At 39.3% G+C, this 127,123-nt stretch overlaps 4 protein-coding genes across 6 annotated transcripts in view; 2 read left to right on the forward strand and 2 right to left on the reverse strand.

Annotated features, from left to right (window-relative positions):
* LOC5569745 (12 kDa FK506-binding protein) overlaps window positions 1-5,069 on the forward strand; it is a 5,824-nt gene extending 755 nt beyond the window's left edge. For both annotated transcript variants that reach the window (XM_001652919.2, XM_011495100.2), the window contains exon 4: window positions 3,378-5,069. In XM_001652919.2, coding sequence (XP_001652969.1) covers window positions 3,378-3,506 — 129 coding nt within the window. In that variant the 3' untranslated portion in view covers window positions 3,507-5,069. The remainder of the gene's footprint in view (window positions 1-3,377) is intronic.
* An 11,399-nt stretch (window positions 5,070-16,468) lies between these two features.
* LOC5569746 lies at window positions 16,469-56,154 on the reverse strand. The gene is made up of 5 exons (XM_021853133.1): window positions 56,026-56,154; window positions 37,173-38,144; window positions 19,448-19,469; window positions 18,091-18,389; window positions 16,469-16,858 (listed from the first exon to the last, which is right to left on the reverse strand). Exons 1-5 carry the CDS (start codon window positions 56,146-56,148, stop codon window positions 16,652-16,654), a joined length of 1,623 nt encoding a protein of 540 aa, XP_021708825.1. The 5' UTR covers window positions 56,149-56,154; the 3' UTR covers window positions 16,469-16,651.
* A 2,057-nt stretch (window positions 56,155-58,211) lies between these two features.
* Window positions 58,212-79,330, forward strand: LOC110679126. Its single transcript, XM_021853134.1, has 4 exons — window positions 58,212-58,370; window positions 76,569-77,537; window positions 78,439-78,765; window positions 78,823-79,330. Exons 1-4 carry the CDS (start codon window positions 58,326-58,328, stop codon window positions 79,054-79,056), a joined length of 1,575 nt encoding a protein of 524 aa, XP_021708826.1. The 5' UTR covers window positions 58,212-58,325; the 3' UTR covers window positions 79,057-79,330.
* Window positions 79,331-88,685: 9,355 nt separating this feature from the next.
* LOC110674003 (protein EFR3 homolog cmp44E-like) lies at window positions 88,686-99,356 on the reverse strand. Of its 2 annotated transcripts, none has more exons than XM_021853138.1 (4): window positions 98,763-99,356; window positions 91,202-92,810; window positions 89,377-89,747; window positions 88,686-89,308 (listed from the first exon to the last, which is right to left on the reverse strand). In XM_021853138.1, the coding sequence occupies exons 1-4, from the start codon at window positions 98,842-98,844 to the stop codon at window positions 88,893-88,895; spliced, it is 2,478 nt and encodes an 825-aa protein (XP_021708830.1). In that variant the 5' UTR covers window positions 98,845-99,356; the 3' UTR covers window positions 88,686-88,892. The 2 variants fall into 2 exon arrangements, with proteins under 2 accessions (XP_021708830.1, XP_021708831.1); XM_021853139.1 differs by lacking the exon at window positions 98,763-99,356 and adding an exon at window positions 92,965-93,155.
* Between the last annotated feature and the right edge of the window lie 27,767 nt (window positions 99,357-127,123).

Consider the following 127,123-nt stretch of genomic DNA (forward strand, 5'->3'; position numbering starts at 1 on the left):
TTTCCTTTACCTGAATGAATAAATTACAAAAATCACAAATATTTCAGGGCCGACTAGTTTTGTCATACAATAGTTTTCCTCCTTATCCATGAATCGTATCACCGACCAAAGGATATTTTCGGTCTCTAGAAGTAACAATCATACACACTAACATTCCTTCACCATCCCAACTGACTGTAAGGACTTGGCCGGCGCCGTTATTGATCAACAATATGAAGGCTTCTAGAATGTGCACTTCGGACAGTCCCATCCCTCATTTGGATCGAAGTGCAATTCTTACCTGGTCCGATCAATCAAGGAGTAGCAACTATTGGCATTTAATCAGTCTATGTCACACCCTGGACTTGTCCCATATCAACTGCAGCGATTGACAGTCGACTGCATGTCCCAGGCCCGATCCATTTAACCTTCCAGTCGTCGCGCGGTTTGCCACCGTCAGAACCACCACGCTGCTGTTGTGAACGAAAAGCGAGGTATTTTCAACAGTGTTGTACAAAATACAACAGCGCGACGACTGAAGTGTTAACAAGCCAATCGAGCGCTCTGTCACCATCATAGAAGATTGTGACATCATCCATGTTATGCTTTGTAGACTTTCTAAAAAAAAACTTCCTATTAGAAGTAATCTTTGGAATAGTTTCTGGATGTATCCTTAGAGAAAAAATTGAACATACTTGAAATCGTTCGAACGGAGCATGTGTCCAAGGTACACAGTATTGTGTATTGCAGGGCTATTACAACAGTCGCAAATTCTCGCGGATTTGTGGCGTGAGACGCGAAAATCGCGAGTGAATGAAAAACTGGCGCGAAAATCGCGGATTATGGTCAACGTTGGATTCCATCCAATCATGAGCCTAAATTTCAACTAGGTTTCCGCTACCAATAGTGGAAAACCTGAGAACAAAAAATCATGACAAATTAACGAAAGGCTCATCAAGAGTCCCATAGTTGATCTAAAAAGAAAAAATATGAAAAAAATGTACATTACACTGCCTGAGACACTATTGGTACTTATGTATCGAACAAAATATTTGATTTACACATAGATCTATTTTTTCCCTCGTATGGTGCATGCAAATCATCTCTAGGACTTTTCTTTCCTTAAATACATCCATTTGAAACATTGCTTTCATTAGTTGAACCACTAATCCAACACGACAGTAACTACTGTGGCAAAAAAAAATAAATCCTTGAGAAAACTTAATTTTTAATATGACATTTGGATGATGAGCTGAAATTTTGCATATCGACTAGACGGTTTTTAATCAAAAATATACGTTTTGACCTATTGTGAAAAGTTTAAACTACTGGTACTTTCACAACCATGGGTGCACATATTCTAGATTTGAATTTTTGAGTATTTTTTTTGTCGCGGATTGGTGCCTTCAGCCGCGGATCGAGTTTTGGAAGTCGCGATTTTCGCGGATAAGATTTTCAAATTTTTGCAACAGCCCTGGTATTGTGTTAGTGTTACACACTTCTATACTTCTAGCCCGTTTTTATCCACAGTTTTTTTTTACTCATTTTAATGTACTGATGTACCAAGGTTTTCACACATCCATGTGTGAACCCTTGATCCACTAGTACACAAAAATGAGTGAAAAACCTGTTGATGAAAAAGGGATGAAAATATAAAGATGTGTAACTTGAACACATGCTCCGTGTAAGCGATTTCAAAAGAGTAACAAATTTAATGTTTGATTGACATCTGATCTGGCTCAATGAATCGTTCGGACTGATAAGAGTTCATTGCGGTCTTACAGTTAAGTTTAATTTTTGCCATCATCCGTTCTTTCATTGCATTTTCAGAGCACAAGAGGCCTTTCCGTAGAATGAATGGGGCTCGATAAACTGCATGGAAGAGCCTTCGCTAACTGATCAGTTTTTTGACTGTTAATAACATACTAAAGCCCGCATGGATTTTAAGATTCTTGCACCAATCGATTGGGAATCTTTCTACGAATCGACTCCAATAATATTGATTTTCATGATTAGACTATTGAAAACTGGGTAAATGTCAAGGCATGTCTTATTTTCCATAGTAAAGCACATTTTTCTTGCTATTATAAGGTTTTGACATTTTGAAGTTTACATGTACCGTAATTTCGGGTGAAATTGATTATTTCATGGTTTTTTTCTTGTCTGTTTTCAATCATGTTGAAAATGCCAAACAACTGAATGCAGGAAAACAAGTACGACGGTCAGCCTCTTTGGCTTATTTGCCAAAATTTTCTAACAAACGTGTTGTTTGCCATTTATCTCCGTGGAAAACTAATAATCTAAAATTATAATTGATAAATAAACAAATTAATTAATCAATGAATAGTAACAGATGAAATGTCTCTGGTTGTAACTCTTTTGAATGCATTGTTGTGACCCTGAAAAGGGCTGTTTTGTTTGAAATTGTGCTACAAATTCAATTTAAGCGCGTTCTCCACGGATACGACGAGTCAGCTGGATGTCCTTCGGCAGGATGCTGACGCGCTTGGCGTGGATCGCGCACAGGGTGGTATTTTCAAACAAACCGATCAGTTAGGCCACTCGCTTCCTGCAGGACCATGCCAGCCGAGCCTTGGAATCGCAGATTTGTCTCTACATTTCCCCGGATACCACTACGAAGCAGAAGAAGTTCTTCATGGTGCGGAACATCTTCGATTATCAAAAGGAGATCATGCCAATCATCGTGACTTGCAACTTTAACATCGATTTGAGCAAAGAGGAGAACATGGAGTTAGCGGACTTCATGGAGAAGTAACTCAACCTCAAACTGGCTTCGGAACCCACTAAAGCAACCAGTCTTAGTGGATCATGCGTGGACCTAACGTTCAACCGGAATATTTGTTTGGGGAGCAAGAGTTACCGCTCATGCTTCTTCTTCCATCGACCGATTCTATCGGTGTTAACCGAACCAACCAAATAATAACACACCATGTCCATAATAGGTCAGAAATGACATGCACCAAATAGTATGAAAATTTATTGGATTTTTATCAGTAGAAATCTTTCGTGGCGATCTCAAGTCAGGAAATAGAAGAAGCTAACGTCAACTTGGCGGTTGTATTTCGGAAACAACCTCTTACTTTTTTAATAATTTCTGTCCCATTCCTTATGAAATTCATGAAAAGATTCAGTAACACGTATCGTAATATCATAAGTAATCCCCCAAAAACCATAGAAATATACCTAAAGAATTGCATGGACTGATTTTCTGATGAATCTTCATTAGAACTCGTATCTCTTGATTTATGTTTAGTTTCTTTTTATTTTCTTGAATCTGGATTGGTCTCTAAAGTTGCTAGTTTTAAGACACTCAGTCGCTATCATCCCAAGGTTTTGTCGGAGCAGATTCTCAATAATGCGACATTTTATGCTTTCAGATGTCTGTTGGACAACGTGCCAAGTTGGTCTGCTCGCCGGACTACGCTTACGGCAGCCGTGGCCACCCAGGAGTCATCCCACCAAATGCCACCCTCACCTTCGACGTTGAACTGTTGAGGGTTGAATAAGCGCTGGAATGAGACATGAAGCGCCCAACAATAGCCAATACAGCAATGAATAAATTAAACCGGCAACAAGAAACATCCAACCACGACGAACAACAACAAAACAGCTATAAAACCAACACAAACAGGAAACAAAGAAGCAATCCTAGAATCCGGGTCTGATTAGAAAAAAATCAGTCCTTTAAATGTAGTTATGCGCGATAGCTAACCAACAATCTCTATAATCAACGATCGATAATCAAATCGTATTGAAGAAAAACGAGGTCATTCGAGGTTTTGAGTTACACACTCTTTCAGGTTAGTCTACTATCTAAATAAGGCAAAACAAATTAGCAAATGGTGCATTTACATGTAGCAGTCTCTACTTTCAAGCTAATCTTTGTAGCCCCTCGAGAGAAGAACACAACTTTCCACATTAATCTGAAAACTGCACTAAAACTAACTGGCAGTGTCTCACTCTGCAGAATCAATTGAACCAGAACTCTTATACATTTTACACAAATACTAGTTGGTAGTCGGTAACATACACTTCTTGCTCCGGTAGCAATTTCCGAAAAAAAAAACTTCGGTAAGGAAAACTATTTAAAATTATTGTAAAAGCCAAAACATTCAATTAAACTATGGGCTGTTTCGTGCAGTCACCTATTAGCATTTAACTAACACGTGATTTCGATTACGATTTAACGTACATATAAGTTACATGAGAATATAATTTGCGAACTCCTGTACACTTGTACCTGTACACGTTTTAGGGTGTCACCATGTATCTCTTGCTCGCCACTGACTAGGGGATCCGGTATTTGGGCACTATCTACTACATGTCTGAGATCAGCCAAGCTCAATTCTTGATTCTCCACTCCTAGAATCGATGCCACGGTAACCCCATCCAGTGCTAAGGTCGTTGGGTCTGTTTCAGCATCATGTGCTCCGGTAGCTCCTGCACAGGTTTCCATCTTAAAATCTTCACCTATGAGGTCGACAGATCGGGTCGTGGTGAATTGAGCAGTTGCTTCCATTCGGCTAGATGTTATGATATTTCCGCTAGATGGTGGAGCTGTCAATCGGCTAGCAAATCTAGATTTAAATCTGTGCAGCGATTGAATGATATTTAGTATCGGATTCCGCGGAAAACCTTTTCTCAATTGATCAAAAGGGAGATTTTTTAATTCTGCGATACTGGATGAGGTATGTGGGTATGAAGATGTTGAACTGCGGACTCGAGCTGTATCGATAACATAACCGTTTTTTACCTGGAGAAGGATATTGAGAATTCAATAGACATCAACATAAATTACTCCGACACTGCACAGGGGTTCACAAGCTATATTCTCACGTAACAACAGTATATATGTTTAAAGGAACTGGCAGAATTCAAATCAACTTTAACAGCGGCATTTAAACGTTAGCAGGTTAAAACATCCCACAGAAGAATCCATGATCCACAAATTAACGATCCTCCGCATCAAAGCGTTACAAATTGACAAACAAATATGAAAGCAGACGAAAGTCTCATCAACATTCATACTCTATCTGATACCACAAATAAAACACATTAAGATGAACAAATGAGATTATGTAGTTCATATTATCCGAAAGTTCTGTATGCATATCTTGTTCATCCCGGAAACCCGCCGCTGACTGTTGGAGGGCATAACGACACAATCAGGATACGTAGACGCAGACATCTAATTTCGCTTCAATACAACGTTCAGATTTTAGTTCCAGGCCTTCCCACGTTTCACAGGTGTTCCAAGATAAGCAAATTCTTCAACGACTTCAAACATTCCTGACTCTATCTCTAGCTGCAATCATGTACATTCATACCTCGATAAAACGAGGGTTACGGGGGTATGAAAAACGAGGGTTTATAACGTAACTCGATATAACGTAACTTTTTTTTTGGCTCTCATATATTTTTCCAATTTTAATAAAAACATGGTTTATCAAGGTTGGTCAAAAATTTCTAATTTTTGCGTTACGTAATAAATGGACGCTGCCTTATTTCAATTTTCTATGAAAACTTTCATAATTATTGATTCAGAATTTGCATTCAAAAAGACTAGATCGAATACATTTTAGTCTTGTGAGTCACCGGTGCAAGCTGCCATCATCAATCCATTTAACGTATATTTGATAATATTGTTTGAAATGCTTAAGGAAATATTTAGCTATTGCGTTAGAAATTCCTACAGATATTCTTCAAATTATTTCTCCAAGAATTTTCTGTTTCTGCTGGAATTTCTTCACGGATTTGAACTAGAATCATTGCGAGGATGCTTCCAGAGATTCATCCAATAATGCATCCATGGACTCATCTTAAACCCTCCTGATATTCATATATAAAACATTCTCATAATAATTACGACAGGGATCTCTCAATTAACCCTCCTGATATTAATGTATAAAATCTTCTGGGATTTTCCTCAGAAATGATTCCTTCCACCAGGGTTTTTTCAAAGCGATTTCAGAGATTCCTCCAAGAGTTTCTAGAAAATTTAGAGCAGTGTTGACTTAACGGATTTCCGTCCTAAGGATTCCGTGAAGAATATCAACAGAAAATTATTTCTCCAGGAATTTTTCCAGAATATGTCCAAAGACTGTTTCCAAAGAATTTATTTGATTTATTTTTGATCCATCAACAGGCTGTTGTGCCCCAATGATGTTTGCTTAAAACTATCACAAGTAATTTACAAAACATTTGTACTGACATTCAACTCAACAGAATTCAATTTTACAATATTCGACGATCATGGATAACAAACAAACTAATTTCAAAGTCATGTGCGTACTGCTGTAATTCATTCAATTAACGTTCTGAATTTCTGTGGGTTTCCAAGTTCGTCGTGGATAATCGAAAAATTCTCGGAATTTAACATCGATCGGCCAAGTATCCGTTTCGAGTGCCTTTTGTTTATGCTTTCCATCCATTACAACTTTATACGATGTATACTGAGAATAGTTGTGAACGTTCCATTTCGGCACCAGCTTAACAATTTCTATCTTCTCAGTTATTACATTGATTCCTAGAGATTCGATGATCATCCGAGTAGCTTCTTGCTGGGAAACAGTAGAATCGATATTTGATAGGAAAAGGGAAAAAGTTTCGCTTTTATCCAGTACATATCTGTTGGCGTTCGAAGAGGAATGAGCGTTGTTGGTAGTTGTAGATGCATTGATCCTGGAGCCGCAATTAAGTTTCGATAATGGAGTAGACTGATGAGTTGGACGTCGTATCGAGTTGAATGTGTCTTCTTGAGATACTTGTGGAACATTTACTACTTGCTTAGATATCAACGTAGCTAAGGAATCCGTGATGCTCACAAGCTTTTCCTTCATATCGATTATTTCCACTTGAATTCTGGATTCTATGAATTTTAAATTCAAATATTTTGAATTTCTCCAATAGTTTCTTTTTTAAATTTATCTATGAGTTTGATATAGAATTTCACCAAGTTTTTTCTCCAGGATATAAAGTAGATTCAACTATGAATTCTCGCCTACGATACCTTAGTTTTTCCGGAGTATACAGATTCATGAATTATTCCGGCAATCCAGCGGACCTTTCATAAAACTGTTCATCCAGTAATAATTCTTAAAATGCTCTACAAATTATTCTAAAAACTCGTACAGGTATTCGAGCAAAAACCAGAAAAACAATCTTCTCGAAATATCTCCATTAATTTCATTACAAATTGCTGCAGAATTTTCTCCAAATAATCTTGCAACAAAACATTCTATGTATTACTTAAGTTTCTTCAAGGATTCTATATTTTTTATTTTATTTTATTTTATTTTATTGATGTACAAGGGGGTCAGGGGCCAAGTCTCCAGCATAAGTTTAAAAACTCACACCTTCCATAATACACCGGGGATTATGGAATATGGGAAGTAGGCAACGCAACATCTTTGACCAGAAGGTTCTTTAAGTTTTGCTTCTACTCTAGACTCCCACTACACGTATGAATGATGCAAGATCAAAAGAAAATGAATCAGTCATACATATAGCGGTAGTGAAGTGTTTTGCCTAAGGATTTTGGAATGGAGGGATTTTGTGTGGTGTTTTGTAAATCGCTCTGTGGAACAAATGTGTTATTAGTCAAATAATAAGATAATCTGATTTACCTTTCAATTAGTAATAAGAATGATTATAAAAACTTTATACTCATCTTTTTTTTTCGGCCATTACGCTGGCCATGATAAGGGATGTTCGTCCTCTCCGTTAAATTGTTCCTCATAATATGGCGGGTTAGATATGAAAACAAGAATAAAGAGAGAAGGAATGTTAGTGATTGTTACATGCTTTATTGCAGTATTGGCCTACATTGAAGTCATATTAAATTCGCTCTTTGGATTCCCACGATAACAATCCCTGAAACTAATGATAAACAACAAAAAATGAATCCGAAAGAGCGAAAACCTTGAAGTTTCAATGTAAGACAATCCAGCTTTATTGCATGTGAGAGGTTATTGGTGATATTCTCACAACGGCCATTCAGAATGGTTCGACGGATGTAGATAAAAGATCATTATGACGAAATTAACGCGACGACATGTTAAGTAAGGTCAGAACGATTATTGTATTTGCAACTGTTAATTTAGATAGTTAAGCTAAGGGTCGGTTATTGTATATAACTTTTTAGATAAGCAGAAGTAAAGCACCTTGAACGCGAAGTAATGACCTTCCATTCCATCTTCAAGTGCTCCTCACAAGCACAACACTTCATTTTGGCACTTTAGAACGTCCATGTTGTAACTTGTTCACACGAGAAATCTGCCTCGACCGAGTTGGCAGAACGCGCCCATACCCCTTTCTGAACCAATGGACAGGGTAGTTTCTTCAAGGATTCTATATGGAACAAAATCCTTCATTGATTCCATCAGGAATTTCTTAACAAAGTTCATTAGGATTTTTACAGTGGGTTCTCCAAATTATCCTCAAGGTATTCGTCTAGAGATTTTTCTACGGATTTTTTGGAATTTGTCCAAAACGATTGTACCCCGTTTGGCATAAAGTCGTTTGGCATAATGGCCGTTTGGCATAATGATTGAGTTAGAATGAATATCGGCATTTTCGAAGCTTTTACCGAGATCAGCACCACTGAGCCCATAGCAAAAAGAACATAAAGTATCGTTGAGTTGTTGCGATATACATATTTGAAAATAGTAAATTGGCAAAGAAAGTTCGCAGTTAAAAATAAAGGGAACGCACATATTTTGCTGCAGATCAAGCTCTGTCCCAGTTTGTACCTAACACTTGATGAAAATTACTTGGAAGAAAAAGGAAAAATTTATTTGCAAAATATTAAAAGCTCTTATACAAAGATCTATTATTGCAGCATAATACAAAAATAGCCTATATACGAGAGCAGATTATCGTTCGTTTAAAATGTGAAAGGCTCTAACACTACATATCTTCCCACAACATAACTCAAATAAACAACACATTTTTGAAAGGAAATATATGTGGCAAAACTTTTGAACGATTCAATATAAATTTTAATTTTGAAAGTGTACATCAACAACACTGTCTATTATCGAAAAGAGGGAAAATTTGTGATTGAAATAATATTTTTCTAGCATATGTTGAAAGGAGATCTTGTGTTTGCAAAAAAAAATATGTTGAATATTTGCAGGTTCTAAAGTAACTATAATTCTAACAGCACATCTTGCAAGATTTGCGAAATATATAAATGGTAAACATTTAGCTTGACTAAATAATATAATTTAAAACAGTATAAATATAAAGAACAGCCTATTTTTAGAAGAAGGCAAAATTTATGGTTGGTTTGACTTTATTAACGAGATTTTTAGCCCTGGGCTAGTTCATCTCGGGACCAACGGCTTTACTTCCCTTCCGAAGGAAGTCGTCACTATAACTTTTTACGTCATAAGTCACTATGTCGAGGATGGGATTCGATCCCAGGTCCTCGGCGTGAGAGGCGAGTGTTCTAACCACTACACCAGGTCCGTCCCCGCAAAATTTATGGTTAAATCAATAGAAGATTGGACGCCAAAAACTATTGCGGCATAGTTGTAACTAATGGGGCGATCCCTGCCCAGCACTGGTGAGACTCCCCTCTCTACAATTGCCTCAGGGTCGGCGTGCGCGCTTGACTATCGCGACCAAGAATACACTAAATTACTTTTGCTAAACACAAACCCACTTTATTCAATACTTCGCACAATCAGGTACCTTTATTTCTCCCACTTTCTTAAAGGCTATCTCCTACCTCACTTATTCCCTTCTTCTTCACTATTGGCGGGGCCCCTTCTTCACGCTCCGCTACTCCACCGTCTTTCCTTCCTGGACTACGTTTCGCTCCTTCTCGCGTTAGTTCCGGCAGGACACGGCCGGTGGAACCTTAACTCCTCCGCACAGCACTTCTGCTTCCTTTTCCAAGTTCAGGGTGGACGACCGGCTGGCACTTCGCACTTCACGCCTCAGGCCATTAACAAAATGGCCGCCTCTAGGTGACGCCTATCGAATCGCGGTGGTAGCCTTCGGAGTGGCACGTTAGTGGACTCTGGGCCTACTCCGAGGTATGGCAATGACCACGGCGTGCTTCCGGCGGTACTTTGGCCAATACAGGCTCAGGTGCAGAATGTAGTGCTCGGTTACTCCGACGTAGAACAATGGGTAAACTACCGGTGAACTACGGGGTCCTGGTGGGTCAAGGGGCGGAAATATGATGGGTTTTTGACGATTAATATGAGGGCTGCCTGGATTGGAATGGTTAACGGATTACCTGGATGTAATTCCAATGTCGCTTCTTCCACTTTCCACAACTTATTTTAAATTTCACTTTAACTTTTTAGCAACTAGCGTCGTATTCTTTCAAATGCTGCAGTCTTAATGATTTTTGCGATGGCGTGTACATATCGACGATCGCGACCGTTGAAGCATTTTTCCGCCCATCCATATTCGCCCCATCATGGCCCCCTTTACACCACCCACAATGGCCGCCCATCCTTATGCTCCTGTGACGCCTGGTGGTGAGTAGCGGAACTAATGATGTGGCTGCGTTCTTCACAGTGGGAGTTGGGAAGTGTCCAGTTTTATATAATATTTTCTTGGTACTATTTATTTGACAATAAAACGATACACAAAATCACGATAGTCTCACAAATCTTGGACACTTCAACACACCACTGGTTACATAGTAATACGAAAAGACATCAAAAATTGCGTTCAGAATCATAGCTCTTGTCCTACTTTTCCCCGAATGTCGTTTCTCTGAATGTCTCTGAATGCCAGTTCCTAGAATGACTCGTTTCCCCGAAAAGTGATGCAGTATAAATAGGTGCTATAATAGTCTTTAGTGGCTGGAAGGTGAACGAGCAAGAAAGATAAGCAATCAAAAGAAGCTGGTATTCTGTCATTCTTGGCTATACACATGTTGGCAAAAAAATTGAGGACGGTGAAACTCGAGAGAACCGCCAATTAAATAAAGAATGTTGCATATCAGATGGTCAGTTCGCTCACCACCCTGAAATGTTTAAAGTTATGAGAAGTATGAGTGCCACAAACTTTTCGGGGAAGTGGACTTTTTGTTGAAGCGGGATATTCGGGGAACTGGTATTCGGAATACTGGCGTTCGGGGTAATGACATTCGGGGAACCGACATTACGGGAAAAGTAGCACAACCCATCAAAGTAACTGTAGTAATCGATTTCTCTTTTCGCTGATAACTTGAGCAGATCAATGTTATCAATTGCCGCCATTTTGTCAGTTGGGACCAACAAACTATCTAAAAAATAAAGAAATCTTAAAAGAACAGCCTATGTATAAAAGAAGGTGAAATTTGTTTCAATTTCAAATGAACAGTCCCTCCCCTAGGACGTGTAATCTTGCCGCGATGGGTGGGCTTACCCCATTAGCACTTATATGGGAACCAAAGACATGTCCAGTCGTGGTGGTATCACATCAGGAAATATTTGTTTAATGCCGCGTCATCAATTATCTGGCATAGATGCATCAATCTTACGTATGTGATCCAACGGTTATCCTGTTACCAGGCATCGGGGTAACAGGAGCTGTAGCCACGCTTTGATGCAGATAGGTTAGATTTTGTTTAAATGGTTATAATATTGACTAATGAGGAGAATGACTGAGGATCCATCGAGTAGAATGTGACACAAATGTTGATTTGTTATGCTTCTCTCATTAAAATCATAATAAAAAACTACATTTATTATGTTGGTATCATAAAACTACAACAACTTCATTCTCGCAAAATTATAATAAATAGATAGGGCTTAGGCGCGATGAAGCTTTATTTTGTCACCGAAAAGTGGATCCGGACAATAAAAAATGACTTTCTATTTCTTTATTATTTCTAGTATAGTTTTTAACACATAGAAATGTATTTACGACGATTCTAAATGAAAACAGACGAGACCAGATTTGAATATGAATAGATGTACAAAACAAACTGATCAAAATCATTATTGACCAACATGACAAAAGTAGTAAACTTAAAATATTCAACTTGTCCAAGTACTAATAAACATGTTAAAAAGGACCTTTCGCAATACTGACCAACGGGACTGAGGAAAAACTAGATCAACAGTCAACACATAAAGTTTCCGATGTCGTTGACTATAATCAGCGATGTAGTCAAATGTAATTCAATGAAAACTCACTAAATCCTGTTTATTCCTAATACTAATAACTTTCTTTCTTTCTTTCTTTTCATGTATAACAACTAACAACAACACCATCACGAGGGTGCAAGTCGTCTGTCGTATGTATCAAACGTCGTGTTAGGAGCCGAAGCACATAGATCAGCACGGACACGGATCGAATTACCATCAAACTGAGGTAAAAACGATCCATATGCGTTGGTGGGTATACTAAGAAAGGGGTAACATTTTTAGTTCATAGCGAACACATATTGTATATCATTTCAGCCCCCTATATATTTATAATACCGTACCAATAACTTTGTCTATCCAAACTGTAAACTATCTTGAGACATTATTCAATTGAATTCTCATTTTGAGAAGACCTCAGAACAATAACAATAAGACGAACATAAAGCAAATCGATTACCACACCAAACACATTTACAGTACATTTAGATTTGATACTTCCCCTCATATTAATTATCTACAACTTGGATTCGGTACTACAAGATGGCAACATAGACAGTCATCTTTCCTAGAAGGGTATTGTATTGATTAGCATTCCAGTACGACCTTCGGAAGATAAAGACTATTTAAAACCAAACACTTGATTCATATTTTGAAATTTGTTCATATAGTATAACACATCACGTTTCAGACTAGTAGCATAAACGACTAAAGTACTAGAGAATACATGACGTACAATGACGAGGCACTTCAGATAGTTCTTGTTCGCGTATAGATGGAAGTACATTTCATGTTTTTCACTTCAATAACCTTCATCCCATTTGGGAAAAAAGGATCTCCCTATCGCTATCGTTTGATATACGACCGCATTCTGTATAATTAACATTTTCTGTCTATCATTGTCAAAGGATGCTTGGAGATGACATCTGTGCTACAATTTGTCAACATAGACTACTACAACATAGCTCTGTATGTTATTTCCAAGAAATGCATTAATTAATAACATATATTTTCATGTCGCTTCTTCATGCGTAAACAAGAATCCGATTGCTCAGAACTAAAGGATGACTATACAAACATGACTACGGGAGGGAAACTGAAGCAAAACAATTTAATAAAACTACTTATGCACAATATTCATCCAAAATAGTGTTAAAGCGGGCAACATAGCCTATTCCGTCAAAATATTGGCAAAAGTAGAGGTAAAAATTTGCACTACGGGGTCCAGCACAGACAACGAAGCTGTCATACAGCTCCAGCTGAGTACACCATAAAAAAAAAAAAAAAAAATCAAATGAACAGTTTTTATGCCTATAATTGGTTACATCATATTTAAAAAAATCCAATGTTTGAAAGAAAGGTAAATTAGTGCTAAAGATATCAAAATCTTCGGTGCAAAAAAATATTCCAATAGCGGAACTTAAAAGAAGAATTAAAATTTGAAAAAAAGGGTAGTTTCTACATAAATTATAAAATATTATTTACAATAACTTTCCCAATATGCTTTAGTTTATTCAAGAGCATATGTTTGTAGAATAAAGTGACATTTTGTATCAATTATTGTCAATTATTGACTCAAAAACAAGCCCGAATCTCATCTTAAGAAATTCTTGGTTTGAGACTCATTATGCAAAACGACTATTATGCCAAACGACTTTATGCCAAATGACCATTATGCCAAATGACCTACCACCGTCCAAAACTGAAAAAAAAAGTTCCCCAGATCACCCAGAGATTTCTACCACTTGATTGATTCCTTCGTAAATTCTTTTATACGTTTTCAAAAGAATTCTTGGGAAATTTACAAAATCCTTTTTCAGAGTTCGTCATAAAAAAATCTTCATGTTCCAAAATTGCCTGCTAGAAATATTCATAGACGGTTCAAAATTAACTTTTTTTTTAAGATTTTTGAAAGACCTCATTTAGGAATTTCTTTTAGAATTTCTCCGAGTAATCAAAGATTCCTTTAAAGATATTTCCGTAATACATTTCTTTAACCTTCCTTAGTCCCTAACTAAAAGTTACAAATTGTTACTAGGGGTCGTTTTCGACCCGAAAATTCAAACAGCTCGCCAAAATCAGTGTGTTGACCGAATTTATTTCTGTTGGGCTTAAATGGAAGGCACACAAAAACTCAAATATCCTACAATACGGGTATCTCCGGTGGCTATTCCTGGTTTATTTCGGTGGTCACAACAACCCAGAGTGTTCATTCATCAATAATTGAATTAGAAGAGTAACAGGTATTCAAAATCATGAAGCTTGGGCCGTCGCATGCCTAGTTTTGGTACAAAAACAGAAATGTTCCACAATACGGATATCTCCCGTGGTCATTCCTAGGTTATTTCGGTGGTCCGGAAGAAACATAGTGGTCATTTATCTATGATTGAACTAGCAGAGTCACAGGGATTCAAAACCAGGAAGATTAATATCGTCGCATGCTGCTAAAACTTAGTGGTCCCATATTACGGGTTTCTCGGTGGTCATTCCGGTGCTCCAAAAGGAACCAAAATAACCATCCATTCTTTCTTTTGGCAAAATACATCCAAACATAAAATAATGTTAAAGAATAGGAAACAATTAAATTTGACTTTGGGGCATAAATTCTAGTAATTTCATCGAATTGTCCAGATTGGCCACCTTCCGGGATTGCTTGAACCGGTTTCGCATGGACCATACTGGACCAAATTTTTCAGGGAATCGGTTCTTTATTACAGAGAAATGTTATGCCAAAATATCCTTCAACCGAATAGTACCGATGTGAATTACATATACAAAACTGCAATGGATGCTGACTTTTCGGATGTTCCGGGTTTCCGAAACCGGGTATGAATAACTACACGGGAAAAAATACTGTGGTAAAAATTACTATTTTAGCTGACTACGCCCATTCTTGAAACTACCATGCAATTTCAGACCAATTTACTATGTTTACGGTACATCACACCACATTACTGGTACATTTGACAGAAATAATTAACAACAATCTGATTTCGACTACAGACATGGTAAAATCAAGCGCATTTCTGGTCTGCTGAAAATTGCCGGTGCGAGCGCTTAAGTTAACCCCCTAAAATGGTAGTTTTTACCGCACAATTTTTTTGCGTGTAAGGGATTTGAGATTCCCTATTCGCTGTCCACGTGAATACCTGTTCAACAATATGAAGACGGTTCCGATTACTTGCTTAGTTTGGAAACTACAGGTTGTCTAAGTAAGGGCCTTGAAAGGGGCTTTTTTCAGATGTAGCAGGTTCCCGGTGGCTACAGTGACCAAATCCAGATCTCCGGGAGGGTTTCTGAAACTAGACATGTGTGCCTCTCATTTAAGCCCAACAGAACTAAATTCGGTCAACACATTGATTTTTGCGATCTGTTTGAATATTCGAGTCGAAAACGACCCTAAGTCTCAATTTGTAACTTTTTTATGGAAGCTCTCCTAGGGGTTATTCAAAACTTTTGTTTCCGCAAAAATAAAATAACTCACAAAAAAATAATTGTCAAAAAAATTCAAATTGCTTATTTTAATCAAAAGTTACATTGATTTGAAGTTTGAAATGAGTCGAAAAAGACCCAAGGTCCTTACTAAGGTTAAAGATTACTGCAATAGAGACGTAAATATAAATAAATAAATAAAATGTAAAATATAGAAAAACAAACTTGGGAAAACGTTAAAAAAATGTAAGAAAGACTGAAAATGCCTGCTAGGTCAATAATATCATATTGAACGAAATATAGAAGAAAAATATCTGTTTCGATATAACGTAACCTCGAAATAACGTAACGAAAATAAATATCGAGTTACGTTATATCGAGGTATTACTGTACTTTGTTTTGGTATAATGGTCAAACCTACACGCTAAACAAATTTAACACCGCTGTGGTAAAATTGGGCGAGCACATGATTCATCCTTCGTTGCCACAGATGGTTTTAAGCACTTGGCTTTCGAAAACCCCAATAGCTTGCAGTTCCTATTCAAGCATAATCTACGCAAAATTTAAATTACTTTTACCCAACGGAACAAAAGTTAGAGCGATTTGAGCCCTTCAATGACGTTTCCCCCGTTGTCTTGACCTCAGCATCATTTAGGTGTTCATCGAAGTGCGTCTTCCACCTTTCGATCACATCACGTTCATTGAGCGTTTCTTGAGATTTTTAGGCTCAAACTTTTCCGGAAATGCGTCTCGAGTTTTCTACACGTATGCATTACCGACATCCAGTTGCTTCAATCGCTCTAGGTCATACTGAGACTGCCGTCGTAACCGAACAGTTTTGAGAGCAGTTCAACCATCACCAGTCAACCATTATGGTCAATCGTTTATGAACTTTGTATCCAGCCTATCTATGGTTTATCATGACAAATTGCAAAAAAAACTATGTGCGAAACAGCTCAAGTCATTTATTGAAACGGAAAAAGAGCTAGACATTCATTGATACAGATTAAAAGGCTACTTCTTAAACATCGACACTATTGGTTAAATCAAGTAGCTTGTACATTTGGGAATGTACATATTACAATCAAATCAAAATTACCTTCCTACTCTATATCCAAACCGAATCAAACGCTAGGCTTTACACGTTTCACTGCGGAACGGCGGACTACCACAGCTGGCGCGACAATATCTCCGTTCAGTATCAGCGCACAGGATTTATTCACTGCAGCAACCTTACGGGTAAGGTCCTCCGGAAGAGCCCATTTGGTGTTCACCTCCAAGCTTCTGAGCGACGGTAGGATGATTACTCTTCTCAGATGGTAGAAATTCGACTGAAATGAGAATAATGTATTAATCATTTACACAAATACTGTAAAACAGCTGAAGATGGTTAAGTGTCTGAAAAGAAACTTTAGAAACCTCATGCCTCAAAAAAGAGACCATACGGTGTTTTCATTACGACTACTAGTTGTATTACAGAATGTATTTTTCCATGATTTTCTCCAGAAAATCAAACTGGAATTTGTCTAGGGATAACCCCAGAAATTACTCTAGAGACACGGTTTTTTTAAATAAATTTCCCAAGAAAGTCCTCCAGTAATTTCTAAAAAAAAATACCCTAGCGTCTCCTCCAAGACTTTTGTTTGAGACATCCTTAAGAATTCAAATATTTTTTTTTATGCTTCTATGGACTTTCTCCAAAATTATTGTTCAGATGTCTCAGAAATGATTAGAGAAATTCTGGATTCTTAAGGAAATCCTTAAGGATAAAACTCCTGTAAAAAAATGTGATAAACCTTCTACAAGGATTACCTAAAGAATTCACAAGATGTGTTTCCTTATCCTCTATCCAATAATTTTCTTAGCAGAACTCCGGTACCCACGAATCTTCTTGGGGCGTTTTCTGAGAAAAAAAAATATGCATGAATTAATGAAGAAATCCGTAAGAAAATGACAGGTAGAATAACAGGAAAAGTCAGCATAGCAGCCCCCTTAGGAATTTGTGTTGATTTCCTGGAAAATCCTCCAAACGAATTCATCAAAAACTTTGGAAAGAAACTTTGTGGATTTTTGGAAGAACTACTGTAGGAATCTTTGTAAGATCTTCTAGAGTAACATCTAGAGAAACAGGTGGAAGAGTCAATGGAAAAACTTTTGGAGGAAATACTAGGTAGGCCCATGGGAAATTTTTAGAGTAGTCCCTGCGGAAATTACTCGTGGTAATCGCGTTAGAATGCTCAAGGATTCCCAGGAACAGATTCAGGAGAAATATGGCTCAAAAGTAGTAAAGGAATCTTTACAGGAATTTCTGGATTGATCCCTAGAAGAGTTGTCGGAAGTATTCCAGAAGTGATATCTGGAGAAATTGCTCGAAGAATTCATGAAGCTTTTCGTCGAGGAACCTAAGAAGAAACGCCTGAATGTTTTTGGGGCCTCTAGAATTTCGCACAAGGATACACTTCAAGTACTACAAGTGACCATGAAGACCATATTAGTTAAAAAGGAGACTTTAGAGAGCATCAATTGAAAACAGAGAGTCTCAAAAAACAGACCTGCTACCTACCTTAGCAAAAACAGCCGCATTGATGACGATTTTCTCCAAACTCGTCAATTCCTCCATCAGTCCTATGATCTCGATAAGAAAGCGATACACCGAGATAGTAAATTCCTTGAGTAACGGCACCGCATCGCCGAAACGAGTCATAACGTCGTAAAAATCGCGCATCGACAACGATAGATACCGCAGATTCGGAAAACGCCTCAGAACATTTCGCAGCTGATCTTTGATATGTATGTCGTGGCATTCGAACGATTGCACCATTGGTTGAATTGCGGTTTGATTGTAGTAATTCGCCAGTAGGGTGATGTGTTAGTATCCATCGTATTAAGCATTGATCAGTGAGAACTGCAATTTTACCAGTATCGCAGTGAATGATGCTGATACAAACCGATGTCAAACAATTCTTTCTCAAAATGGCTTTAGCATTGTACAATAACATTTTTAAAAATCTTGATCTCTTTTTGGAAATAATGCAAAGAAAATGCATCTTACCGTATTCTCAGTCCGTCGTATCGTTTTCAACTCCGTCGCAATCAGTTTCCAGATTCGTCTCACAACTGACGGCTCACTGTGTGTATTGAATGGTTAAAACACAACATATCAATGCTATAATAAAATGTTTTACTAGAATATATAGATCTACAGGCATCTCCCTCCATTCCTTCAGCATGATGGAATATACTTATTTCCTTAAAAATTAATTGTTCGTCATCAAAATTCAGCCCAAACATATGAACGCAATTCCTTTTGACCGTACAATTATGGCATTTGCTCACAGTACAGCGAAAACAACACAATCAAAGGAATCGTATTTTTACGTCGAGCGTCGCGCACACATTGATGAGCACAAGCTTTTTTATCTCAGTACGACGGATTGAACTTTGTTTACATTCTCAATTATTCGCGGCGGTTGAGGAAATTTCGTAAAATTTGGTGATTTATTGGAGTTTTGCGGCGTGTGATTGGAATGAAATCCTTCAGTGAAGAAGTACAAAGGTTTTCCATAGTGAAAATAAGTGCCCGGCGAAGTAAGTCACCCACGGGGGCGGGAAGAAACTTGTGTTGGAAAGTGATGTGTGGCTCAGTCGATCGCTAAGCATTTCTCTCAAATCGTATTCGTCCATGCGATTTCGGTGAAAAAGTGCAAAGTGGATAATTGAACTGAAGTTATTTACCGAAATACAGCAGTTTTATTGCATTTTTGGTGTACAAGTGTACAAACCATAACAGCATTCACAAAATTACACTAGGATAATGAATCTATGTTGCAGGTAAGTTTGAATATCCGCCGTAGTGGAACATTTAAAGTTTGATACGACGAATAGTAACGCTTACGACGAAGTAGAACAAAACCCTATAGAACTCTTTCTAATGGACAGTTTCTGCAATTGGTTGGAATAAATGGGATAACTTTAAGAATTGGAAAATAAGGCAATTTTCACTAGAATTGCCGTTTAGCCGGACCAACATTTCAACCAAGAATTTCTAAGAGGATACTTTTAAAAATTACTCCGGAGATTCCTCATATGATAACTTCAGAAATTCTTCAAGAACTTTCCTAAGGAGTATTATGAAAATTTATTGGCTTTTTTCGGTAAATGCAATACCTATACTCAGGGTGAAAGGGAATAACGAAAGTAATGAAATGACAAGATGGATAGAATCGCAAGCGAGCGATGAGAAAAATGAATAGAAGTTGAAAATTTGTTTTAACAGAGGGCCATATATGTGAACAACACAATCGTGATTTAGAAGGTTAGACAGGACTGATTGTCCTCCATTATAGTTGTAGGTTTCGCTTGTCCTTCGCCGAACTTTTTGATCAGGTTGTGGATGTAGGTTCCCAAACGTAGCTTGTATCGATCACCGTCGCGACTCACTTCCAGGCTAAGGAAATGGCACACTTCACCCAAGTTTGTCATCTGGAACTCCTTCTGCAAACTCTGGAAAAGCTTCGCAATCTCAGCCTCTTCCGACAATCCAATGAGCAGGTCATCAACATAGACCAACAGGTAAACCGTAGTCGTTGCAGTTCGCTTGATGTAGAGGCACGGATCAATCAGCTGGTTTAAATCCACACTTCATCAGGATTTCGTTCAATTTTCGGTGCCAGCACTTTGCCGACTGGCGAAGGCCGTATACGTTAAAGCCGACATACCATCTCCTCCTTTCCCTTAGCTTCGTATCCAACAGGCTGTTTCGTTAACACCTCCTCTTCTAGCGTTCCGTAGAGGTAAGTGATTTTAACGTCGAAATGCTGAACGGTCAAACCTCTCTTGGCCGCTACAGTCAAAAACGTACACAGGGTAGCATAACACGTAACCGGTGCAAACGTTTGCTCGAAGTCAATGCCAAGGCGCTACTATTCGTGCCTTATGCTTCACCACTTCACCATGCTCGTTCCGCTTCAGGCGAAAACCCTACTTCGAACCTACTGGTTTTCGTGCAGGCGGCAAAGGCACGAGTTCCCAGGTATCACATTGCTTGTGCGACTCCATTTCATCATTCATTGTCCGACGCCAATGCGGGCTCTCGACGGCTTCTTGGAAAGTTGATGGCTCTTCCATGGCGCAAGCAGCTATTCCCACGTCGTAGTTCAGTACGTAGTCATCAAAACGTCGCGGAGCCTTTCCGCGCGTTTCCCGATGGGATCGTCGAACGTCCTTCACAGAATCGACCTCTTGATTTGCAGACTCGAATGTCCACTCTCACTGTCCACTGCCGGCTGCTTACCAGGATCCGACGCAGCTATCGGAATCTCGACAGAAGACGTACCGTTTCCGAGTTTCAAAAACTTTGCGTCCCTGCTAATCGTGATTAATTCCGTTTCCGGTTCGAGAAAACGGTTACCCTTATGCTCGAGCGAATATCTGACGAACTAGCTTCGTTGCCTTTTCGTCCATCTTACTACGCTTGACATCGGGAACATGCACGTAACCGTGCGAACCGAAGACCCGCAGATGACTTAAGTCCGGTTTGCGGCCCCACCAAAGCTCGTGCGGAGTCTTACACGGGAAAAAAATCTGCGGTAAAAATAACTATTTTAGCTGACTACGCGCATTCTTAAAACTACCATGGAATTTCAGATCAATTTACTATGTTTACGGTACATCCCACATCATTACTGGTACATTTGACAGAAATAAATTACAACAATCTGATTTTGACTACGGACATGGTAAAATCAAGCGCATTTCTGGTCTGCTGGAAATTGCCGGTGCGAGCGCTTAAGTTAACCCCCTAAAATGGTAGTTTTTACCGCACAATTTGTTTGCGTGTAGGAACAGATCGAGAGGGCAGGCGGTTTTGCAGATACGTCGCTGTCAACACCGCTTCGCCCCAATAACGCTTGTCGAGTCCGGCGTCCAGCTGCATACACGTGGCCATTTCGGTAATGGAACGGTTCTTCCGTTCGGCCACTCCATTCTGCTGCGGCGTGTACGGTGTGGTGAATTGCTGTTTGATGCCTTCCTCCTTGCAGAATCGACGAAGCTCTCCGTTGTCAATTTCACCGCCACCATCTGAACGGATCACTTTCGGTTTGCGGCCGAAAATGTTCGTGGTCCAGCGAACATAATCCTTCAGATTCTGTGCAGCTTCGCTCTTGTTTCGTAGCAGATACGTAACGGTAAATCTTCTGTAGTCGTCTGCATCACGTACCGATTGCCGCTCGGCGTCATGTGCTTCATCGGGCCACACAAGTCTGTGTGTACGATATCCAAGACGACAGAGATTTCCGGTCTGTCATCGGAAGAAAGGGATTACGGGCAGATTTGCCCTCCAAACAGCACTCGCATACTAGTTTTAGATTACAATCACTAACCTTTACGCCACTCGCTAATATCTCTTTGTTGATTCGCGGTGGCCAAACCAGCGATGCCACTGGTGTTGGCAGTTCACCAGATGCTGATGACCGTCGCTGACCTTCACCGAAGATTCGCTGCACCGCAAGTAGTACAGGTTGCCACAACGACCACCCATAGCAACAACGTCGCCAGCAGCATCGACCACTCGGCAACTCGTATCGTCGAAATACACCGTCAACTACTTTTGCGCCAGCATGCCGACGGAAATCAGGATAGTTGATAGCCCAGGCACGTACTTCACATTCGCCATACTAATACGCACCGTTCTGTTGTTGTCATCAACGCCGATCAGCAATCCGTTTCCTTCTCCTTGGATTTGCACCTTCTTGCCATCGGCCACTGTAATCCAGCTGCCACGGAATTCCCGCAGATCATTGAAAAACGACTTGTCGCTGGTCATGTGGGCACTTGCCCCACTGTCGATTACCCACGACGAACACTTTTCACCGGCAGTGAATGCCACACTGCGACTGTCACTGTGGGCGGCTTTGGCCCCTTCGTTCTTCGGTTCACTTTTAGAACTATTTTCGCCTCCCGACTTGGAGGCAAGCAGCTTCCTACAGTTCCGGCGGAGATGGCCGGGCTTCTTGCAGTGGTGGCACACTCGAGACTCCTTACCGCTGTTCCATTTATTTTCCGTCGATCGCATTGGCTTCTCAGCTTTCACCTTCACATCCCCACGCTCAAGGCGACGATGGTATTCGTCCATCAGCTTCGCCTTAACCACGTCCAGGGAAATGTCCTCATCCGCTCGTGAATCGAGCGCCGTAACGATGCTGTCGTGGGGCCTTCCTTAGCCGAGTGGTTAGAGTCCGCGGCTACAAAGCAAAGCCATGCTGAAGGTGTCTGGGTTCGAATCCCGGTCGGTCCAGGATCTTTTCGTAAAGGAAATTTCCTTGACTTCCCTGGGCATAGAGTATCATCGTACCTGCCACATGATATACGAATGCGAAAATGGCAACTTTGGCAAAGAAAGCTCTCAGTTAATAACTGTGGAAGTGCTCATAAGAACACTACGCTGAGAAGCAGGCTCTGTCCCAGTGAGGATGTAAAATGTCAAGAAGAAGAAGAAGAACGATGCTGTCGTACGAGGGAGGCAGACTGCGGAGCAGCATACATATTTGCGTGTCCTTGTCCAGGTCCGTTCCAGCAGCGGTGAGACGATCGAGAGTTTCATCAATCGCCATCAAATGCTGCTCAAGGTCACCATTCTCCGGGAGATTGGTCGAACAAAGTTTCTTGAGCAAACTCACACGGACCGAGCGGGATGTTTTCTGGTGGTTATCGTCCAATAACAGCACCAGCGTAGCTCGCGCTTTCCGATCGGCAACTTTCCACCCGGCGAATTTATCGGCACCCACTTCTTCAATTGAAGGGTTTTCCTCGATAACTCGCCACAGGTCCTCACGGCAAAGCAACATTTCCACCCGCACACATCACGTTTGCCAATTCGTCCCATTCAATTTTGGGATCTGGAACTTGGCATAGCTCATTGTTTATGTTCTTTTAAGCGTCCACTTTTCACAACAATTTTTCTTCGCTCTTTCGCGGTTCATTTTCTTCGCTCCAACAAAATGTTCACATGGAGCGGGAATCACTGGCTTACGCAACTCTTGGCTCTCTTGGCCGGAAACACTTTTCGCACTTTCTATTCCGTTCCACAGCTGGGCCCATAACCTGATGGCGCAGGTGGACAAACGGCAGCAGAGAAAACAGCGTACGGGAATCGGGATAGGAAGCACGAAATAAGAAACTCGCGAGAATATTTTCGAACAACTTTATTAAATAGCGAAGAGAAAGAACGTTCGGACACGTCGACGCAAAAAAAACAGTAATGAAAAATAACAGCCAACAGTTTGCTGCTGTTGCCGGTGTAGCAGAGATGGATTCTGTAGTCGCATGGAGTTGCACTTCGTAGTTGGGCACATCGGGGGGCGTGCTGATGTGTAGCAGTGCAACAGTGCACCTCCAATAAATCGAAACGACAAATCGTTGCCTAACGTCCTGGTCTTGAACGGCTGGTAACCCAAGTCTGTCGCTCGGTTCAGGATTTATACGAATGTTCCGTGGGGTCTGACCGATATTTCCATAATTATTTTGCACGGATCAAACAAAACTAGTTCCCTGGAATTGGTTACTAGGACATTAATAGAGGACCAAAATTTTATCAACACAAACCATATCGTGCGACATATCAATCTTCAAGATTTTACAACCCGAGCATCGTCTACGATTCGTGCCGGTAGAGGACCATTGGTCTAATCAGCATTTTGTACATGGTACATTTGGTGCGGGGACGAACATTTTTTCAACCGCAGGTTCTTCTGGAGCTCATAGTAGGCACGACTTCCAAAGATGATGCGTCTTCGTATTTCACGGCTAACGTTGTTGTCTGCCGTCAGCAAGGATCCGAGGTTAATGAATTCATCTACCACCAGCAAAGTAAGGAGCATGTACAGTGGTGTTCAATTGGAGTGTTGCAAATTTAATACAGTGCCCGTTCGATTTTGGCAACTCTACCGTTTGATCTTCATTTGGAGATGCCCAGCAAGCGGGTGCAGTTTTCGCATAGCAGAAGTGTTATTTTTGGCTTTCGGTTCGTCGGAATGGAATTATTTTTTCGGGCAGTGCAGTTTGAGAAGCCCAACAAGTGGATTTGATTTCCGTATCGCTTTATCGGAGGAGTGGAAGTTTGTTTTCTTTTCTCGATTTTTGAACAGTTTCGCATAAATGATACTTTATAGCTAACGGTGAAATAGTTCGACGACATCGTTGCGACGACCAGCTTCAAAATACAACAAGGATAAAAAAAAACCGGTGAGATCTTTTCATGATGACTTGTGTTATTTGTTTATATTTCCAATGTTATATGCATTTTGGGTTGGGTGGGACCATCAGGGCACCCGATTGAAGCGAGATGGATAGGAAGAGTGAAACTGTCAACTTCCTATCGCTAACATTTCGTGGAAAAAGGGCGGGCTCTTCTTCCCATCTATTGGGTCTTTCTGACAAGCAAGGGCTTGATTGTACGACTGTTCGTGTGAACCTACTTTTGGAAGGAGATTCTTTTTCCTTGCGGGTTTCGCGTAAGTGTCTCTGCTTACGGGTCCGCCATTCGTTTTTGGCCCTTCAGACAGAAGTATGATTGAATACGAATAGTCATACAATCTTGAACAAATTGTTTTGTTAGAATAGGCCATTGCTACCGGTGGATACCTTGCTACAATATATGGCAGCCTATATCATCATCATCATCATCATCATCTACCACCAGCAAAGTAAACACATTGGCTGGACCTTATGAAAATCATTCAGACTCTCCGCATGACACCCTCTAGCGCAATACTGAACAACAGGCACGAAAGTCCATCACCTTGTCCTAGCCCCCGGCGGGATTTTAACGAACTGGAATGTTTGCCCGAGATCTTTACGCAGTTCTGCACACCGTCCATTGTCGTTCTAATCAGTCTTGTGAACTTCCAGGGAAATCTGTACTTTTCCATGATCCTCCAAAGCTCTATAAGGTCGATACTGTTGGATGCCCTAAGGGCCGAATACCTTCGGATTAAAGTCCCTTCAAACAAACAACAACTGTTGGATGCCGCTTGAAAATCAATGAACAGGTGATGCGTATTACCGCAATTTTTTGAGGATTTGCCGTACTGTAAAGATCTGGTTCAACGTCGAGCAGCCGTCCACGAAGCCTGAGATAACTGAGCATGATTGACCGCCTGCAGTTGCCACTTCGTTAAGTACAGCTGTTTACACAGGGAACCAAAAGACGCTACAAAGGATCAATAGCATCTTCAATGTGTAAGAATTGGTATTCCCATTATTTTAACAAGCAATAACGGAGACGGCTGCGTCCGGATGCAGGTCAATTTGGGGATGGGAGGGAAATGTTGACGTGTTACTTGCTGTTGAGGTACCAATTTCCAACCCCTACTGTGGAGATGCTCTTAGCGTGCGCATCACTGGAGTTGCTTTTAGCTAGCGCGCCATTCCTGTCATCACCGTGCGGTTAGCGCGCGCTTTTTGTTACTACCTCATTCGTGAAACAGTTGTCGAGCAAACAAGACTATGTTAACCTTTTTGCTAAAGAATAAAGTTGTTTGTTAGTTTAAGTGTAGTGTTTTAGTTATTCCGGTTGATTGTCCGTTTTCCCATAAGGTTATGGCCCAGTAAATCGCAAATAGTAAAAATTCGAGAAGATGGAGAAGGACGATTTCGTGCGCGTTCCGTTATTCGATGGTTCGAACTATCCGGCGTGGAAGTACCGGATGCTGGTTGTGCTGGAAGAGCACGAGTTAACCGAGTGCATCAGTCGGGAAATCGCGGAAGTGGAAGAACTGAAAATCGAAGCAGCTGATACTGCTGCTGTCCAGGCGGATAAGAAGAAGCAGTTTGCTGCGCGGATGAAAAAAGATCGTCGGTGCAAATCTTTATTGATTTCTCGGATTCATGATAATCAGCTGGAATACGTTCAGGATCAGCCGACGCCGAAAACAATCTGGTCGGCGTTGCAGCGGGTGTTCGAACGGAAGAGCATAGCTAGCCGTTTGCACCTGAAAAGAAAGATGCTGACACTCCGTCACGAGAGGGGAAGTTTGCAGGAGCATTTCCTCGTGTTCGACAAAATTGTGCGGGAGTATAAAAGCACCGGAGCACAAATCGACGATCTGGATATTGTTTGCCATCTTTTGCTGACGTTGGGGCCGGCATTTGCTACCGTCGTGACGGCGTTGGAAACAATGCCGGAAGAAAATTTGATAATCGAATTCGTGAAGTGTCGTCTGCTTGACGAAGAGATTAAGCAGAAAAGTGGTGGTGTGGAAGCTAGCCTGCCGGCTGGTGATTCAGCAGCATTTTCTGGAGCGAGTAAGAAGAAAACCGGCCAGTATCAGAAGAAACAGTTCAAGTGTTTTGGTTGCCACAAAGAGGGACATAAATTGTCCGAGTGCCCGGAGAAGAAAAGGAAGGGATCGAATAGGAGTAGTACGCATTTGGGAGAAGAAGAAAATGGTGTGTGTTTTGCTGGTGCAAGGAAATTCTCAAGCCGTGAAGTTGGATGGATCGTCGATTCGGGTTCGTCGGAGCACTTGACAAACGACAAGAGTTTGTTCAAGCAGCTGTCGCCGATGAAGAATCCGATGCAGATCGCAGTAGCCAAGGAAGGAGAGTGCATCGTCGCAAAGGAACACGGTGAGGTACAACTTTACTCTCAAGTGAATGGTAAGTCGATTCCGATTACTTTGAAAAATGTGTTGTTCATTCCCGAAGCGAGAGTAAATCTGCTATCAGTGAGAAAAATGGAGACGGCCGGACTAAAAGTGATTTTCGCGGAGGGTAAAGTGTCGATTGAACGAGAATCCGGTGCAGTTGCGGTGGGTAACCGGCGCGGTAAATTATATGAACTGGACTTATACCGCGAAAAAGTGCATAAAGACTCTTCGTACTATTCGTGTGGGCGGATACCGAAAGGGCTTGAGATTTGGCATCGCCGGTACGGCCATTTGAGTGGAAAGAACTTGAAACTTTTGATACGTAATAATATGGTAACCGGTATGAAAGTGAATATGGATGGAAAATTCGCGGACGAAATCGTGTGTGAGCCTTGCATCGTCGGCAAGCAATCAAGAAAGCCATTTTCGGTTGGAGAAGAGCGACGGTCGACGCGAGTGCTAGAGCTCATACATTCGGACGTATGTGGCCCGGTGACACCGGTGGGCGTCGATGGGGAAAAATACTTTGTGACTTTCATTGACGACTGGAGCCGTTTCACCGTCGTGTGCTTAATCAGTTCGAAGGATCAGGTAGTGGACGTTTTCCGCGAATATGAAGCCATAGTGTCCGCGAAGTTCGGAAGAAGTATCTCGCGTTTTCGTTGCGACAACGGTACGGAGTACAAGAATCGGGCTTTCCTGAGTTTTTGCAAGGAGAAGGGTGTGCAAATAGAGTGGACGGTGCCGTACACGCCGGAACAAAACGGTACCAGCGAACGCATGAACAGAACGCTTGTAGAGAAGACACGATCGATGCTGCAAGATTCTGGGGTGAGTAGTGAGCTGTGGGGTTCCGCTGTTCAAACTGCGGCGTTTTTGGCGAATCGCAGTCCAGCAAGCGCTATCGGCGAGAAGAAGACACCTTTCGAAATGTGGGAAGGAAAGAAACCAAACGTGGAAGAGCTTCGAGTATTCGGATCGGATGTTTTTGTGCACATTCCGAAGGAGCTGCGGAAGAAACTCGACGGCAAATCATGGAAAGGAGTTTTCATCGGATACTCACATAACAGCTATCGAGTATGGGATCCAAGGCGGAAGCGGATTGTGGTGGCACGAGACGTGATTTTTGTCGAGGATAGAGGTGTGAAGCAAGCGGATCCTAGAAGAAGTATTGGAAACAGTGAAATCGTTCGGGTTCCTGTATCTTCCCGAGAAGCGGATTCTAGTGATGATGAAAGTGAAGAAGTAACCGATCCGGCGAATGAACATGAAGACGCAGAAGAGCAAAGTGACCTGGAGCAAAATGAAGAGGACAATGAGGGAGAATATGAATCCTGTGGGGACGATACGCTTCGTGGAGAAATATCGCAGGAAATGAGTGAAGAAGCCAGGAGTGACTGGCGGCCGCGGCGGAATCGACATGCTCCTTCTTGGCACAGTGATTATGATATGAACATTACCGGATATGCGTTGAACGCTACGAGCTACGTGGAGAACTTACCTAGTTCGTTGTGTGAGATGGAAAAACGAGCGGATTGGCCAAAATGGAAGACAGCAGTTCAAGAAGAGATCGATGCACTGGAGCGGAATCATACGTGGACGCTAGTGAAACTTCCAGAAGGGCGTGCTCCGATATCCTGTAAGTGGGTTTTCCGGGTGAAGAGAAGTGAAAACGGCGAAGAAGATCGGTACAAAGCAAGACTTGTGGCACGGGGGTTTACGCAGCGATACGGATTTGATTATTCCGAAACGTATTCCCCGGTGGCAAAGCTGGACACGCTCCGTGCAGTTTTAGCCATTGCAAACCAAGAAAAGATGACAGTCCACCAAATGGACGTAAAGTCGGCTTTTCTGAACGGATCGATATCTGAAGAAATTTACATGACTCAACCGGAAGGATATGTGAAAGGGAAGAACCTAGTGTGTAAATTGAATAAATCGCTCTATGGACTGAAGCAGGCGTCAAGAGCATGGAATGAACGTTTTCATAGTTTTGTGGAGAGACTTGGGTTCCGTCGAAGCACAAGTGATAAGTGTTTATATGTGAAGGGTACGGGACAGAATCAAATGTTTCTTGTACTTTATGTGGATGACGTTTTGCTTATTGGACGACACTTGAAGCTTATTGAAGTTGTGAAAAAGTGCCTTTCGACGGAATTCGAAATGACTGACGTTGGGGAAATTAACTGTTTTCTCGGCATGAAAATCGAACGAAATGTCGAGGAAAGGTTATTGAGAATTACTCAGCGGAGTTTTCTGGAAGGACTTTTAAAACGGTTCAACATGAGTGATTGTAAACCAGTATCAACACCGATGGAATGCAGGTTGCGGCTCAAGAAAGGAGAAGAATCGATGCGGACGGACAAGCCATATCGAGAGTTTGTTGGATGTTTAATGTACGTTACGTTGACATCTCGACCTGACCTGTGTGCGGCTGTAAATTATTTCAGCCAATTTCAAAGTTGCCCTACGGAAGAGCACTGGGTACATTTGAAGCGCATTCTTCGGTACATACGTGGTACTATTGACCTTGGGCTGGTATTTCGAGGAGACGATGAAGCGCCGGCAATGGAAGCATACTCAGACGCAGACTGGGCTAACGACCTGGTAGATCGACGCTCGCTGACAGGATTTGTTTTTCGTGTGCACGGATGCACGGTCAGTTGGCTAACAAGGAAACAATCAACGGTCTCACTCTCATCTACTGAGGCAGAGCTCATCGCTTTGTGTGTCACAGTTTGTCATGGAATCTGGCTGACTCGGTTGCTAAAGGAACTAGGAGTGAAGCTGGAAGAACCAATAGTTTACTTCGATGACAACCAGTCAACCATTCGAGTCGTGGAGGATGAACGAGATGTCGGAAGATTGAAACACATTGATATAAAATTCCGATTTGTACGAGAACTGATTCAGCGAGGGCAGGTAGCAGTACGATATATTCCAAGTGCAAATCAGCTTGCAGACGTTATGACGAAGGGATTACCTGGTAAGGCGTTTCTGCAACATCGTAACAATTTGGGATTGATGAAGTTCGGAAATTGAGCGAGGGTGTTGAGGTACCAATTTCCAACCCCTACTGTGGAGATGCTCTTAGCGTGCGCATCACTGGAGTTGCTTTTAGCTAGCGCGCCATTCCTGTCATCACCGTGCGGTTAGCGCGCGCTTTTTGTTACTACCTCATTCGTGAAACAGTTGTCGAGCAAACAAGACTATGTTAACCTTTTTGCTAAAGAATAAAGTTGTTTGTTAGTTTAAGTTCATTAAACTAGTGTAGTGTTTTAGTTATTCCGGTTGATTGTCCGTTTTCCCATAACTTGCTCTATAGAAGCCGAGCAGTCCTATGTACTTCCACAAGAAAACACTGGGATTTTGGATATAGGAAAGAATTCGTTTTGCTACACGATAGATAATTTAGAAATGAATACATGAGTATATACACGGATGACCGATACCGATAGTACGGTTACTATGCGGACCGGGCACAATGCCGATTTCATGTGGAGCGCCACATGAGCATACAACAGATTCAACGGACCGAACACTACTGACGCAGTTTGCTTTTGTATTCGCACACTTTGTTTTCTCTTCCCGCATAACGCAAAACGAACACAATTGATCCGGATTCCGTGACTCGCCTACAAAGGAGCATGCAACAAATTCAACGGACCAACACTACTCTCTACAAAGCCGGCTTGATAAATTCACACGAACTCATTTTCGATTGACTATAGACGACGGAAGATGATATGGGATGATACTTTATGGGCGGCATTCAGAATAGTTCTCACATTTTAGATTATTGCTTATTTTGTAGATAGGGTTCTTCTTCTTTCTGGCGTTACGTCCCCACTGGGACAGAGCCTGCTTCTCAGCTCAGTGTTCTTATGAACACTTCCACAGTTATTGACTGAGAGCTTACCATGACAATGACCATTTTTGCATGTGTATATCGTGTGGCAGGTACGAAGATACTCTATGCCAGGCCTGCCCAACGTACGGCCCGCGGGCCGCATCCGGCCCGCAGCATCATTTTGTGCGGCCCGCGAAAAGTTAGAAGACTTTTCTTTTATCTGGCCCGCTGAATATTTATTTATTTATTTATTTATCACCGTCTTGAATTAAAAATAAATTCCCCAGACTGTATCTTACTCTAAGTTCCTTATTCTATTTTTAAAAACAAACTTTGAAATATTGAAGTCGAACACAACACTCACATTATTGAACGCACAAAAACATTTATCCAGAGGGTTATGAAAACCGTATGAAGTCCTATGACGTCTAACAAAAAGCAGGTTACGTTCACGTAGTTGACGAGACGGGGCATACAGGGACACATTTTTTAACAGTGACGGACAATTGACATTTCCTACAATCAGATCGAACACAAGCAGTCTCTGTAGTTTTGTACGTCTGGCAGAGAGCGTTTCCAAAGCGATGAGGTTACACCGGCTTCTGTAATCCGGCAGATCAGTTGGATTTGCCCAAGGCAACTGGCGAAGAGCGTACCGAACGAAGCTACGTTGAACTCTTTCCATTCGGATGATCTGCGTAGTATGATGTGGAGACCACACACAGACGGCATATTCCAGAACGCTTCGAACTAGAGCACAGTACAACGACTTCAAAGCGTAGATATCCTGAAAATGTTTTGTACTACGTCGAATAAATCCGAGGGCAGCGAATCCTTTGGCAGTGGCGATGCTGATATGTTCGTTGAATTGCAGTTTATAATCGATTATGACACCAAGGTCGCGGATGGATTCAACGCGCTCCATGATATCTGGGCCCACCAAATATTCAAAGTCGATTCGGGACTGGCGTCGGATGAAAGAAATTTGTTTGCACTTCTTAGTGTTCAGCTCCATTCCATTTTCAACGCACCACAGTTGAATCTCGTTAATATCGGATTGAATAGCACAGCAGTCGAGAAGGGACGAAATAGTTCTGTAAATTTTCAGATCGTCGGCAAACAGCACTTTGGGTGATTTAAGCCGGAAGCAGAGATCATTCACGAACAGCACGAAAATCAGTGGCCCGAGGACGCTACCTTGAGGCACACCAGATGTAATAGCGAAATTTCGAGATTTTGCTCCGTTTACTTTGACGAACGCCTCACGGTTTGTCAGATATGAATGGAGCCAATCAGTAATCCAGCGCGGAAATCCCAGATGGTTCAGCTTCGCAACAGCGAGATCATGTGGAACTCTGTCGAAAGCTTTGGAGAAGTCGAAATAGATGGCATCAACTTGTTGTCTGTTCTCGAGGGCCGTCGATACGAAATCAGTGAACAACATCAGATTCGTAGTGGTTGATCGCTTTTTAACAAACCCGTGTTGCGAATCTGAAATTAACGGTTGAGCAGCTGCATACAACGCGTTATGAACTAAGCTTTCGAAGACTTTAGCCACGCAGCACAGAATGGAAACGCCGCGGTAGTTCTCGGCAATCTGATTGGAACCAGATTTGAAAATCGGACTTATTGAAGCTACTTTCCACGGCTGCGGAAAAGTACCGTCACGGAGCGATCTGTTGAAAATAATGCAAAGAGGCAATTGCAGAGATGCGGAGCATTCTTTTAGGAACACTGGAGGAAGATTGTCGGTTCCTGGTCCTTTGGAAATATCAAGTTCATTCAAGGCTGATGAAACATCGTGTTGATTAAATTCTAACAGCGGGAAGTTTATATCAAACACAGGAGACTGCCTGAGGTTATCGGGAATAAACGGTGGCGAGCTGTTACGGTAAACGTTTTCGAAGCAATCTGCAAACATGTCAGCTAATGTTTCAGGAGAGTTAGCGGTACAATTATTGTGTGTCATCTCAGCTGGTATCCGATTTGAGCTTTTGCGGTTACGAATAAAGTTCCAGAACGAAGAGGGGTCTTGTTTAGCAGTCGTCTCCAGTCGTGAAATATAGGCCCGAAATGTTTCCGTTTGGCATTCGTTATACCGATTTTCTATTGAACGGAGATTGTCATAATCAACAACCGTTCTTGTCCGAAAATAACGCCTACGAGACTTCCGGAGGACATTCCGTAAGTTCTGTAACTCGGAAGTCCACCAAGGGTGCTTAAATGGTTGGCATCTACGACGTCTTCGCGGTACATTTTCGCTGAGAATTCCATTCAAAGTATCATAGAACATACGTACCGTCTCATCTGTAGTCTTACCGTGAAACAGCGTAGTCCAATCGATGGAGGAAATGGCGGTGTCGAGATCCGCGAAGTTGCAGTGACGAAAATCGTAGTCATATGTTTGATTCGAATCCATAACGTACTGCAATTGATAATCTTCTGCGTTGATTCGAAGAAGGAACGGCATATGGTGGTTGTCAATCCCGAGGAGAGGTGCTGGCGCTTTGATTAACTCTACATCACCTGGTTCGTTGACGAATGCCAAATCGAGTATTCGGCCGTTCGTGTTTTGCAAGCTATTGATTTGGTGCAAGCCCGAAGCTACCATCGTTTCAACTAGGACGACTTCTTGTTCGGATGATGCGTTAGAGGGCAGCAATGCGTTAATATCGTCATCGATTTCCCAGCTTAGACGAGGAAGATTATAATCGCCCACGACGACGATCGTATCTGCTTCCGACATGCCTTCACATATGCACTGGATCGCTGAGAAGTGTGCAGAGTAGAGAGTGACTTGCGAGTTGGGACGTAGATAAATGCAACATACATAGATCGACGACTTCTGGAGTTTAATGCATATAACAGCCTGTTCGAGGTTCTCGCAGTTTTGCAATGCCACAGACTTGCAGTTGAGAGAGTCTTTAACCGAAATTAAAACTCCGCCACCACGTTGAAGGTCACTGCTGGCCGAGCTCCGATCACAACGAAATATGCAATAGCCTGTAGCGAGTTCCGAATTGGATATATTTGAGTGCAGCCATGTTTCTGTGAGGACCACGATATCATAGTCGCATGACGAAAGCCTCAAGAACAACTCGTTTGTTTTAGTACGTATGCCTCTGACGTTCTGATAATACAACGTCCGATAATTCGGAGATGAGTTTGCCGAGCAAGATGGACGACTTCGGAGTGCGGAATGATGTTCTTCTACGTAGACATCTGAAGAGCGATTTGTGGCTGCATTACTATCGAAGAAGTTGCTCCCGGATCTAAGCGCAGTGATGGTCTCCAAAAATTCCGAACATTACTATCGTGGTCGATAAACTCACGGAATTGTATCTCTTCAGGCCAGGTAGCAGGATCCATAGCCTTTGATTTGAGATCCTTGTGTACACCAACCTTGAAGGATACAAACGACAACATCGAAAGCGGTTTTCCTCTAGGTACCAACGATTTCACAACAACGTCGGCAGTCTGTAGTCGATCCTGAGCAAGACACTGAACATCACTTTCAGACACTTCGGGTGATATTTTTGTCAAATACACCCAGAACTTATCGTCAGCATTTGCTGCCAGTCCTTCTGATGTACTCCCAGCTGATTGGCCGGTGCCGCAGAATATTTTCGATGGTTGCTCCGAAGATTGTGCGGATTCTTCATCACGAGTTCGCTTGGGTGTGTTACGATCCCTGAACTGGAAACGACGTGGAACTGGTGAAAGAATAGCAGGAGACAATTTGTTGAATCCTCCTTGTATCTCTTGTTTCAACTCGGCCAAAAGGCTATTTTTAATCTCCGCTTTCAAATCTTCAACCACCTTCTGGTATGCATCTCGAAGTTCTAGAGAAGCTGCATGCGTTGATGTCATAGCATTCTTGAAACGAGCACTTTTCATAATTTCGCAACATCCCTTGCAAAGCCAGAAGACAGAAGCATTTCCGCAAATATCCTTATATAACGACTCCGACAAGTGGACGCATTTGTAATTCTACCAACTTCAAGTAAGAACATAGCAAGTCCAAGGTATTTTTTTTTATTGCAAGGTGAACTTAAAAGCAAATTTAAAGTTTTGAGTATATCGATGTTTAGTAGCTGGACTTTGAACACTTGTTTAGTTTTATTTGTATACTAAAGGGAACTGCTCTTCATGATAATTTGGCTTAAAGCTTAACGGCATTTTAGAGTTCGTAATGTGAAAGCCCATTTTTCACTGCGTGATAGAAAAGTAGAACTGCATTTTAATCAAGCATCAACTAAAGTTGTAGGTCAAACAAAATCTAACTGAATTTTAGGCAGGATTCTTACAAAATCGTGAATGTTAGTTTTGCACAGTTGTTAATATGATTCAAGCAAAATATTGGGCAGGAGTCTCACAGCGATTCTGATGGTATTCTGAGCAAAATTGAAATAAAATCCTAGACATAAATTTTACAGGTTCCTGGACAAGATTACAAAATAAATCTTTAGCAAATTCTGACAGAATTTTAAGCACATTTTTTTTAGAATCCTGCATTTTCTCATTTAATTCTAGGCAATATTTTCTCGAAATAGTGGTCACGAAATTCTCTAGCTTTTCACAATATTCAGAACATAATTCTATTAAAGTACTGACAAGACTTTTCGTGGAAAATCTCTACATAGGATTTTTGACATATTTCGTAGTTTTCCACAAAAATTTAGGCAAGATACTTAGAGCAAAAAAAACTTGTTATAGATAACGTAATCCTTAATATAGTTCTCACACAATCTTCGTGAATGCTTGGTGAGATGTTGACTTTTGTCCGATTCTATGAAAATGGATTTGTTTGTGGACTAAGAGAAATTTGGCCCGCCATCAAATAGTGTTACTGATATTTGGCCCGCGGTTCAAAAAGGTTGGGCAGGTATGCTCTATGCCCTTGGAAGTCGAGAAAATTTCCAACCCGAAAAAATCCTCGACAGGTGGGATTCGAACCCATGCCCTCAGCTTGGTCTTGCTGAATAGCTGCGCGTTTACCGCTACGGCTATCGGTAAATAGGGTCTGTCTCCCAGATCTGACTATCAACCTATGCAGACAGGAGACCAACTTCTTCGAGCCCAATTTGATAAGTTCCGCTCCAATAACATCATTCCCAGCTGCTTAGTTAGTCTTGAGCTGTTGAACGGCATCTTCAACTTCCCTTAAGGTGGGAGCTGATTGTTATTGTCCAACATTCCGACGTAGTCATTTCTCTCGCTGCCTGTACTCTCAGCACCATTCAAGTGTTGGTTGTAGTGCTGCTTCCATCTTTCGATCGCCTCGCGCTTCTCCCTCAAAATACTCCCACCTTTATCCCTGCACATTTCGAGTCACGGCATGCGGCGTGCTCCCGCATCCCGCAAGTTCTTGTAAATGACCCTTTGTTACATGCAATTCGGTTGGAAATTGGAGAATTAGAGCCAAAAGATCACGAAAATTTGGACGTGGAAAACAGGTCAGGAACGCAAAGGTTAACCCTCTAATACCCAACCCCGCCTTTAGACGGGGTACACTTTGAAATTTTGTGTATTTTTTCGTAGCTCGCAAATCAAAATGATTTTATTTTTGGCTTATACCTTGACTCATAACACGCATATAAGAAAAGTTTTTTATGACTTTTGAAACTTGTTTGTATTTTTAGAAATTGTTTGAAAAATTGCATTCTTATATAACCTACAAATGCCTTGGCTTCATTTAACGTGTAATATAAAAAATCGTACCTTTTATATTTTTCTACGATTAAACTATCACAAACGAAGAGCCTGGTGGTATTAAAATCATTTCAAACCTGTTTTTCCGTTAGTTACACGGAAAATAAAATACGCTCCGAAAAAAAAATTCAAAATTTAATATTTTTAAAAATACCGTAACAATTTGAATTTTTATTATTGCCAAAAATTAACAACTAGAAAAGGCTTCAAGAAAAAATGAAAAAAGCTAGGGGTGTTCAAAAATAAAAATTATAAAAATCAAAAACCAAAATTTAAAAATTTGCGAATAAAAATAAATAAATGCCCGATACGTGTTTAAAACGATTTTAGATAACGAAAAATAATACTTAAATCTAAAATAAAAATTTGGGTATTAGAGGGTTAAAATAGATACCAAATCACTTAAAAGAGACCTTCTACCAGCCTTGAAATTACCTTCAAATTTGTCATACGCTCCAGTCCTTCGAGCGAGGTCACCGTATCGCTGACGATTTGTAGTTTTTCAACAAGCGGAAGGCTTTTGGTTATGGCGGGAAATACGTCCTTGAATTCGCACTTCCGGAGAACTAGAAAAGCTGTCTTCAATGATTGGGAGCCAAGCAAAAAGTCACAAAATACGGAGTCTTTGTATGACGATGCATGCAGCTTAAGCGACAATGTGTCTAGTGCCGGGAAGCGCAGGTTAAGCACGTATTCGATGGCTCCTTCATAAACTTCTAACTTCAGAATCTTCAATTGGGGAGCCATCCGTTCCAGCAAACTCACTCCCGGTTGATGGACGACCATATCAAGCTTTGTTACATTGGAGATACAGCCCTGGAAGATTCTCTCAACGATGTCCAAATTGTTAACGTTCAAGCCCAACGATGCGATAGCTGGGACGAATTTTGAGGCGGTCAACATCTCCGATTCTGATCCGTTCAGAATGCATGGTTGAAATTCTCTTTCGAAAACACCCAACTTTTTGTACTCCAATTCCAAAGAACCAATAGCAGGACGAATTTTCAAAGATGAGTAGATAAATTCTTCGATGTCATAATCGTGTTTGAATTGGAAGCCATAAAGGTGCAGCTCTTTGATTCGGGGACACAATCCTAGCATCTGTATTAGGACCGACAGCTCAAGCGATTTTAGGTTCAGCGTCAATGACTCCAAGTTCGGCATCAGCTGATGGAAAATCTTCATCGGGGCGCCTTCGATTTCCGATAATTTCAACTGGAGATGTTTGTAGTTTCTCCCTGGTATAATGCTGGATGCAATCATGGGAAATTTCAGCTTTCCCGGATCCAGCTTCAGTTGGAAACGACGAATTAGATGCGTAAAAATCAGCTCATGCCAGTGTTGGGATACCAGAGCTAACTTCAGCAGAGTGCGGTTATCCAATTTTCTGAAGATTTCGATCCACAACTGGAAGAGAGAAATAAGTAGATGTTAGTAATAATAGGCTATTGTCATGATTACCCAAGTTATGTCGTTCAGACATTGCATTTTCATTTTACAATGTTTGGTGGGGCCAGTCAGCCCAAAGCCGAGATCAGGGATGCGTGTTGCTCGTAATAGTTTATGCGGACCACGTGGACACCGTTGGCAAGGATAGGAAGGGTAGATTGTGTTGAATATATTTGTTTCAGTGTGTTCCATCGACACCTCTCGCACTCGAGACAACATTTATGTTTAGTGGACACACCATGATCATGTTGTGTGTTGTCGATGTTATTGTTTATATTTTGTTGAGAATAAATATTCGTCCGAGAGGCGTTAAAGCGTACACAAGTGTTTTGCTCTTTCTCCGGTTCGTAAAGTTCCTTTCTCGTCCCGCTGTTAGTGTTTCCACTGTGGTGAAGATTTCAACAGGTTATGGGCCCAGGAACGTGTTCTTACAGCATGTATCGTTCTGGAGGAGGATTGGCCGCATAAGCCGCGTGGCGCAGAACGGGATCCTCAGGCTGGATGGATTGGCCGCAATGGAGGACGGGATCTATCGGGAACGTAGGCGATACAGGACACTGGATGGCAGCTGGCTGGTCAAAGGAGCTCGTGGACAGGATCGAAGTCAGGAGGAGCTCGGATGAAGGACGGAGCATGTACGGAGTTCGGAACGAGGAGGAGTTTCGAGACAGGAGGGGACGATCGTGAGTAGAGGTGGCGACCCTAAGGAGGAGTGTTGGAATAAAGGTAGTGTCGCACCTCAGGTAGAAGAATCGTCGGTTGAGAAGCAAGCGTCGTCGTAGGTAAAAGTGTGGAAGATTTATCGAGAGGAATGATATTTGGATAAGTGTGATTGAATTGTAAATATATACCTGGAATGAATAAAGAGAGTTGCAGCTGCTGATTGAGGTATCAGTCAGTTAGCTGCCCAGTTGAAGGAAGCATCTACTGCATTGTATTTCTTTATGATTTGCAATCGGATGTGGACGGGCTAGCCTCGCTAGGACCTGCGTGGTCTTAGCGGACTAGCTCTTCAACAGATTGGTAATAGGGAAATTGTACCAGTTATTGCAATGATGGTTCCCTATTTGGCCATATGCCATATGTGAAATTTAGACGACTTTCACATTTGAAATCTTTTTGAATGTTTTAACATAAAGATATATCTTAAACTTAACTTCCACAACATACAAAAATTTTCAAAATTTGAAGGCATTACTTAACGTACGGCGAAATAGGGAACGACTATGTCCATAACTGGTTCACCTACCCTTGGTAGACTTAACACAGTAAATGCATTTTTTTTAAGGCACTCCGTGCTCGTGGCCACTACTGTGCGGGAATCAGTTCATCTGTATCTACTATACCGATACAGATCTATTTTTAACTAATCTATATTTACATCTGCTTTCATTCTCTTCTACTCTTTTACTCTCACACCGAGCAGGTAGGAGAGAGCTCTGCTGTTCAAGTCCAATCGATTTCCATAAGCCATAGTCCTTTGCTCTTGCGGTGGTTCATTTTGCCGTGTTCCTAAGTCATTTGAGGCTAGCTGCCTACGAAGAGGGTCAGTTTGTCTCGTCCCGTGATGAATTTGATTACTTGTGCACTGACTCGCACAAACCGTTTATTTTGAATTAAGAATACGAATTTTTCAATTGATTTTTTAAAATGTATTTCAGCTTAAAATGTAATTTCTTATTATTAACACAGTAAAATGTAATTTCCAATACTGTATGCAATCTTGAAGTGTCTGGAAGCTATTATATTTGTTGCTCTTTGGACGTATTTTTTGTTTGTTTTCTTCGTTGCAATCACTAGTGGTAAGTTTTAAGAATTTTGGATGATTCAAATATACAATGTTTAAAGACAAGAAAAAATCTCAAAATTTCGCTGATATCAAGGCGATGAAAGAATAATTTTGCGTATTAATTGCGGTCCCATAGTTTGATAATATTTGACATAAAAATGTATATTTACAGTAAACATGACCTTTATGTGCGTAAATTTCAAGCATTTTTCGTATTTTGCGAACTGAGATAATAAGTTTAATATCATATTATCGATATAAAGTTTAAAGCAAGAAGAAAGACGTTTAACTTGAAACTAAACGATTAGCACATTTTTTTTATATGAAACTCGGCTTACAAATAAATAAACCATTCTTATCAGCAAAAATCTGAACTTTTCTGAGATTATCATATAAACTTTCAGAATTCAATTATTTACGCGTTATTTTCCAAGTTTCGTGATGAAGGATTAATTCCGTGGATTTCGTGGCTTTCGCGAAATTCCGAATCTTCATTATTCCTAACGTTGTTATTCTATATAATAATTCTTATTATTTACAGCTTGTCAATTGTATCACGATATCTTAGCTTTTCGACGATGTCCAGCGCTGGTACATCTCTTTGTAGGGAAGGTATACCGGTATTCGCCATGTGCCAGCCAGTTATTCGCCACCCCAGATTTTAAACCTTTTTACGACATATATGGTTGCCAATTGTTTAGTGTTCGCTAAATTGCTTTAAGATGATACGGAAACATTCTTGGAAAGCGCAACATTTTCTCAGAAAATAAAAGAAAAAAAAACATTTTCCTTAAATTTTTTGCTCCTTTGCACCTATTTTTCGCCACCTGTTCCTGATTCGCCACCCTCCATAAGAAATCAACGTAAGTGGCGAATTCAGGAACCAAAATTAAAATCGTGGCGAATACTGGTGCAAGTGGTCCAGTATTCGCCACCACCATTTTTAATACAAAAACAAAGTTTCTGATTAGTTTTTATATTTTTCCTGCTGAGCATGGATTGAAAGCTTTCGTTTGATGTATTGACAGTAACCGAAGGTCTTTTGATTCATAAATAAACAATATTTTTCCTTAGGGTGGCCAAAACTGGTACACTTACCCTATACTTTTGTTGATACATCAAGGCTTTTAAGTGAAATGATGACTGACTGCTAACGCTGAAACCCACTTTATGCCCACCGCAATTTATCAGTTGTCGGTCTATTGAGCATGAAAAACTATATTCACACATAGTTTATAAATCAATTCAAAGCCACATAAATTTTGTGTATTTAATAAGATAAAACATAATCAATTTGGCCAATATGTTTATAACATCTAGTTTTGGTTCCAATCAATATTGCGTCTACTATCGCGCGACACTTGGAAGCTCCTTGCAACATACATACACACAAAGCATGTATGGCGTTTACGCTTTCTCTTCCAACAGCAGACGTCGTGGCGCCAGTTGCGCGCGCTTTCTCAATTCTTGCAAACCAATGCGAGCGTCATGGGCAATTTCTCTCGGGTGCACAAATTGGAGTGAACCAGATTTTACCTATACAACGCCACTGTTGCTCTAGAAATGCCAATACAAATGCACATTCCTGCTGTGTCCATACACGCTATTTTCGTGCACAAGAAAGAGTGCACGGCTGAAATGAACATTCTCTGCAATACGATGGAGACGCATGGCAGTTTGTCTTGTTTGCTTGGCTGTTTTCGCTTGCTGGTTGAGCAAGACCACGGGGAGAGAATCAAACGGTTTGTTCACTGAGGGCGATGCACCAATTGAAGGTGAAGAAATCAAACAACATTTTCAAACAACTACACATTATGAATGTTAGAAGTATTGAGAATTATAATATATATATTTAATTTGTTAGTTTGAAATCTTTGACTGTGCAGTGCACCAAGTGCACCTTAGGACGAGACGCCACTGCAGTCACCATCTGATACTGACGGAGGATGGAGTGCTCCCCTAAGCACGGTCCTCCGTGCGGCGTCTTCTGGTGTCTGGACGGTTTTGTTTTGTAGAGGGGCTGGGAATTGAATCCATGGCCTTCCGCTTATGAAGCGAAAGCGTAACCTCAAGGCTACGGACCCCCCTCTTCTTCTTTCTGGCATTACGTCCCCACTGGGACAGAGCCTGCTTCTCAGCTTAGTGTTCTTATGAGCACTTCCACAGTTATTAACTGAGAGCTTACTGTGCCAATGACCATTTTTGCATGCGTATATCGTGTGGCAGGTACGAAGATACTCTATGCCCTGGGAAGTCGAGATAATTTCCAACCCGAAAATATCCTCGACCGGTGGGATTCGAACCCACGACCCTCAGCTTGGTCTTGCTGAATAGCTGCGCGTTTACCGCTACGGCTATATGGGCCCCTATAGTAAATGCAATTAATGCTGCAAAATGTAACTGTAATTGTAATTGCTCAATCCACACCCTGGACATAGTATCTACGGATGAACCAAATGTCTTTCCATGTAGTTACGAGTCTCTGGCCTCGGCTTGCAGTATCGTAACTACTGAATCGATTCAATGGGCACTTAATAGTTTTGCTCCTTTCAAATCTCCAGGAGCGGATGGGATTTATCCTGTTCTGCTGCAAAAGGGATTTGAGTTTATCAAACATGTTTTGAAAAAGCTACTTGTAAGCGGTTGCTACCGGGTACATTCCCAGATCCTGGCGTGATATTACTGTAAAGTTTATCCCGAAAGGAGGACGTGCCTCATACAGGCTTTACAATCTCATCTGATCAAAGAGATCATCTTCATATGGTGGAAAGATATTATCCTCAATCCAAGAGCGCGTTGGAAATATTCCATCTTTCAATTATCTTGATATCATTGAGATCTTGAGATTTCGTGATGATTCACTAATGCAATTAGACGTAAGCAATTTTTTTTATTACTAACTCTACTAATGATAAAATGAAATTTCGTGAATGCTGGTATATTTCAAAGCCAACAATAGTGCAAAAAGAGCTGAAATATCGCTTAACTACAGTGGAGTATTAACTTCTATATGGTGGCGAAAATGAAGCACAGGATGTTTTTATTAAAAACTGATAGAAACGGACACTTTTCGCTTATACTGGTTTCTATAAAACGGGTCAAATGAAAACTCCTACTTTATGGGGTTTGTTTTGAGGCAAGAATCTTGATCACGTTACGTAAGGCAGCGTTGTGTCTCATGAGTACTGCAAATTGAGAAATTCAGCGAAATCTGTAAAATTTTGCGGATCTATGATGATTCTGACTACCAAACTGTTCAGCTGTTGAGATGTGTAAATTCAGTGCAATTTGTAATGTAAGCTTAGTGAGTACAATTGCCAAAGGGTGCTTGAAATATTCCTCCACAATGCGTCCATCTCAATAAAAGCCTGTCCTAGAGTCTTACATGCTTTCCGATACAAACAAATAATTCATTTCAGTTTTTGTTCAAAAATAAACATTTTATTGGGGGCATGGCTTAAATCCATCTCAAACTAAACGAATGTATAATGAATGTCGTACATGTCCTGGGATGTGTGCCCATTTTTTTCAAATGTAAATAAATTTGAAATGAACGCGTAACTTTTGGGTAGAACGCACATTAAATCATATTATCACTGCTATAACGTGCTGGAAGCCCTGCAGAAAAATGAAATGAAGAACGTCTTTTCTTATCAATCTATTCCATTCACTTACTTCCGTTGATTGTTTTCCTATTGAAGTTATCCTCTTTGTTAGACATTAGAATATTTTTACGTCCATGTTTGCACTTTAAATTTATTGACAAGCAGTGTCGTCATCCAAATTGTTTCCCATAACCATACGGATTACTGTGTTTGGATTATTTCATCTAGAATCACGGCATAAAAATTAACAAGGCAGGCTCTTTACTGATGTAAATATCAAGTTTCACTGTAAACATGTGACGTCACTCCTATCGTACCATATACCTTCCAGGCCACTAGATCATTTTTTTCGCAAATTTGTTCGAGGTAGATAGGAATGACGTCGTCAAGTAGCTGTCAGTTTTAGGAGTATATCACCTTCTTAATTTTAGTACACCGTGATCTAGAATCAAATGAGTCAAAGATATGGTCTAATCCACCGGTGTACTAAATTCACTCGGTCTGAGAATTGTGACACTTGAGCGGGGCACGCTCCCGTATGATCCCCACGTGATCTGGACCCGCTCTAGTGTCAAAATTCTTCGACCGAGTCAGTTTAGTACACCAGTGGATAAGACCATTGATCAAAGATCAATCAAAGAGCTCTAAGATGGTATTGCATTATTCGATCCTTATCTTTGCCAGATGATCAAAAGATGAGATGAAATGCAATGCCTGGCCTCATATGAAGAAGCGAAGAGTTTTAGAGCAATCAGTCTGACCTCTTTTCTTCTGAAATGTCTGGAACGCATTATCGATCATCACATTCGTGATGTTTATTTGGCAAACGTGCCTCTTCATGTGAATCAACATGCTTACCAATCTGGAAAGTCCACTGTGACTCTTTCACACAAAGTTGTATACGATATCGAGAAAGCATTCGCTCAGAAGCAATCCTGCTTGGGTGTTTTCTTGGATATTGAGGGTGCCTTTGATAACGTGTCTTTCGATGCCATATTGGAAGCAGCACGAAACCATGGGCTACCTACAATGATTACCAATTGGATTCATCAAATGCTCAAAAACCGACATCTCTTCTCGACATTGCGTCAAGCAGCGATTCGAAAATTGAGTGTTTGCGGATGCCCCCAAGGGGGAGTCTTGTCACCACTTTTGTGGAATCTCGTAGCAGATACGCTATTGAGGCAACTCAATAATAGCGGTTTTCCAACATATGGATTTGCCGACGACTATCTAGCTCTGATAGTTGGTATGTGCATAAGCACCCTATTCGACCTGATGCAAAGTGCTCTTCAGGTAGTCGAGAGTTGGTGTCGCCAATATGGCCTTTCGGTTAACCCGAATAAAACATCTATTGTTCTGTTTACGGAAAGACGAAACCGCAATGGAATTCGACCTTTACGTCTTTTGGGCACTGAGATTAATGTGACTGATCAAGTAAAGTATGTCGGAGTCATTCTAGATTCCAAACTTTCATGGACACCTCACATTGATTTCAAAAAAGCTTGCATGGCCTTCGGTCAATGCCGGCGTACCTTTGGTAAAACTTGGGGCCTCAAACCCAAATATATCAAATTGATTTACACAACAGTTGTTCGACCAATATTGGCATATGGGTGTCTTGTGTGGTGGCAAAAGGGCGAAGTGAGAACAATCCAATCAAAATTGGGCCATCTCCAAACTGCAGCGCTTGAGGCCATTTTCGACGTTGCGCCACTACACATATATCTTAAACAAGAAGCACTTTCTTGCTTTTACCGTTTATGGGTACTGGATCTACTGGAGAAACATCCAGTGAATCGTAGATCTACACACACTTCGTTGATTCCACTTTTGGTGAATTGGGACAAAATTGTCCTTGCTCCAAGTGTTCTCACAATTGCTTGTCACTTTCCTTACAGGACATTTACGTTTTAGCGGTGCCGTGTTATTTATGTGACCATAGCAACCAGTGAATAGCTCACTAGCGTCACCTAGCGGCAAAATCACGAATCAAACTGTTTGAATTCCGAATGTCCTTTATCCGCTGAACAACTTTGCTGAAGATCACTTCTTTGCACATCATAAGAATCACGAAGGTGATGCTTAACTTTTTGGGGGGTGATACAATATTCGAATGTTGCAATACTTATTTAAGTGAGTCCGTATTTATGACGGATAGTGTAAATATTAAAATAATTTGTTTCGATATTGTCCGCGTGGTCTTCTAGTGCCCCTTTTAGATAAGAATCAGTCGTAGTCATACTAATACGTGCTCATACATACCGAATGCTCGCCATGATCCTAATGACCAACATTTTATATAGACTTGGCTCATGTGACTTTCCTAATATGTAGGTACAGGTCGGACTCGATTATCCGGGATTCGTTTATCCGGAATTTTAGACTCGATTATCCGGAGTTTGTTTTTTGATGCTCTTGTTTTTCAAATTTTATGCATAAATTTGAGATAATTTGGCATTGCCATATACAATAAGAATGGTTTTGCAGTTGTTAACCGTATTTAAGAAAAGGTCGCACAAATGTTGATGAAGTTCGTCGAAAAATTTTCGAAGTCCGTACAAATGCTACTGGTTCCGATAGCATCCCGATTTCGTTTATCAAATTACTGTGTCTCTTTATTCTATTCCACTCTCCCATTTGTTCAATGCTGTTATCGATTCGAAAACATTTCCTTTGCTATGGAAATCAGCCATCATCACACCGATCCCAAAAACAAGCATTTCTTCTCTACCCAAGGACTATCGTCCTATTAGTGTTCTTCCAGCTATTTCAAAAGTGCTTGAGAAAATTATGGTATTAGTGGACTTCTCACTAGCATTCAATTGCGTTAACCAGTGTTGACCAGACTCATTTCCCCGAAATTCGAATTGTGAAGCCATGAACTGTTATAACTGTGCGTTGTATTCCTGAGATGGAGGGGGAGGTGGTTGGGCTTGAGTGTTGCACATGGGATCCGACAGTTTCGATCTCGGTGGGCCGCAATTCAAGTTTCGGTGAAATGATTCGCACTCACTCACTCACTCATTTCATTTCACCGAAACTTGAATTGTGGCTCTCTGGGATCAAAATTGATCGATTTTGTGTTCAGTACTCAAGCTTAACCATCTGCTTTTCAATCTTAGGAGGATAGAGCATGGTTGTAGTAGTTCGTGCCTTGGTAGTTCGGAAAATGTTATTTTCGGGGAAATGAGTCTGAACAACACTGGCGTTAACCATCGTCTACTGCAAATCAAACTTAGTGAAGAGTTTGGGTTCTCAGAATCTGCTCGTGGACTAGTTGCATCATTCCTCAGTCAGAGGTACCAATCTGTTCGACTTGGGAACGAAACATCAACTGAACGTGAAGTCACCGATGGCACTTCCCAAGGATCCTGTCTCAGTGCACTCTTGTTCAGCCTTTATATTAAGTCTGCCCGTCGTCCTGAAGTGTAACTATCAACTGTACGCAGACGACTTGCAGGTGTACATCTCGGGACCAGTGAGTGACATTGACGAGCTAATCAGAACCATCAATGACGACCTTGACGCTATCACATGTTGGGCCACTAGAAACTCTTTAATGAATGTTCGAATCCTCTGAGCAGAATCTCAAATAGATAAACTTTAAAGTAGATGGAGTACCTTTTAATTCCGCTCCTAAATGCTTATCTTTGACAGATACGCGTATTTCGACTACCACTTGCAGTCTTTTTTTCAGTGTCAGCAGTGGATACGAGTAACTGACACTGAAGAAGACTGCAAGTGGTAGTCGAAATACGCGTATCTGTCAAAGATAAGCATTTAGGAGCGGAATTAAAAGGTACTCCATATACTTTAACAGGGTGTCGACTCAATTTTGAAAATAAAATTCCCTGACTTTCCCTGACCTTCCAGTAATTTTCCAGAAAAGTTCCAGAGCACTGAGTTGATTAATTTGAACCGAAATAAGTAAGATTTTTACAAGAAGATACTTATTCGTTATGTTATAGGTCGTACGAATAAACTGATCAAAAGCTTTTACTTTATTGAGATATATCGTCCCCTTAATGCTACAACTAGATAACTCGAAAATCAAAATTTTGAGATGTGCAACTTTGAAAGTATGACCGTTTAACAAGGTGATGGTTAATCGCAGAGATTATGATTGAAAAATAATCTTTAACTTGTGTATTTTGAATCACACGCTTAAGACCTGTGGATATTTTGCAGATCTAATTAAGAAAAATGTTTTGACATATTGAAGTCAAAAATTTCAAATTTCGAGTTATCTAGTTGTAGCATCAAGGGGACGATATGTACACCGTGGTCAATATATTCTCATACACTTTTTCTTTTCTTTGGTATAATTTTACTGAATGTAGGATAATCCAATGTTTTAGTATTTCATTGTGATCTGGTAGTATTATACTAACGTAGAATAGCTTGTTTGAAGAATTAGAAAAAATAATTGCTATGTTATGTGATGAAATGTCCATTGAAGTCGTGTTTAGCACTTAAAATTAAGTTTTGATCATATTGGTCTGGTTTACAAAGTAAAAATCAGAGCATTCACAAAAAAGTTTCAGAAACTTTATGTTAATTATATTGCGTTTTGAATAGATAAATATTGACAAAATTTGATGAATAGGTCTGCGATAACTGCAGATTGAAATTATGCTCTGCCGATGAGCGTGCCGCTAGAAATATTTTTCGTAAAGTCTTGAGTTGATGAAATAAGTTTATAATTGAAATATTTCCAAAATATTTCCTGTAGTGAATCAGTATTATAATACCTTTCAAAAAATATTATCAACAACGATGTCAGTTAGACAAGCGCGAAATAACGTTATCTCGAATTTGTATGAGAATATACTGGACACGGTGTACCTGCCAGATGACATTCTTGAACGTTTTTTCAAGTTGATATGATAAAACTGAACAACTGAGAATCTATTTACTTTTCAATCTTAAAGATCCGTATGAACAAAAATGTTCTCGGCTAGTGAACTACCTTAGACCTAATTTAAAATTTTAGGCATGAACGAAAATTTTGGACTCTTTCCTGATAATAACTTTTTTTATACAAGAGGCAACACTATTACGATCATCCACCATACTTTTTTTGTTGGAGATATTCCTTCAATACTTCTCAATGAACTCTTGAAAGATTTCCTCCAGAAGCTTCTCATCTCCAAGATTCTCTAAAAATTGTTAGAGAATTTTTTTCAGTCTTAAATATTTCTAAAAATAGCAATTGAATTTCCTAGAACTACTTCAGGAATGTTTATAAAAATATTTTTCAGGATAACATAATTTTTTTCCAAATTGTTTTCATTTTTTTTTCTTCGAATATCTATGTTAATTCTTCACAGTTTTTTCGTTACAGTTAATATTTTAGGATTTCGATATGAATTACCCCTAGTTTTTCTCCCCGAAAAAAAAATATCTAAATATTCCTAACAGAATGCATTCAAGACTTGAACAATGCGCTGATTAGAAGGTTTCTAATGTTTCTCTTGTACTTGTCGTACCATCAGCAATGCTCCGAGGAACTCTTCTAAGAATTCATCTACGAGTATCTCTAAGTAATATCACAAATTGTCAATAGCAGGGCTGGGCAAAAATCTGAAATTCACTCAACAGTAGCCAAACAAAGCCAATCACAGTCAGCGAAGCCAGTGAAACTCACGTCCATCGCTGCTGTAGGCAAATAGCCTTGAAAATTGCAAAACATCCGTTGCTAAGGGCAACCCAAAATTACTGTAGAAAAATGTTCTATTTTCCGCTGCATTTCCCGCATTAAGAGCCTTCAATGACACTAACGTATTAGAAAATTCATGCACCCAACAAAGCCCAAGGAACAATTGGTAGCTTTTAAGATACTTACGTGTTTAATACAAGCTGCATAGCAGCAACCATTGCTGAACAAATTTTTAGTTGAATCATTGATTGAATAAAATTATTTTCCGCTTATGAAAAAGCTGTTATTCCACTTGAAGTTTGTGTTTCGAATAAGAGCTGAATAAACCTCTGAAAATGCAAATATAGTAGCTTTTGTTCTACAACACATATGAAGTTTAACAATTGACTGATTAAAAGCTTCTATAGGTTGAGGCCATCATTTTAGTAAAATATTGAACATTTGATCGTACAAAAGTTTCAGTGTCTTATACTTAAAATGTTGACCAGCATGATTAGTAAAACTAAAAAACAATGCGAATAACAGTATATGAGTATGCTTTTATTCAAGCAACACATATCATGACTCTTTATGTTATTTTCAAATGTTTTTCAAATCAAATCTAAGACATGCAGGCGACTATGGATCAACGAGGGTAAAGTTCAAATTGGATCAAAAACATCATAATTTAAATTTTCCAAATGAAGTGTTCATCATCTGCGACGTTATTGAAATCGGAAAAATTTACTGACCATAACATTTTTAATGACAGTCGAAGTATACATAATAATTTTTTTTTTTTTTTTTTTTTTTTTTTTTTTTTTTTTTTTTTTTTTTTTTTTTTTTTTTTATTTCAAGCTTTATTGACATAGTAGAGATACACAAATTTGATTTACAACTACGAATTTAAACTAGGTTTTACGATAACATTTGGGGCGAAATAACATACATTGAACAATTTCTTGGAAAAACAGAAAAAAAAACCAAGCGATTTAAGTGTTTAAAATAATATCACAGTAATTTAAGTTGTTAAGATGCCTTCGATCAATGGGTTGATGGACAGTTGGCAACTAAGAAGAAACTTTTCACCAATGCGGTTGATGAATTCATCTAGAGTTTCCATTTTTGCAACGGCGTGAAGGTCATCAGTGGGGTACCACGGGTCAAGGTTGAAGATCATCTTCAGCAGCTTATTTTGCTTCACCTGTAAACGCCTTCTATGTGACGCAGCGCAGTTCATCCAAGCAGGAGATCCATACGTGAGTATAGCTCGAAAGACGCCTTTGTATAGAAGCAATTTATTATGAAGTTGTAGGGACGACCGGCGTTTTACCAGTGGGTAAAGCGAGCGGATAAGCCTATCGCACTTGACCAATGTCTGGTTGATATGCTTATCGAACTTCAGTTTGGAGTCCATAATCAATCCGAGATATTTTGCTTCTGGAGTCCACGGAACGCTGTGGCCGTTTGCTCTGATCTCGACATTTGGGAGCAGCCGAGGAGAACGATTGCGCGTAAAGTAGACTGACTGCGTCTTCGTAGGATTGATTTTTATTTTCCATTTGCGATGGAATTCCTCGATTTTATGTTGGGCTTCTTGAAGCTTTTGGGTGATAACTTGCGGGTCGCGATGGGTCACTAAGTATCCTGTATCATCTGCAAAGAAAGCATACGTGACTCCATCCACCTTGATGACGTCAGCTGTAAAGATGTTGTACAGAGTTGGGCTTAGTACCGACCCTTGGGGGACACCAAATGGTATTTCACAAGGTCTAGATAATTCGCCGTGCACTTTGACTTGGAAGCTTCTGTTTTTCAAGAAAGATAGTACCAATCTTAGGAGATAGTTCGGAAAATTGGCTTTTGTCATTTTGAAGACAACTGCGTCCTGCCACACGCTATCGTAAGCTTTCTCAACGTCGAGCATCACCATTCCTGTTGATTTACATAATAATTTAACAATAATTACATGAAAGTTGTTACCAAACTTACAGTCCAGAGTCACAAATAAACAAATATATTTAATTATTGTTGAATAATGGTGACAGCTGAAAAAATTCCCTACAAAGAGCTGAGAAGATGCTATTTAGATCCAAATTTAAGACAATGTTCATCATTTGTCATTAGAATGAATAATAGTAGTATCAACACTTATCAAACTTCTCCAAAGAATTTCTGCCGACTTGTCAAGATTGTTTTACTAATGAGTTAAACAAGTCATTTTTCCTTCTATTAAAGAGCCAATATTCCACCAAACAAATATAATTGTGTGAACAGATGTACAGGAGATGAACTAACGTTTTGGTTGCTTCGCACTTCAGCTGTTTCATGCTTAACATGAACATGATTTAAAGCTGAATAGGTATTTTATAAAATCTTAATACAACATAGATATATCATCCGAACAGTTAATCCAATAAAGACCAAAATAACGATTAATAAACGCATTGTTCAGCAACAAATAAGCCTTACAAAAGAGATCACACCATAGCCAAATTTTCGAAAAATGGACAAAATATTTGAAAATTGCGTTGTATTCCTAGTGTATTGCAATGTTCAACTTACTAATATTATTATTATTTATCTCTATTTGAGTGGTTTTTTGCCCTTGGCAAATTCGTCAACTAACTAATATATAAAAACATACTAGATACAATAATAATTGATGCTTTCTCAATACAATTATTCAATTATGTTTAGAAAATATTTTGAATCAGTCTTCTGATAAAGGATTATTTTGAAAAACAAAAAGAGTACATTTAACATACAAATGATTGAAATATATTTTATTTTTCTATAATGTTTAATATATGGAAAAGTACGACAAATACTTAAAATATTAATCTAATAAAAATATTATGTATGAAATAAATGAATTTCAGTATAGTTAGATGAACAATTAAATTAAAGTTTTAACAAGTTTAAACTTATTATGAAATTCGATTAAGCATTTCAGACTGTTTTTACTTTGTGAATGAACTTTATTTTTGACCAGCATTGACATACATTTTCTCACTGTGCGCTATAAATAGCCGACTGCATTCAGCTCGCATCAGTACTGAACAGCAGCAGAAGTAATGCGCTTGTTCAGTTGTTGATCAGCATAGCACGTGTTGATTTGACATTGTTGAATAGAAGCTCAAACATGATCAATATTCAGCTACAAGAGGTTTATATTGGGCACTGGAAGGCAAATATATGAATTCAAGGATGACGCAGATGGCAAGGTATACCGCTGACGATGGGAAGGTCTCGAGTTTGAATCCAGTATCCAGGTAATTATTGAAAGTGGTTATTAATTCATGGTAAAAGTGTACACTGCATTTGATGTATACGGTGTTAGCGATTTTTAGTCATTTATTTGTTTTTTTTTCAATTAATTTTGTGGCAGTTGAATAAAAGCTGAGATAAATGCTTATGAAGCAATTTTGAAGTTGTAGTATAAGTCAATATACAACGACACGCTTTACAACTTCTCCAAATTTGTGTGAACAACGCCTGAACAAAGGTTTCACATGGAAACAATTAAAATGTTGTTAAACATGATGCTGAATTAAACTGCAAAAATGTTGTTTGTTAAATTAGCGTTGTTAAATCATCAATCCTTATTAGGCTAAGTGAAATCTGAATAAACATCATTTCAATATATGAATTACAGTCACTAAATGATAGGTAGTCTAATAATTTCGCCAGATTTGCTTGAACAATGTGTGCGTAGCAGCTGCAAGTAATATAATAAAGCAACTATACAGTATGTAGTTGTGAAAAATTGCTTAGTAAATGATTATAAAATAGGCAAATGTTTCTTGGAAGGCTACTTGATGAGATTCACGTTTTTGAACTACTGTACTGGGAAAGCCACGTGATTTTCGAGAAATTCAAGCCTACTACTATTACCATTCCCAGCACTGGTCAATAGATTATCAAGATTATTTCAAATGATATTCCTGAAATTTCTGCGTTTCAATGATTTTCTGGATTACTAAAAATAATCGAGGAACTTTGAGAATCATCCTAAGAATTTCTGGAGAATTTTCTGGGTCCAGGTTCCTTAGTCGAGTGGTTAGAGTCCACGACTGCAAAGCAAAGCCATGCTGAAGGTGTATTGATTTAGCATGATCAATTACTTTGCAGACAATAAACTCGTTTGATGTTGTAGTATTGATATTTTTTCCCTGACCTCAAGTGAAATTCCCTGACTTTCCAGGTCAAAAATAAATTCCCTGATATTCCCTGACTTTCCAGGTTTTTCCAGGTAGTCGACACCCTGTTTCAAGTTTCTCCACTAGAAACTGCCTACATCCGAATCCGAAGAAAACTAAAGCTATTATCTTCAGCAAGACTGGCAGTTTTGCACCACAAACAGATATAGTCTTTAGCGGGGAAGTTGTACCATTGTCCGATGCAGTCACCAACCTTGGACTAGAAATGGATAGAAATATGACTTGGTCCCATCAAGTTAATAGTGTCACTCAAAAAGTCTACAACACCTTGAGAACCTTCCGCCGATTTGCCTCAGTCCTCTCTATACCAACACGTCGGAAGCTCGTTCAGGCCGTAGTGATGCCTATATTAACATACTGTGATATAGTGTATTATCATGGCCTTTCTGTAGCACTCAAGGAACAGCTCCATCGTTGTGTTAAATCAGCTGTACGGTTTGTACATGGCTTGCGACGTCGAGATACCACAATAGCCGTTAGAAACACCATTCTTGGTCACGACTTACCGGCGAATTATCATCTACGCACCTGCAGTTTTATGAAGCGAGGATACGATGATGACCTACCGGATTACATCCAAGACCTCCTGCTACAGGGACAGCTACAACGAACACGATCGTTTGTAATACCCAGGGATGGTACACAAATTATGTCACGCTAAAATTCAACTTTTTCGACCAATTACCCCCCCCCCCCCCACAAGTGTCACTCTTTTTGTATGAGTGCTCCGGAAATTTTGTAAGGCTTGTCACGCTTGGCTCGACCCCCCCCCCCCCCTTGGAGCGTGACGTAATTTGTGCATGACCCCCCAGGCATACGACAGTAAGCGGAAGAAGACTCGAAAACTTATTCATATAGACTCAAGTGAAATAAGTATACAAACTTACTTTATCGATTCTATGTGTTTCACAGACGAAATTCTACACGTTTTGCTCTGAACCAGATCGTTTTTTCACTTTTAGAACGATTAATTTCCGGATTTACAAAACGACCAAAGTAAGATTTTCAACTTTCGCAACCTAACCACTACTTTCGCCGCCCCGCTGTATGGAGAGACAAAGTGACTTAACCACGAATCAAAACAAAACACTACTTCAGTCGATTTTACACTGATAGAAAAACGTCGCAAGTAACTTAATAAAACGGCTTATCATTTTGTCATAAAATTTTTGTGGGAAATCATAGGAACTCCCTAGTTTTTGAACGCGAGCTGTTTGTATGCAAAATTTAAGCAATGTACACGGTGAAAAAATGTCAAAAAGGTGATTCATTTTAAAACAGTTTTAGAAGACAGGTTGTGATTCTTCTGAATTAATTTTCTCAAAACCGTCTGGAAGTTACTTACGTCGATTTGAAAAAGTAATCGTGTAATTAGTGTTTTAATTGCTTGAGCATCCTGCTGGAATAGTTTACCGATAGAGATTAAACAAAAACGAACTCTCTCATCCCTTAAAATTGCGATCAGGAGATTAACAGAATATTAGAATAACCTTCAGGATAAATTACTGTAAAAATGTATTTTAAGCCCCTAACTGTTCCATGAATTTGTCAAGTTTTATTAGAACCACTACTGTATTTTTCTCATACCCGTTTCCTTGACCTGATATACATTATTACTAACAGGCTAACGTAATCAATAAAACAATAAATTACAAAAAGTGTTATTTGTGTACGCTGGTCAAAACATTTTTTTTCTTCTGTTCCTAGAAATAATTTCTGGCTACACCACCGCATCATATAAATAAAACAAAGAAAAAATGATAATATTTAAGTTCTTTTATCGCAGATTTTCTTTTTTCTTTTAGTGATTCGATTATCCAGAGTGAAAAAAAAAATCGACACTCCGGATAATCGAGTCCAACCTGTAGTTTGTTCAATCATTTATTGTCTTCAAAACCTTGTCAGTTATAGAAAATTGATACTTTCAAACATTAGCAATGAAGATACTTTGTTCTTATTATAATTGTTAGCTATTATTATGTACTTTTATCTGAAGTTATTATTGATATTATCACGGCCAGAATTCCCAGAGAAAGCGATACTACTAAGTACTACAACACCGTAGCACATCACATAACATCACCTAATCATGAAAATGGTATACTATTCCATTGTTTTGAAGTTCATGCAATCTTTAATCATCACCGCTAAATACAGCGTTCAAATATCTTAAATTATCACTCCTTAGAATACAAGCCCTGGGATTTCCTAAGTTATGTTTAACGTAACGAAATTGCGATCAGGTCATTACGGTTTGTTCACAAATTTCATAACGCCGAAAATGGCCATTTTGGACACCCACCCACCCCCTCGTAACGCTTTTTGTATGAGAATTTTATAAATTTTGTATGACCTGTAACATCCGAAAGACACCCACCCACCTCCTACAGCGTTATGAAATTTGTGAATGAGCCCTTATGCAATTGCGTGAGTTGATTAAATCGATGGAGTACTGTATGCGGGCAATTATGAATCTGGTCAATCAAATCCGGATACAATACGTTTCGATTGCACAATAGTTTGATCGAATAATTCTTAAATTGAATTGAATTTTTATATAAGTGAAAAGATGGAAACTTACCTCGTTCGGAAGACTCACTGCTGAATTATCAAGGCACTCCATTTTCAAACCAAAGGGATTTTTTCCGCACAGTTTCAGAATTGCTTTGTAATCTTCATTCGTTTCATGCACCGCACCGAGCATGAAAAGAAAGCTCTAACACAATGTGATGGATTTTACTAAGGTGGCGCAGATCATTGATGCGTGCCACTAGTTCTCTCTTTCATTCTCCCGCTGTTCTTATGCAGCGCAAATAGTGACGTCAGTAAAATCCATCACATTGGCTCTAACACATCTTTTGATCTAGATCAATTTGCGTCGGTTCCTACCGTTGTTCAATCACCTTGTATGGGGCTCTGCACAAAAATCTGCCTCTCTCTTTCCCTCCTTCATGAAATTAGTAAACAACAAGGCCAGTAAACGCTAAAATCTTATGCAAATTCAAAACAGTGCAGAGCCCCATTCTCATTTAAAAGTTCATTCAAATATTACGTTACGCAAAATTTGTAAATCCCTCCCCCACGTAACAACTTTTGTATGGACAATTTTAAATTTTTGTATGGACCGTAACACGACATAAGACCCCTTTCCACCCCCTGATGCGTTACGTAATATTTGAACGATCCCTTAAAAGCAATCACGTTCCCAACACGCAAACAAATTTTGTTGTATTATCTACCGAATCCATGGTAGAATTAAGAACTGCACCAACGATTTTCAACCGACTACAAAAATCTGTCAAGTTTACTATAATCTGGTAAAAATCACTGAGCAGTGCAGTAAATTTGACTATGTCCATAGTAGCATCCACTACAAAGCATTGTATTTCAATCCGTGACACCCACCGTACAACACAGTGTGGTCAAAAGTATAATGCCAAGCTTGTCAAATCTAGAATCACAGACAAACAGACGTAACACTCAGAACAAATCTCGATCAAAATCATAGTCACGAGGACATGTACGCCCAATGCTAAAATCGGTGTGTTTGGCCGACAGGCCAACAGATGGCGTTAGTGTGTAAACGTCAAACACGAACGAAAACGATGCGAGCGCTGCGGGTGGCGGATTTTCCACCTACCATATTTTTAAATCGATCGTTAAAAAGGTGGTCGATGGACAATGATGAGAGTGTGACGTCTGTTTGTCTGTGCTAGAATGTTTCTAGTCATAAATACACTCAGGCAAATGGACTATCGAATAACATAGGAACCCCTTATGAAAATTTGCCACAAGGAATCGGGTTGAAATTCGCCTTATGAAACAGAAATTTGAAAACAAAAATAGTTTTCGCGGCAACCTGGAATCAAACCAAGGACCTTGCCATCGATAGGCTCGTGCGTACACCCTGCGCCTATCGACGCCTTGGTGTGGAGTGAAGCTAAAACTATACATAAAGCGTTCGTATTGCGATAATCGTTCCATCTTTCATAATGGCCGGTACGCTGATCATAAGTACTGTGCAAAAGGATAGGACAAGAAACGGTCAAGGAATGATTCCGCTACCGAAATTACTTTAGCTGTACCCAGCTGAGAAGTAGAGCTGATTTCATAACGTCGCTAACGCCTGCCATATAAATCAAAGGGAGCTGTCACTTTTCCGAACGGAAAAATGTGGCGCTCAATTATTCCGCAAGTAAAAGTGACATTTCGCTCAAACTGAATCAGCTGTCAAAATTACTTTGGTAAAAAGGAGAAATTTTACTTGAGTGATTTACGTTTCAGGTCCGTACTTGGCTTAAGGCAAAATGTATGAATTTCGATAGTCCAGTTCGCTGCGTGTACTACAACAGTTAAATCAGGGGGGGGTATACGAAACGAGGTGCGCCTACCGTTCATGTTTTGTGGGTGTATTCGTTTGGCTCACAACGCTGCTAGGCATCCCGCTATTTGAGTGTTGAAATGCATCAGCATTTGCTGCCTGGCATAGCCCGCGTTTCGACCTGTGCTGTTTGGGTCGGCCCGCGTGAGAGATGATGCTGTTTGGGCCGGCTCGCCGAGAGATGATTGTTAGGCGAGTTTTGTTTGTAGTTGACAGCCGTACACGCACCCTGCACGTTATAAACTAATAGCTATAAACAGTGTGGTATATTTTTGACGTGTGCAACTCCTACGCTTCCTCCTTTTTTCAAATACCTTGAAAATTGCTTCGCGGAGCTTTCCTTGTTCAACAAAAGCAAAAAAGTGCATCTCATGCTTCAGGCTGAAGCCTTCAGCAGTCGAACTTCAGAAGAGTTTGTTCGTCAGGTTAGTCGCGTTCACGGTGGCCTTGCTTGGAAGAGCATATTTCTCCCTGAAAATAGTGAAGTCCTTGCAGTGAAAATGGAGTTTCTTGATCCAACATCAGCGATAAATTTGCCGAACGAGGTAAGTGTGGTGTAGGACATTGATATTGACTTTTATTGTATTCGAAATCGCGCACGGTTTTGTAGAAAATAATTGAATGTTTTGGTTCATCGCAAAACATCGGCAAAACTTTCAGATTCTTCTACACTGAACCAAATGTCCTGCCAAAAATTGCATGATATTTTGTAAGGTTTGAATCTTGCCTTTTTCAGTATACCCGGTATACTATACCGTGGTAACCGATTCTTATACAGGTATGTTCCGTTTTTATTACGTTCCGATTTCGTCAATAAATTATTCTGTTTTTATCAGCACACAATTATTTTTTAATTTTTAAAATGTTTAGAATATAAATTAAATACTTATTTTGAAGCAATTTAAATGTTTTTCAAAAGCCTCAGAATCGAATTTTTGACATTATGTCAATGTTGAGCACCCACGATACAAGATAGGTGTAAAGTCATTTTGGTTTGTCATTTTTTTATCCACTAATCAATTGAAGTTTTCATACGTAGCATGGTCTGTTGGACAAGATTGATCCATCCTTGAACAGTCGAGAGTTGCTCTGGCCACGTCCTAGCAAGAACTGGAATTTGTCATTAGTTAAATACGTACTTTTGGCATCAAACAATTTTCTATGTAAATTTGATAGACATTATATTTCCCTGGGCTTGGGATTATATTTTCCAGGGAGCGATGAATTTTGATAATTGATCGCTGTTGTTAGTAGTTTTGATTAGATGTTGGGTGAATTTCAAAGCAATGGCAACCTTTTTATTACAAAATTTAGATTTTATCTTCTGACCTAAAATTCTGGTTAAACTACTGTACTATGCAGTTGGGCTGCACTAGGCTATCACTCATCAAAATTACTTTCACTTCGGGAAAATATAATTTCAAACTGGCGAGAAGATTACGAACTGAGGGTGGGTTAGGAGCACAATTAGACCCTTGAATGTGCAATGTGGGGTAGTAATTGGGAATGCCATTGACGGTTTGTAATCTTCTACGAGGTTTTCGAAAACCAACAGGGCGCGTGCACCGGGTTGCGGATAGGAGCAAAGGGAGATCAATAGCATCTACCTAAAATAATAGAACAAAAAGCCGTTCGATGATTAGGTAATGTTTAGCGATCTTCTATGGTGTTCTAGTACTATAAAATTCTTCACTCACTGGGAATTTTGGCCTTGATAATAACAATAGTGATAAAAACATAAAATAATACCTAATACTTGATAAGTACAATGTAGCTTCAATATAGTAATAAATGAAATAAAATCAATTTTCTATACTTGACAAGGTTTTGAAGACAATCAATGAGTGAAAGAACTACCTATTAGAAAAGCCACATCAGCTAAGGCTATACATATACAAATGTTGGTCATAGGGTCATGGCGAGCATTCGGTATGTACGTCTATGATTGATTCTTATCTAATAGGGGCACTAGAAGACCACGCGGACAATTTCGAAACAAATTATTTTTATACATCGGTCTTACGATCCGAAAGGCTCAGCTATGCTGCAAAGTCATTTTAAAAGCTATTCATTACTACTGTTTAATTGTTTATAATTCTAACAAAACTACATAATTAACTCATTACTAATCACTGTTTCTATATTCTCTTTTTCTCTCCTTCTTATCTGTTGCATGATTATGAGCATCACTAATATAACGCATGAGCATGCACAATAAGAATAATTTCAGGATTGAAAGCAGTACATGGATACCTGGATAGAATAGCTTCGAAAAGGGCGCTCAAAATATAATATTTCTGATCAGGGAAGTATTATTATTAAGGGTATGTATGTTTTTCCATTATTAACACTTAGATCACACAAACAAATGAACTAATAATATCAAATATTTTTAAAATATTTTTATTTGAATCAGTATCGTCAATCAGTGCAAAAACAGATAAAGTTTGTAAAGTTATCACCATCGATTGAATTGCGCTCTGTATAGTAATGTACAATCAGTATCAAAATCTCCTAAAGCGTCGCATTGTGCCATCAGCAGCCCTCATATTGTTATTATTTTGTTGTTTATAAAATTTCTGGAAAGCGATCAGCATATTCTTTCTTACTTGTACAATGGCCGATCTATTTGGAATTTTAATAAGTCAAATCTAACTTCAAAACTCAAATTTAATTGCTCTCAGCACATTTACATTTTGCAGCATTAATCGCATTACTGTGTCAAGTCTTCTCCATTCCCTATACCCTACCCCAACCCTTCTTATCCTTTCCGATGGTGTTCAAGTGGTCCGCATAGACTATTACGGCCATTACCTATCCCTTCCCCCGGCTTTGGACTGACTTGCGCTCTCATTGCCCCACCAAACGCTGCAAAATGAAAATGAAAATGAAATTTGATAGACATTATATTCCGTTTTTTTTATATTAGGGATGCACTTGGAAATAAACCCAAGAATGTTTGGGCAATGATAAGAGACATGATCGAGTTGAAGACCACGTCATATGTTCGACATTATCTTCTATCTCTCAAACTCGACAGCATTACACAAATTATAGCAAACAACCATTAGTTTCTGTTCCAAGGGGTAGGAGAAGAGGTCCAGCAAAACTAAGCAATCAAAAGAAAGATTTTGGATTCCATATTACGGTTCTTTTGAAAATTTTCCGTTCTGCGGTAGCCGCTAAGTTCTACCGCAGCCTTGAGAATCATTTTATCATTGAACCAAACCATCTTATCAAAGTATGCTAGTAGAGTCCAAAGCTTTGAAAAACAGCCGAAAACAACAATCATCAGTCTGGTTTCCAAGGTACCATCGCAACCGATCGATGATGTTTTGTGAAAATCAGTAATGTGACTGCTGCGGTAGCTTTCTGTTCAACCGTAGAACGGAAAGTTGTCTCTAAAATTGCAATATAACAGCCATACGCTTATTCATAAAAATTTACAAAAGAGTTTCTTACCAAAAAGTTCTAAAATGTTGATGATTTCTAGAGTTTGTACACTTGTAATTGTAATTGTAATTGTAATTTATTAACGTTACGATACCCTGTCAGTTTACAAACTATATCTCAGGTCAAGGAAACGAACGAAGTAAATTTGGATATTAAACATTGGAAACTAGTAATTAAATCACGATTTTACAAGTTACAGTGACTGTCAGTGTCAATAACGACCACATTAAATTTAATCTAGGTACCTATGGACTGATGCACGAGTTCACTAATTTGACGTTTGAGCGGTGCCGAATTCATTCGTTGCCATGGTTACGTAAATAACACGGCACCGCTCAAACGTCAGATAATGAACTCATGCACTGGTCCATGGACCAATGCACGACTTCATTAATTTGACGTTTGAGCGGTGCCGAATTCACTGGTCTACATGGTCACATAAATAACACGGCACCGCTGAAACGTCAAATAGTGAACCCGTGCATAGGTCCATTATCTACTGCCATCGTTTGACGGCTGCCTTGAATGAATTAATTGTTGGTTCAAGCTTAATTTGAAGAGGAACGCCGTTCCAGCTAAGAGCTCCTGCAATGAGGATACTTTTCCTTTGGGACGTCGTGTGTGCTGGGATGGTAAAGCACCGAGTGCGCTCTTGCGTTCCTCGCTGAAGGTGCTGCAGCAAATAGTCGGGCAGATCCTTGGCATATCCCTGCCGCATAAAGCTGCAAATACGGTTCTGATAGTTCGTTGCTAGATCGTGTCCCAAGATGGTGTTCCTCACTTCTTCGGTGGACTCTCTCCGACGAAGCCGGTATACGAAACGGACCGCTGCCTTAAAACATCTGTTCAGCTGCTGCTTTTGTGCTACGGACAGGCCGGGGTGATACACTACATCGCAATAGGTGAAGAAAGGCATCACCACGGCTTGCACTAGTTTTTTCCGGGTTTGGGTAGTCAGCACAGGCGAGAAACGACGAAAGGTATGCAGAGTGCCAAAAACTTTTTTTGTGATTCCATTAACCTGAGTGAGCCATCGAAGATTCCTGTCTGTGGTAATAGATTCATAGCTGTTTATAATATTAACAGTTTTATTATATTGAAGCTATAAAAAACATACATTTAAATTCGGTCTTATATAAATGATGTCGATAATCATCATTTGAAAATAGGACCATTTCAATAATAACGCTAGGGGCTGCGTTCGGTTGGCATCATGCGTTGGATAGAGGCTTCAGTGGGAGAGTTATTTGAATCTTTGGAGACTGGGTTGGAAGAAGCCGTCGCTCGTTCGGTGAAGAAAAGAACGAGAGAGTGTGTGCGTAAGTGATACGATTACACACAAATAGCGAATCGAAAGTCTGCGTATGCAACGATCACAGTGAAAAACATGAGTCAGTTAATCGGTGATAGTTGAGAGCAACAGACGTGTTGCGACGATTTGGCTGAGGATGCTTAACATCCTCAGCAGATTACGACATGGTGCAGCCGGTAGCTGAACCAGAGTGATTTTTTTTTAAAGAAAGCAGCATTATTTGCGGGTTGGACAGAAATGTGAAGTGGAGTTCCGATGGAGTGAAGAAAATAGATGTGGCTGAAAACAAAAAATATATGTGGTTGAGAATGGAAATGGAATGAGAAAACGGACATGATTTAGAGCTAAAAAAATAAATGTGGCTAAAAAAAAAAGAAAGAGGAGAGTTAAAAGTTTAAAAAAAATAAATGCGACTAAAAAAAAAAAAGAATGGAGAGCGGACATGAGAAAAAGTTAAAAAAAATAGATGTGGCTAAAAAAAAAGGACGAGAAAATTAACATGAAATGACGCCAAAAAAATAGATGTGGCAAAAAAAAAAAAGAAAAACGGACATGATAAAGAAAGCCAACAAAAATATATGCGACTGAAAAAGTATGAGAACGGATGCTATGAAGCCAAAAAAATAGACTTGGCTTAGAGATAAAAGAATGAGCGATAGAGACATGATATGGAGCCAAGAAAAGGAAAATTTTAATAAACAATTAGAATGGGAAAACCGAACATATTGTGGAGCTGAAAAAAAAAATATATTTGAATAAATGAGATTATGAAATAAGCCAAAACAAAAATATGGGGCTGTGAAATATAGTACCATTGGAAATGGAAAATATATGGCAGTTTATAGTAAATTCTATTGAAAAAAACCGATTTTTCAAATCAATGTTTTGATTTAACAGCAAAAGCTTAAAACGTGAATCGATCAAGAAAAACTAGTCACCAGAAATATAAAATTGCAAACACAAGTGTATAATGATAAATAATAATTTAATGAAAATTTTAATAAACTCAGTCAATTTTTGCATTCGCAAATAATGGTGTGCAAACGTGCTAGGAAATTATAGAAACAGTTTAACAGAATCGGACTTATTTCATCGGTCTAAACAACACCTAATTCCATTACGGATTGGACTGGAATTGGGTGGAATTTTGATTGGATTTTATTTAATTGGATTTGGATTTGATATTAATTGAATTTGGTTTGGATTTTTATTGGATTTGGTTTCGATATAAATCGAATTTAGAGTTTTGTATTAGAATTGGTTTTGATTTGGATCGCATTGGATTTGGATTTGGATTTGATTTAGATTTGCATTGAATCTGGATTGGAATTGGATTTGATATTTATTGAATTTGAAATTGGATTGGATTTGGATTTAATAATAATTGAATTTGTTTTGGTTAGAATTGAATTTAGACTTGGATTGGATTTGGATTTGATTTGAATTTGATATAATTATAATTTGTTTTGGAATAGAATTGAATTAAGATTTGGATTGGATTTTTATTGGATTTCAATTTAATTTTTATTGGATTTTAATCTGATATTAATTGAATTTGCAGTTGGATGAAATTTGGATAAAATTCAATTCATTTGTATTTGGATTTGATAATAATTGAATTTGGTTTGGATTTTTATTGGATTTGGTTTTGAAATAATTGGAATTTGGAGTTTTGGATTAGAATTGGATTTGGTATGGATCGGATAGAATTTGGATTTGATTTGGCTTTGCATTGGATCTGGATTGGATTTGAAATAGATTTGGATTGGATCTATATTGGATTTTGAATGGATTTGGACTGGATTTTGATCTGATATTAATGGAATTTGGAGTTTGATTGGACTGAATTTTTATTTGATTTAGATATTAATTGAATTTGTTTTGGATTATAATTGAATTTGGATTTGGATTTGAACTGAATTGAATTGGATTTGGATTTGATTGGATTGATTTGGATTTGATTTGGATTGGATTTTGATTGGATTTGGATTTGAAATTAATTGAATTTGTAGTTGGATTCGATTAGGATTTGATATTAATTGAATTTGTTTTGGATTATAATTTAATTTGGATTTGGATTTGGACTTGGTTTGGATTTGGTTGGTTTAGAATTGAATTTTGATTTGGATTGGATTTTCATTGGATTCGGGTTTGATTTGGATTGGATTTTGATTGGTTTTGGATTTGATGTTAATTGAATTGTTTTTGATTAGAATTGAGTTTGGATTTGAACTGAATTTTCATTGGATTTGGATTTGACTTGGATTGGATTTTGATCTGAAATTAATTGAATTTGGAGTTGGATTTGATATTAATTGAATTTGTTTTGGATTATAATTTAATTTGGATTTGGATTTGGACTGAATTGAATTGGATTTGGATTTGATTGGATTTTGATTGTTTTTGGATTTGAAGTTAATTGATTTTTTTTGGTTCAGAATTGAATTTGGATTTTTAATGGATTTGGATTTAATTTGGATTTGATGTTAATTGAATTGTTTTGGATCAGAATTGAATTTAGATTTGGATTTGATTTGGATCAGATTTTGATTTGATTTGAATTTGATATAATTTGGAATAGAATTAAATTTGGATTTGGAATGGATTTGAATTGTTTTTGGATTGGATTTTGATTGGAATTCGATTCTATTTTTATGGGATTTTAATCTGATAATAATTGAATTTGGAGTTGGATGAGATTTGGATTGAATTGGATTGGATTTGGATTGGATTTTATTGGATTTGAAATTAATTGAATTTGGTTTGGATTTTATTTTTTTGATTTGGATTTGAAATAAATTGAATTTAGAGTTTAGGATTTGAATTGGATTTGGTATGGATCGGATTAGATTTGGATTTTGTCTGGATTGGAATAGGATTTGATATTAATTGAGTTTGAAATTGGATTGGATTGGATTTGATATTATTTGAATTTGGAGTTGGATTGAATTTGAATTGGATTGGATTTGGATTTGATATTAATTGGATTTGGAATAGATTTGATCTGGATTTGATCTGATATTAATTGAATTTAGAGTTGGATTGAATTAGATTAGGATTTGGATTTGTACTGAATTGAATTGGATTTGATTGGCTTTGATTTCGATTGGATTTTGATTGGATTTGGATTTGAAATTAATTGAATTTTTTTTGGATTAGAATTGAATTTGGATTTGGAGTGGATTTTCATTGGATTTGGATTTGATGTTAATTGAATTTGTTTTGGATTGTAATTGAATTTTAATTTGGATTGGATTTGGATTGAATTTGGATTGGATTTCGATTGGATTTTGATCTGAAATTAATTAAATTTAGAGTTGGATTTGACTGGATTTTGGTTTGATTAAGATTTGATATTAATTGAATTTGTGCTGGATTAGAATTGAATTTGGATTTGAATTGGATTTGGATTTATTTTGGATTTAATTTGTGTTTGATTTGGAATGGATTTTGATTGGATTTGGATTTGTAATTAATTAAATTTGTTTTGGATTAGAATTTGGAATGCATTTTTAATGGATTTGGATTTGATATTGATTGAGTTTGGAACTGAATCAGATTTGGATTGAATTTGGATAGGATTTGTATCGGATTTTTATTGGATTTTGTTTGGATTTTTATGGGATTTGAAATTGATATTAATTGAATTTGGAGTTGGATTGAATTTAATTTGATTTGTATTGAATTTTGATTGGATTTGGATTAGATTTTGATTGGATCTATATTGGATTGGGATTGAATTTTGATCTGATATTAATTGAATTTGAAGTTGGATTGGATTTTGATTGGATTTGGATTTGATATTAATTGAATTTGTTTTGGATAACAATTGACTTTGGATTTGGGTTGGATTGAATTGGATTTGGATTTGATTTTAATTTGATTTGGACGGGATTTTGATTGGATTTGATATTAACTGAATTTGTTTTGGATTGGAATTGAATTTGGATTTGGAATGGATTTGGATTGGATTTGAATTGGATTTTTATTGGATTAGAATTGGATTTTCATAGGATCTGAATTTGATATTAATTGAATTTGGAGTTGGATTTGATTGGATTTGTATTGAATTTTGCACAATTTTCAAAGCTTTAAACGCAATATGACATAGTTTTTGTGGTAAAGACTACCTTTTTTTCCTTTATTTGTAATATATATATATATATCAATGTCAAGGCATAGGATCAGAGAAAAAAAATACGAATTTAGAAGTGCACTGTAGCAAAAAATATATATATATATATAATAAAATAAAACAAAACAATTAATGAAAAAATATGTAACTCATCTTTTTGAAGAGTAGAGGTGAGAGGGATTGTGGTAATAGATTCATAGCTGTTTATAATATTAACAGTTTTATTATATTGAAGCTATAAAAAACATACATTTAAATTCGGTCTTATATAAATGATGTCGATAATCATCATTTGAAAATAGGACCATTTCAATAATAACGCTAGGGGCTGCGTTCGGTTGGCATCATGCGTTGGATAGAGGCTTCAGTGGGAGAGTTATTTGAATCTTTGGAGACTGGGTTGGAAGAAGCCGTCGCTCGTTCGGTGAAGAAAAGAACGAGAGAGTGTGTGCGTAAGTGATACGATTACACACAAATAGCGAATCGAAAGTCTGCGTATGCAACGATCACAGTGAAAAACATGAGTCAGTTAATCGGTGATAGTTGAGAGCAACAGACGTGTTGCGACGATTTGGCTGAGGATGCTTAACATCCTCAGCAGATTACGACACTGTCCATTTGTAGACCCAAGTTAGTGACGCTATCGGATAGTGGGATGGCTTCGGCGCAAAAGGTGATGTCTGTAATCGGTGTAGGGTGCCGGTACCAATGGTTGTAATGTACCAGTAGATTGGACTATGGAATAAAACGTACATTTTTCGATAAAAACGACATGTGTTATTTTTGGTGGATCTCTAGTTTAGTCGATTTGCCAAATTTCAGCTTTTTATTCTATCAAAAAGTCATATAAATAATTAAGTTAGCGCAAAAAATTTGCTCCCTTGCACCAATAGTCGCCGTCGTGTTCCAGTAGTGGATCAACGGATGGAAGCAGTTTTTAAAATGGATGTATAAAAATGAAGAAAAGTCCCAGAGATGATCTTTATGCTTCATTCGAAAGATATTAATTGCTGTTTCGAGGGAAAAATGTAAAACCCATGTAAAAAATTACCATTTTGTTCAAAATTCCTTGTATCATTCCCGAACGTCTACTACTGGAGCACTAGCGCAACTATTGGAACACGTGTACCAATAGTGGTTCAAGCGATTTTATGTTAAAAAATTAGTTTTATCACTCTTATTATATTTTTCCCATATAGTAGAGGTTTAAATCTTTCTGTTGACGCCAAAAGATCTCTGTTAAGGCTTTTCGTTATTTTGTTATGATTTTTTAAAGCTTAGGTAGTCCACTAATGGCACCGGCACCCTAATTGTTCCTTCTCTGCAAAAGATGATAGCTTGAGTTTTTTTTTTGGATTTGGGAAAAGTGAGTTGATCCCGGCCCAACGTTCAATGTGCTGAAGATCGGTGTTGACCAACGCTACAAGCCTTTTTTTTGGTCCGGATACATAAATTTGTAGGTCGTCTGCGTACAGCTGGTAGCTGCACTTGAGTCCCTGCGGCAGACTATTTACGTACAGGCTAAAAAGAAGAGCGCTTAGGCAGGAACCCTGGGGCGTACCATCTGTGAGAGGGTGCACTGCAGAGACCGTTGATCCAACTTTCACAGCTTGGCTGCGATGCCCAAGGAAGGATGTAACCAGCGCAAAGGCATCTTGAGAAAAGCAAAACTCTTCGCTGAGCTTGGACTTCAGTTTCAGGTGGTTGACGCAATTGAATGCGAGAGAGAAGTCCACTAACACCATGAGAGTACAGTGGTCACCATCGAAGCTGTTGTAGATGTCGTGTGTAATTTTGGCGAGAGCTGTTGTTGTGCTGTATTTCTTCCTGTAACCCGATTGGCACCTCGAAAGCAAATGCGAGCCTGGAGCATCGATGTACTCAACAATCTGGTCGAGTAAAACCTTTTCCAGTACTTTAGATATTGCGGGAAGCACTGTAATCGGCCTGAAGTCTTTGGGCTGTAGCGGGTTCGGCACTTTTGGAATCGGAGTGACGATTCTCTTCTTCCACATGACTGGAAACGTTCTGCTATCAATCACCGAGTTGTACAGGTCTACCAGTACGGGATAGACGAATGGACAAAGCAGCTTTACAAACGAGATTGAAATGCCATCCGCACCGGTGGCGTTTGATTGAATCTGGTTCATTTTAGAGGCAACTTCACCAGCGTTGGTATGGCAGAAGTTAAACTGTTCCCTGACGCCCTCGTCTCTGATTGCACGATGTAGTTCATTCCTCGTAGAGGTTGCAGGCACTTGAATTTGTAGTTGGCGATGACCTTCGCAAAAGAAGCTGTTTAGCTGCTCAACGTCGATCTGTTCCTCTGATAGCTCTTTCTTGGTGCTGTTGTGAACGCCCTCCCTCCTTAGGTTGTTCCAGAGTTTTTTCGCTGGTAGATGTGGTGCGAAGTAACGTTCGCCGTAACGCTTTTTGGCTTGTGAAACCAGGATTGCAGCTCGGTCACGTTTTTGGGTATACTCCAGCCATTGTGCGTCATCCCGCCTTCGATGAGGATTTCGCGAATAGAGTTCGTGGGCAAGGTTTCTGATGACGATTGCTTGTTCAATTTCTGTTGTCATCCATGGCGTGCGTTTATCCTTGACTGTGATGATCTTCTCAGGTGCATGGCGATCCATCAGGTTGCACAATTCAGACGTGAGGGATTGTGTTTTGACATTGACGTCCCTCGTATCCAAAATATTTTCGAATCTTATTCCCTGGAAGTCTGCTTGCAATCTGGTTGTGTCGATGGCACGGAAATCTCTTACCGTTAGGCGGTGGGTTGTTGGTTTCCTGCATCGAACGTTCGAGATTAGGTAAATTGTCTCGTGATCCGAAATTGAGTTCGAGACTGCTTTGGCCGTCACAATTGATTGAGGGCAGTTGGTAACCATCAGGTCGATAGTCGTTGCACTCCTGTTCCTAGTTGGAGTTGTTGGCAAAATTGTTAAATTAAAATTTTGGTGTATTCGCAAAAGTGATTCATGGTTTCCGGTAGGCGAAGGTGCAGTTACATTGATATTGAAATCTCCTAGGAGGTACAGCCTGTCGACGCCTAGGTCTTGTATATCAAAAAGTAACTTTTCATACTCAGCGGTGAAATTCGGATTAGTAACGATTGGATTGTAGATGATTGCGATACCTACAGTGAGCTCGTTGATTTTGGTTTGGACCACAAGGTATTCGAACCTTTGTCCAACAGGGACGTCGGGGTTGAAAGTTGACTTCAGCACTGGTGAAACCTTCAGCCCTTTGAGGAAGTACAGTCCTATTCCACCGCATGATTTGCTGCCTCTGCCTCTTCCAGCTGGTAGGCAGTGTTTCATGAAATTGTAAGACGGGACTCGAACGGGCCCCATCGAACTGGATGCTTTCATTTTGGTTTCGGTGACTGCGAAAAAGTGGTACTGGTTCTTGTCGAGTAGAATTTTCATTTCATCCGCGTGACATTCTAGTCCACGGACGTTAAGGTGGCCTATACGGAGGTTCGTGTAATTGTTGGGCATATTTTCGTCGTGATAGGAATCGTTAGCGCTTGATTAAATATTTAGAAATGTGAGGATTCTGCGTCGTAGAAAATCGAGGACTCGTTAGTGCAAGAGCTTGCGTTCATCAATTTAAGGAGATGTCCGGTATCTTCGATGGGAATGTACTTTTTCTGGCACGGTAGACGTATGGATATGCTGTCGTTTCTGACGTACACCGATTGAATGAGCTTTTTCTGCTTCATTCTTAGCGCAAGGTTTCGAACACGGAAGCTTTTAACAGAGAGCATCTCATTAACGGTGAAGCGATACTGTAGAGGAAGCCCCTTTTCCAAATTACACAACTTGGCTTCTTTGTGCAACTGGAAGTATTTCTTCAAAACTTCCGAGCGTACTTCAGCGCTACTGAATACTACCACGATTGTCGGAGTGAGCGACCTGTCGGTCCACTTGGACGGCTTCACGGGCAGCCGGAAGCAGGATGTAACGTGTGACATCAGGTTTCTGATACCAAGGAAACTTAGAAAGCTTTCGACGATGGACCGAGTGTTCTCTCCTTCACGATGTGGTACTTTGTTGATGGAAATTCGGTGGCAGTTGATACTCTGGGAACATATTTTTGCAAGCTTCGCACCGGACTCGATGATCTGTATTTTCTGCTCCATGTCCTCTGTCAGTCTGGTGGAAGATGGAGAATCGCCTGCTTGATCGATGGAGCGAATTTTGTTTTGGAAGCGATCGATCTGCTTCTTCGTGTTGCTTTGGTGAGTGCTGATTTCGGATTCGAGCTTTTTTATCTGCAGGATTAGTTCGTCTATCCGTTTCTGCACCTCGACCAGATCGGATTTGCAGGATGCATCCGATGGTACACGAATGAGACTACCGATCACACTACATCTTTCGCACAGATAGACGTAGTTTTTGATTTCGGACAGGAGGGAATTACTTATCCGTACACACAATGTGTGGAACCACTTCTGACACGCGTCGCAGCTGATCCAACTGATTTCCTCCACATTGCCTTTATTCCGCTTTCCCACTTTCTTCTTCTTTCCCGCAGGTGGTTCTGCCTGGTTGCATGTTCCGCATAGATCCTCTTTCATTGTCGGTGATATTACCTCTAGCGCTAACGATTCAGGGTTCCGGATTAGTGTTGCATTGTGGTTTCGCCGGTTGCACAGAATACTCGGATGGGAATATACCCAACAGCATTCGAGAAACGACACAGCAAGGAGCCCCGACGGTGGCCGATATCATTGCTAACGATCCACGAAGAGCCCCGACGGTGGCAAATTCGTGACGAATTACTTCAGGTTGCGAAACAGCGATTCAAATTGGATAATGTTATTGCTTTCACACTTAACCTCACTTTTATTTGGCACCACTGAACAGCCGCACACCGAACTGACGCCGCAAGAGCTCACGACAGGCGGACCGAAAATTGGCTTTATTGTGTCTTTGCGGACATAATAGGTCCGTACTCCACCGAATACGCACTCCGGGGACCTTCGCCGAGAGAATCTTCGCACTAGAGCAGAAAATCCGGTGCAAATCAAACTAAAACTTCCGAAAAATACGGAGCGAGAAAAGTACACAACGCGTTCACAACAGTGTTGCCGTCGTTGTTGTGTTTGTGTTTTGATGAAATTCTATATAAATAAAAATGGAATGGTTTTTGTATGTCACGAAATGACTTAAGAACTAATAATAAGGGTTAAGGGGGCAGGATCCGTCATGAATCCTTGTAATGTCGATGATGATTTGCATTGGTGTTTGTGAGCACTGACTATTTTCCCTTTTTAGGTTTTTATTGTAGTTAATCACGACTTACCTGCGATTGATTATGTTCACAGGGTTATGGGAAAATCAGTAATTGCATTACAGTGTAGTTTGTCGCATAGAACTGCTTTATATCACTGAAATCTGTTTATTTTCAGTCCACGCTATCATTGATAGTCTTCACTAACACCATGACTATACGTACTTGCTTCAACAGCTACATGCACAAAAACCGGCTAGTCTAATTCTTCAATCGGAATTTTTCACCTTTTTCAAACTTTTCACGTCTTGAAAAACTGTTCAGCTCCTGTAAGATATATATTTCTTTCAAACCACACTAAAATTTCTCACTTCTTAACTCTCTCAACTTCGTAAACTACTTTTTGAAACACGAAACTCTGGGGCGAACTTGATGTTGATATTGCTCAAGCAACAAATATCGCAACTCACTACGAGACCTACGCATCAAGTAGAAATTGCCAGGAAAAACTATCGCATTCCAACTCCGAAATGCGTCGCAATAAAACCAGCACAGTTGACTGTACACACACCATGGAGCAAACAAATCGGGGTAACATCATCAATCCATGGTTGCCAACATCATTTACTTATTTTTGCTAGAAAAGCCGAGATTCCAATTCACAAAGTTATAGAAAACTATAAAATTATATATATGTTAGTGTATATATGATGATCTGTTCAATTAAATTGGCAGGAAGAAATCTTGCGTTTATTATGGTTTACTGCTAAGTTCATTAATTACAAAAGATCACCATCCTACCAGCTGGCATCCTTGCTCGTCAGCTGTTATCCTGATGCCTCCCCATTTTCTCCCACCGTTTGTAAACAAACTTTTTGTAAGATTGAGCATGACTTTTTCTAATGAGCAAAATAATGTTATGAAATAGATGCTTCAGAATGTCACAGAATCAAAGTGAATAAATCCACGCGTAGTGTTTGAAATGATGTGGATTAGACTGGCCCTTAAACAAAAAAGTTGTAAAACTTAACGGGGCACCCCCTAGATATGAGCCTTAGGGTAAGAAAAACGCTCTCTCAAAATTTCAACTCAATTGGTTGCTCCACCAGCTGGCGCAATGGTTATGAAGTTTGTATGGGATATTCGTCTCAAATATATTGAAAATTTACTCTATGTCACTGTTTCGTTCCGTATACTAATTGTTCGCGTTCAAATAAGCCCAGAATGACAAATACACTAGTTGATACCCTAATGAACATAATTGCAGAAGGTTGTATCTGGATTTAATCTCATTTTCATTACTTTTTCAGTTGTTGAAAGTTAGGCTTAGATCAGCACTCCCGTACAGTCACTCATATGCATGCGACATGTGCCTCAGCTCGCCCGGCGTCATAGGTGGCTATGATGCGCTTAGTGGTTACCTCCAAGCTATGTTGAAGAAATACAAGCAGTATTGCATGATATACTTCAGATGGTTAAAACACCAACTTTATTAATTTTGATCGTGGTACAATCTTCTACAATATTCTTCGCTATTATATCAAGTAGTGTTTTTGACATTCTGGATCCAATTGAACGCGATCATCAATTTACCTGAACCAAACAGTAGATGATGTGCTGTTGCTCATGTGTTTGAGCTGAAAATTCCATATTAACTTCAATTCAAATGCGCCAGCTCATGGAACGACCAAATGAGCTGAATTTTTCAGAAAGGCTTCCTCTAACCCCAAGAAATAACCCTGGGGGTGCCCCGTGGAATCATACAACTTTATTTTTCTCCCATACTGAGCTGGGCCAGTCTAATGTGGATGTGATCCTGTTTGAATCTATCGGGGAGGATTCTAAAATTAAGCCGAATAACTGGTCGTTGTTCAGACAGACTGAACCAAGTGCTTTTTCAATGATTTCAGAAAAATGTACCCCAAGCGTCCGGAATAACTAAATATTTGCATTTTTTGCTATAATATTGGACCTTACCTGTTTAATGAAACATCTGTGTCAAAATAGCATCGGAATAATCAGAATTGGCGGAGTTCTTGGCTTATCTTTACACGGCCAAAATATCGTCTAGTCCAGTCTGTCTGAACACCGACCAACTAAGCAAAAAACGGAAGAGACAGGGGAATCAAATAACTGTACATCTTCCTTGTCTGGAAAGTTCAATAATTATCAGCATATTAATTGAGTTGACCAAAAATAGACACTTGCAGAATATAGCATCCAATTTTTTTTACTACTGCATTACGATTTTTTTTTACCACTGCAAGAGATCGTCTAATCGATATCGATTTCATAAGTAAGGAAGGGTGGTTATGCTAGAGAATTATCGGCTTTGCCTATGTTCACAATTGATACTAAAATACTAAATATCATTTTATTTTGTATGCGGAAAGGCATCTAGCTTCAATTTTATCATGAGTGAGTTTTTTTTTCAATTGTTTAGTTAGTGAGATAGCATAATTAAAATGCATAATTTGTCAAATTTTCAACAAAATAAAATTTGCTGGTGCCATTGCAGAAATTTGGCGAAAGAAAAATCTGTCATTTGGAAAGAAGAGCCAGAAATATTTTTTAATTGCGAAAAACGAGTAACATAATGAATTTGAAATTTTAATACCTTCCAAGCGGTCCCCGTTCTGCGAAAAGTGAAGCACGTGATTTTAATACTCCTTTTTCACATACACACTTGCACTGATTTTCTTCAGACATACCAATACAACAACATATCAGTCACTGATTATCGAAACCAAATTACGGAGCGTTGAACGTTAATAGACATTCATGATTTTTTCACTGTCGTATTGGTCAAGTGTTCCAACGTGTTTGAGGATGTGATGCCATAAAGAAGAAGAATGATAATCAGAAGGATGAGAATGAACAGTAGAAAACGAAGTTGTTTCTTGTTTAATCTGTATTGAAAAAAAAATGATCATCTTGTCCCACTTTCTTGTACCTAGTTGTTTTTACAAATATGACGCACCTTATGATGCAAAGGACATTTATGTGATTATCGTTCTAATATTCTATATTACATTTATAGAAATTCTAACCAAGAAAACTAAAATTATTAATGATTTACTACAAAATCATATTTATTGATAGGAGTCTACAATCAACTTTCATTACGAACCTATAAAAATGAACAATCTAAATGATCCTCGCATCTACTAAACATCAATATGTGCATTTATATGATAAAAAAGTGTATTATCCTGACAAAACTGCAATTTTGTTTTCAAATTTGTAAAATATTTTGTCTAAGAGAATTATTCCGTTTTTGTCAACTGAAAATTACCGATCGTGTTGATAAAAACGGAACATACCTGTATATATATTTTTTTCCTTGTGATCTGATGTGACAAACAAATACGTAGGTACTTATTAATAGAGATGGTCGTGTTTCATATTTTAAAAACCCGAATGAAGTTATTTTGCGTTTTTGAACAAGCTTGCTCGATATTGTAATTGTAATTGTAATTTATTGGCAAAACGATAACATGTTAGTATTTACAACTTTAAATCATGTCAAGGTACGTATGCTTTAGGCTTGCTAGTGACGAAATAACAGTGATTTGGAGCTTCATGTCAACGATGGCTCATCGATTGGTGAGCTCGTTTCATGCTTCTATATACAATGAGTAAAACAATACTTGAATAGTTTGGCACAAGAAGTGTCCACGTTTTGTCGTAGACTGATCGGAGATTTTTTTTAATGCATGTTCCATGAACCGAATGACCAAACTATTGGAATGGTTCGACACTAGATGTGTCGACATAGTTGCGTACAGAAGAATAAAATAGTAGAAGACTAAGTCATTAGATAAGTTGGCTTCCTATCAATTGAGATTGCATGAATCGCATCACTTACCAAGATGAATCCAGATTGTGTAGCTTATGAATCCTTCCCACTAATAGAAACTCCTTCCCGTGGAAACCATGAAGATGCAGAGGTATACGTGATCTTTACTAACAATGGACATCACACCAACATTCCTTCCCTTTCCCAATGAACGTAAGGACGTTGCTGGCGTCGTTTTTGACTTAATAATATTTAATACTTTTAATAATACTTTGCGAAATAAATTAAAATGTTCGCATATCAATCGTGTGCTAGAATAAGGGCGTAAGTCGCATGATCGGTTTCTCTTCATTGATCCTCTCTTCTGTGCATAAAGGTGACAAGATACAATTTCGTTAGCATTTTTTCACCTTGGGACGCAAGATTGCATCGCTGCCAAGCGGTCTGCAGTAAAAAAAATGCTGAAGAAATTGCATCTTGTCACCTTTATTCACAGAAGAGAGTATCGATGAAGTGAAATCGATCATGCGACTAATGCTTTTACTCTAGCACAAGCTTGAAATATCAACTATTTGATGCTTACTAGATGCATTTGAAGTTGCTGTTAAATTTAGTGTTCAGAAAAAGCTAGATTAGTTTGAGTGTAGTTCACGACTAAACACATTAAAATTTTGAAATTACTGGCAAAAACTTTTCAGAGAAGTGGCGTTTGGGGAAAAGTTACCCATTATACATTATGTTAGGAAAACATATCGCAGTGGATACGTCTAATTGACCTATCTTTCCTTCTATTCTAGTTATGGATTGAAATATTCAAGAATGTCGACAGCCCTGACCTGCTCCAGTTGTCTATGGTCTGCAAACACTGGAACCGACTGATTTTCATGTTCCTGGCACGGCGCTTTCAACTCAACTTGGATTTGAGCGTGGAAACGTATCCTAAGAAAGGGATTCGGCTGGTTCCGGATCGGGTCTATAAGCGCTTACATCTGACATTAACCCAGCTGGACAGCTCATTTAAATCGATGAGAATCATCCAAAAATTGGCACCGAATCTGGAATCGTTGAAACTGAGCCTAGAATACCTGGACATTCCAGTGTTGATGCAAATGGTGAAATCGTGCACTTGCCTACGTGAGCTCTACATCAAAGGCCTCCAACAGGTTTTTGATGTGTTTGGTTTAGTGGATTTGCTAAACATGGCAGTGCATCTCGTCAGTGGCGAAACAACTTTGGACACGGACCATAAGCTGAACATCATCGCTAAATCATACGAGCCATGCCTTCTGGGTGCTGGGGTCAAAGGACTGAAGGATGCTTGGCCGATTTTCCCTGCAATCACAACTTTGGGATTGGACGCCTCCGTTATGGACAAATTTGAGAAGAAGTTTTTCCTCTGTTTCCCTAACGTTACAGAACTTGAAATTGTCGCCACATCGCACGATCTGGGTATGATAGAAGGACTGGCCAACCGCTTGAAGGTTCTGAAGGTGAAAGTGTTCCAGGAAGCCGTGACTAACTTTTTTGCTCTGCGTCTGCCCACGTTGGAGGTGTTGGTCCTCAAGTTGAGCGCACGGGTTGAAAATGACGTTTTGCAGCAATTTTTGCTTGGTTGCAAAGCGTTGAAAACGGCCATGTTCTCCTTCCATGCGTCTGGAGATGTGTTTCCTGCATTGGTCGAGGGCCTTCCGCTGGTGGAAAGGCTTCAAATATCTGGCCAAACCTGTACCACACTGCTGGGATTGGAGAAGCTGACGCATTTGAAGGTGCAATAATTTGGCGATTCTACAACATTCGCTAGAAAACCATTCCCCGGAACGAACTATTACTCAGAATTCCATTCCCAAGACTGCCAACAGGTTTTTTTTTAACCCTCTAATACCCAACCCCGCCTTTAGACGGGGTACACTTTGGAATTTTGTGTATTTTTTCGTAGCTCGGAAATCAAAATGATTTTATTTTTGGCTTATACCTTGACTCATAACACGCATATAAGAAAAGTTTCTTATGACTTAAGAAACTTTTTTGTATTTTTAGAAATTGTTTGAAAAATTGCATTCTTATATAACCTACAAATGCCTGGGCTTCATTTAACGTGTAATATAAAAAATCGTACCTTTTATATTTTTCTACGATTAACCTTTCACAAAAGAAGAGCCTGGTGGTATTAAAATCATTTCAAACCTCTTTTTCCGTTAGTTACACGGAAAATAAAATACGCTCCGAAAAAAAATTAAAAATTTAATATTTTTAAAAATATTGTAACAATTTAAATTTTTATTATTGCCAAAAAACAACAACTAGAAGAGGCTTCAAGAAAAAATGAAAAAAGCTAGGGATGTTCAAAAATTAAAATTATAAAAATCAAAAATCAAAATTTAATAATTTGCGAATATAAATAAATAAATGCCCGAAACGTGTTTAGAACGATTTTAGATAACGAAAAATAATACTAAAATCGAAAATAAAAATTTGGGTATTAGAGGGTTAAAGACTTGGGCTCTATTTTGGGAAATGGTGTTTTCAAGAGAATGGAATTCCAAGGAATACTACATAATAGGAAAAGCGATTCTAGATAGTAGAAATCTTTGGAATGGTTTTCTCAGGAATGTTCTAGAGTCTAATTCGGTAGATTTGGATAATTACTAACAATCTCATATTCCACAGGAACTAGCACTGCGAGGATGTTGCGTTAGATCGACATCGTTCTACTTTGTCCTTGAACCGACCTACTCGGTGAAGAAATTGGAATGCATCGGGGTAACTTTCGACAGTGGGGTGAGCGATCTTATGTACCGTTGTCAGTTCATCACTAGTCTGACGTTGTCGGTGCGCTCAGTCCACATCTACGGTATGTCCCATTACGCCGAATGCCTGCAACTTGTCGAGGAGTTCACGCTCCTGATCGATCGCGTTTACCCAGTGATCATCAAGCAGATGAAGGAGATGTTCAACTTGGTAAAACTGGTCATCAAGGCGAACGCCTTTTCCAAGGTAACTGCTGAATAACTCTGAGTAGGTACAAACCTAATCGTACTTTTCCTTTTCCAGACGAACTTCAAACTCCTGGAGAAAGTCATCGTTCAACCGAGGATGAAGACTCTGTTGGTGGAAGTGACTGAGCTATCGGTTCCGATGTACATTGCGCGTAAGGTTGCATCCGCAAACCGTGCCTGTATGCTGATCTTGAATGGGGAAAGGGTGGAACCGAACGATGTGCCCGTCCGACCGGTTGGACGAAAACGAAAGACGCTGCCCGCCGTGGTAAACGAACTGACCAATTGATTTGGTTGGCTGGGTTAAGGTGAATTTTTGTTGATTTTATTGAAAGACAAACTAGTTTGTCCATGTTCTGTGCAGTCTTGTTGCGTTATGTTCGAAGAAACTTATGATTTCATATTCCAATACTTATGATGTTATTTGTGATCAATACCTTTTGAAGAGTTGAATTTTAGTTTTTGACGTTTACACTACTAATGTAGGTAGCATTTTTGTTGTTAAAAACCACGCTCTTTGTCGAACTGTGAGCGTTCTGTGAATAAAAACAAAAATGAATGAATATTTCCAGTGGTTTATGTATCGCCTTAGTATTACTGATGAAGATGAAAAAAGAATGCTAATGCAGCATTTTCGGGAGTTTTTCAGTAGAAAAACATGTTGACAAGCTATTTGATGCGATGCGAAGTACGGAAAACTTATCGCCATTGGGCGCAGATGTGCAGAGCATAAGGCGGACTAGGATTGATGAAATGAATCCTAGTATTGAAATAGGACGCCAAGCAACTGTGATGCAGCCCAGCAACTGCTTCGGCAGTCAGTCTCGAAAGCCAAAACTGACGTGGTTTTACTATCGGACCCATACCGCATACTAGTCAACAACGGGAACTGGGTGGCGGATAGGTCTCAACAGCTAGCAGCTATAAGGACGACAGAATGATACCCAATCCAAGAAGTAGTCTCTATCTCAAATGACGGTTTTGCGATAGCAAAAATCAACGGCGTGTTCTATTGCAGTTGTTACGCGCCCCCAAGGGTGTCGATTGAGGAATTTTCCCACATGGTCGACAGGATGATAGCCAAAAACTAGCTAGTCGGCAACCAGTAGTGATAGCTGGTGACTTTAATGCATGGGCAGTGGAGTGGGGTAGCCGCTGCACCAACCAAACAGGCCAGCTATTGTTGGAATCCCTGGCCGCATTAAATGTAGAGTTGGCAAATGTTGCTACAGTGAGTAACTTCCGCAGAAATGGCACAGAATCGATTATCGACGTAACGTTACCTAACGTTATAGGTACCATAGTAACGCGCCAGGTTGATAACGGTTATACTCATAGCGATCATCAATCGATTCGCTATAGTATAATACCAGGCGGGCGGAAGGCAGCGCGATGTAACTCGACCCAAGCCCGAGGATGGAAAACAACGTGCTTCGACGGCGAAGTATTCGCTGAAGCCCTGAGGCGCGAACGGAACACTCTGGACCTAAACGGTGAAGAGCTAGTTGCTGTGATACCACGAGCGTGTGATGCTTCTATGCCGAGAAAAGCCTCTCCTAGAGAGAACAGGCCGCCGATGTACTGGTGGTGCGAATCAATTGCAAATCTTCGAGCTAGACGAAGAACGCAACGCGCACGCACAGAAGCACAAAATGAAGAACGCGATGCAGCATTCAGAGAGGCAAAGTTAGGTCTCAAGAAGAAAATCAAGAGTCGAAAACGGGCATGCCTTGATAGTCTATGCTAGAGTGCCAATTCGAGTCCGTGGGGAAGATCGATCGATAATCGATGTACTCTTCCCGCATCATCCCACGGCCCCCAGCGCCGTATGCGGCAGATGAAGGAGAAGAAGTGGCGAGGGTGCGAACGAAGAGCTGGCAGAAGTCGTGAAATCATTCGCGTCAAGCAAGGTACCGGGACCCGATGGTATACCGAATGTTGTTTTAGAAACGGCAGTGAATGCGGATCCGGACATGTTCAGAACCACGATGCAACGCTGTATTGATCAAGGAATCTTCCCGGAAGCGACAGAAATTGGTGTTACTACCAAAGTCGGGGAAACCACCAGGTGATCCGTCGGAGTATAGACCTATCTGACTATTGTGTGGTACTGAATGAACATTGTCATAGATCTTGTCTTCCAACCCTGTTATGATGGCTGACAATTAAAAGCCTGTTGCAAGAACTCCGAGAATGTAGCATCGTATCGGACATCAAATGATCTACGCCTCACTCCTATAGTAACGTCAGAATGGAATGAAAGGTACTTCGTGGGGCTCTCGCTTGCCAACAACGATTCAGAGCTCCACAACTATTAGATATGACGGGCAAGTTATTGGAGAGGTTGATCCTCAACAGGCTAGTACCGTATACGGAAGGTGCGGACGGGCTGTCCAACAACCAGTTTGAATTCAGGAAAGGTAAATCTACTTTGGACGCTATCCAGTCGATCGTTCAGACAGCTGATGTGGCAATCGAGCATTAAAGGAGCGGCATTCGTTACTGCGCGGTTGTCACTCTGGATGTGAAGAATGCGTTCAACAGCGCAAGCTGGGAAGCAATAGCACACGCACTTCACCGCCTCAAGGTACCGGTGCAGTTGTGTAAGCTTTGTAGCACGCTAAATGCGGCTAGGCTCCGCTCGTTCCCTACATGTGGTCTAGCTCGAAAAACGGACAGCTTAAGCGCCACCTCAAAGAGGACTGTCCGTCAAGTTTAGTTTGCCCGGCAGAAACCCAACCTCAGGGCGGGTTTTATGTTGTTAGCTAATATCGGAACGATTCTGACCACCTATCGAGTACGGCTGAAAAAGATCATGTTCCAAACGGTCCTGAAGGGAAAACTGGTGCTAACCGTCGTTCTACCGAAAATCCACAAAAACACCACTCACGTATTTCTCATCACGGGAGGAACTCACTGTTCAAATCTTCTCGTCCGTTTCCGACACGTGAGTGCTGAGGCTGATTTCCCAGGCAGCCCTACCTGGAGTAAAACAATCAACAAAAAACTACAAGAACGACGCGAAAAACATGAGAAATCCTTCGGACCAAAATTATTGTTACATGAACTGAACTAACAGAAACACATTTATTCAGAAAAAAACTTTTTAACTTTATACTTCTAATATTTATTGCATGGATTTGTACCCTAGGGTTTATTCATGGTAGTTCCTTTCCTCTCCTTCTCTCTCTCACTCTCTCTCTCTCTTTCTACTTTCTAGCCTATCTCATGTGTGCGGTTTTCTAACTAATGGTTCTAGTGATTGCTAAGGTGTGCTTCTTTAGCGTCTGTCTTCTAGCTCAGTGTTGGGGTGTGGAAATAAGCATGCTTTTGTTCTACTCCCGGTACCGTGTTCTGCATTAACGTCGTCGGCCAAGCAGCATCTCACCGGACGAAGTATTGCGCGTTGCACTCCAAATTGGTTTTTCGACTTCTGCTACGATTTGCACGCGGGTGACGGTTGGTGCAAATAATTGACGTGGGGACCGCCGATCCGTTCAATGGTCCACACGTGGCGGAAAAGCGCGTGTTGGACCTTTCGCTCTGTCGGAGATAAACGTCTCCCTTCCGGAATCTACCCCGACCCGAGACCTTCGACGTTGAAGCGAGGGGTCGAAAATGCGCTGGACGAAAAAGGCGGTGTGCCGAGCAGGTCTGCAATCGCTAGAAGCGATTCTACACAAGAAGCCGTCGATCGGCTTTTTCAACGCAATTAATTAATTAATTAATGATTTCCACACAAAAAAAGACGATTCAATTTACCTTCTTTATACACTATACGCACACAAAAAAAAAAAATAGACCGCACGTACTTTTGACCTATCGTTGACTAAGGCTACACGGAAACGAACAAGAATTGAACAATAACTTAATCTTAAAGACTTCTCACGTTTGCTAAATCACATACCACATTAAACACACCGCGACACAAGGTACACTTAAGTACTAACTACGCGCAATCTCGCCTCTTCCACGGTTCAAGTCAAAGTGAACGAGTTGAAGTCCCTGAAATCCTCAGATAGGGTTGAATGTTACGGTCTTCGTGGCCGGAAGTGCGTCAAACTCCCGAAGTAGTTCGACGACCTTTCAAACAATCGATTCTCATCAATCTCCCCATCGTTCTTGTCCAAAACTACATCCCTTTCATGCGCATACCTTCTAGATGATCTTGTCTCGTTTTGTTTCATCTTCGCTTGTCGGTCATATAAAAAAAGAGAATGGTTCGGATTTGAACTTTGAACCTTGAGCTAATTCAGAATCTACGGCGGCGTGTGAACGATAGTTATCTTGCTATAACTTTGAAGGCAACTTGCATGCAAGTTATGTGGATTTGAGAATAATGCATGTCATTTAGAAGTGGTGATACTCAATTTGCAAATATTTAGTGAACTTATTGGATTTAGTAAATTATCAATATCGTTTGAAATAGGAAAATAAATTAAACACGGAAACAACAAATTACATTGAAGGAAATAAATAACTGTATACGCAACAATATGTATCTACATTTCTACTATTCCTATAATAAATCTTAAATTAATATTTACATAAAATGATCATGTTACAGCTTCTAGAAAGCTATTTTGATGGTAGGATTGTACTGTATGACACAGAGGGGCAGAAAAGCGTTTGAATTACAGCGGGAGTACCTCAAGGTTCAATCCTGGGTCCGCTGTTATGGAATGCGATGTACGATGACGTACTGAGACTGCATCTACGGCTATAGCAACGCTATCGAGGATGATGTCTAACAGCTCTGCTGTAATTGCCAGCAAACGCAAGCTCCTGGCAAGCGAGGCGCTATCCATACTATGGTATGGAGGACCAATCCGGTCAAAAGCGCTTAGAACGAGCAGAAACCTAAAGCGGTTGGAAAGAACGTACAGGATAATTTGCTTAAGAGTAGCAAGTGCATACCGGACGGTATCTAAAGAGGCCGTCTGCATCATAGCCGGGATGACGCCCATCGGGCTCATCAACAAGGAAGATGTTCAATGCTTCAACCAAAGAAGTACAGAGGAGTTTGCAACGCGTGTAATGTGGCAACGCTCAGAAGTTGGCAGTAGAAATGGGATAACTCCACTAAAGGTAGATGCCAATACCAAAAGTTTGGTTTAAAAGTAACCCTGGGGAAGTGAACTTCCACCTGACGCAGTTTCTGTCAGGACATGGTAGGTTCGGGCACTCAGAATCACCTCGTCTTCGATTGCCCGCGTTTCATTGCTGTGAGAGATCGCATGCTCGCTACATTTGGTGGGGATACCTCCCCCGACAATGTAATCCAGAGAATGTGTGCGGATGCCGAGTGCTGGAATGCAGTACCTACGGTTGTCTCTCACATTATGTTCTAGAATTACAGCGCCTATGGCCCGCCGACCAACAGTCTGCTGCAGAGGATTAGCCCTGCCGTGGCTTGTCTCTTGTAACATTGTTTAAGTCGGCTAGAAGAAGCTTTTTTTCTTAGGCTACTTCTGCTACATGAAGAAATGCCATAAGGTTGTTCCGGTGAGATGAGGGTCTGAGGCCAAGGGTAATGTCGGTGAATTTTGTACACCACTTGAGCAATTCAGCAAGAAGTTACCTTCTCAGAGGTCTGTTTGCAGATTTCCCCCTTGTAAAAAAAAAGATATCCGTAGCGGTAAACGTGCAGGTATTTTAGCAACAGCATACTGAGGGTGATAGGTTCAATTCCGCGCCGGTCGAAGATCTTGTTTGGCTATAAATTGTATTGGTTTCTCGCCCTGGCCACGATCACAGGGTTTGACGGTGCCAAAGTAGAAGGTGCACCATAATAATACCCGTCTGTGAAACATATCACCTTCCCAATACTTTGGCACACCTCTAACGGTTCATGATTTATCATGAAACGGCTGCATTCAGGCGGAGGATCTGTTAATATGTTTCGGCATATTATCAGGTCCTCTTCGAACGGAGGGACCGCCAGGGCTCATTAGTTACTTATAAACCAGTGCTGGTTGTTGATGGTTCAGTTCGTTTACCACGAGCTGTAACATCCTTCGTACTAATCAGTAATGGTTGTTAAGTTTCGAAGCTAACGTGTGATCAATCGTTTTATAATGCAACATAAGCAGTGGCGTAGCTAGAGTTTTGGGGGCCCGGTGCGGTGGTAGATGTGGGGGCCCCTCAAACAGAGGTTTGCAAAATGTGCCTTTCATTACCGACCTCACAAGTATCTTAAACGTTTAATCAAACACGTTTAGCATTTGAAAGAAAGTTTCATGACTAAAAGGTCAAACAATATTATGCCGATAATAAAGCACACATACGAAGGCGTATCCCGAATTTCCGCCAGGGAGTAGTTTTTTAATACATCAGTGTGGTATACATGATAACTTTAGGGGTAGTACTTGATGGAAGTCTTTTGATGACAAATTGTACGAAATTTGTCACATTCAGGAGATTCAGACGACACGTGCGCACTTTGGCCACCACGGTTGAACGGTATTTAATAGAATGCTCAAGGTTGTTCCTATATGAACTCGTTGAAGACTCGTGAAAAAACTTGGAACAACTCATAAGGAAGTATATAGTGAAAGCGCCAAACAAATTCCTGAAGTTCTAGTACTCATAAGTCACTGCATTTGTGTATGGTTTTTGATGCAGATCAGGCAGGCAATCAAAATAAAATGTTGCATTTTATAATAGATATGATTATATGAGGAATTTCCAGCAAACTCATAGAGGTATCCTCAGAGAATAGATATTGGAATATACCAAGAACAAAAAAAAAACATGCAGAGTATAAATTATAAAATTAAAAAAAAAATCCTACAAATCTGTAAAAATTATTTTTTTGGATTTTTTTTATAAAATCCCTATAAAAGAAGTCCTAGAGAAATCTTGCAAGAAAATTTAAAGAATTCTGCAAAAACGTTCAGAATCGTAAATTAGTTTCTGGGGAAATCAATGCTTATTATTTGTAGAACCGCTTGTAGTAATGGACGAATTCAAAAAGGGGAAAATATGAAGAACGAATCGAAATGGGTTTCTAATTGTCTGAGGATTTTAAACTTCTGAGACGAATACCATAAAAAATCCTCAGATAAATCTCAAAGGGTATTATAAATAACTAAAATAATTCGTGAAAGAATCCCTGAAGTTATTGGTAAGGGAATATTTGAGAAAACCATGGAATTCCTTGACCAATGGTACGTCAAGAAATCCCTTCATTGGTTTTAGAAGACAAGCTTAGAGGTCTCCTCAGTACAATTCTTGGTTAATTCTTTGAAAGTCCCTTAATGAATTGACGTCTATATAGGAACGCCAGGTAGATTATAACTAGCAATATTGAAATGGTTAGCGTTAGCGTTACTTGTAGTTACTAGCAATATTGAAATGATTTTATGCAAAAAGCATTTTTTCCAAAATTACAAGTAAAATTCTTGGTAGAGTTTCTAGATGGAAGCGCTCGAGAATGTTCTTTGATGTTAATTATGATTTCAAAGAAATCCATTTAGAAGATTTTCTTAGAAAATTCCAGAAAGAATTCTTGGAAATATATTCTAGTTTTTTAAACGAAATCTTAGAGAAATCTCTATAAATAAAACATGTTGATAAAAACTGTTCAAACTTAAAACATAAATTTAAAATTGTAAAATTAACTATTTTGTATTTAATTTTTGGGAACCTCAGTTCGTACCCTTAATAATTTTCCCAGTCTTGAGCCTCCTAGTGGTCGGTGTTCAGACAGACAGGATTAGATGATATTTTGGCGTTCTAAAGATTCATTAAAAGCTCCATCAATTCTGAATTTTGCGATGCTGTTTTAATACAGATGTATTATCAAGTATATAAGGTACATTATTACAACAAATAATGCAAATATTTTGATTCTTCAAATGTCTGGGGTACGTTTTCTGGAACCATTAAAAAAACACGGTTCAGTCTATCTGAACACCGACCAAGTGATCTTGAACTTAAAAGAAAATTATTATTTACATCAACCCAAATAGTAAATAACAAAATCTAAACCTTTGGCTTATTTATTCTACGAAATTCAAGATTTTGAAAATACCTTAAACGTTCAAATCTGAAAAATGTACGTCTCAGCCTTAAAATCATGTATATATACCATTATGAAGGTCTCTGTATCATTTCTGAAATGTATAACAATGACAATGGTTCAGATTGTAAGCAAATATGTACAAGTTATAAGCATTGCTCCAGATTTTTGGAAGCCTACAAACTTGGGTAGATTTGATTAGAAATCAGAATTCATGAAGTATTATATAGATATAATTATTTAAGAATTCGATGCTGTTATTAGACTCAACATATTCAAAATTTATATTTGAGGTAAAAAATCACTACTAAAAGCCGCGTTTAGCTATCCAACTTATTACTAACGCTAATGGCTGCCGCAATCAGGCTCGATTTATGGTAGATATGACGTTTGGCTTGGGTCAGTCTAATATAAAAAGACTCAAGCCAACGTCATAATGATTGATCCCTACCAGAAAGCGAACTTGTTTGCGGCAGCCATTAGCGCTAGTAAAAAAGCTGGATTAGAAGACTCAGTTCTCCCATGCGTGCAATCGATTGAACAACAATAAGGAAAATGATCTACAAGCCCCTGAAATGTGGGGCCCACAGCCACGGTCCCCCGAGGCCCTCGACTCACTTTAAACCTAGCTTCAAAATATTTAAAATGAGGGATAATCAAGGGGCCCATTTGCATCGTCGAACCATATTTCCACCAAAACTTATACTTGCATACTAATTTTCTTCTTAGAATCTTACAAATTGTTCTTAACTGCGATTTTGGGGCCCCTAGGATCTCGGGGCCCGGTGCGGACCGCACCCCCTAGCTACGCTACTGTACATAAGAATGTGTGTTTGGTGGAGCTGCGCGTAACACTTGTTGTTATTAAATTTAGTGATTGTGCTGGTGCTAATGGTGTGTTTATAATAAAATCTATGGCGATGAAAATTTGAAAATGAAATTGGAAGTGATTCTGATAGTTTTGTTAGAAATATAATAATGATGATGTATAATGATGTGAACTCTTCTAATTTAATAAAGGCCATAATACATTTTGCAATCATTTCTCTGAATATAAACATTATTGCCTAGTTCTTCAAACATGCATGATAAAAGTGTTAATAATGACAGCGAGTGCAGAAAAATGGATCGAAGTGATTTTGTTTTACTGTAACTTTGTTGATAGTGCTAAATTGTAGTTTGAATAGTAATGACTCTACAGCAACAAAAATGATGAAACATTTAAATTGAATATCTTTTAATTACTTAGTAATGCTAACAGATGGTAAATGCTAATAACAATGAATTTATATGAAAATGGTGTGATGTGAAAAGTGATATAATGGAAAGTATATCTGAAGTGTATTACGAAAGTTGATGAGTGATAATCGGTGAAATACGTGATAGTGTCGAAAATAAAAGTGACGATAGCGAGTGATGAAATGAAATGGGGAATGAGGACCTTTTAATAAAACTATTTCGTTCTTCACTTTAACCACTCTAGTAGCATTTCAGGCCTTATCATAGTTTGATAGTAGTCTAAAGTACTAGACTGCAAAACTACGGTAAGGGCTGATTGCTGCTAGGGTACACAGTGACCATTTGAGCAACATTGCTTAGGAACGTCTGTGTGATGAACGCAATAGAGGCTTATAAAAGCAAATGCTGGGAAGGAGCTTAGGGCAGATTAAGAGTGCCAGTACTACCCCTATCGCTACCAACAACAAAAAAAATTGTATTGGCTTCTCAGAGCACTACGTTTTTTCGTACTGACTACACGATATAGCTACAAATGCAAAAATGGTCATATGGCAAAGAAAGTTCTCAGTGAACCATTCAAAGTGCTGGTAGAGCATAAGGGAGCAGTGTCTGTTTCAGTATAGACAAAATGCCGTCAAAAAAAAAAAACAATTTTAAGATATTAAGCATAGAATACTTTATTGTGTGAAATTTATCGGAGTGTCTGATAATGCTCCTTCCAACGTCTAATATCTTATATACGCTTTCAATCCCAGCCCATCCCCGACTAGCTAACAGCAATAAATACACCACAAAAGATAACAAAATTAAAACAATATTCCTCTACCAAGGTCATCCATCGCCCTCCCACCACAACCCCCCTCCTAATAGAAGAACAATTCCGGGAAGTTATTCTCGTAGATTGGCCGTTGCTGGTTCATCTTGCTGTTGGCCCCGTCCACCACGGTTGCCCCGGCCGCCGTCATCAGCTGGTTGCCGCAGTTGATCTGCCGTTCGGCCGACAGCGAGTTGAAGATTTCGTTCAGCTTGTTCTGCAGCACGTCATGCTGCGGTTCCGTCCGGCGGACCAAATCTTCGAAGGCCGTCTCGCGGAACGTGCGTCCGATGGCCGCTTGCTTCTCCCGGGCTTCCCGCTTGTTGGCCTCGGTCGGTTCCGCCAGGACCCGCTTCATCGACTCGAAGTTGAAGTCCACCGGAAGACTGCGCTTTTGGACTCCGGGCGAACTGCTGACCGATTCGGCGTCGTAGTTGGCGTCAACAATGCTGTTGCGGGGGGCACCTGAAATTTGATCCGGGGTTGTTAGTCAGGGATGAAATGGACGGACATTTTCAGTTCAATATACTTACTGGTGTCGACCCACGAGTGGCGATGAGCGGACATGTCCGTTTGGTTCAGGGAGTAAGGAGTTCCCGTCTGAACTCGGTTATGTTCCAGACCGGCCTGTTGGAGACACTCCGCCACGGCCAACTTGTCTATCATCAGATGGGGCTGATTGGTGTTCAGGGTGCTAGGTGCGGGTTTCTCATTGTCCAGCAACGGTGGCAACAGATACGGTGCATCTTCCGTACGAGATTGGATGACTTTTTCGGCGTATTCCACAAGCGGTCCGATGCCGGTACAGCGGCCAATCAGGATCAGTATCGAAATGGCAATGCTATGCAAGTTACAGCGGTGTTTAGGCGATAATTCCACTTCGGCTACGGCCACCTGTTGGACGCTGGAAAGACAAAAGTTAAATTTGCTCAAGTAACAATTCCATCCGATTGCAATGAAATTTTACCACATAACTATTGGAAGTTTTCTGAACTGAGGATAAGTTTTGTGATATCTTTAGAGAAAAAAAATAGTTAGGTGTTAGCTAGACAACATTAATAAACTTTTGAATGTAAACATTTTTTTGTTGGTGCAATAGCATTTTGTAATTCTTCTCTTCTTTCTGGCGTTACGACCCCACTGGGACAAAGCCTGCTTCTCAGATTAGTGTTCTTATGAGCACTTCCACAGTTATTAACTGAGAGCTTTCTTTGCCGATTGACCATTATTGCATGTGTATATCGTGTGGCAGGTACGAAGATACTCTATGCCCTGGGAATCGAGAAAATTTCCTTTACGAAAAGATCCTCGACCAGCGGGATTCGAACCCACGACCCTCAGCATGGTCATGCTGAATAGCTGCGCGTTTACCGCTACGGCTATCTGAGCCTTAGCATTTTGTAATTAGTTTTTTATTTAAGGCCGAAGTAAAGGGTCAGCATAGAATCAGTTTTCTCCGTAATAATTAGCAAATCGATGAAAATAAAACTGTACATGGTTTGATATTATACCAAATGATTCTTACTTTACACATGGCTTGATATTATGCCAAATGTCCGTTATGCCAAATGACCTTATGCCAAATGACCCAGACCCACAAACACTGTAGTTTGTTTCAATCCGTGCAAAATGAAAATGACTCATGACCTTCGGACAGATCACGGAACATCCGTGTTAAGATAAATCGGAACCTACGGTTGCAATGGGTCTACCCCGTTTGGTATAATGCCGTATGGCATACAGTCGTTTGGCATAATAGCTGTTTGGCACAATGCCACGGTCGTTTGGCATAATTGCCATTTGGCATAATAGCCGTTTGGCATAATTGTGAAAAACATTGAATATAATCGAATTCCTTCGATTAAGCAAAGGGGTGTGTATAAACTGCTCACGATCGTACATTCCGTTGTCAATTATTGATAGAACATACTTCTAATCCTCATTTTTCAAGGAAACCAATATCCAATAAAGCTCTTTTGGAATTGTATCATACATGACTTCCGGGGTCATTATGTCCGGGATATTAGAGCGCATTTTTAACAAAAATATATCCAACGCCTAAGTTATTCCATGTCAATTGAAAAAAGGAACATGGTATTTTATGACGTATCTTATGGTCCCGTATATTACTGTACCACTGCAGTATCTTCCTTTTTCAAATTATGCCAAATGATCATTATGCCAATAGACTATTATGCCAAACAAACTGTTATGCCAAACGACTGTATGCCAAATGGCATTATGCCAAACGGGGTAGACCCGGTTGCAGTTGGCTTGGCAATAAAGTTGTTCATGGAACTTATGAAAAATAGACCCAGAACGCAAAGGTTAAATACATAAAAAACCACAAGAACCTACCTCAACACAAATAGCAGAAACTCCTGCACCGTTTCGCTGCAAGCCATCTCCACCACCATCAGGCCAGCGGTATTGTACGACGACTTCAACACTTCCATATGGTTCTCCTGGGACATTCCGTCCAGAATGGCCTGCAGAATGTTCGACCCGTGCTTGTGCGTGAAAAGGATATCCGATCGGGACGCTTGCTCCACCGTCAGCGTCGGATAATTGGTGACGGAGATCATGTTCAGAAGGTGCTGATTTTGGTGGCGATCGAGCAGTTGCTGGAAGATTTGCATGACTATCACCCGGATCGCAACCGAGGAAGCCCGAGCCATTTTGAGCAGTGGTTGCAGGAAGGAGACGGGGAAAGCTTTTTCGAAAGACACGGTGCGATACTGGGTTCCGACTTTGAGCAGCGATTTGAGAAGGATGTTTTGGAGGAGCTGATCGCCCTTGTTCTTCTTCGAGGGGTCCGGAACGGTGTTCATGATGAAGAGCATAATTTCTATCTTCTGGTAGTCGGGATGGTGATTGGCGAACTCGCCGAGGGCGTTGATCAATGCTTCCTGGTATTGGGTCTCTTCCGGTGTGGATTCGTGCTGGGTGCTGACCGAAGTCTTGAGATGCGTTAGGAGATTGTTGATGATGTCCAAGGCGGATGGTCCAACGCTTTCGCCCGCTGCGATGGCGATGATCTTGGAAAGGACAACCGCGAGGGAAGTTCGTGTCTTTGGTGACGATGCTAGATTCTGATCCAGATGGGACATTAGAGTTTCAACGACCGTGTATGAATACTGTGGCTGAATGGAGATCATTACGATCCGGAAGGTGTCGATTGCGAACCGATTCGGCACCCACAGCTTGTGATTATCTAAATGCATCAACAGTGGCTTCAGCACTGCTCTGATATGTCCAAAGGAAGCCCTCGAAACCAACTCTCTGAGCACGGCCTCTGCCAGAACCGGTGGCGTCGAAGGAGTCGCTTCCTGGTCCACGATTTTGCTTCCACTCGACGATTGCATATTATACAGCAACGACGGAACAATCTTCTCCATGTGCTGCTTCTCCCAAATGTTCTCCACCAAATCGTCTGACACCGTTTTCCGGATCACGCCCTGCAATCCCTTGATTCCGGCCATCCGAATACTGTCCCGTAGCTCCAAATCGTCGTTATTCCCGTAGCACATGGAACTGAACTTCGAGATGAAGAAATCGTACCTTCTGTGATAGGAAGGCGTGTCCTCCTCAATATTCGCAAACCGCACGAACGAATTCGTGGCCATAATCTGCAATGTCGGATTCACATCCTCCATCAGCTTCTGCACCATCCGCAAGAAGCTCTCCACAAACAGGTTCAGAATCTGCGCATGGCAAGCCATCAGCAGCAAATCCATCGCCTCCATGGCAATCTCCACGAACTTGTACCGCTTCCGGTTGATGTCCTTCGAGGCCCGTTGGTACAAGTACTCCCCAATCCTGTCCAGCTTCTCCGGCGATCGCAACGAGTAGAACGTCAACTTTTCCATGTTCGATTTGACCAGTCCGTCTTCCGGATTGACCGGGAAGATGTTGTCAACCAGGCGCTTGTAGCGAGGCCGCAGGGCCGAGCAGCAGCCACAACAACCTGCAAAGAGCACAGAGGAGAATAAAATCGTTTAGAAAGAAGTGCATGAGTCATTCATCGCTTAATTTGTTATGCATTTTGTTGCTCAATGCCAACATGGCCGATATGAGTCTCTTGGGAGGGCGAGAAAAGCGAAAGAAACTTTGATACAAACCCATCATTTTGTGGCCTTATTTGAGCACTTGACACGGTTAACAGAAGGAGGAATACACTAATAACACAACGAAAAACACTTTCGGAATAATTTCCACGATTTTGAGAAAATTCAAAGCATTTTTTGAACGAGCACCAGAAGGATGCAAAATGCTTGTTGGGAGTGAAAAAACACAGCTGTTTTTCTTCCAGCGGTGCACTCTGGTTTCAGAGATCTGTCAATGAGAGGAACGGATGGGAAAGTGGAACGAAACAAAAACAGCTGACTGGAACCGGCAGGGGTGAGAGCAACCTGCCTTTCTCTTGCAGGGTTGAAATCAGATTGTGTTACTTAAGGCGACACGGGAGACCGTGTTATTTTCCCTATCTTTCGTCTCACTCTAACAATTATCATCAAAACTTTGTGGAAGCAAATCTCGAGTTTTAGTGAACCGATAAAGCTGAAAATTTATTGGGTTGTGCACTGCATATATTGACTGTTTAACGATAAACTTGCCACGATCGACGCGCCACCATATTTCATATAACGGAGGTTATTAGAACTAACTTGGAGGTGATGTTTTGGAGGTTATTTGGCAAATTGGAGGTTAAAATCACCTCCAAACACTAGCGATTTTGCGGTGGGATGTTGACGTTTGATCACGAATAGAATTATAGTCATATTTTCGCATCGAAATATGGAGTGGTTCTTGGGATTTGCTTCTTGAAATGGATAAGGTGATTATGATGACGTCCCGTGCGGCCTTAAGGGTTCATTCACAAATTTCATAACGCCAAAAGTGGTTATTTTCGACACCCACAGTAGAAGCATTAGCCTTAGAATGCTAATGTCGCGACTGTTCGTGTGACCAACATCTAGTTTGCCACGCTCTGACAGCTTGAGTACACTCGCAAACAATTTTTGTTGTATAATCTACCGAATCCATGGTAGAATTAAGAACTGCACCAACGATTTTCAACCGACTACAAACATCTGTTAAGTTTACTTTAACCTGGTAAAAATCAATGAGCAGTGCAGTAAATGTGACCATGATCATAGTAGCCTCGACTACAAAGCATTGTATTTCAATCCGTGACGCCCACCGTACAACATATTGTGGTCAAAACTATAATGCCAAACTTGTCAAATCTAGAATGTTTGTAGTCATAAATACTACAAATCTGGTTGAATAAACAAAATATATTTTCTCGTGTAGTGATGTTGACTAAGGTGTGTATCGAAAAGTCGCAAACATTCAAAACGGTTTATCTCAAAGCATAGTTCATCTTTTTAAAAGCTTCTTTCACGCAAATCTTCATCATGTCATCAAATATTGAAGCAACTAAAAACATATTGAATAATATGCAGTCTTAATATATATACCGTAAAATGGGGTGTTAAAGACTCGTGGGGTTTTAAGGGATTGAACTTCTCAACCAAGTTCGACAAATCACAGAAACCTAGAAAGTCGATATATAAGTCATCTGAAATGCTCGATTTGTTCAGAGGATTGTGAACTGCATTATGTAATAGGAGCTGTCTATTAATATGAAGTACTGTGGTTTCTAGAAATTGAAAACCTCTCAAAACAATTTTGTTCAAATTTTATGGTCTAAAAACATTTATCTACAAAACCATGAAATATATTTTAGAAAAATTTGCGGGTAAGGTAGAAGATAAGGAAATTTAATTGAGATCAAAGTACAGACAAAAACTTCTTAAAATTATGTCTGGGTTTCGATTTTTAGAAACCTCTATGAAAAAAGTCTCGATTTGAAAATAAGTGGGGTGTTAAGGAATTATCTATTCTAAATTTTCTAAGCAACTAAACTCATTAAATTTATGCCGTAATATATTTCAATATAGTTTTGAGTTGTTCCGTGAAGTTGAACTGCAACGTAAAGTTAAAGGATCTATTTAGTAAATCACTAAATATCACCAAAAATGACTTATTTCAATATTTGGCAAAATTGGTAGGAAAATGTAGATAAAAACTGATTGATGTGAATATGGGTTTTTCATGATAATATTTTCAAAAGCTGTTCACATTGGTGAAAAGTTTGCATATAAGAATCATTATCTTATTTGAGATGGTTTTGGAGCTATTAAATCTTTTAAGCATTACCTAGGACCTAGATAAACAATTATAATATAAGGTTATTTCCGAGCTCTTTTTGGAAAATATATAGTGTTTTGTATAGCGATTTCCGCTCTATATTGGAAAATTTTCGTTAGGTGTTACATGCAAATCCGTTATTTGGTGCAGAGTTGCTCGCTGTCACTATCAAGGCTTAAAATTTGCTGATTTGTACAGGCCGAATGCGATACAATTCGGATCATTCCATATCACATCAACATCATGCTGTCTACTCCATCACCAGTGCATTGATGGCGATAGACTATGGATATCACTGATGGGTTAAGTTTAGCCTAAAATTAGGCAAATAAAATGGTAATTTATTAGTATGATTTTTTGACAGTGCTGCAAACAGATTGAAATTACGTGTTGGTCACTGAAAAACCTTAAAAGCATGGATAATTACCACGTGATCACTCATTCTGCAGTGATTATGATCTAAATTGCTATGTCGCATCAATGCTGTTGGTTGTCAAATCAAAGTGATATTGATAGCTCGCAAGTGATATTGATAGTTTTAGAGCATTAGCCATCAGCTGATACTTTTGATATCAAGAACTCTGAATTTGGTGTGGTGCTTTATTTAAATGGCAAATTGGACACTTACCCTATTCACACTTAAAGATTGTTGAAAATATCCTTCTTTTGACAAGTCATGACAAGATTGCTCTGCACTGTTCTAGGATACGAATACTGCATATAAGTACAACAAACTTTTCAAGACAATTGTGCGATGCACTGATAGCTTGCTTGAAAATAGAATCAATGGGTATGAGAGATTTAGCAGTTAAAATAAAACGGTTAGCGTTTGAAAACAAACAAAAAAAAACAAGTTATAAGTGTTACGTTTGTTTGTCTGTGGTTAGACCAATACTAGACAAAAACGATAGATTAATTTCCCATGAAGAAACAATCCCCGTGTCAAAACGTTGGGTTAATTCTGGTTTGCTACTGATAAGAAAAGGAATCGCCTATCTCGATGCGTGGAAAATTTCTTCCCATAAATGGTCGGCGATAAGTCAGAGTGTCGTTTTTCATATTTTGAGAAAAATGGGCTTAAAATCTAACACTTTGTAATTTTTTGACTCTTTGAAATATTTGTTCAATTTTTCTACACATATTTGTGTTACTTTCAAAGAATATAATGTAAAGTGATAATCACGAAAAAACATAATCCAAACCTCTAATAGAACGCTTTTTTGATGGACTATGTGTACTTGGTTCACTTTGACTCAGCTAAAGGCCACCATTCAATGATTTAATTCACTCTGACTGAACAATTTCTAGGAAAATAATAATCATTTAATGCTGGCATGGTTAAACTGGGTGCATATCTCTGAGATAAACAGATTTATCAACATCCTTCGACATCACTATCGTAAATTCTTCAATAATCCATATCTTCAATCCCAAAATCAGTGGCATTACGATAGCTTGAAAATTGACCCTGCAAGGGCCTTGAAGACCAGAAATATTCAAATATGCGTTTAGTCAGAGTGGACCAAGTGAAAATCTAGAATACCGGCAAAAAATATTCTGGTTCAATAACCGGATACTAGGATATTCCATACAGACGCCATAGAATTACCAAAAAGTTCTATCTGACTCTTAAAACGACTCAAATTAAAAGCAATAATTAATCAGTTTATTGCTTTTTGACACTTGGTCCGCACTGTCTGCATTGAAATTGTCAGAAATATGGCCAACAATCAAAATCAAATACATCGAATTAAGAAATATTTATGATTTTCTATTGATGAATAAGAAGATGGATTATTCGATGAGTGAAAATCTTACAAATCACTTGAAATGTTTTTCGCTTCCTCGCATTCCTCAGCGCGCTTATTATTTTCGATGTTAGGGTAATCAGAACTTGGTCCACTCTGACTGCATACTTTTATGGATTTTCATTGATCATCCAAAGCAAATTTGTTACATATCTATCGCAGTTTACAAAATTCATCGAATCTGATCAAAGTGAAATGGAGGTAAGGTAATTTTGCATCTAATGAAAGAATAATCTATTTTGTCCATGTTTTGTACTTGGTCCATTCTGACTTAGCGCCGACCAAATGGTCCAGAAAATTTTTCTGATCGCAGTACGCAATTGGGAAGAAATGTCATTTTAAAGGGGGCTCCCTGTAGAAATTTTTTTGACCCATTCAGTCATGGAATCTCTTTTTTTCTTGAGCGAAACAGCATACTTAGCCTTGATAGTTTTTTTTGGAAGAAAATCTTGATTTCGCATTTTGTTGTGAAGATTTTTTATTTTATATTTTTGAAACAAGTACTGATATCTCAGTCATTGATTGCAGTTGAAAAATTTCAATAACAATTTATTTTGAATGGATCGATAATTTTTCATAAAATCGGAAGTCTATATAGGGAATGGTACCAGTAATGGCTATAGTGGTTCCCTACTTGGTCATGTGTTTTAACATCAAGATTCATTTGATATCAAAGTACTAGAACAAACAGAATGATTAAAATTTAGTCAGCAGATACCAAGTTTGGGTGGCAATTTTTGCTAAGTTATTTCGATTTCATACGATGTTTTCTGGATTTATATATGATCTGTCAGTTTTTTATGTCGACACTATTTACGACATGTTTTGTTGTCAACACAAATGTCGTTTATGAATCGTATTGGGGATTTATATACAACTTGTGTACGTATGAATATGTGATTTTGGATGCACATTCTTATACGATACGTGGTTCACTGGGATGTGTGTTTTTTTCGAAAACTTTCACATTTTGAATATTTTTGAATGTTTTAACATCAAGATTCATTTGATATCAAAGTACTAGAACACACAGAATGATTAAATATTTGAAAATAATCAAGTTATCACGTATGGCGAAATAGTGAACCATTATGTGCATAACTGGTACACCTACCTTATATATTTATTTAGTTTATTTTATGAATTTTTCCATAGAGAATAATTTATATCCATAGAGATGCTCTTGGGTAAATATTATATAATCCTACAAGAATTTATGAAAGAACCTTTATAAATAATCGCTAATGGTGATATCTCTAGGAGATTCCCTGTACGAACCCTGGTAACAACTATGTAGATCATGTTCAATTACTGGAGACATTTAAAAATTAATAGACATTAGGAAAAAAAATTTTAGAAGAAATCCTACTCCAGGAATCTTAGAAGGAATCCTTTGCACAATGTCTACAGTATTTTTTGACGGAATTTCTTGTTGAATTTTTACCGAAATGAAACTTGGCTTCTTAGTATACACCATATTCTGACTATTCGTTTCAATGCCCCTGATTATACTTTTATCAGTTCACGCTTGTCCATCTCGCGAACGATGGGCAATAATCTAATTGCTTTCACGTCACCTCGCCGGTCACGACATTGAATGCAAAGCTATGACTAAAGCTTGAAGCAACAGTATCCCAGGAGGCATTTCCATAACATGTAGCTGATGTGATAGCTGGTTATAGATGTGTATAACTTTAGCAAAGTAGGCATATCATTTTACGGCTTCTCTCTTTACTTTCCCTGATCGACCCATGGCATGCTGGTGCTCATTCAGTGCCTGCTTTGTTTTGACAAGTTGCGTAATTTTGGAACCAAGAATGAACATAATGCAAAAAGTATCCCACCAAAATGCTGAAGAATTGATTATAGTGAACATTTCTAGGTTGTCTACTTACATCCTTCGGTGCATTTTTTCACAAACGAATCCAGAAATTCGGGCATCTCCACCGGCTCGAAGCAGCATCTTATCATTGACATTTTTTTCTTCTGAGATTATATGTTATCACTCGTTTAAGATAATTTCAAACTAGAGCTAATATGACTTGTAACTGTTTTCATAACAACGTTATCTATCAAATGATTTGAGTATTTTAAATTGTTAGTGATTATTTATCATTTTAGCTAAATATACCCATGGGAAAACTGCAAATTTAATTGGGGTTGTTCTATAAATAACCTTGAGGTCGATTTTTCAATCAATCTATCTAGAGAGCAATCGATTCTGATTTATTTTTAGTATTACGACTATCCTAGAATATCGCTTCCAACTATTGAAACATCGTACGAACAATTTGTATAACTTGCAAGCTTAATTACATTTTCACACGGAGAGAACAATTCAAAGTTCAACTTTTTCTTCCATAATAACACACTTGTTTGGCCGAAAAGTTCTGTTTAGAAGTGACAAATTTTCACCCACTTGGCGTCATGCGCAGTCCGGCACGGCACATTCGAGCGCGGTCGGTTATCATTCATCAACTGAAGGCAAACGACACGATTTCCCATCGCTAAAATGTTCCAGTTTCGGTCGTGGAGATTATTGCGGGGTGCGTTCATCTAGTACGTTACGTGGATCTTGATGAATTTCGAATTCTTCGCTTTTGTTTGCTGTGGTTTTCTGGAACGTGCCTTCAAATAATAAATTATCACACAGCCCTCAAAAATGGTAAGTAGTTAATGTACGACCCCCAATAATTACGCTGTGTTAATTCTGACAACGGGGAAAAAACAAACAAAACATAAAGCGCAAACAGCACCCCCAAATCAATGTGATGGATTTTACTAAGGTGGCGCAGATGATTGATGCGTGCCACTAGTTCTCTCTTTCATTCTCCCGCTGTTCTTATGCAGTGCAAATAGTGACGTCACTATTTGCGCTGCATAAGAACAGCGGGAGAATAAAAGAGAGGACTAGTGGCACGCATCAATCATCTGCGCCACCTTAGTAAAATCCATCACATTGCCCCCAAATCGCTCACATGCGAGGGAAACTCACCACCCACATCCGCTCCGCAGAGAGAGCGATCAGTTGGTATTCACCACACCACCCTTCTTCGATGCGAAACGCTCAGTGGAGCCGAGCGAAGCAAAACAAAGTAGGCTTGGGGAATGGGAAATTCCCGCGATGCGCATGGTCACTGTCAATATTTTGATTTGGAAAGACCAACCAAAGAATTTATGAATGAACTTCCAAAAATTGAGGGGACAATGTCCTAATGAAGAGAATCAAAAAAGTAGATTTGAGTATTGTACCTTTTAATTCCATCCTAATTGCTTATCTTTTGACAGATACGCGTATTTCGACTAATACTTGCAATCTTTTTCAGTGTCAGTTACTCGTATCCAGGGATGGTCTAAATAGTTTTGTTTTGTCGAAATTAACATATTTTGTCTCTTGTCTATGATTTTCGCTACAACTACATTCCTCAAAACCACCGTCGTGCAGTATTACGCCAATTCGCTCTTCCTAGCGCAAAATTCGTCCGTGGCCTTCTGCCTAAACGTTCGTTTTAGACGAATTCGCCACAAAAGCGTGGCTGCTAATTTACCCACTTCGGTGCCGGATCGAATTTAAACTATTTCCGTTTAACGCCGCATTTATCAATTAGTCTGACCTTTAGCCGCAGGTGCAATGAGTATCGACCGCGATTTGGAATCAGGTGAAATCGGTGAACTTATTTTCGGAACGCGGAATTGTAACGCGAGCACTATGAGGATATTCCAGTAGCTCAATCGAATAAACTCCCGGCAATCCATTCATTTGTTGTCAATTGTATCTACTTCAAAAAAAGCATAAAACACGTCTACGTCAATCACGTCCCCAGGTGATTAACGAGCTCACCGCACTCAATCATCGTGCGATCAAAGCAACCTGCCATAGCCGGTGAAGCGCAGCGCAACTTTCGCACATATGGCTTTGGCATGGCATACTGCGCCTGTCAGCGTCCACACCAGATCGTTTCAAGGTCGATCGATCGCCATTGGCCGTCGTGTAGGTATGCTTTTTACGTGCTGGTTGGTTATGTGGTGCCTAAGTAATAGAGCGCCTTATGGTTGCTGGCATATGCTGCGTTTTGTGGCGGAGATGGCCGGAGTCCGTAGCATTGAGCGATATGGGTAAGACATGCTGATCATAGAGGGACATTGATATGTAGCCTGACAGTCGACACGACTTACAGTTTTTTTTTTTAACAAGAAACAATACACGTTAATGTTTCCAGTGGGCTATTTGCCCTTTGAAGGAAGCATCACTCTAGACAACGGACTAGCATGCAACGCCCAGTGGCACAGTCAGAAAACATTCCTCTCGAAAAGTTTTCGGCCTGAGGCGGGAATCGAACCCACGCTCCTTAGCACGATGCGGCTAAATGCCTCAGTGACACTAACCGCACGGCTACGAAGCCACACAGTTCCCAAGGAACATCGGAATCCCAAGGAACATCGGAATATCTTTAAAACCAGATGACCAATAATTAATATCGACACGGGTTTCTAAACTAGAAGGTTTTTTGAGAACTTGTGAAAAAATGATGCAAAAATATTGAAAAACAAAAAAGTTATAACGATTTGAATATTCATTTTGAGGTAAAAAATGAAGCTGCCGGTAGAGGGGTTAATATCATATACGGTAAACTGTGAAACAAAATATGGACAAAAATACGTTTGTTAACTGACGCTCAGCAACATATATTTTTTTAAATTTCAGCAAATAAACACAACAGTAAATTGTAGTTTCTATTCGTACAAAGGTGCCCAATGCTATCTCGTCACAAAGTGGCAAAACATATTCGTGATCAAACGTCAAAATCCCACCGCAAAATCGCTAGTGTTTGGAGGTGATTTTAACCTCCAAATTGCAAAATCATCACCTCCAAGTTAGTTCTAACACCCTCCGTTATATGAATTATGGTGGCGCGTCGATCGTCGCAAGTTTCTCGTTTAACAGTCAATCAACAATCAAAGCGGTGCGAGCCGTTTGCGTGGTCGTTCTTGAATTATCTGTTTATGGAAATGGGCAGCATGTTTTTATGCTGACGACTGCACTGAAAATAATCCACACGTTCGATCCATATTCTTTTCAACGTGGATCTGTCGTGTTCAATGGAAAGGTGAAATAACGTGTAAAACTTGTAATTCTGTTAAGGTTTGCCTTTGGTTCGGTAGCAAAGGCTTTTACATACAAATTCAACGTGTTTTAGAATTGCGATATCAATCACTAGTAGAACTTGTTGGCCTGACATGACAAGGACTTACATTTGCCATCCACGCGTGACATGTTTAATGACATGTTATTTTTAGGAAACCGTGTGCCCGTAATGGGTGCATGGTACCAGAAAACCAAATAATCGCTAATAAATTCTACAGCAAATTATTCGAAAATTTGTAAATTAACGTGTTTAACATTTGAATTTCGATTGCCGATAGCGACTGGTTTTACACCATCGATTGATGTGTTTTACAACTAGTGAAAATTCACGTGTAAAACACATTGATCGAGCTTGTAGAATTTTTTCAGTGTGTAAATCCGATACACTTTCGCACCTGATTGCCACTACGATATGGATCCAAGTCATTAAGATAACGATCATTAGACCTAATCAAATGGGACTGAACTATTCGTTATTACATCTTCATAGATGTTCGGGTAAACTTATTTTAATATTTTTTTAAAAATTTTGAAAAAGAAGTTCTGAATATATTTAGCCTTAGATAAACATATATGCAATAAACATCAAATCATTTGCCTATAGTGGCTATCACGCTCAATGGTATAGTGTAGATGTGGTTGTGAACCTTAGAGGAAAACAAAAAAACACCCAGAATCCGGGTGTAAATTTTTCAAATTGGGTATTAATTCCATATGCATTTTGATTAGTTTGGAAAACGTGTGCAAGTTTCTTTGAGGAAAACAAAAACAAACTGTGTATGACGAGCGTATGCTAGTCTTCGTGTGTTTAAATGTCACTAAGCTCTATAGTAAAATTAGGGTTGCTAAGTTCCAATCCCACTTTCAGAAATGTTACAGTTCGTCATAATTTTTGGCTATAAATTATATTAAATACCTATTGATATTTTGGTTTTGATTTAAATTTATCGCATACATCATTTTTAATGTTTCTATTTACAGAACATACAAAAATAAAACTTAAGCTCGGAGGTGATTTTTCGTTATGTTGGTAATACTGTTGAAACGTCAAATTAAAAGGCTACGGTTTCATCGGCGACGATTACAAATCGTTTGATACCATCCATAAAGTGATGGGCTAAAACTGATATCCAAACACTAATAAACCTCGAAGCATCTTTACAATAAGCCTAGAAATAACCTATAATAAAAAGTAAAAAAAAGCTTTTCCCTTCATTTTGTTCCATGTGATGAAAGTTGTTGAAAATTAGAATTAGAACGCTGCCCAAGTGCGGTGGAGACAATAGATCGATCCGATGTAATCCCGCAATTCTATTCGCAATTTCGCACTTATAGGGTCTAGTTAGTAATGCAATTTATAATATACGGCCAGAAACATGTGATCTTCATTAATTATCGATTACACTGCGGAACACGTTTTTGTCTCAAGCACCAACATACCGATTTTCACTCAATTAAGGTTTGCTGAATCCATTTACGCTTTCAAAAATATCATAGGTAATATGCCTAGTTTTTGAGATATTTGCTGTTGAAAATGCAAAAATGACTATTTTACCCAACTTCGAATTCCAACTTCCTAATTTGCAACAGAATTTGAACTTTATGTGTATAACAATACTTATCAATAAAGTTTATAATACTTTCGATGCGGAAAAGTTATTTTTTGATGATTTAAAAATGTATTGTATTTTTTCCATATAAGAGAAACGAAGAATTTTGTAAGGAGACAGCAAGCATGTTGGAAAAATCGGTTTAATCTAAATTTAATAGTGCAATTTCAACCAAATTATGTTCAAATTGAAAGTTCAGGTCCTATTTTGTATGCTCAGTGGATTAGATCACAAAAAAGTTTGATAAATTATACTTTAAATTTTATGTAAACATCAATTAAACCAGTGGTTTATACAACTTTCGCGACCTGTAGCTTAAAATTGTGACGTGCTGGAACATTTCTGAGAACGGTATCAGATTCAGTAACCTTTCAGCAACCCCAAAACTACTAGAGACACATCATTTGATCCTTGAGACACGCAAAAATGTCATTTTTGTTGCGCTGTGTTACTTTTTCAAATCGACAGGGTGACTGATCCAGTGGTAGTGTGTGTCCCAATAATAGTGGTAGTGCGGTATCCAGTGTGTTATAGTCATTTTTTATTTTTAAGTGTTTTTTTTCTAACATGGCCCCTGTTGAAATGATATGAATGTGTATAAAAAAATCTTGGAAATTAGTAAGGAAATAGTAGATGATAATCAAACACCTTAACTTTTTTGCTCCTTTGCACCAGTTATAGTGGGGCGCTCCTATAATAGTGAGTTTCAATGGAAAATCAATGTAAACCACTATTATAGGACCAGAATGGTGGAAATGCTTTTTTGAAAGATTCAATGATTTTATCACTCTAAGATTATTTTTTACGTGAAATAGAATAGAAAAGCTTTCGAATGATGTATTCAGATATAAAAAACGAGCTTCCGTTAATTTCTGGCGATTTTTCTTTCCTCAACACGTTACTATTACTTGTTTTTAATTATGAATCGTGGTTTACGGCTAACCAGCCGAGTGGAAGTTTAACAACTACCGAAAAGCTAAACATTACATATAATTTGCATTTGGATTAGATGGACAAATTGATGTGAAGATTTGCGAAAAAGTTACACGTTACTATTGCCTCTATCACTGGTACAGACGCCCTAACTAACATACGGTTTTGTGAAAATTAATAAAGAACAATCACAACCAGTCTTCTAAAACTGTTTTAAAATGAATCACCTTTTAACATTTTTTGTACCAGAATCGACTCAAGTAGTGTTTTGTTTTGATTCGTGGTTAAGTAACTTTTTTTTTCGTGGTTAGGTCTCTCCATACAACGGAGCGGTGAAAGTAGTGGTTAGGGATGGTACACAAATTATGTAACGCTAAATTTCAACTTTTTTGACCACCTCTCCCCCCTTTGTCACGTTTATTGTATGATTCCTCCGAAATTTTTGTAAGGCTTGTCACGCTTGGCTTGACCTTCCCCCCCCCCCCTTGGAGCTTGACGTAATTTGTGCATGACCCCTTAGGTGGCGAAAGTTCGAAATCTTACATCGTTTTGTAAATACGGAAATTAAATGTTATAAGAGTGAAAAATAGAGTAACTCGCAAACGAAATTCTACACGTTCCGCTCTAAACCAACTACCAACTGTTGGTTTAGTTCGGAACGTGTAGAATTTTGTTCGCGAAACAAGTAGGATCGATTAAGCAAGTTTGTTAACTTTTCTGACTTGAGACTGTTTGTATAAGTTTTGGAGAATTCGTTTCCTGTTGCACATAATAATTGATTTCTATAGAATATTACCTACCTTGATACCTTGATGGCTACAGCGTAGCGTCACGCCTTTGCCGGACGTATTGTAGAGCTCCATCTTCGTCGGTCTTGGGCAAAAAACTTCTCCAGTTGCCCCGAACGTTTAGAACAATTAAAAGAAGGGTAAATTTCTTGATACAACTGATTCATGCGTCTGCGCCACACACCATTTTCGAGTTTCCCACCAAGTATTGTCCGTAGCACTTTACGCTCCAAAACACCGAGAGTATTCCGGTCTGACTCTTTCAACGTCCACGCTTCGTGCCCGTAGAGAGCCACCGGAAGAATCAATGTTTTATACAGGGTGAATTTTGTTTCTATTTGAAAACTGCGGGACCTAAGCTCATTTCTTTTCACTGAGTAGTACGCCGCCTTGAAATCAATAAACAGATGGTGAGTCTGCAAGTTATACTCCCGGAATTTGTCTACCAGCTTGGTATTCGTCGATGAAGGACTCCTCGAGCGCTCGCAATCTGTAAAAGAGGATGCGCGACAGAATTTTGTACGCCGAATTCAGCAGGGTAATTCCCCTGTAATGGATCATTAAAATAACCAAAACGGCCGCTATGGAAAGCATAGATAGCGCCACCGTAGCCTTGTGTGTTTGACAGAACAGCAATGCTGTCACAATGTTAAATCCCATATACAGTGGCGCCTTTGTTTTGATGCGGTGAGCACTTGCAAAAACTACCTTCAATGATCCATTGGGCGGCATCCATTTATTACGTAACGCTAAAATTGAAATTTTCTGAAACACCTACCCCCCCCCTCCGTAACGCTTTTTGTATGAAAATTTTTAAATTTTTGTATGAGTCGTAACGCTTGAGCCTACTCCCGCCTCCCCCTAGAGCGTTACGTAATTTGTGGACGGGGCCTTGGCACACTCCAGTCTGTGCCCTTTCTTGTAGGATGAGGCCATCTAAACAGCCGGTGGGCAATTCTTCGTCCTCCCATACCTTCAGAAGTACTCGGTGGATCGAATGGTAAAGCTGCTCGCTTCCGTGCTTGAGAAGCTCGACCGGGATCTCGTCCTTCCCAGCAGCCTTACAGTTCTTCAGCTCGCTGATAGCCTTTTTAACCTCTCCTATGGTCGGAGGGTCCACAGCTTGATCGTCATCATCTATGTTCATCCTGTTCCTCGCTACATTTCCATTTTCAACGTTCAATAATTGCTGAAAGTGCTCCTTCTCCTGGGAGCCACCGCCTGTTTTATCGGTCAGCAAATTCCCTTCTCGATTATTGCACATGGCGGGCACAGGTACAGTATTGTGCCGCGCACCATTGACCGTTGCATAGAATCTCCGCATATCATTCCGGTTTATGCTTTCGTCAGCATGAACCGGAATGATATGCGTCAGCTACCACACTTTCTTCGTGCTGCCTTTTCTTTCTGCGGTGTATTCGCTTTTCTTCGGCTCTCGCTGCCCTGTACCGCTCTCTGTTCTGTCGGGTACCGGCCACAAGCATACGGCTTCTGCCGACATTCTTCATGTCTGTCACCCTCTGGTATTCTTCATCGAACCAGTCGTTTCGTCTTCGTCGTTGACTGGTGTCGATACGCACCAACCATTTATGTCAAAAAAGAGCCAAAAAAGGGCAGGCCTGCTTTGGTTATATTAGAAAAAAAAAATACCGTTTGAAACCAGGATTGTTGCTTTCTGGCATTTCGGAAGGTGCACGAAAAACATAATTCACACGAAATTTGAGTTGAAACCTCTTTGCTGTGCCATTAATTCATAAAACAAAAGATTTTTTTGGACCTAAACCAATTCAGAACATTAGACAATTGAGTGAACGTGTATTTCTGACGTAAGCTTAGGCGGTATCCACAAATTACGTAACGCTCTAGGGGGAGGGGGGAGTAGGCTCAAGCGTTACGGCTCATACCAAAATTTTAAATTTTTCATACAAAAAGCGTTACGGAGGGGAGGGGGAGGGATTTAAAAATTTCCAATTTTAGCGTAACGTAACAAATGGATGCTGCCTTAAGCGTTTGGTAAAATTGATATATCATTTCCGGCATTGGGTGAAAAACAAATATACCTCTCTGAAATTTTGACATCCGTTTCATTCAGTATTGTTCTATGCTGCCTAAAAATTTGAGCTTGAGACTTTTTATGCTTTTGGAGAGCTCAAGAAACGATTGGTTCGACAAGGAGTGCCAGGATAGAGGAGAAGAATGCAGCGCGGGCTGCAATGCTGCAGCATGGTACGCGGCAAAACGTGGAACGATACAGACTTAGGTGGAAATAGCAAACCCGCCTATTCCGGGACAAAAAGCGCCGCCTGGAAGAAGTGGAATGCCAAGAGATGGAGTTGCTGTACCGTTCTCAAGAAACGCGGAAGTTCTATCAGAAGCTCAACACATCCCGCAAAAGCTTCGTGCCACGAGCTGAAATGTGCCGGGATAAGGATGGGAACATCTTGACGGACGGACGCGAGGTGATCGAAAGGTGGAAGCAGCACTACGATGAACACCTAAATGGCGCAGAGAACACAGGCACAGAAGGTCAGGGCAGCGAAGGCGATGGCTACGTCAGCACAGCGGACAGCGGAAACCAACGAGCTCCCACGATGGTGGAAGTTAAGGATGCCATTCAACAGCTCAAGAACAACAAGGCCGCTAGCAAGGATGGTATCGGAGCCGAACTCATCAAGATGGGCCCGGACAGGTTGGCCACTTGTCTGCATCGGCTGATAGTCAGAATCTGGGAAACGGAACAGCTACCGGAGGAGTGGAAGCAAGGCGCCTATGCCCTATCTACAAAAAGGGCGACAAACTGGAGTGTGAAAATCATCTTGCAATCACCATCGTAAACGCCACCTACAAAGTGCTATCCCAGATTCTTTTCTGTCGTCTATCACCTAGCAAACGAGTTCGTGGGAAGTTATCAAGCAGGTTTCATCGACGGCCGCTCGACAACGGACCAGATCTTTTCCGTGTGGCAAATCCTCCAGAAATGCGGTGAGTACCAGGTCCCAACGTACCATTTGTTCATCGATTTCAAGGTGGCATACGATAGTATCGACCACGTCGAGCTATGGAAAATCATGGACGAGAACAGCTTTCCCGGGAAGCTCACAAAATTGATTAGAGCAACGATGGACGGTGTGGCAAACTGCGTGAAGATCTCGGGCAAACATTCCAGTTCGTTCGAGTCTCGGCGGGGACTACGACAGGGCGACGGACTTTCGTGCCTGTTGTTCAATATTGCGCTTGAATTACTGCGGAAAGTCGGACTTAACAGTCGCGGCACGATTTTCACAAGATCCGGACAATTTGTTTGCTTCGCGGACGACATGGATATTATTGGGAGAAAATTTGAAACGGTTGCAGATTTGTTCACCCGCCTAAAACGCGAAGCAACAAGAGTCGGGCTAATGGTGAATGCGTCGAAAACAAAGTACATGCTTGTAGGCGGAACTGAGCGCGACAGGGCCCGCCTAGGAAGCAGTGTTACGATAGACGAGGATACCTTCGAGATGGTGGACGAGTTTGTCTACCTCGGATTTTTGTTGACGGCTGACAACAATGTTAGTCGGGAAATATGAAGGCCCATCATCAGCGGAAGTCGTGCCTACTATGGGCACCAGAAGAAACTGCGGTCAAGAAAGATTCACCCCCGCACCAAATGTACGATGTACAAAACGATCATAAGACCGGTAGTCCTCTATGGGCATGAGACGTGGACTATGCTCGAGGAGGACTTGCAAGCTCTTGGTGGCGTGCAGGAGAACGGCGTGTGGCGGCGAAGGATGAACCACGAGCTCGCTCAACTCTACGGCGAACCCAGTATCGTGGAGGTAGCTAAAGCTGGAAGGATATGCTGGGCAGGGCATGTTGCAAGAATGCCGGACAACAACCCTATAAAGATGGTGTTCGCTATTGTAACAATGAATATTATTTTCAAAACTGACAGCATGTGGACAGAGCCATCTGCATGTCGATCGAAAGATTTACTAACGTATAAACACGCGAAATTATTAGGCTCCACTGAACTCCAACTGATTTCCTTCTGTGGGGAGACAATGGGAAGGCGAATCTAAACAGGTAAAAGGGAGATGAAAGCAGGCTTTTGTATTCGGGATCGCGCCACATTGACCCGCTTCAGTTCGGGTGATCATTTCAGTTAAGATTGTCGAAGCTATCAGAGGTGAAAAATCTAAGTGGAAAAATTTAAGAGCGAACAATTTAAAAGTATACGGATATTTAAAAGGTCCAAAAGAGTGTATTAAACTAGGTAGTTGCTTTGTAAGTAGAGGAAGTGATAAAGCTAGTACGCAATTTCCACTTATACTGTTCTACGCTCTATTAGATCAACCATAAGTTTTCGAAAAAGTGAATATCGAGGAGGATAATAGAAGTAATCCATACAATTTGAAGGTAACTTGGTATAATTAATGGTGCAAACGACAAAATATTAATACAATACGTTGCGCAGGTTGCAAACCCGCGCTTTCGTGGGTTTTTTGGTTAGGTTTGGTAAAACCACGACACCACCTGAGTTTCAGGACCATTCGGTAGCCCCTTGGTGGAAAAAGCAACAAGGATTTCCATCTCCAAACCCAGCCACGGCCACGAGGTAACGCCACCCACAGCGGCTAAACAGAAGCGGTGTCCAGGCTAGCAAGAACTGTCCACAGTATATCTCCTCGAATATACTGCGACCGGGTTACCCAGTTAACGTGGGTAGATAGTGTAACACGTGATTACACCGTACACCATACCGAGACGACGCCTAGCCAAAACACCAGCCGATTGTGACTTACAACGCCACCTGTGAGTTTTCATCAGAACGTCACCGTTCGAAGCACCGTAGGAGGGGGAAACTTTGTTCCAGTTACCTTCGTCGAAACCCCAGAAATCCAGATCAAACCAATGTATTTAGTTTAAGAAACAGGGAACATATATAGTCCCGGGACAAGTTAGGAGTAAACAGGAGCCGAGAATACATGTCATAGCTATGAGATTCGTTGTTTTCTCCTCTTCCCAGCCCACGCAATCTTTCTTGAAGTGACGGTTCGTGTAAATAGATACTTATAATTATATTTATTTAGCTTTTTTCAACTTTTTTTAACCTTAGTCGGATATTTAATCTCCGGAGTCTTTTCGTGTGGGTGTTCATTTGGAACTAAGTGTTTGAGCGATACGACTGACCCGCCTTAGGGAAAGAGTCTCAGGCCGGACTGAAACATACGTTCGTGGTCTTCCGTTGACGGAAGTGGCGCTTAAGCTGCGAATGGTTAAGAGGTTATTTCATTCGTTACACTATGAATCCGGTCGGAACAAGAAGGCGTGGGGCGCAGCGAGCTAGGTGGATTGACCAGGTGCACCAGGACCTGGAGAGCGTGGGTCACAGTCGAGGATTGAGAGAAGCGGCCATGAACCGAGTGAATTGGCGAAATATTGTTGGCGAGGCTTTATCAAGATAATTGATGTAAAGCCAAATAAATAAGTAAGTGGTCGTGTGAAAGTACAGATGGTCGATTTGATCCATGATAAGGATCCTCCTCTCCTACTGATAAACATCTGGTGTGATGGACAACGTTTGAAATTTCTATAGAAATCGATATTTTTTCGTAAATAAACGCGTGTTTTGAGATGTGCTCCTGAAAGCAACTAGGGTGCCATTGCCAATAGAAGATTGATTACCTAAGCAAAAAAATAATAACATATAAACGAAAACCCTAAAAGAGACTTTTGGCGTCATACGAAATATTTCAACCTCCAGTATAAGGAAAAAATATAAAAAGAGTGATAACAATATTTAAAAAGCCTAAAATCGCTTTAGCCACTATTGATACTGGAGCACTAGCGCAACTAGTGCTCTAGTACTAGCCGTTCGTACTAATGCAAGGAATTTCGGATGGTGTAGTTGATTTTTACCTATGGTTAACATTTGTCTCTCGAAGCAGCAACTAAAATCTTTCGAGTGATGCAGAAAGATCATCTCTGGGTATTTTCTTCATTTTTATACATCTATGTAAGGAACTGCTTCCATCAGTTGATCCACTACTGGACCCCAAATTGCAACTATTGGTGCAAAGGAGCAACTTTTGTTCGAAAAATTAATTATTTATATGACTTCTTGATAAGATAAAAAGTTTAAATTTGTCAAATCCACTGAACTATAGGTGATTTATTCACAAAAAAAAACGCGTGTTGTTTTTATCTAAAAATATACGTTTTATTCATTGGCGTAGCTAGGATTTTTTCCTGGAGGGGGCCTAGGGGGGGCCTAGAAAATTCTTGATTTACCGAAGTAATAATCATGATTTTCGCAAATTTCGTAGTTTGCGAAAATTTGCGTTGATTTTATCTGTTTGTGTTTTTGTCTCATATCAGCTATTATCTCTGAATATCAGTAATGCTCGTAAATTACAATTTTCATTACGGAAAATTCGACACGAATGCCACACGTATGGTAAAGTGTCCTAAATAAATATTATTAATAATAATAATAATAATTACGGAAAATATCATTTCCTTGTCTAATCCAGTAAAAAAATCCTTCACGAATTTTTCCAAAGAACTCACGAAGAATATCCCTTTGAAGTTCTTGCACAAACTTTTCAAGTATCGGGGATCTCTTCATGAACTATTTCCGTACTTTTTCAGTGCAAGAACGCCTTTACCAGTTTGCACTCAGTTTTTGCTGGGACTCCCACGGAATAAGTAGTTATTATTAAACAGCTTTTCCCGGAGTTTCTTTAGGCTTAATAATCTGGAATTTTTCAAAGAAACTGTATCAAATTTCTCAAAAGAAGACATCAGAATTTTAAACATTTCTCCATGAAGCTAAACTACGTACTTATCACACATAAATTTTAATTGTTGAAAATATCATTAAGTTGTTCATTAATAATGTATTAAGGATTTTCTTGAAATACTTAGGATTTCTCCAAGAAATATTACAATAAATACTACCAAAATCGTGTTCAAAAATCTCTCTGAAATTCTTAAAGTCGGAGTGTCGACTACCTGGAAAAACCTGGAAAGTCAGGGAATACAATTTTTGACCTGGAAAGTTAGGGACTTTCACTACAGGTCAGGGAAAATTATCTATCAGATCAGCAGATAATCAACTCGTTTGATGTTGTAATAAAGTTTTATTACAACATCAAACGAGTTGATTATCTGCAAATTATTGAATACGATAAATTTTTTGGACGAAATGGGTAATCAATCTTAACCATTGATAGAGCGCTGTTTTGTATAGTAAAGTAAACTATATTTTACTATCTATAAAAAATCCGCGGAATTTCGAATTTTGAAAATGTGATGAATAAGGTTCCAAGCGCTACTTTAGGATTTTCATTGGGAGCTTTCCTATACTAATGTTTAGAATCGCAGAATGAACATAAAAAATTCCCCAGATATTCTGGAGATTCTTCTGAAATTCTCCTTAAGTGTTCAATCTGCGATTCTTTGCAATTTGTTATGTCTGGATGATCCCCACTATCATAAATTTAATTTTATTGACAATTTCATCGGCCTTTTCCGGTGAAATTAAAATTGTAACATTTACCGAACGTTTACCGATTTCTTGTGAGTCGAAATTTTAGTGCTTTTTCCCTGCTCCAATATTTTTAACAATCCAGAAATTCTCTAAATAGAATTTCTGCTATGATAGATTGAAATTTTGTGAGATTTCTGGAAGATACTCTTAGAAGAATCGATTATTGAATTCTTGGAGCAGTTTCTCACAGCATTGCTGGAGGCACGACAAGTTTTTATTAGAACAATAATAAATCCCTGTATGATTTTTTAAAGCATCATTAGACGAATTCTTCGGGGAAGAAAATCAAGGCATAATTCATATGAAAAGTCACAAAATTTTTATTAAAATAAATGAATTATAGCAAATCTTTGCGAAGAATTATTCAAAGTACCTACTCGAAAAAACATGAATTCATTTTGAGTGAAAAAAAATTGAGACTCTTGAAAAAATCTTCCTAAGTATTCTTGAAGAAATATTCGCATTAGTTTATGGAGGAATAATGTAAGATTTTCTGTAATAGTTTATGAAATAGCATCTTCTTATATTAAAAAAATACATGTAGAGAAAAACATTGAGAATTTGAAATCTTGAAGATTTTAACTGAGTATGATTAGTAAGTAGATGACTCAGGATTTTCTGGGTATCTACTCAGGTTTCACTTTTTTTTTGTTTCATACGAATCTTTAAGCTTTGAAAGAAAACACTCAAGTGATCAGTTTAATCATACTAGCTTTAAAACACGCTCTAGAAAATTATCTAACAGTTGTATTCGAGTACTGTGAAAGCCGTTGCAAAACTGGGCGAATGCTTTTTCTTTATACGACCTATTACGGTCCAAATAAAGACCTTAATTTTCCTTGTAGTTGCTCAAAATTTGACGGCACTTGAAGTAATACATCAAAATCTAGAATGTCATAGAAAGTGTACTACGATATGCCAAACTTGGTAAACAAAATGTAACGCTGAGCCTGACAACTATATTTTTATTTCGCCTTTAAACCAAATTCAGTACTCTGAAATGTTTCTGAAAAATTACTGGAAGGTCGGGGAAAGCCAGGGAATTTTATTTTCCAAATTGAGTCGACACCCTGTAGAGGATTGCTTGAAAAATTCACAGCAAAAATTATTGATTCTCTCTTGATTTCTCCTAATATTCCACAAGGTTTTCATAATGAAATAAGATTTAACTGAGAAAATGTTCTTAGTGATTTCTCAGAGAAGTTTGCAACAACTCTATCTGCATCTTTTCAAAGAAAATTGTCTAAGTGTTTCTTTAGATTTATCTAAAAATCAATTTGATATTAATCCCCGAATTCCTTACCCATATTTTTTCAATTCAATCATTTCAAAGTTTTTAGTGGAATGGGTTCAGCTATTCTTTCATAAACTCTTCCGTGCAAATATTCAAAATTTTTCGAGAAATTTGTTCAGAGATTTCTCTTTTTTTATTATTAAAGTTCAAATTGAATTTGGAAAAATATTATCGGGAAACTCAAGAATCGTAGAATTTTTGGAACTTTCTGACGTCCTGACGATGTTACTCACAGAAAAAGCTTTGGCGTTTTTTGTAGGATTAACTACAAAAAATCTTGTTAACTTTTATCGTCTTTATAATAGACAATGGTTTATGTTAAAACAGATGGAATTTTTATGAAGGTGTTTGTATCTTACATTTTAGAAAATGTTTCGCATGAACTCCGAAGATTTAATATGGCAGATTAATCTAAAAACTTTTAACTATTGTGGTAGAACTGTAAAAGTTGAAGGTGAAAATATTGGCGGTTTTTATCAAGAACTCTGCTAAAAATGTTTTATAACAAAATTCATAATTTAAAACTTTGAGTAAATTTTTGCATAACTTTGAAAATTCGTTGAAAAATTCCTGATGGATTCTCAGAAATCGGGAGCAATACGTATAAGAACTCTGAAAAATTTTAAAACTCCTGGAATTCATTTTTCTCCTTTAGATTCTTTAAAATGTTGCTTTTTGGAGTACGAATTTTTGTACGAAGGTGCCTAAGAATACGTCATGTGAAGGAAGGAGAAACAACAAATGTTAAATCAGATCGAAACAACCAAAGATAAGTGATTATCTATATTTTTTCTCTAGAGGTGAATCAATGGGCTGGATAAATAAACAATAAACTGCAGGATAATTGAAATCGCTCAAATCATATATGTAAAAAAAACAAAAATTTCTCAAGGAGCTCCATCAGAATCTTCATAATTAAGCCAAAAAGCCTCTAGGAATTCCGCCTTGGAAAAGTACAAGAATTCAATTCCAGAATATATATTTTTTGCAGAATTTATAAAACAATTTCTGAAACATTGTTTAAGGAAGATCTTCACAAATTTCTTCATGAATTTCTTAATTAATACCTGCCCAGTTATTTTGCTAAATTGCTAATTTCGGAAGTGAAAATATGCCTGGGATTTTTCAATAAATTTCTTTTGGAGATTCGAAGTCAAAAGACATTCCAAAAATACTTTTCGTATATATTCCTGTAGAATCTGGGGATTTGAAGTAGAATTTACAAAAAAAATAAAATAAAGGAGAAGTTGTAACGCAATTTACAATGCATTTTAAAAATATTTCTGAAGGACTTATAATGAACTTTGCGAAAAAGTTTTTAATAACTCTTTTGGGAAAACTAGGGTCATTTACGGCTTCGGCACCATTGGACGATTATCGGCAACCAAATTTCAAATGCCAGATACACAGAATTTTTCTTTTTCTTCAAAACACATCAATGAAAACATTCAGATGTTTCTTCGTTTTGTTAGCTTCCCATTGACGAGATTGCCGAGACTGGACGAACAATTTCACCATAGATGTCATCAATTCAAACAAACACGCCTCAAAGTGCGACTGATTTGGAGATTTGCCTACAGTTCTTATAGAAAATCTGCCGAAGAGAATATTTAAGGCTGCCGACATTAGTCACACGGATATTGGTTGTTCGAAGCGTTATAAATAAGTTTCCAAGAAGGTTCTAACATCGGTTTGGACTGCCAATAATACGTAAATTCAACTATATGAAGGAATTTGACAGAATCAACGATTATTTAGAGAAAAAATGTTAGGGCAAAGTTTGAACTCTTTCAAGGTTTAGCAATTTTTAGCAAATCTCAATATTATTTGACTACTTTCTAAAAGATTTGAAGCAAAAGGTATAAACCTCTTCGATATACATTAACGAACTTGATCACTCAAATTCTTGAGACTGTAAAAAACTTACTTGGTAAAACGTAGTTTAAAGATAAATTAAAAAGTTCATTCATACGAAATTATTAAAAAAAATGAAGCGAAAACAGAGAAAGAACATATCGCTGGAATCAAAAATGATTGACGATTTTTTTTACTTTTTTTTTTAGTAATTCAGTAAAAAGGCTACACTAATTCAGTTAAAAGGCTACACTATGCTGCAACATTTGAAATAATATGGTTTGCCCTACTCAGAAAATACGAATTTAAGGAACCGATTTTCTAGGATACTGACGCTTTTTAGTATCACAGTATTTTGAGACGGAGAAGTCGAGCGACAGCAGGACGATTAATTTTTCGATGATCGCACAATTCAACGAATTCAGAACCGCCCACACTAATGCTGTGAACGACAAGCTAGGTTTTCCCACTATTATTGAACAAAATAAAAGAACGTAACTACTGAAGAATGTTTATCAATAGATTCAGAAGATTTTTTTCACTTTAGATTTATGTGAACATTTTTTTTTTCATGTATATTTTCATTCAAAATTCTGGAGGGGGCCTGGAAGACTCTGGGGGGGGCCTGGCCCCCCTGCCCCCCCCTGTTCCTACGCCAATGGTTTTATTTTATTGTCCAATCTACTGGTACATTCCACCCATTGAGACCGACACCCTATATTCTGCATTGTCAGATAGGTAATTTTGTTTTGTACAGTACATAATGATTTTTAATGATATTTTGTTCTACAAAAATGACCCTTAGTTGATCCATAACTGTGTGATGACAGTAGATTTTTACAAAAATCGAAGATGGAAGGATGCAATCCTGAACCGAGCACTGTGCTGTGAAATTATTAATTCAGTGTTATATGTACAGCCATTCCATGAAAAAACGATCTAGTGGGTCACCGAATTCCGTAAAAATTTGCTATTTTGTTCCTTTGTTCATTTTGTGACCATTTCCAAAATAGAGTGAACCAGAAAAATCGCGATTTTGCAAAATTTTTATTTAAAAAAAATCATAACTTTAGTATTTTCAGACGAAATGAAAGCTAAAGATTTTGACTTTTCAGGAAAAATATAAAATTTCACAAAAATTGTTGAGCCAGTGAAACTCACGCGTATCGATGCTGTAGGCAAAATGCCTTGAAAATAGCAAAACACCCGTTGCTAAGGGTAACCCAAAACTACTGTAGAAAAATGTTCCATTTCCCGCTGCATTTCCCGCATTTACAGCCTTCAAAGACACTACTGTTTTAAAAATTTCATGTACCCAACAAAGGCTACTCGATGAGATTCCCAGTTTTGAACTACTGTATTAGAAGAACCACGTGATTTTCGAAAAAACTCAAGCCTACTACTATTACCATTCCCAGCTCTGAAAAAACATACATCGCTGAAAATTTGACAGTAAACGTAAAATTTTTCTGAACTTTCAAGAAAAAATAAGAACAGCAATAGCCCTTTTGGTCCCGAGGCCTTCAAAACATGAAAAAACGGAAATTATTGATATATTATCATGCAAAAAAAAAAAAAAAACAATTTTTGTGAAATTTTATATTTTTTCTGAAAATTCAAAATCTTTAAGCTAAGTATGCTGTTCCGCTCAAGAAAAGTAAAAATTTCTGCGGAAGAAATGGTCAAGAAATTTTCTACAATGAGCTCCATTTGAAATGACATTTGCGTACTGCGATCAAAGAAAAATTATTTTCTTGACCATTTCTTGCAAGAAATTTTCCACGCATCGAGATAGGCGATTACTTTTCTGTTGAAGTGCATACTTCGTTTTAGCTTTCATTTCATCCAAAAAGATTGAAAATCGGTCGAACGGTTCAAAAGTTATATATTTTTGAAAAATAAGAATTTTGCAAAATCGTGGTTTTTCTGGTCACCCTATTTCAGAAATGGTCACCCTAATCAAAAAATCCAAAAACACGTGTATCCTTATTTCGGATTAGGAAAAAAATAGCAAATTTTCACGGAATTCAGTGACCCACCAGATCGGTTTTTCATGGAATGGCTGTGTATAGATGTTAACTAAACAAATGAATGAATGAACGAAGAAGGATTGCTGAACCAAAAATAACGCTCAAAAACATTCTCGTCTGGCAACGGTATTTGCGAACTAGAAATCGTTCACTGCAGATACCATGCCCACACAGTTACGGATCACCCACAGTGACGGATCACTTTGGCGTTCAACATCGGATAACTCGCTTGAAACACAAACGTTGACGTAAAACATATTTTTCCCATGTCATACTATTTGTCTTCTACCATTTATAATGTTAAGCACAACATTCAACCGCTAAATAACGATGTATTTGACAAATGTTTAGTTGGTACCACACAGCTATCATTATATGGCCGTTTTCTGTAAGAAGTGCCGTCAGCATTCATAAGCTCCCACAGGTGGTAAAGTTCAAGTGTTATAGCATAAAACATGCTCGTTCGCTTCGATTTAGTACGAATTCATCTTTGAAAAACATTTTTCTTGATTGTTGATTCTAAATACCGAATATTAGCACTTCTAACTAGTGATCCATAATATGGACTAAGAAATGATTGTTTACCACGGTTATGGATCACTTCCAAAGAATGCAGATTTCTGCCCTTTTAAGCATTGTATTCGACATTTTCAGACAAAAGCACTAAGGATAAAGCTAATAAAAAATCAAGGTTTGTAAATTTCATTGTTTAGCAGACAAAAATGGGTAGAAAACTTGGTGTAGAGCGAAAACAGTACATGTATCAGTTACTACAATGCAGTATCACAAAAAATGGCATTTCACCCTTATTTCCAGCTAAAATACTTCTATTTTTTGCAGTAATATGTGATACATTTTTAACTTTCGCCAAATTATGCAATACAGATGCATTGAGTTGAAAATCTCTTGATTTTGCGCACTGATCCGTAATATGTCACAATTTGATCCATAATATGAAAATTGATCCATAATATGGTTTTCAGAAACCGATACAATTTTTAATTTTTATGCAATCTTATGTAAAAATTACACTCAAAACAGTTTACTAACTGAAGTTCCAATTTGAAACGATTCAATTCGTGCTTTTAAATTACAATTTTACGTTTTCCATGTAGTTTTATTGAATTTTATAGGTTGGACTCCACACTATTTGATCCATAACTGTGGGGTCATGGTACGCCATTATGATACTAAACGGTAGACGTACTCAATCAATGCACCTGTTCGGTACCATCAAATGGATGCTGGTGTTATACAATTTTACACCCCAAAAAAGGCAATATTTAGCGGTGCAGAGCACTTTAAAAAACATTTAGGCAAACATTTACAGTCGCGTCTTCCGCGTACAATTACCGGTTAATTGCACTTATTCATGACACACCATCGATCGTCCTCTCCGTGTGCGTTTCTTTCATCCTATCTCTGTCCTTCTTGCTGGATTTTTTTTAACCATTTTCCTCAATCCATTTTACAATCCACGAATGACCCTCAACAGAGCAGCCATTGCTAGCATTTTTTCACCGGTTTCCGACCACCAACAATGATCTTATATGAGTAAGGACCTTGTACGCCACAACTCACAGTTTCTAGTCGAGTCATCCTTGGAATGATGGCAAAAAAAATCAAAGAAAAAAGCAATGGACCGATGCACGAGTTCACTTTTTGACGTTTGAGCGGTGCCGTGTTATTTACGTGCCCATGGCAACGAGTGAATTCGGCACCGCTCAAACGTCAAATTAGTGAACTCGTGCATCGGTCCATTGCACTTTCCCATACAATGGCAACCTTTCGAGTTTATTTTAATTAGATTATTTGTTTTCTTTTTTCTATTGGAAAATTTGCGGGCCTTGTTGTGTCGATCTCCTTGCTGTGGTCCAATTAAATTATTTATTTCGGTAGCACTTTCAACAATTTATTTGTCGATACATCGCTATTGAAGCAAACATAACAAATGTCTAATTTTCGGTTGTTCTTGCGCACGTGGCTTCAAGTTGATGTGATTTTTCGATTACACAACAAAACAGCAGAAGCCACACAGGCAGAGGGGAGAGGTTCGATCGAATTCAGGTACCAGCAGCTCAGCACCAGACCAGAAGCGATAATGACCGATAATTACAGCGCACTTCCCTGCCGTGATGAAGAATCTTGCGCCTAGAGCACTTTCATCACGTTTTCTGTGACGGAACGCGCGAGCAATTTCTTGGATAGACCGTAGAAGGCTTTGATGATGATGATGCCCAGTAAAAATGTCAGAAAAATCGATGAAACCTCCATCGTGTGAAAACGACTTATCGAGAAAACCCCGTTGATTGGCTGTGCTACTGCAAGAGTAGACTACTAATCGGAGAGGAAAGGGTGAAGGTACGATAAAAATTTATCAAAATATGGAAAAGAAAACGAAAAAAAACTTGGATAGTAGCATAAGCAAAGCACTGACAATCAAAACATGACATTGACTTGTTTTACATAAGAGATAAAAAATCTTAAGATATATATATATAAGTAATAGATGTATAGAAGGGGCCCAAATAGCCGTAGCGGTAAACGCGCAGCTATTCAGCATGACCAAGCTGAGGGTCGTGGGTTCGAATCCCACCGGTCGAGGATCTTTTCGGGTTGAAAATTTTCTCGACTTCCCAGGGCATAGAGTATCTTCGTACGTGCCACACGATATACACATGCAAAAATGGTCATTGGCATAGTAAGCTCTCAGTGAATAACTGTGGAAGTGCTCATAAGAACACTCTGAGAAGCAGGCTCTGTCCCAGTGGGGACGTAACGCCAGAAAAGAAGAAGAAGATGTATAGAATATAGTATGTATAGAATTTCCAGCTTTTTACGTGAGATTGCCATAAACTTTTGAACCACCCCCACATGACGTGTCTTGTCTACACCTGGGAGGAAGGCTCCGATACTACACACGAAATTTGATACATTTTTTTCCAAACTGCAAGGTAACTCCAGTTTGCCAACGGCAATCAAGGCAGGCTTGGTGAAAATCACTAGTTTTCATTTGTTGTGTACCTTCGATCTTTCTGGACAAACATTGAAAAAGGGCCACAGTTTTCTATGTGTTTAATTTTCAGTTTTTATTGAAAACAGTAAAAAGAGCCTCATTACATTACGTTATATTCAATTAGAATAAATGGTGCTCTCGTGACGTTACTTTTGAATGTGCATGAATTGATTCTAATTCGATTTTTGCTACTTTTGATGAAATGTAAAAAAATATGCTTTGGCTAAATACGCGCTTTTATCATGTTTGTCCATTGTTTAAGATCCGGGCTCACAGTGACAGTTCGTGACAGCAAAATCAGCAAATGTGACGTAGAGAAATTTTGCATTGATTTCTCCCTCCTAGGTCTACACTATAATCTTTATGGTTGCATCTCAGCAAACTGTGACATGTTGGAAAATTTATGATAACATAGAAACATCAAGCAACGTTCAAAATCTACAAAACATTCTCCAACAGTGACTTTGTTGAATGTATTTTTACTGAATAGTTCAATATTTATCAAAATATTATTTCTTTTTCAGCCCTCGAAGTGTTGTTTATTACGAGCTGTGAGATTTATAATGTGTTATTTTATGGCCAAACCCAGGATTTGACTGTTGGGAATGTTGTAGGAATTTCTACATGATATACTTAAATTTATTAGGGACTTGATTTAACAATTGTTTGCGGATGTAAGCGTTGAAGGTGATCACATTATGCCTGAAATATGACTAGAAAAACTTCTGTCTTGGACCTACGGCTTTAAAGCCACCATCTCCGGATTGTCGTTAGATATTATAGATGAATTAGATAAAATAATGACCTGTTTGGATGCCATTGAATCATTAAATATTCAGAAAAAAAAATATCAAAAACTTAACCTGAAATTAATGTACTGTTTAACATAAATTTGGTTTTCTTCTAGATTGAGAGTTAGGTTGATTGAAACGTCTTTACGTCTGAGTAGTGCGCAAGGGAAAGTATACTGTATTGGGCACGCTATACTTAATTCCAGTGAGCAGTGGTCAAATAATTGATTGCATGATTTTCCATTATAATAGTTTGCAAATTTTTCTGAATCAAATCGACGCTATCTACAGAATTGATATGCATGAAGCGAAATGTCATTGGCAAGCTGTCTTAGAATCGTTATAGTTTACTGTGTCTTTTCTTTGAGTTTTGATAGAGTAGTCCTTTCACCAGTTGAGTTGAAAAATTTCTATTGTATTATTGTACCTAAAAATCAGTGCTGGGAATGGTAATAGTAGTAGGCTTGAATTTCGCGAAAATCACGTGGCTTTCCCAGTACAGTAGTTCAAAAACGTGAATCTCATCAAGTAGTCTATGTTGGGTGCATGAATTTTCTTAATCGTTAATGAGCCTTCAATCTAAATGCGGGAAATGCAGCGGGAAATAGAACATTTTTCTACAGTAATTTAGGGTTGCCCTTAGCAACGGGTGTTTTGCAATTTTTAAGGCTCTTTGCCTACAGCAGCGATAGGCGTTTGTTTCACTGGCTTCGCTGATTGCGATTGGCTTTGTTTGGCTACTGTAGAATGAATTTCAGATTTTTTCCCAACCCTGCTAAAAATAAAAATGATTATTATTAAGTGAAGAAAAAACGAAATTTTGAAGATACTCTGGCCCATGAATACAATATTGATGAAAAAAAATGACAATTGAATCAATAACCTCAAATAACAGCCTACTAAGATTCAGGTATGGAATCGGTTGGCAAAAAATGTCAAATTTGAATTATCCCTCGTTGTTTTATGGATCAATGCATGAGTTCACTAATTTGACGTTTGAACGGTGCCGAATTCACTCGTTTCCATGGTCACGTAAATAACACGGCACCGCTCAAACGTCAAATAGTGAACTCGTGCAACGGCCCATAGCGAGCGTAAACTATTTTCTAACTGGAATAATCTTTCCCAGAAGCTGGGTGAGAATTTGAGTAGGTGGACAAGATTCTTCCTAGAAGCTGGGAAATTAGTTCTTCAGAGATTGAGAAAGCTTCTCCTAAAATCTAGAAATGCATCTCTTCAGAAGCTAGGAAAGTTTCTACAAAAAAACTTAAACCTGGAAAAGTTATACGCAGAAGCTGGAAAATGTTCTCCAAGGCACCAGAAAAGCTTCTTTAAGGAGCTGGAATAGTTTCTCCCAGAAGCTCGAATAACTTCTCCTTGGAGCTGGAAAAGCTTCTCCTAGAAGCTGCACAAGTTTCTCCCAAGTACTGGAAAACCTTCTTCAAGAAGCTAGAAAAGCTTCTCCTAGAAGCTGGCAAAGCTTTTCCCAGAAGCTGGAATAGCTTCTCCTAGATGCTTCAAAAGCTTCTCACAATAGCTGGAATAGCTTCTCATAGGAGCTGGAAAAGATCATAACAGAAGCTGGAAAAGCTTCACCCAGGAGCTGGAAAACCTTCTCCAAGAAGCTAGAAAAGCTTCTCCCAGAAGCTGGAAAAGCTTCTCCCAGATGCTTTAAAAGCTTCTCCCAAAATCTAGAATAGCTTCTCTTAGAAGCTGGAAAAGTTTCTCCCAGAAGCTAGAAAAGCTCATAAGATGGAAAAGCTTCTTCAAGAAGCTAGAAAAGCTTCTCTCAGAAGCTGGAATATCTGCTCACAGAAACTGGAATAAGCTGAAATAGCTAATCATAGAAGCTGGAAAAATTTCTCCCAGGAGCTGCAAAAGCTTCTCACAGAAACTGGAATAGCTTCTTCAAGATGCTTCAAAAGTTTCTCCCAAAAGCTGAAAAAGCTACTCATAGAAGCTGGAAAAGCTTCTCATAGAAACTGGAAAAGCTTCTCAAAAAACCTTAAAAAGTTTCTCCAAGAAGCCAAAAAGCTTCTCTCTAAAGCTGAAAAAGCGTCTCACAGAAGCTTTAACAGCATCTCCCAGAAGCTGAAGAAGCACCTCCCTGATGCTGGAAAAGCTTCTCCCAGAAGCTGGAATAGCTTCTCCAAGTAGCTGAAAAAGATTCTACAAGAAGCTGGAAAAATCGTTCAGAAGATTGAAAAGCATCTCACAGAATTTGGAAAAGCTTCTCCCAGAAGCAGGAAAACTATCTCCTAGAAGCTGGAACAACTTCGCCTAGAAACCGGAAAAGCTCCTCCCAGAAGCTGGAAAAGCTTCTCATAGAAGCTAGGAAAGCTTCTCGCATTAGCTGAAAAGCTTCTCATAGAAGCTGGAAAAGGTTCTAACAGAAGTCGGGAAAGCTTCACCTAGAAGCTGGGAAAGTTTCTCCCAGAAGCTGAAAAGCTTCTCACAGAGGCTGGAAAAGCTTCTCGCAGAAGCTGGAAAAACTTCTCTAAAAGCTAGAAAAGCTTCACGCAGAAGCTGAAAAAGCTTCTCCGTGAAGCTGGAAAGTCTTACCCAGAAGCTTGAAGAGATTCTATCAGAAACTGGAAAACCTTATCCCAAAAGCTGGAAAAGCTTCTTCTGAAAGTCGGAAAAGCTTCACCCTAAAATCAGAAAAGCTTATCCCTGGAAAAGCTTTTCTCAGAAGCTGAAAAAGCTTATCACCGAAATTGGGAAAAAACTTGAAAAGCTATTCACAAAAGCTGGAAACGCTTTTCACAGAAGCTATAAAAACTTTTCATAGAAGCTGGAAAAGCTTCTACCAGAAACTGGAAAAGCATATTTAAGAAACTGGATAAGCTTCTCCCAAAAGTTGGAAAAGCTTCTCCCAGAAGCTGGGAAAGCTTCTCACAGAAGCTGGAAAATCTCTTTTTTGAAACAGGAAAAGCTTCTCCCAGAATCAGGAAAAGCTTATCCTAGAGGCTGGAATAGCTTCTCCTAGAAGCTGAAAAAGCCTCTTCCAGATTCTGGAAAAGTTTGTCCCATAAACTGGTAAAACTTCTCACAGCAACTTGAAAAGCTTCTCACAGAAGCTTGAAAATCTTCTTATAGAAACGGGAAAAGCTTCTCACGGAAGCTGAAAAGCTGGAAAACCTTTTCGCGGAAGCTGGAGAAGCTTCTCCTAGAAGCAGGAAAAGCTTCTCACAGAAGCTGTAAAATCTTCTTCTAGAAATGGGATAAGCTTCTCCCAAAAGCTGGAAAAGCTTCTCCTAGAAGCTGGAAAAGTTTCTCATAGCAGTTGGAAAAGCTTCTCTCTGAAGCTGTATGATAGAAAAGCTTCTCCGAGAAGCTGGAAAAATTTCGCTCAAAAGCTTCAAAAGTTCTTGCAAAATCTTCAAAAGCTTTTTGCAGAAGCTCGAAACGCTTCTCACAGAAACTGTAAAAGTTTCTTCTATAAGCTTGAATAGCTTCTCCCGGGAGCTGGAAAAGCTTCTCATAGAAGCTGTTAAAGCTTCTCTTAAATGCTGGAAAAGCTTCTCTCAGTAGCTGACAAAGTTTCTTCTTAAAGGAAGATTGACTGGACTTTGATGATGATAATTGGATTTCGGCTTTCAGTCACGAATTAAGCGTTGATTATTTTAAATCATTGCCAACGTTTCGATCCAGTTGTTGGGATCTTCTTCAGGACTCGATTTGAATCAACTTGTCTTTGACAAACACCATGTGCGCTACACGAATAAACGACAAGTTGATTCAAATCGAGCCCTGAAGAAGATCGAAACTGGATCGAAACGTTGGCAAAGATTTAAAATAATCAACGCTTAATTCGTGACTGAAAGCCGAAATCCAATTATTTTCTACTTTAAGCTGGAAAAGCTTCTCTCAAAAACCTGAAAAGCTTTTCTCAGAAGTTGGGCCTCTGCTTGAAGATGGAAAGGCTTCTCCCATAAGCTGGAAAAGCTTCTCCAGAAGTTGGAATAGCTTCTTCCAGAAGCTGGAAAAGCATCTCGTAGTACGTTTTTTCTCCTAGTAGGTGGAAAAGCTTCTCCCAGAGGCTGGGAAAGTTTCTCCAAGAAGCGGGACAAAATTCTCCCAGAGGCTGAAAACATTCTTCCAGAAGCTGGAAAAGCTTCTCCTAGAAGCTGGAAAAGTTTCTCCCATAAGCTTGTAAAGCTTCTCCCAGAGATAAGAAAAGTTTTCCCAGAATTTGGAAATGCGTCTTCGAGAGGCAAGAAAAGCTTCCTCAGAGGCTGTAAAACCTCCCCCTAGTAGCTGGAAAAGCTTCCCCCCGAAGGCTGAAAAAGCTTCCCCAGAAGCTGAAAAAGCTTGTCCTAGAAAATGGAAAAGCTTCTTACAAAAGTTGGAAAAGCTTCTCGCAGAAGATGTTAAAACTTATCGCATAAGCTGGGAACGCTTGTCACATAAGAACTGATATAAACTTCTGGCAGAAGATGGACAAGCTTCTCCTACTTCATCAAAAGCTAGAATAAGATAGTACCAATAAGTTCCGGAACTAAAACTATTATTGTTCCTCTTCTAGAGGTTGTCAAAGTGTTTCTCCACAAGATAATAAACATTTGTCCTGATTGAAATTAGTCTTCCAAAAGCTAGGGACATTTCTTCTAAACGGTTGGAAAGCTTCAAACAGAAGTCAATCTCACAATGTAAATTATGCAACGACCCAGTGAAACAAGCCTAATAACCTCAATTTCGGAAATTCCAAAAATCTCAGCATATCAAATCGCTCTGCTGAACAAAGGGTGCCTGCCTTTTGCATAATCCTTCATATTTCTAGGTGCATTATCCAATACCTCACGCTACGCTGACAATCACGAACCTCACCGGCGACGAGTTTAGAGCGATCCTCCCCTGTCCGAACCTTTCAACGGCCGATTGACCACACTTTGCACCGTGTAATTGACGCTAACAAATCTCACATATCGTCACGCTCGACACACAAACGCACACACACACTAGAGTCACGCCAACGTCATCCATTCAAAACTAGATAATGGCTTTGAAAACCGCAAAATGCAAAACATCTCCACCCCGGTTTGTGCCGTGCGGCCCCGATTTCAGACCTTGTCCATTGCACAGGGGTTTCTTCTTTTTACCCTCACGCTGCTGATGTTGGTTGATGTTGGCTATAATTCAATCAAACGTTGCAAGGCTTGATCGCCTATTCTCCACCCATTAGCGAGTGCTGATGCGATCTTCGAAAAATGCAGATTGATTTTCCGCGTGCCGCGCACTCTTGTTATTTGGTTGG

Source organism: Aedes aegypti, chromosome 3 (genome assembly GCF_002204515.2).
Source record: "Aedes aegypti strain LVP_AGWG chromosome 3, AaegL5.0 Primary Assembly, whole genome shotgun sequence".
Lineage (NCBI taxonomy): Eukaryota > Metazoa > Arthropoda > Insecta > Diptera > Culicidae > Aedes > Aedes aegypti.

Excerpts from the sequence above, each read along its gene's own strand:
- LOC5569746 (XM_021853133.1), bottom strand. The coding sequence starts at position 56,148 with ATGCTCGGTGCGGTGCATGAAACGAATGAAGATTACAAAGCAATTCTG. Across the intron at positions 38,145-56,025 it reads CAGTGAGTCTTCCGAACGAG|TTGTGGATCGAAATCTTCAG; the intron begins GTAAGTTTCCAT and ends TCTCTCTTCCAG. Across the intron at positions 18,390-19,447 it reads ACTGTCCATTAGAAAGAGTT|CCCTACTGGCGAATTACTAC; the intron begins CTATAGGGTTTT and ends ACTAACACATCA.
- LOC110679126 (XM_021853134.1), top strand. The coding sequence starts at position 58,326 with ATGGAGTTTCTTGATCCAACATCAGCGATAAATTTGCCGAACGAG. Across the intron at positions 58,371-76,568 it reads CGATAAATTTGCCGAACGAG|TTATGGATTGAAATATTCAA; the intron begins GTAAGTGTGGTG and ends CTTCTATTCTAG. Across the intron at positions 78,766-78,822 it reads AGGCGAACGCCTTTTCCAAG|ACGAACTTCAAACTCCTGGA; the intron begins GTAACTGCTGAA and ends TTCCTTTTCCAG.
- LOC110674003 (XM_021853138.1), bottom strand. The coding sequence starts at position 98,844 with ATGTCAATGATAAGATGCTGCTTCGAGCCGGTGGAGATGCCCGAATTT. Across the intron at positions 92,811-98,762 it reads GAAAAAATGCACCGAAGGAT|GTTGTTGTGGCTGCTGCTCG; the intron begins GTAAGTAGACAA and ends TGCTCTTTGCAG. Across the intron at positions 89,748-91,201 it reads TTTCTGCTATTTGTGTTGAG|CGTCCAACAGGTGGCCGTAG; the intron begins GTAGGTTCTTGT and ends TTGTCTTTCCAG.